We start from the raw sequence: 144,179 nt of genomic DNA on the forward strand, positions 1-144,179 counted from the left end.
TACCAAGCACGGGGCACTCGCATGAGGCCATACAAGGCCTTGCGCAATCTACAAATGTGACCAGGATGCTGAGAATCATAAAAACCTGGTGACTGCTCCATATAAACCTCCTCATGTAAAGTCCCAATTAAAAATGTACATTATTAATATCCAACTATCGAATAGTCCACGAGGACAAAGTGAGAGAGAGCACAAGACGGATTATCACCAGATTAGTCATTGGGTTAAATGTTTCAAAGTAGTCACGACATGGTGCCTACAAAAAATCACGAGCCACAAATTTTCGTTTAAACAGTCAACACTTCCATCAAATTTTTGTTTAACCCGAAAAAACCCATTTTCAAGAAATAGGAGTGTGAGTAGACCAGGGCATCAACTCCCAAGTTCCATTATGCATGAGATCGAGCCTCACATAGCCTGATGCCACGAAGAATCTGAACAACAGATGATGGTCCAAAGACAGAAGAGATAAAATGCAAAGATGTAGAATTAATTTAAGCATCACCATAGAATTTAGGATTAGGCCGACGTTGCCGAGTTGAATCGGACGAGGGGGCCTAGTAGGTAAAGAGTTTTCTGGAAGTGACATTTGTGGGGACGAGGAAGAAGATAAATTTTTATTGACTAGTTGCCGACGGTGACGGAGATGAATCCGTAGACGCAGAAGACAAGGCAGGGACCACGTGATGCATTGGTGAATGGGAATTTGGTAGAACCTCAAATTGAGAATTTGAATTCTCTGGAAACTCAATCTGAGAATGGGAATTCTACTGATATTCACTTTGAGAATGAGCATTAAAATTTGGTTGCAAATCAAAGTTTGTATCAACATCATTCTGAGACAACGGTGTCGCCAGTAGAGACAAAGCAAGAGAAGTCGTACCATTTGAATTTCCAACAAACGATGACAAAACACCGAGAGACAAACCTGGAAGCGGTGGACGGCAAGACGGGAAGAGAGACTGGGATAAAATAGGCTTATCTGTAAGAAGCCAACTTAGAAACGTCTAAGCCAAAGTTCTGAATAGGATAAATATTATTATCAAAACGAACATGGCGAGAGACAAGCACATTATTCGTACCCAGTTGAAGGCATTTAAACATTGACTAAGAGACACACATGGAGCAGATTTTGGTTGAAGTTTTGTATTACGATATGGTCTTAGCCATGGAAAACACAAAAAACCAAAGGTTGCAATTTCACATAATTAGGTAATTTATGAACAATAATTAAATGGAGATCAGACTTATTTCTCAATAAAGGTGTAGGCAAAAGATTGATCTAATATACTGCAGTTTGAACAACATAAAACCAAAATGACAATGGGAGCGAAGCATGATGATGGAGTAAAGCTAACTCAGTTTCAAGAAAGTGACGATAGCGTCACTCAGACATACCATTATGTGCATGGGTGTGAAGGGGGTAGTGAAATGTGATATTCCATGAGAATTAAACAACAGTATAAGTTTATTGAATTTCTCACCATTATTAGAAAAAATAGAGATAATAGCATACTTTAAAAAAATTCTTAACTAGGGGTTTTTGTTGCGGGAAAACAATAAAAACCTATGATTTTCTTTTAAAGGATAAAGCCGCATGTACTTCATAAAATGATCAAAAAATAAAAGATAATAGGAAAACCCGTCAATTAATTTATGGGTCTTACTCCAAATTAAACATCTATATATATATCAACTTTAAAGGTTTAAAACTAATTAAAGAATTATTAGAAAATGAGAGTTTGTGACTTTTATTATCTAGTATGGCACCCGTGCGATGCATTGATAGTAACATTTATTCAATAATTATATTATTTATCAAATTTAAATAGTGCAAATAAATAAATAAATACTCAAAATATTATATAATATTATAACAATATCTTATTATAGTAAAATATGTATAGTATCGAATATCAAATTTTGCTTTATAACGACTTAGTGTTGGATTAAATAAATAAATAAATAAAGATCATAGACCCATCACTTGTCAAATTACAAAAATACCATGGGCATACATAGAGAACTACACACACACACACACACACACACAAAAAAAAAAAAAAAAACAACAACAACAACAACAAAAACAGCAAAACAGATAAACCGCAAAGACTGAACCTAATTTGTGGGTTTTTATAAGCAAAATAAGGGGCATCTAAAAGCTAGAGTGCAAAGTGACATTGGTATACACAAATTCTGAATTTAAAAATTTTAATTAAAAAATGTAGTTAGCACAACAAATAATGTATTTGGCTGTCCAAAAGTATTAGAATTTGCATCTACTAAACTATTACATTAAATGTAATATTAGTAAGTGCAGACTATGTGTATTGTTTAAAGTTTCCAAGGTAATATATTTCTTTAGTAAATGCAAGCCATTTGTGTTGCTTCCATGGTGGACCCTAGTCCACAACGACATCGTTTTATATCAAATGTCAATTAGTACATCATATTTAATAACATTATCATAGACTATTTTCATAACATTTGTTATATATATATATGTCCATAAATCAAACCTTAGTGTCCATAAACACTAAACTAAATGTACATTATATGCATTTTCATTCACTCTATAGTAGGTTCATAATATTCAATTCTATATGTTCATAAAAATAAAGCTTAATGTACATAGACAGTATACGATGGACACTTCATGTTCAGTAATATTCATCATGTACTGTAATCATAATATTTGTTCTATATGTCCATAAACATAAACATTAATATTCATAAACACTAAACTAATTATACATCATATGCATTTACATTCAGTCTATAGTAGATTCATAATCCTATATATAATAAAGCCATATGGTCTTGTGAAAATTAAATAGTGATAATCAACATTTAATTTTCACAAGACCATAATAATATTGTTAATTATAATAACAATAACAATAATAATAATAATTGCAATAATAATAATGATAATAATCTCCACTAAATTTTCTAATATATATATATATATATATATATATATATATATATATATATATATATATATATATATATATATATATATATGGTCCGGATCAATTGAGGACCTAATCTTAGGTGAGGACGTGAGGACTAATCTAGACCATTAAATCAGAATGATGTATGATTGAGATTAAAAGAAACAAATCACACGGATTAAGAAAACAAATCCCTTTAAAATATTAAAATATATAAATTTAGGGTAAATCAGTCTTATTAAAAGATGTGCATTCCTATACTGAGTGTTGTGCATCAATAACTTCATTGTTGTGCATTCAAACCCCGCCAAAAAATCATACAGTGAACATCCAAAGTTCTACGATGCATTGAACTATGTGCTATAATGCACAACTCCCTAGCCTATAGTGCACAACTTACAACACTAGGTTGCACAATCAACACACACGAATGCACAATCGTACTACCCAGGCATTTATACATATACACAACAATCCAAATATAGACAATATTATACTCAAAAGAACAAGCGAAAAAAAATAAAAAATACTGATTAGTTTGCATGGGCGAACACTCAATCAATGATGAAGAAATCGCGGCTCCAAATTGCAACGGTGATGATCCAAGAAAATAGGAAACCAATTTGGCCAAGGATTATACATGCGTTCACACTTAAAAAAAATAGAAAAAGACACTATTATCCCACTTTAACAAAAAAGATCAATCCATGTCATCTCAAGAACTCAAATCTGGACCATCCAAATAAAAAAACAAACGCACAAGATTAGTCCTCACGTCCTCACCTGATCCGGATTATATATATATATATATATATATATATATATATATATATATATATATATATATATATATATATATATATATATATTGTGTGAAGGATGGTCCACATAATTGTATGGATCATGAATATCAAATACATTTTTAATATATTAAAAATACATTATTTTTATATTGAAAGTACCTTACATACATATATAATGTACCCTTAGTATATTTAAAATATACTTTTTATTGCATGCAACCCCAAAGTTCATAAGTTTGAAATTAATATATGGCATAGCTAGGTGGCCTAATATTTAAGATTGTTGAAATGCATATTGAGGACTACGGAGACAAAGATGTGTTATTCGTGGATTCATCGGATACTATCCAACATCACTATCCAACTTAATTGACGTGAAGTAGGCTTAGTAACATTAAGATTATATTCTCGAATTATTAATTCTCATCTTTTATTGATTACACACTTAATTCAATAGTATTTGGAAGAAAAAATCAATGTTCGAACTAAGATTGTGATTTTGGTCTTTAAAGGTCAATTGTATGTTGCTACATCTAGAGTTAGAAATCTCAATGGTCTAAAAATTTTGATCCGTGGTGACTCTAAAATTGTAATTCAATTACTATTGTAGTTTACTAAGTTCTTAAAAATTTGTAATATTAAATACTATGTACTAAATTTTTAATATAGTTTTAGATTTGTAGTAATCACCCACCTTAAATATTATTTTAATTATAAATATATTTATGTTCATAATTTTATCATAGGAATTCACACATAATAATTATTAAATAACAAAAATTTTATATATGAATAAACCTCATATAGGGTATATTTTTATATCATATTTTCCGTGCATCGCACGAGACAAATACTAGTGTTCATAAAAATAGAGTTTAATGTGTATATAAATATTACTACAGGCGCACCATGTTTAATAGCATTCATCTCGTACTATGTTCATAATATTTAGCGATAATTTCACTTTTGGTCCCTTGACTATTATACATGAATCACATTTGGTCATTGACTATTAAAACTTTCTAACTAGGTGCATGACTATGTAATTTGTATCACATTTGGTCTTGTCGTCCAATTTCCAAGCCAACTATTGCCGGAAGTACGTGTTGCATTAACTTCTTCCCGAATGAGCACTTTTGGAAGGAGCACTGCATGCATTTACTTATTCCGAAAAGAGAACTTCCGACAATAGTTGACCAAAAAATTGGATAGCAGGACAAAATGTGATACAAATTATATAGTCATGCACCTAATTCGAAAATTTTAATAGTCAAGGACCAAATGTGATTCATGTATAATAGTCAGTGCACCAAAAGTGAAATTTATTCTAATATTTATTCTATATGTCTAAAAACATAAGTTGTAATGTCCAAAAATCCTAAACTAAATGTACATCATATGTAATTTTATTCATTTTATTGTAGGCTCATAATGTTATTTATATATGATAATAAAAAGAAAGCTTATGTATATAAATATTGCACTAAAGTAATGACTTTATGTTCCTATAGATTTATTTTTTTTAAAAAATATCAATATGGATGTCATTTAAAATATCTTAACTAGAGATTTTTAATGATGTATTCTTAATACATTAGTTTTATTTGTACAAAAAGAAAAAGAGAAGAAGAAACTCATGTTGAAAAAAGTATAAGAAGAAGAATAGGAATTGTTAGGTGCATGTATCAATTTCATTGGTCAAGTCTCATATTGGATTTTAACACTTAATTTTATATTTTTTATATTTGGAAGGTAGTTTTGAGGGAAATTGTGTTAGAGATAATGAACCAGAATCGATTTAATATCCGTAAAATAATATTTATATATATATACACACGAAATATATATAAAATATTATTGGATATATATCCGAAATATATATATACACACAAATATATATAAAACGGACCCAACGGTTATATATATATGTATATCTACGAAAAAGATATACCAATATATATCAACCAAAAGGAAAATATAATCCTTAGATTATAGTTCCAAATCAACAAGAAAGAACGGATTTTTGCTTAGAGCATAATCCAAAAAAAAAAAAAAACAAGAAAGAAGGAGAAGGAAGAAAAAAATGTACGAGTTAGGCAAGGTGCCTTTCTTTCCTTAAAACCTTATTTGCCACCTCCCAAAAGTTCTAGGAGCGTTGTGGCCTAGGTCTCCCAGGATAAAACGTACAACGGTTCGACGTTTGAGCACCCAAACGAACGAACCCGGTGAACAAGAGCACGGGCAAAACTCAGCTTCAAGAATGGAGTAGATGCAGAAGTATTTTGAGGCTTGAAAAAAATATTTTTCTTGTGTGTTCTTGTTAATTTTTCCTTAGTAAAAATTCTGCTGCACTCTACCCCTTCTTATATAGGGAGTGAGGAGTGAATAGCCTTTATTATGGCATTTAGGGGCATCCCTACAACTCTTGTAACATCCACCATTTACTTAGGTTTTAATTCAAAAATTGAAATTGAAATTAATTCAAAAATTAATTCCATAACAGCTGAATTAAATCCCAACAGTCACAAAAGAGTTTTCGGTTCGTGTATACTGCACAGTTTCGCCTTATCCTTCTCAATGTTTCCCTTCTCAATGTTTCGGCCACTGCCAATTTGCAATGAAATTGCAAATGGCCGAAACTGTTCATTGCAAATTGGCCACATGTGGCCGAAACCTTGAAACTGCTTGTTTCGCGAAACTAATAACAACAATAGTAGTGGCCGAAACTAGCAATAACAACACGAAATTTCGTGGCTTTGTCAGAAAATGAACATCAAAGTTTTGGGATTTGATTTGCACTCTCCTTGCGCACAAGAGAAAGCCTCTATGCTATACAATTCAATAAGCTTAACAAGAGCTCATGTATAAATAGTGGGGCAAATCCTCTTCCCAAACCAATGTGGGACAAAAGCTCACTTTTTCCCTTCATTTTCCAACTCAAATGGGTCTACTTTGAGAATCAATATCTCGTTCACCCATTATCCGTTTTGAGCGTACAATATATCAATCTCTTCGTCTCACTACGAAGAAACCGAATCCACTTTGACTCGACCCAAATCGGAAGTGGACCCCACTGATAATTGTACCACAAAATAGCCACTTAAAATGCCATTTTATGCCATTTCAAGCTATTTTTTCCAACAAATTGAACCAATATTGTTGGCCAAATCCCCTAGCATTATTAGTATGGAGTATAAGAGATAAGAGATGACATGAGATGCAATGAGACTTAGAAACATCAGATAAACCAAGAACGGAACTCTGAAGAAGCGAGAAACCCGATGAGAAGGATGATCTACACGATGATGCCAGTTAGACGCTGGAAGCAAAGCAACATTTATTTGAGGAGAAGACCATGAAGGGACACAATAAACATCATGCACGTTCTTGCCCTACATGAGATGTAGTCCCATGCAAAGATCCTTCACAAGAAAATGAAACGGGAAAAACTCAACAGAGACTCGATTAGTTTTACATAGTTTTAACATAGAAATTAAATTTTTGCATAATTGAGGAACACGTTACTAATTTTTCAAAGAAAGATTATGAACAGTATGAAGAATAGTCTTATCAATATGAGTGATTGGAAGTTTATTATCATACCCAAATGAATTTCGTCAATTCCTACATTGTAACACCCCGTGTTTCACTAAATATTTATATTAGATATAAATATTTACCAAATAGAGCTATTTACTTATAATTAAATATTTTGCTAAAAATATATATATGCACCCAACTATGTTACTACGGGCTTTAGTTAGTTATTTTATAAACTATGATTTTAAATACTCAAATCCCTAATTTATTGATACGGTCCATGATGGACCGTGGACCTTTGTCTAAAATAAAGCCTGGTTAGCCTTTTTGATAAAATAAGGAGGGCCCTTTTACCTTTTCAAATTAGTATTAGGAATCTTAAGCGTTTTACCTTTTCATATTTGTATTAGGAATCCTAAACCTCTTACCCATTCAGATTCGTATTAGGGATCCTAACCTATATATAGGGGAATTAGAAGGCATTAGGACCCTATCACCCATATCTCCCTCTCCCTACACAAAATCCTCTCCCAAGAACATAGTCAAAGAATTCCCCATCACCGGGCTTAAGGAGGATCGATTGAGGAAAGATCTTAGGAAGTTGTGAGAAGTTTAATTAAGCTAAAAATGTAACTCATGTCTTACAAAACCTATTTTCCTTGCTATCTTTTATTGATTGGCTCCGTTGAATGATTGAATGTATGGTTTTGTATTTGTGCTTTGTTAGAGCTTGTCTGTAGGAATATGTGGTATGGATTATTATTATTTTTGATATTCTTGATGGCCCTGTTTGGTCTTGGTATGTTCCTGTATTTAATTACGTTTAGAGCTTGTCCTTAGGGTTTATATTGTAAATCTTGTTGTCGTGATGTTCTTGGTGTTCTTGGGTGGGTTTATGCATGCTCGGGTAGTGATTAAAGGTTAGGGCTTGTTTTTAGGGCTTTGCATATAGGTTTCTTGATGATATTGAGGTTCTTGATGCTCTTGGACCGTTATGTGCTTAATCTCGAGTCTTGGCATGTTTAGGGATTGTGTTTAAGGTATAATTGTGGTGTTTCTTGGTTTAATTCTTGTTGTTCGAGTCCATGTTGTTTTTGTATGTTTTGGGATGTGTTTGTGTGACAACCCAAAATTTTATTTTCTAAATCTAATTTTTAGAAATTTCAAAATAACCATTTTCGCAGCATTAAAAAAATTTTGCGATCAATTGGTGTTTGAATAAATTATCTTGAACACATTTTAAATTAATTCAGCACCAAAACTTATTTTAAATCCAAAATTCTAAATTTTCGGGTACTTCGCGTACCAAGTTTTAAATTGAGAAACCAATCTGAGTGAGACCAGGAGAATTCTGAGAAGCCTTAAACAAGTGTTCATCTAGAAAACATTTTGGGAAATTTCCTTTTCAACCCCAAAAGTATTTTAAATAGCAATTCTAGCTCTTGGTCCATGGAGCATGGTGGACCACTAGACATCCAAACTCTCCCTGAGCATGGTGGACCACTAGCCCTTGCCTTCCATATCTCAGCTTTGCAAATTCAAGAAACAACACAGTAAGCTTCTTCATCCTTCTCCATTCAATCCTAGCCTTCCATTTCTCTTAAGCTTTCTTCCTTCTCGGAGAACTTGATAGAAAGTTGATGTGTGGTTTGTTTGAGATGTTTAGGAGGTGAAGGATGGTGTAGCTAGCTTGGGAAGAGGGGGAATCCAAGCAAGAAGAAGAAGTCTACAAAGGTATAACCACATGGACTCCCTCTTTAATCTTTGGCTCTGTGAAGCGTAGTATCTTGAGTAGAAATGAGTAGAAATGGTAGATTTTTGTTGTGTTTGAGCTAGGAAGTGATCTATTACTTGTCTATGATGTGTTGGTAATGTTTTGGATGTGTTGGAATTGCTTGGGATTGATTTGCAAGTGAAATAGTCCATCTGGTGCACACACAGTGTGCACCAGATGAATGTAACGGCCCTAGCCAACGACCCACCAGGGGGGCCGCTGGCTAGAGCCGTGGCCAACCGGGCCTAGGGCACGGCCCTAGGAGAGGGCCGTTGCCTTGGCCCGGCTTTGTGGCTGCTTGAGAGGGGCAGGCCAAGAGGAGCCCTGCCTTGACGCAGGCCAAGAGGGGCAGGTCAGGTTTCACGGGCCCTTGTGGCTCGGTACCTCGGGGCTATCTTGACGCACATTTTGGTTTTGATTTCGTTGAATTTGGATTAGTAATGAGCATGTCATGATGGATTTATTGATGAATTTGCTTCACAGTATGTATGTTGAAGTTCACTGTAAATGAGATTTGGTTTGTTTTATCTTCCTGATGTTGTTGAGAAATGAATAGAAAAGCATGTTCACTTTGAGAATAAGATTTATTAGAAAAGCATGACTAGAATATGTTATTTGATCAATGGGATTCGGAGTATATTTTGATGGTAGAATTATATAGAGTGTAATATGTTGCAATACATGCATGTTGGTGTATTCTTGAAAGTTCACTGTGATATTTAATTTGAAGCATGTTGTATAATATTTTTGAATTCCAAGTAGATCATGTCTTAAAAGTGCATAAGTGGCCAACGTGAGCCTAAGTATTATTTTCCAAAAATCTCATTCCACATAGAGCATCTTTATCTTATCTTTGAGAATGAATTGAGAAGTTTGTGCATGCATTTTGCATAAGTTAAGTATTGTGTATATGAAATGCATTAGCGATATATCTATATATATCTATGGTGAGGAAACCTTGTTTTGGAGGACCCGTTTGGACTATGTCCTCTCGGATGATTTTTATGGACTATGTCCTCTCGGATGATTTAGAATTCTGTGATGTATCTAAAGTTGTCTAAGTGTTGAGTTTATACTTGAGTTGAGATCAAATGTTTTCCAAAGTATATTCTATAGTACTTTACAGGGTTGAGTGTGGTTATACTTAGCTTCGTGCTAACGAGTGTTTTCCTATTTGTCTATGTGTTGTTTGTAAAACCATTTTCAGGTGGGCTCAACGTTGAGAAGTGATCGAGTTAGACTAGTCTAGTAGTTCTAGTAGTCTAAACTCATCGTATTTTTATCATGATTTTATTTTTTGGATTTATAGACTTATGTGGTTTGATGATGTAGACATCGGGGTGTGTTTTTCCCCCTTATGATTTTTAATTAAGTTTATGGATGTTAGTTATTTATTTTTATTCTAGTTCCATCTAGCCTGTGCAATCACCACGGAGTGGTGGTTGTGGCGGTGACATCCCCACTATTTAACATATTAAGTTGTTTATTCGCTGCTTGGTTTACGTTAATTATGGTTTAGAATTGAAATTAAGATTTAGAAAAGTGGGGTGTTACAAGTTGGTATCAGAGCGGTTCGAAACGCGGGAGACTTAGGAAGTTTGACTTTTAGGATTGAGTATAGAAACTCTAAGTGGAAGGCCTAGGAAGGACCGAATAGGAAATGACCTCTAAGTTGAAATCCTAAGTAGGATAAGTTAAGAGGATGAAGTTAAATGAAATCCTAGGAAGGATAAGATTAGGGAAAGAACCCTAAGTGATGAATTAAGATGAGAAAGCCTTGAGTTCAGTGGTTAAGTGTGAGATTCGGTGATAAGAAAATCTCTAAGTATCAGTTAGGGACGCGGTGAGGTTGTGAGTTTCCTTGCTTTGTTGTAAATTGTTTATATGCCTTACCAATGTGCTTATTCTCCTTTTGTTATCTGTTGAGAGTATAATAGAGGAGTTAAAAGTGGGAAGTTGAATGAGAAAAACCAAGAGTTTGAGAGTTAAAGTGCAGAAAAGAAGTTTGTATTTGAAAAGTTGTTAAAGCAGTTGAGAAGATGTGCCTTTGATTGTTTTGTATGCCTTGCTTGTTGCGAGCTTTGTTTTAAGAATAGAGAAGTTAGAATCAGCTAACCCTTAGTCATGCTAACAAGAATGATCTGTTCTGGTAATGTACAAAGGACATCGCAATGCCGCTGCGAAGAGTTAGAGAGGAATCTCTTCGCTCCTCGGGACCTGGAGCGTCATCATCGACTGACCTGACAGAGAGCCTGCGCCAGCTCACCTAGTTGACTCAGACTATCGGAGCTGCCGTGCTAAATGGGAACAATGGTGGCGGAGATATGTCTAGGAAGATCATGGGACGCAATCCACCGAGTTACTTAGGCGAGGAGGATCCGGAGGTTCTCGAGAGTTGGATCCGTACGTTTGACAAGCTGTTTGACGTGGTAGGATGCCCGATGGATCAGCGAGTAGAGGCTGATGTGTACTACCTTTAGGGGGACGCCGATCATTGGTGGGTGATGGAGGGACCGACAGCTCAGGCGAGAGAGGGGTTTGACTGGGAGATGTTCAAGACAGTATTGAGGGAGAGGTTCTATCCGGAGCATGTTAAGGCTGCCAAGTACGAGGAGTTCTTGCATCTCGAGCAAGAGAGCTCGACTGTCTAAGAATATCATGCTCGCTTTGTGGCGCTATCTCGATTCGGTCCTACCTTGGCACCCGATGAGGCTAGTAGGGCACGTAAGTTTATCCAGGCACTGCACTATGATGCCCAGTAGTCATTCTCCGCGACGAGGTTTGTTACGTTGACCGAAGCCTACGACACAGCTGCTGGTTACTCTAGGATTCGACAGTTGCATCGAGATGCCATGCAGGGATTGAAGAAAAAGAATGAGGGTATGGATTCACAATCAAACAAGGGGCACAAGTTCAGTCCGACGAGCAGGGTTGACAACCGAGGTGGGGAAAGGAAAAATCTGGCGATGAGACAGGGAGTTGGAGCTGGAGGACCACCTAGTGAGAGGGTTACGGTGTGCCATAGATGTGGCAAGGACCACCCTAGGACCACATGTTGAGGGATGCCCGTGACTTGTTTCCAGTGTGAGAGGTCGGGCCATAGAGTTGCAACCTGTTGATATCCGAGGATAGAGAGACCCCATGGCGCGACCCCGATTCAGCCACCTAGAGGCCCGAACAGTCAGGCACCGAATTAAGCGATGGGTCGTGGGTATCCACCGAGAGAAGGTCCACACAGGAATGGGAATCATGGGCGAGGTGGAGTGCAGCAAGGACGTCCGGGTGGACCTGGACCGGGGAGGATCATGGTCATGATACAGACACAGGCCGGTGGCCACAATCTTAAAAAATGTAACACTCTAATTTGGAATGAGTGTGTTGATTCTTGCATGAATGCTTAATTTGGTGTGTATGCTTGAGAAAATTTTTGCAAGTTGTTGAAAGTTTTGCTTAGTCTAAGATTTTGAGAATTAAAAGTTAATTAGGAGTGCTTTAGAGAAAGTATCGGCATGAGCACTATGAATTAAAGAACAAGAGATTAGAAGAATAAAAGTAGGTGTAAGTAAGAATGAAATCGTTAGGAAACGATTAAAGTTCAACTAGAAGAGTCGTTTCTCGAAATAGAAGTGAAAACGGGAAAAAGAAAGAAACGACGAGAAAAGATTTGGATAAGAGTCTAATTTAAGTTTGAGTTGGGACAAACAATTACTGGAAGGAATTTAAAAGTCAAGGGATTGACTAAGAATCGGGATTTATTAAAGTCGAGGACCACATCCAATTTTGACCCGATTTGAAGATTTGACAAAGTCAGAGGACCGAAAGAAGTTGGGGCCATACCCGACCCGGAGGGCGGGTCTAGGCCACAGGCCGGAGCAGGCCCCATTCCGTGTAACGGGACATGGTCACGGACCACGTTACGGTCCGTGACCTGAGGCCGTGTCAGATGCGCTGACACCGGGCCTTGGGGACTGGCCACTTAGAGGGCCGCTGCCAAGCGCCACCGCCCTTAACCCTCGATCAGTTTTTCTAAAGCAGAGAGTTAGAATTCATCCCCTTCTTCTTCCCTTTTAGCGCTGCTTTCTGCCTCAACCCCCAACCAAAAACCTATCTCCTTCAAAACACCATCTTTAATCAAGGGAACTTCAAGAGTGTCTTCCACAAGCTATCCTAAGTGTAAGAAAAATACTAGTTGGGTCATCCACTTCAATTTGAGCAAGTTCAAGACAAGAAGCTTTGGACTACAATGGCAAAAGGAAAACAACAAGTGGAGGGAACCAGTCAAGAAGGCCCTACTTACTCAGTAATAGGAGGTAAAACTTGTTTTCCTGAGCACTTTTCTGAGGATTTTAATAGTATACTGGAGAGTCGGGGTTTAATTAGGAAATTTTTGAGAATTCAAGAAGAAATTTATCCCGATTTGGTGATTGAATTTTATGAAAACATGTCCACGAAGCATAAGAAGGGTATGACTATGATTACCTCTAATGTGAGAGGTATAAGAGCCGAATTGACACCACAGAAGCTGTCCAATTGGTTTGATCTACCCTTAGATGGACTAGACATGTATGACCGGGATGATTGGGTTGCCCACGAAGGATTGACATATCATGAGTATTTGAGATATATGATTGGTAGTAGGGAAGAATTCCCTAAGGAATACCGCCCTGAGAGAGCCACGTTGATTGGAGAGAGGAAGTTGTTGGTATTATTGATAGAAGAGTGCTTGTTCCCATGTAGGAACAACTCCACAGAGATTGGTAGTTGGACTTGTACTATTGCTTTCATGTTGAGGTTTGGACGTGCGGTAAATCTGCCTGTTTTGATCCTTAAGCACATGTCTTACTTTAAATCAAAGAACAGGAAAAATCTTCCTTACGCTATGATGTTGAGTTGGGTTGTGACACCCCGAAATCCAAATTCAACTTAGGGATTAATTGAGTAATTAATCCTATTTCAATTGGTGATTTAATTCCTAAAATTTAATAGTTGGGGACTAGTAATTGACTAGTCAACCCCTAAGTCAAAGTTGTACCTTGAGCTTTGTAAGGAGTTCCCTTGTTCCTTACACTTCCTTATGTTAGTAAGGGTATTCTTGACCTTTCACTTGGTGTTAGTATTGTAACCTAACCTAGTAGACCACCTTCATTCTTTCCTTACACTTTCTAAAAATCTAGCTCCACCGTCTCTCTAAAAAGGTGGGTAGTTTTTCTTCCAAGCCAAGTTGGAGCCTTGCCAAAACTTCATGAGTTGGTTCCAAGATTCAACCTTTCATATATTTGGGCATTTAGGAGGGTAAGATCTAAGTTCATCTTGTGTTTTTGGTTTTTATCTTAGGTGTCTTTTCTTAAAGATAGGATCTTTATGATCTTTTGGTATGTTCTTGAAGTGGGTTTGGAAGGTGAGCCTTGAGAGGAGCTTGTTGAGGTGTAAAGTGAAGTCTTTAGTCTACAAGAGGTAAACCATGCTCTACAAAACCTATTTTGCTTACCTATATGTGATTTCTTGGATTCTACATGTGTTTTGCTATGAAATGTGAGTGTTTATGCATTGTCTTGTGAAAATGCATATCTAGAGCTTGTGTTTAGGGTTCTTGTATGCCATTGCTTGGCTATTCCTTTGATTCAAGTCATTTTATTGTATTGGGTGAGATTTGGCATATTTTGGACTTGAATTTGAGCTTGGGGTTGAAAATCCCCGAAGGGATTATTTGTGGTACAAGGGTGTACCCGCGGGCGGAACGGCGGGTAGGGGTCCAACCCGCCGCCTAACCGCGGGGTACACATTTCAGGTGACCTGTACCCGCGGGCGGAATCGCGGGTAGAGGCCTACCCGTGGGCCTACCCGCGGGTACGTGTGGTGATGTTGTTGGGGATTTGTTCCCCGTGATTCTTTTGACTTGGTATTTGGTCTTTTGACTTCCGATGTTCTTTCGTGGAACTTTTGAGCGTCTTCTTGATGTTTCGTATGTCTAGAACTATATGGCAGGTATCCATGTAGGTTTTTTCTGTCTTGAATCGTGCTAAGTGTTCAACATTGTGTTTCGTTGAACCGTTATAAGTCTTGTGTGTTCTTCGGAACTATGTTTGGTTTACCCGTTTGATAAGCATGCTAGTTCGGTGTTTAAATGCTAGCGTGTGTGTTGTTTGTAACTTCCTATTGATTGATGATAACTTGTGTTATTCATCGTTTTTGTTGTTGGACTGTGATCCATTCCTTGATTGAGTATGGTTTCATATCTTCGTTGTGATCCGTTGATTGATTCCTGTTGAGGTGTGATGTGTGTGTGGCTTTACCTGGATTGCACGATTAGTGGTATGGGACACTAGTCACCAAGGTCTTACAGCGGTCCTCGTGGTGGCCGTGACGCGATTATGGAGCTATGGCCTTTGTGTAAGGTTCACGTATTTCTTGGGAGGCATGTGTTGCTGTGTGTGTGTACGGTACCCTCGTGTACTATGAAATTGGTGGTTTTGTTGGAGGGGGAACGACGGTTCCCGGAGGAATAAGGTTGCACTTGGTGTACAGGGGTCCTGGAGGTAAAGGTTGGAACTAGATATAAGGTTGGGGGTAGCCATAAGGTTGGAACAGGGCATAAGGAAGGCATATCAACTCGTGATGGGTGATGTCACGAGGGCTCGTGTAGTCGTTGTTGTGAGTTCTTCTCTTGTGACGTGTGTAGTCACAAAGGCAAGTGTTTCCTTGGCATGTGTTGTCGTGGGTGAGTCTTATTCCTTTGCGTTATGCATGCCGGGTTTTGATCTATTGTGTGATGATAGATCATGCCCTGAGCCGTTCTTGTGAGTCGTGTTGTTCCTTGTGGTCTTGGGATGTGTTCCCGTGTTGTTGCTGAGAGTGGTGAGTCTTGTGTTGACTATTACTCTTGGTTTTGTACTTATATATATGTATTCCGTTTCGAAAATGGCTTTACAACTTATATCTTATCTATGTATGATATTCCACATGTATTGGTGGGTTTCCAGCATTATTCGCTGACCGGGCGTCGTCCCATGTTTTATTGTGTTCTTTCAGATGATGTCTAGACGAGTGCGCAGTCTAGTACTTGCTAGTATAGCTTATCCCTTTCGTTTTGTGGCATGTGTGCCAGCTTAGATGTAGAACTTTGAGACAATGGGTTTAGATGTAAACATTGCAGATGTTGCCGGTGCGTTCATCCTTTTGGTGAACGTGGCATAGCACCCCGTGTTCCGGATTATGTCTATCTATCTATCTTTCAGTCTTCCGCTGTGTTTGTTGTTTAGTTCAGTTATCTGCATGTTTAAGGCTTTTAAATAGCATGTTTTTAAGGGGTGTTACATGGGTTTTTAAGAAGATGAATCTGCTTGAGTTGGGAGAGAGGATACAAAGAACCACTAGGACGGCTTTGAATGCCGCCAGTCTGAGATATTATGAGCTGTACCAGACCACTGATAATAAGTACCTGACCCTGGCCGACATTGCCAAGAAGCCTATGGATGAAAGGATTGCTCTTGTGGTCAGTTTGAATGTGCCACAAAGAAAATGACCGAATGTTGGGATTGAATCTGGGCACATAGCTGAGGCTAGTGGTGAAGGGAATTCTATGGGAGCCGATCAAGGAATGGGGATGAGTCATGAGGGAGAACCAGTTGCAACCACCCTGTCGGGAGCACAACAAGGGTATATGAGTGAACCTCAAGGACCCACTTACGAGGACTTGTATGCCATGATCAATAACCGATTTGACAATCTGAGTGCTCAAGTCAATTATGGATTTGCCAATTTTGATCAAAGGGCAGCTGTGATGGAAGAAAGAATGGGAATTGAAAATGTGCAAAGATGGACTCCCTACGGATGAGATCCAAGTTACATGCCACCAGGAGGTTCTTCGGGAGGCTTTGATCAAGGTAATTAGTTAAGCTTTTAAGCTCAGTTAATAGATTCGTATTGTGTTTAGTTGGTTAAGTTTTAGCTAAGTTAGACGAGAACTCAGAGATTCCTAAACCTTTCCAAAATGTTCCGACAGAGATTCCCAGCCCCTTTGTTATATCTTCTTTTACCTTTCGAGAATTTGATCCACTCATTTCTTCTAAGTTTTGGGACGAAACTTCTTTTAAGGGGAATAGAATGTGACAACCCAAAATTTAATTTTCTAAATCCAATTTTTAGAAATTTCAAAGTAACCATTTTCGCTCCATTAAAAAAAATTTGCGATGAATTGATGTTTGAATAAATTATTTTGAACACATTTTAAAGTAATTCAGCACCAAAACTTATTTTAAATCCAAAATCCTAAATTTTCGGGTACTTCTCATACCAAGTTTTAAATTGAGAAACCAATCAGAGTGAGACCGGGAGAATTCTGAGAAGCCTTAAACAGATGTTCATCTAGAAAACCTTTTGGGAAAATTCCTTTTCAACCCCAAAGTATTTTAAATAGAAATTCTAGCCCTTGGTCCATAGAGCATGGTAGACCACTAGACATCCAAACTCTCCCTGATTCATCCCTAAGCCAATGGAAATTACACTTTTGCCATCAACCAATCATATGGGATTAACCTAGGGTTTTGTGCTCCTATAAATAGAACCCTTATCAAACAATTGCCTCTTTGATTCCACTCCTTGCTTCTCATATCTCAGCTTTGCAAATTTAAGAAACAACACAGTAAGCTTCTTCATCCTTCTCCATTCAATCCTAGCCTTCCATTTCTCTTAAGTTTTCTTCATTCTCTGAGAACTTGATAGAAAGTTGATGTGTGTTTTGTTTGAGATGTTTAGGTGGTGAAGGATGGTGTAGCTAGCTTGGGAAGAGGGGGAATCCAAGCAAGAAGAAGAAGTCTACAAAGGTATAACCCCATGGACTCCCTCTTTAATCTTTGGATTTGTGAAGCCTAGTTTCTTGAGTAGAAATGAGTAGAAATGGTAGATTTTTTTTTTTGCTTGAGCTAGAAAGTGATCTATTACTTGTCTATGATGTGTTGATAATGTTTTTGATGTGTTGGAATTGCTTGGGATTGATTTGCCTGTGAAATAGTCCATCTGGTGCACACACAGTGTGCACCAGATGAATGTAACGGCCCTAGCCAACAACTCATCAGGGGGGCTGGCTAGAGCCGTGGCCAACCGGGCCTAGGGCACGGCCCTAGGAGAGGGTCGTTGCCTTGGCCCGGCTTTGTGGCTGCTTGAGAGGGGCAGGCCAAGAGGAGCCCCGCCCCTTGGTCCCTAAGAGTTGTCTGTGTAGTGGTAGGCCCTTGTGGCTCAGGTATGTGTCGTTTCAGGTCAGGTTTCACGGGCCCTTGTGGCTCGGTACCTCGGGGCTATCTTGACGCACATTTTGGTTTTGATTTCGTTGAATTTGGATTAGTAATGAGCATGTCATGATGGATTTATTGATGAATTTGCTTCACAGTATGTATGTTGAAGTTCACTGTAAATGAGATTTGGTTTGTTTTATCTTCCTGATGTTGTTGAGAAATAAATAGAAAAGCATGTTCACTTTGAGAATAAGATTTATTAGAAAAGCATGACTAGAATATGTTATTTGATCAATGGGATTCGGAGTATATTTTGATGGTAGAATTATATAGAGTGTAATATGTTGCAATACATGCATGTTGGTGTATTCTTGAAAGTTCACTGTGATATTTAATTTGAAGCATGTTGTATAATATTTTTGCATTCCAAGTAGATCATGTCTTAAAAGTGCATAAGTGGCCAACGTGAGCCTAAGTATTATTTTCTAAAAATCTCATTCCATATAGAGCATCTTTATCTTATCTGTGAGAATGAATTGAGAAGTTTGTGCATGCCTTTTGCATAAGTTAAGTATTGCATATATGAAATGCATGAGCGATATATCTATATATATCTATGGTGAGGAAACCTTGTTTTGGAGGACCCGTTTGGATTATGTCCTCTCGGATGATTTTTATGGACATTGCTGTCCCAGTACATGTAATGCGGTGTATTTCCACGTTACGAGGTTGGAAACTGCCCGCCAGTCTTGGAATCCTGGTCAGGGGGTATGCACGCTAAAAGTTTGATACCTGATTCCACAGAGTTTGAGCATAGAACCAAGAGAGTGGTTCGGTGGACAGGATGAGTATTAGGCCGGCTAGACGCCATACCCGGATAGGTTCGTTCACGATATGGTGAAGTTCCTACCTCGTGCATTTGCAAAGAAAGCGAGTCATTGCGACTCTAAGAAAGAAAGAAAGAAAGAAAGCGAGTCATTGCGACTCTTAGAAAGAAAGAAAGCAAGCGATTCCTTGTGGCTCTAAGAAACCTCCACGGAAAAGTATTTTATTTTACAAGCGAGTGTATGAGTATACTTATAGTTGCACATGATTGTATAAAGATAATGTTTGCACGAGATTGCATTCGAGTATAATATTGCACTAGATTGCATGTGAGAATGATTGACCAAGTTTGAATGTTGAGCATGATTATCTTAGTTGTATTTTGATACCCTTTTACATCTAGTTGCGTTATGTGATCTAGAAAACACGATGATAATTTTGTATTTGTTGTTTGATAGTGTGAGTTAGTTATGAAGAGTTTTGTTATGAGAAATATGCGTGGGTATTTTATGTTGTTGAATATTTATATTTGAAGCATGCTTGTTGATATTATAGGTTGCAAGCATATAGAAATCTGTGATGTATCTAAAGTTGTCTAAGTGTTGAGTTTGTACTTGAGTTGAGATTAAATATTTTCCAAAGTATATTCTATAGTACTTTACAGTGTTGAGTCTGGTTATACTTAGCTTCGTGCTAACGGGTGTTTTCCTATTTGTCTACCTAAGACCAATGATCCTAAATGCATCATGAGAAAGACTAACAATTGAATCCTATTTCATTTCATTAGTTTAGTTCAAATTGCTTTCTTATGTGTTGTTTTACTCCTTACTACAATCTTGTTTCAAAATGCGTGACACTTGCTCAATCACACACACACCTCTTTCTTGACGTTGCTATCATTTGGCATCTCCAATTTGTCGTCCTTAGAGAACGATAAAATTTGGGATTTATCCCACTTCTTTGACACTTGATGGTCTAACGAAGCATATCGAGACCAAAAAACGTATTATCAATGTTGTAGCTAATATGCCTGATTAACGATTAAGTGAGTTGAAAAATATTCAAGAAACTATCTTGGATACATCTTTATTTAATCCCCTAAAGAGTATTTAAATTAAATGTGTTAATAAGTAATAAATGTAGCTTAGACAATTTTACCATTGTAGTGTAGGGTTTAAACAAGTTATTTGAATATTTATGACAAATTGTTCGAGAATTATTGCCATTATAGAGTGCATAATTTCATGGTGTAAGTATATTATTGATGATTAGTGGTCAGTTTAATGGACAACCTGTTCAAGAATTAATGCCTTTATGGGCACAGAGTTTCATGGTGTAAGAATATTGTTGATGATTAGTGGTGAGTTTATTGGACAATATAAAGATAAAGAGTTATGACAGAATACCTATTATTTATCAATAGAATGTATCAATGTTTACTTCAACGTAGAGAATGAAAAAACAAAGAGGAGCAGAAGTGGGGAGGGAAGGTTATCGCCAAAGAAAATTTCCAAGTATACTGATGCAACAAATACACCCTCCACTAGTAGACATACCAAAGCAAACACCAAAGAAAGTGGGAGATTTGAGATAGATGGACAAAAGAAAATTGAATTTTTTAGATATATAAACAATGTATTTGAAAAGGTAAAAGAAAGTGTTGAAGCATCATTACTCACAGCAGCTCTTGCAGCTAAAGACTTTGCACCTACTTCAGAGGTGATGGACAACTTTAACGAAGCTGTTGTTGGTGCTGCTTATGAAACTGTTGTTGGGGGGCGCCACTTTTTACATAACTGAGGGGGTAAATGTGGATACATGAATAACTCATGGTGAAAAAGTGTTATAAGCATATAACACAAGGAAAAAGGTATTGTATTCCCTTGATAAAATAAGAAAGAAAGTATGAGTTTATTTGGATATGAGTTAAACTAGTTAATTGGTTGGATTCAATATTTTAATGTAGTTTAGCCCATGTTCTAATAGCCTATTTGAGTGACCCTAGCCCAATCTTAGTTTATAAGATGGTATCAGAGCTTGTTTATAAGATGGTATCATAGCACAAATTATGACGTGGAAACGTGTTCACCATGCTTGGTGAACACAGTCCCAAATGGCATCGTTTCTACCGAAAAAAAAAATTTAGTTAATGTGTTGTTAATGGCGTTTTGCATTTTATGTTCAGATTATGAATTTACATTTATTAAATTATAAATTTTCTGTTATGAGATTATGAATTTACAGTTATGTAATTATGAATTTTCTGTACATTCATAATCTCATAACAGAAAATTAATAATCTCATAACAAAAAATTCATAATTTAATAACAGAAAAGTCATAAACTTATAAAATAAAAACATGTATTAAATTATGAATTTTCTGTTAATTATGAATTATAATTATGTAATTATGAATTTTCTGTACATCAATAATCTCATAACAGAAAATTCATAATCTCATAATAGAAAATTCATAATTTCATAACAAAAAATTCATAATCTCATAAATGAAAATTCATAATTTCATAACTACACATTCATAAATCCATTACTGCACATTCATAATTTATTAGTGTTAAAGAAACTTGCGCGAAGAGGAAGTGAACCCGCAAATTGTGCATATGAAGAAGAAAAGTCACGATGTTAATTATAAAAATTAAAAAAATAATTAAAAAAAAAAAAGATTGGTGGAAGATAACAGTCCCCCGTTACCGTTTGGGACCGTGTTTTAACCATAGATTGTGAACACGGTTCCAAGGCATAATGATTGGTATCAGAATCTGTTTAGCTCTGATACCATTTAATAATCCCATATTTTCTCTCTTATTTTATTAATGTTTGATTAATTTTAGAATTAATTTTAGAAAAGTATTCAAAAAAAGCTATGTTACTACCTATAAAAATTCCAAATAGAATAAATCTTCTGACTATTATAATACAATGTTTAATTTATACGTAGAGGATGAATCAACATCAAAGAAGAACACAAGTGTGGAGGAAAGTTAATTCCAAGGAAAATTCTAAAGTTTATGATTATAACACTGATTCAACAAATAAACAATCGACAAACAAGAAAGTTGAACTCAGATAGATAGACAAAATAAATTGAAAATTTTAGGTATATAGACAATTTATTTGAAAAGGTAAAAGAAAGTGTTGAAGCATCATTACTCACAGCAGCTCTTGCAGCTAAAGACTTTGCACCTACTTCAAAGGTAATGGACAACTTTAACGAAGCTGTTGTTGCTGCTGCTTATGAAATTGTTGCTGGGGGCGCCACTTTTTACATAACTGAGGGGGTAAATGTCGATACATGAATAACTCATGGTGAAAAAGTGTTATAAGCCTATAACACAAGGGAAAAAGTATTGTATTCCCTTGATAAAATAAGAGAGAAAGTATGAGTTTATTTGTATATGGGTTAAAATAGCTAATTGGCTGGATTCAATCTTTTAATGTAGTTTAGCCTATGTTCTAATACCCCAATTGAGTGACCCTAACCCAATCTTAGTTTATAACATTGTATTAGAGCGTAAATTATGACGTTGAAACGTGTTCACCTTGCATGGTGAACATGGTCCCAAACGGCATCGTTTTTACCGGGAAAAAAATTAGTTAATGTGCTGTTAACGGCGTTTTGCATTCTATGTTCAGATTATGAATTTACATTTATTAAATTATGAATTTTCTGTTATTAGATTTTGAATTTACAGTTATGTAATTATTAATTTTCTGTTATGAGATTATGAATTTACAGTTATGTAATTATGAATTTTTTGTAGATTCATAATCTCATACCAGAAAATTCATAATCTCATAACAGAAAATTCATAATTTCATAACAGAAAAGTCATAATCTCGTAAAATTAAAACATTTATTAAATTATGAATTTTATGTTATGAGATTATGAATTTACAGTTATGTAATTATGAATTTTCTGTACATATATAATTGTGAATATGAAGAAAAATAGTCACGTTGTTAATTATATAAAAAAAAAAAAAAGATTGGTGGAAGATAACGGTGCCCCGTTACCGTTTGGAACCGTGTTCACCATGGCATAACGATTGGTATCAGAGTCTGTTTGGCTCTGATACCATGTTATAAACAGGCTCTGATACCATTTAATAATCTCATATTTTCTCTCTTATTTTATTAATGCTGACACTTAACAAATATAATGTTTGATTAATTTTAGAACCCTAGTTGATATGAATAGTTGTGTTCTATACATTGCAACAAATTATTGTGTGAAACATGGTTCACACAATGTTATGTGGACCATAACAAAAAGTACACTTTTAATATACTAAATGTACATTATTTTTGTACTGAATGTACATTATACAATATAATGTACACTCAGAACAAAAATAATGTACATCCCCGGAATATAATGTACATTATTTTTGTATTTAGTGTACATTATTTTACAGCAGATAAAATATGGTCCACACAATAATGATTGATACATTGCAATGGTGGTGTTTGGGCCAAGGAAGTGATGCTGGGAAGCCGATATGGGTTGCCACAATCATAGCTTCTAGTTGGTTAGGTTAACATACTTGAATTTGGATCCCGAAACCACCAGCCACCCCGACCTAATTCATGATAAGCCAGCACATTCTGGCGCATGATTTGGGGGTCTTACTCCAATGGTTGTATGTTTTGGGGGATTGTTAAGTTATTTGACGTGATTTGGGGGGTTGATGCTGGTTTTTTCCTATTGTTGTGTACTGTTTCTTACTTTTAACAACTCATACCCATTGAGATCTCCTTCAATTAGACGTTAAAAAGGCATTCATTAATTGCTATTTCCAATTCTAAAGTGTGTGTGTGTGTGTGTGTATATATATATATATATATATATATATATATATATATATATATATATATATATATATATATATATATATATATATATATATATATATATATATATATAGAGAGAGAGAGAGAGAGAGACATAGGAAGGTTCAAGTGCGGCGGTGCTGTTTGGTGCGGCAGTGTGACACCCCGTAATCCAAATTCAATTAAGGGATTAATTAAGTAATTAATCCTAATCCAATTGGTAATTTAATTCCTTAAATTCCTGAAAATTCAATAGTCGGGGACTAGTAATTGACTTGTCAACCTAAAGTCAAGCGTTGTACCTAAAGCCTTGAGGATAGTACCCTTGTTCCCTTACACTTCTTTATATAAACTATCTATATATGATACTTCACATGTATTGGTGGGTTACCAGCATCATTCGCTGACCGGGCGTCGTCCCATATTTTATGTGTTTCTTTCAGGTGCTGAGTAGACAGGAGCGCGATCTAGAGACTGTTAGTGTAGATCCCTTGAACCTTGAGATGGTTTTGGCCTGTGCGCCGTTGTTAGACTTTAGACTCCTTATCGTTGACTTTGTTTTGGATAGTGGATTATGTTGCAGATGTTTACGCCTGTGCGTTCACCGTTGGGTGGGCGTGGCATAACACCCTATATTTTCCATATATTCCATATTTAGTCTTCCGCTGTGTATGTTTCTATGGCTAGTTATCTGCATGATTAAGGTTTAAATTAGTATGGAAGTCGGGGGTGTTACAGTTGGTATTAGAGCCTAGGATGTTAGAGTCTAGACTTCTAACTGGCTAAGTGTGGTTTGAGACCTTAAGGTGACTATAAGAATCTAAGTGTGTAGACTTAGGATTCTTAGGATGCGCGGTGAGTTGAGCGTTGTTTATAAGTTGCTTGCTTGTTTGTATTCTGTCGGTAACCGTGTTGTTATTGTAGAAGCTTTGCGATGCCTCCTCGTCAGCGTGCACGTACACCGGATACCTCGACGAACGAACAGCTTGCCCAGAACCTACACCAGCTGATGCAGACTATGCAGACCCTCAGCGAGGCGTTGTTGCACAACAACCATCCCGTGCCACCTCCGCAGCCTGTCGGGCATAGGGATATAGGGCGCCTTGTGTCGAGCCATAGACCTCCGACGTTCACGGGCGCGGAAGACCCCGTTGTTCTCGAAGAGTGGGTAAGAACGTTTGATAAGATCTTTTCAGTTGTTGGATGTCCAAAGGAGCGGAGAGTAGAGCTTGCGACGTCCTACTTCAGCCACGATGCCGACTTGTGGTGGGTGCACGAGGGCCCAGCTTGTCTTGAGGAGCCTGTCTTTGATTGGTCTGCCTTAAAGGATCGAATGTGTGAGAGGTTCTACCCAGCGCATGTTAGAGCTGCAATGTACGAGGAGTTCCTTCACCTTCAGCAGGGGCCTTTATCGGTGATTGAGTACCACAAGAAGTTTCTTGAGCTTGCGCGCTTCGCCTGGATGCTTGTGCCCACCGAGCTTGCCAAAGTTGAGAAGTTCGTAGCTAGCTTGAACTACGAGGCACGAAAGGCCCTAATCGTGAGTAGGCCGAGCTCTTTGAAGGAGGCATACCTGAGTGCAGCGGATTTGTACCGTGTTCAGCAACTGCAGCGAGGGTCTTATGAGCTGGCAAGAAAGAGTACCGAGAGTGGAGGCTCTTCCAGCTACAAGAAGCCGCGACCGATCTTTCAAGTTAAGAATGCATCATCTCCAACCCAAAGACCCAATCGAGCGGAGCATGGAAATCAAGCCAAGACGTTCCCTTGTCGTAAGTGTGGGAAGGTGCATGCAGGCCAGGATTGCAATGACTTCTCGTTTCGATGTTTCCGTTGTGGGGAAAAGGGCCACAAGATTGCTGAGTGCCCTCAGCAAGCCAACCAAAGGGCATTGCCACCACCCCCAGGAGCCGGAAGAGCAGCAGGAGGTAGCTCGAGCCGTGGAGCAGTCGGGGCCAGGCCATCGGGGAGAGTCTTTGTGATGGGACGATCGTAGGCGGAGACCGAGGGCTTAGTTGAGGAGGAGTTAGCAGGTAACCCTTTCCTAACCTACCCTTGTCTTTAGAACGCATCTTGTTCCTTGTTGCCTTCGTGTATTGTTTTGGTTCCTTCGTTGTCTGTTTGAGTTGCCTTGTTATCCTTATTATGTTTTTCCCCTTGGTGAATGATCCTTTTAGTTTTTAAGTGTAAGCTTTTCATAAGGTTAGTTGTGTACCTCTAAAACGAGTCATGCTCGGGTTAATTCCATAATCTTTGCACATGTATAATTTGCAACCTCCCCTTCTTATGAGTCACTTAAAATTCTCCAAGGATTCTTTGAATTTGGAATGGAAAATCCATAAAATCCTTTCTTGTGAAGCCTAAAAAAACCAAGTAACTTTTATATTATAAGCTTTGAGTTTCAAACCCGAGTGTGCCATTTGCCAACCTAACCCATTAACCACTTGAGCTAATTATGTTTCTTAAACTTTACCCAATTTTAATTCCATCTAAACCATAAATTTTCACTTTACCCAAATTCCCAAATTAAATCATCTTCTTTTCCCAATTTTTCCCCTAAATCCCAAAACCCTTATTTCTCCCTCCCCTCTCTCTACCCGTGAAGCTCAGCCGAACCCCCCCCCCCCCCCCTCTCAGCTCGTCGCCTCCACCGCCCGTCGTCACCCCGTCGCCGCCGAGACCAAGCAGCCGCCGCCACCTGAAGTCGCCGTCGACCGCCGGAGCACCGCCGCTGTGCCGAGGAGCCGCCGTGACGCTAGAAGAGAAGAAGAAAAAGAGAAGAAAGTCTTGGGTCCTTTTTGTTGAGCTTTGGGTCATCTTTCAATCATGCCTAGAAGATCAAGTTTGGCAAGGAAAGCGGAATGGGTGGATGCCCATTATCTAGTTCTTGAAGGTAAAGCTTTCAACTCGAAATCTTTCCCTAGTTCTTTGTTGGATATGCTTAGATACCAAGGGTTGTTAGATGGGTTTCTCGTCATAAGGGCTGAGACATACCCAGGTTTGGTTAAGGAGTTTTACCGCCACATAGTTGTGGTGAAGGATGGTGGTAAGCTTGAAATCACCTCGAAAGTGAAGGGTGTGAAAGTGGTTTTGTCTGAAAAGAGGTTAGCTCAGCTTTTGAGTTTATCTGCTTCGGGAGTTGCTCAATACAGTGGTAACTCGTGGATTAGTATGGATACCATGGGGTACCGGGACTATTTGAGTTATTTGTTGGGTCGCACGAGTGGTTTCACTCAAGCTTCAAGACCTGAGAAGAAGTGGTTGTCTGCCGAGCAAAGGATTCTGGTTATGCTTGTGTCAGATTGTTTGTTGCCCAATAACAACAAAAGTCGGTTGTCAGGGAAGTTGGAGTGCACCTTTGCTTTTTGTCTGAAGAACATGGTAAAGTTCAATATGCCGGCTTTGATGTTGCAACATATGGTTTTATGCTGTGATCACAACCGAAAGGGTCTACCGTATGGCATGGTGTTGAGCTGGATTTTTGTCAAGAAGGGTGTGAGCGTTGATGGTTGTATGCCGAAGCCCGTAGGAAAAATGGTGTTGGATGCCATTAATCTTCGGAATTGCAACTTGTTCCAGTTGGATGACGGTGGGTATATCACTCTGGAGGAGGTTGCTAGGAAGTCTCCCGAAGAAAGAGATGAGTTGGTTGCAGAGCTCGAGATCCCTGTTGGAAAGTTGAACCTCGCAGTTCAGAGCCTAGGAGGTGATGTGGGGGATGAAGAAGAAATAGGTCAAGAAGAGGAAACCGAGGCGGGAGAAGCTGCCGAAGTTGAGGAAAGTGGCCCGGAAAGCAAGGAGAATCAAAGGAGAAGAGAAGCCCGAACCAAGAGGGAGCACGATGCTATGACACACGAGGAGCGTGTGGTCACCCTTCTACGTCAACAGAACTGGATGATCGAAGAAGGCTTCGCTTTTATGAAGACGCAATTTGTTACCGTCCACCAGAGGTTAGATCAGATTGAGGCCAGCTCAAGTCGAAGAGGAGGTGATGTCGAGGAGTCCGAGGAGGGCACCGATGAATCAGAGAGAGAGTCGTTTTAGCGCGGTGTCGTGGTAATCCCGTCCACCTTTTCCTTAACTTGTGTTATCTTTTAGTTGTTGCTACCACTGCTAGTTGTTGTTGTTTGCTTAGAGTGTTTGTTGTTGCTTGGTTGAGTAGTTGGTTTTGTGGCTTGTGCTTTGAGCTAGTTGTTTAGATTTTTGGGTGTTGAATAGAAGTTGGTGGTTGTGCTTAGTTTAGAGATGATATGCTCAATGTCTCCGTTGATTATTTCTTTCAATCCTTGCAATGCTATTACTTCTTGTTTATCTTTGATACCTTTTTGAATATTTTGAGTTTGATAAAAAAGTGATGTTCTTGACACTCTTGTCACATTGTTGTTTCCATTTCATCGTTTGATCTAATTCGTCATACCCAAGCTTCGGGGACGAAGCATCTTTGAAGGGGGAGAGGATGTGACACCCCGTAATCCAAATTCAATTAAGGGATTAATTAAGTAATTAATCCTAATCCAATTGGTAATTTAATTCCTTAAATTCCTGAAAATTCAATAGTCGGGGACTAGTAATTGACTAGTCAACCTAAAGTCAAGTGTTATACCTAAAGCCTTGAGGATAGCACCCTTGTTCCCTTACACTTCTTTATTTTAGTAAGGGTAATAAAGACATTTCACCTCATGTTAGTATTGCAAGCTAACCTAGAAGACACCATTCATTCTTTCCCTTACACTTTCTAAACTTGAGCTCCTCCTCTCTAAAAGTTAGATATTTTTTCTTCCAAGCCAAGTTGAAGCTTTACAAAATCTTCAAAGGTTGTCTCCAAGATTCCACATTTCCTACTCTTGAGCATGGTTGCAATAGGCGCTAGGTGCTAGTCGGGCGGTAGAGTAGCGCCTAGACGGCCTAGGCGGCTAACTGAAAAAATGAAAAACAATGCACGTGTGTAGGTGCATATATGTCGTATCACACACACACACACACACACACACACACACACACACACACACACACACACACACACACACACACATATATATATATATATATATATATATATATATATATATATATATATATATATATATATATAAATGAAAAAAATTAGCAAGGTCGAGTTGGCCGGGTTAACTCGGCTAACTCGACAGAAATTGATAAGTTAACTCGGCGTAATCGGCCGAGTTAGGCGCTAGGCGGCCGAATTAGGCGCTAGGCGGGCGCCTAGGCGGGAGCCTAGGGGGGAAATCGCCACGGCCTAGGGGCGCCTAGCGCCTAGGCGCCGATTACTCGGTGCCTAGGCGGGATTTTTGCAACCCTGCTCTTGAGCATCTAGGAGTGTAAGATCTATGTTCCTTTTGTGTTTTTAGTATTTTCTAAGGTGTCTTTTTTTTAAAGATGAAATCTTTATGATCTTTTGGTATAATCTTGAGGTGGGTGTGGAGAGGGGACCTTGTTAGGAGCCTTGTGAAGTGGTTAAATTGAAATTTGAGTCTTCAAGAGGTAACCCATGCTCTACAAAATCTATTTTGCTTACTTATATGATAATTTATTGGATTCTACATGTGATTTTGCTATGAAATGTAAGTGTTGATTCATTGTTGATACTTGATAGGAATATTTTTGTAATAAAGTTTTGATAAGCCAAATGTACTTTAGATCCCCTTAGAGTTTAGGTCTTTAGTACAAGCATCATAATTCAGAATATCAAGCCAGTATGCAAAGGAAAGTGTTAGGAATAAAGTGTAATGGTTTTGATATGCCAAATATGTATTTGAAGATCCCCCAATTTTATTTCATAGGTCTAGTAGAGTCTAAGACCATGATCGGGAAATTATTTAAATTTGAAAGGAGAAAAACAGAGGAAGATGCATGAAAATAGAAGAAGAAGATATAAAGCCTAAAATCAAGAATTTGTCTGGAGAAAATGACAAATTGAAGAAGAAGATGAATGATACAATATTCACGTCAATGCTACTCGAAGAAATATCCCAGAAGAATTTTCGTGAAAGAAAATTAAGATTAGAAGAATGCATGAAATTGAGTTGGAGATCAAGCATCTATGGAAAGAAAGGAGTACATCAAAGAAGATTGGAGATTTAATCAATAGTTGTACGGACGAAGTGGATGATGCTTGATATGTTATGCGAAATGTTTCAAGTTCAAAACTCACCATTAATAATTTTACAAGGTAAAATTTGAGAAGTCAAATCTAATTAAATCTGATGGAGTTGGGCGCTAGTTTGGCTTTGGGCATTGATTACAAGTGGAAATTGGGAAGCAAGCAAATTCGCAAATTCACCTTGGGTAATTCGAAGGAATTGGGAGCTGATTTCATAGGTTGTAGTATGGGATGCAATCAAAGGAATTGGGAGATGATTTCATAGGTTGTAGTATGGGATGCAATTTCAAATTGGGGACCGATTCGAAGAAGCCAATTGAGGTAGGTTGTAGTATGGGATGAAGCCAATTGAGGTTGTAGTATGGGATGCAATTTCAAATTGGAGACTGATTCGAAGAAGCCAATTGAGGTTGTAGTATGGGATGCAATTTCAAATTGGGGACCGATTCGAAGAAGCCAATTGAGGTAGGTTGTAGTATGGGATGAAGCCAATTGAGGTTGTAGTATGGGATGCAATTTCAAATTGGGGACCGATTCGAAGAAGCCAATTGAGGTTGTAGTATGGATGCAATTTCAAATTGGGGACCGATTCGAAGAAGACATGGTGATCAAATTGAATTGAGATAAAATCAATACCAAGAGTCAAATTGAATTGAGATAAAATTCAATACCAGGAGAAGTCTGGGAGCCAATTTCAAAGTCAAAGTCAATAATTCAAATTGGAAAGCAATTGAAAGCACCAGGAGTAAGTAGATTGGGAGCCAATTACAAGTTAAAGTCAATTGGGAGCCAATTACAATGGAGAAATTCAAATTGGGTGCCAATTACAAGTCAATTGCAATTGGGTGTCAATTACAAAGGAGAAATTCAAATTGGGAGGAAGTTCAAAGCCAGTTTGAAGTCTGAGAACACCTAGACGTGAGAATGAAGAAGATGAAGATGAACTTACAGTAAAAATATTCTCACAAGGAAAAATACTAGTTTAACTAGTATGGGATTAAATTGAAGAATATTTTTAAATCCCAAAGAAACAAGGACCACTTCAGAGCTAATCAGAGAAGCCGTTCTACACCCAGATATTCCCACTCAACGTAAAACCAGAGGAATATCAGATGAAGTTTGGGAAACCATTCGCATGAAGTTCAAGCTCTCAAAACGGCTAGCTTATCCTTTCTGACATCTTTGCAGAAGATAAGATAAGATCTCTGACAAAAAGATACAAGATTTCAAAAATGAGAGCGTCTCTTTCCAACGGACAGATTCTCATTACCAGCTATAAAATGATGAAGATATGAAGACTTGAAGATAACGAACGAGAGAGCAGAAAATACGAACTCATCAAGGGGAACGAATAGAGCAATAAAGCTTAAAAGAGCATAGAGCAAAAATCTTATTTGGTACAGAGCATACAAAAAATCTTCAAGTGAGAAGTGAGAAAAGAAAAAGAACTCAGAGAGCTTCAAAAGAAAATATTCTGAGAGTTCTTAAACACAGCAAAAATATCAAGTGCTTTACTTGATATATTCAAAGAGAGAAAACACTCAGAGCTATCGAGAGAAATCATTCCAGAGTGTTTATCTTCATCAAAGAGACCTGCGCATCATTGAAGATCAACTACAGAGTCTCAGAAGTTGGAAGCAAGACAACACTTGTTTTGGAGCAAAACAAGAGAAGGGAGGAAAGTAGCACGGAGCTGTGAAATCCTGGATTGTCACACGGAGCTGTGAGATACGAAGCAGCAGTGTCGGAGGCACTGGGCATGATTAGTGCGGGCTTTGTAATCAAAGCACTAGATCACGGGATACATTTCTACCGGAGTGTGGAAGACGGGGGGAAAGTAACGCGGAGTCGTGAAATCCTGGGATAGTAGCACGGCGACGTGAAACCCGAAGCAGCAGTGTGGTGTCACTGGGCGTGATTAGTGCGGGCTTTGTGATCAAAGCACTAGATCACAGAAATTCATTGTATCTTGGAACCAAGGAGTGGTAGATATAGTGAATTGCTCTTGGAGATAAGAGCAAGTGGAGTAGGAGGATTACACCACCTCGCGAACCACTATAATTGTCTTGTGTTCTTTACTGCTTTCTTTACTTACTGCACTTTACATAATTGCTCTACACGAGATATACTGCTCACACAATCTCACACACACTTTATGTTTATTTATTTCCGCTGTGCACCATACTCTAACAATCTAGTTAAGAGTTTTGGTTTATCTCTGGCTTAGCAATTGTTGTGCTGTGCAAAAAAGTTTGAAAGTCTATTCACACCCCCCCCCCCCCCCTTGACTTTCACCTTACCTCTTTTGGGACCAACAGAAAGTCTACCACATGAAGAACAAAATTAATTTGGAGAATTAATTTTGGTCCTACAAGTATTCATCTGGAACAGAAGTACTAAAGAATGGCGTTACAAAAAAAGACTGGATGAGTCTAACGGCGAAATGGTAGAAGTACTTACATACAATGATCACACCCAAGATCAACTTCCCTTAAGGACTTATTTTTTATAAGTTAGATTTCAGAAAGAAGCACAATGTTTCAAGAAGAAGCACAATCCCTCAAGTCAAAGAAGCACAATCCCTCAAGTCAATCCCTCAAGTCAAAGAAGCACAATGTGCTAAAGTCAAAGAAGTAAGATGCGAAAAAAGCACAATGTGGCCAATTCAGAAAAGCACGATGTAGCAAGTCAAACAAGCAAGATCTGATTTTTAAGCACAATGCGTCTCAAAAGAAGCAAGATGTGACAAAGAAGCAATATGATCAGAAAATAGATAAATTTGAAAGAATTTATGTTGGTACATCTCACATGTCACAAGAATCCAAATTGCCTGAAGATATGATCAGAACGGTGGGAAATTTATGAAGGCATGGATAAATTAAAAGATCTTATCCTAGAAATAAATTCTATCAAAAGAACTTATTGCAAAGAGACGTTGGAACTTCAAAATAGACAAGGAAAATAATATTTTAGAAACAACTTGAAAATCAAGTTGAAATAAAATATTATCTTGTCAGGCAAGTTGACAATCAAATCAAAACTGAAGACCTACTATTATCAACAATATCAGGCTATGAAGATTCAAAATTCAAATATCAAATTATCCCACTCCAACGGATATATTTGGTTATCTATAAAAAGGCCATGAAGACTTGATGAAGGGACACGAGATAAGAGGTGAACATACAAGAGAACACACGGATGAACAAGTGCGAATTCTAGAAATACAAGTGCTCAAATATTCATTGAGATATCTAGAAGAGAGACTTAGTCTGAATAGTCTCAAATTTAGTTGGAGAGAGATACAATTACCTTTGTATTTGTAATTGTAAAAAGAGTATAGCTGTGTGCAAAATACTCTAGTGAGTGTAGCTGTGTGCAAAACACTCGTAGTTGCTAAGTGTAGCTGTGTGCAAAACACTTAGTTGGCGTTTGAGTATAGCTGTGTGGGAAATACTCGGAGTTGAGTGTAGCTATGTGCGAGACACTCGGAGTTGGGTGTAGCTGTGTGCAAAACATCCGAAAGAAGTGCTTGTGTAGCGCTTATTCACTATTGTAACTGTGAGTGGAAAATAGTGAATTACTCCTAGAAGTGAATGGAGTAAAGTGGACTAGGAAGATTACGCCATTTCCGAACCACTATAAATTGCCTCTCTCATTTACATACCGCACTTACATAATTCGCTTTATTTATTTATCATCCGACTAACCCGTTTACTATTCACTGTCTACCTTAATCTTTCGGGTTTAGTGTGTTTTCACGTATGCATGTAACTCAAACTTTCCATGCTTAACATTTGAATTATTCTAAGCAAGTTTGACATGTTGCATGTTACATTCATCATACGATCGATGTGACACGAAGTCTTATTTACAATCTTGAATATTATTATTAAATATTGAGTGCACCATCTCCTTTAAATATTCAAGATATTCATATCATCTCAGCTTATCTTATATGTGCATGTGATTAAAATCATTGATTGGGCATAACTCTTTACACTTATTTATTCCGATGTGCAGTTCAAGTTGAACACTTCTCTATTTACTTGTTACTTAGAGTTGAAGTTACCAAAGAGTTATTTAATTTTGAAAAAGCTTTGAAAGTCTATTCACCCCCCCCCCCCTCTAGACTGTCTACCACCCTATCGGGACCAACAATTGTCTTGTGAAAATGCATATCTAGAGCTTGTTATTAGGGTTCATGTATGCCATTGCTTGGCTATTCCTTTGATTCAAGTCATTTTGTTGTATTTGGTGAGATTTGGCATGTTTTGGACTTGAATTTGAGCTTGGTGTTGAAAATCCCCGAAGAGATTATTTTTGGTACAGGTGTGTACTCGCGGGCGGAACGGCGAGTAAAGCTCCACCCGCCGCCCCACCTGCGGGGTACATGGCTTGGTGGGTGTGGTACCCGCGGGCGGTACCACGGGTGGGGGTCCACCCGTGGGCCCACCCGCGGGGTACAAAGTGGACTTGGGCGGGGATTTGTTCCCCGTGATTCTTTTGACTCGATATTTGGTCTTTCGACTTCCCGATGTTCTTTTGTGGAACTATTTGAGTGTCTTCTTGATGTTTCGTATGTCTAGAACTATATGGTAGGATTCCATGTAGGTTTTGGTGTCTTGAATCGTGCTAAGTGTTCAACCTTGTGATTCATTGAACCGTGATGAGTCTTGTGTGTTCTTCGGAACTATGTTTGGTTTACCCATTTGATAAGCATGCTAGTCGGTGTTTAAATGCTAGCGTGTGTGTTGTTTGTCCTTTCCTATTGTGGATGATGACGTGTGTTAATCATCGTTGTTGTCGGATTGTGATCCATTCCTTGATTGAGTATGGTTTCATATCTTCGTTGTGATCCGTTGATTGATTCCTATCATGGTGTGGTGTGTGTGGCTGTACCTGGATTACACGATTAATGGTATGGTAGTCACCAAGGTACGACAGTGGTCCTCGTGGTGGCCATGACGCGATTATGGAGTTTGTGACCTTTGTGTAAGGTTCACGTATTTGTTAAGGGTAACATGTGTTACCAAGGCATGTGTTTCCATGTGTGATTGGTACCCTCGTGTACTATGAAATCGGTGGTATTGTTGGAGATTGTCGGAATGGGGACGACGGTCCTCGGGGGAATAAGGTTGGACTTGGTGTACAGGGGTCCTGGAGGTACAGGTTGGAACTAGCTATAAGGTTGGGGGTAGCCATAAGGTTGGGACCGGGCATAAGGAAGGCATCTCAATTCGTGATGGGTGATGTCACGAAGGCATGTGTTGCCATTGTTATATAATTCGCTATTTATGACGAGTGATGTCGCGAAGGCATGTGTTGCCAATGTGTGTCTCTTGTTATCTTGTGTTGTGCATGTCGGGTATTATTCTACTGAATGATGGTAGAGTACGCCTTGAACCGTTTTTGTGTGTCATTGTACTTCTTGATGTCTTGGGATGTGTTCCCTTATCGTTATTGTGAGTGCAAGGAGTCTTGTGTTTGACTTCTATCTTGGCTTTGAAATTGATATATACTATATCTCGTTTCGCAAATGATGTTGTATATATAAACTATCTACATATGATATTTCACATGTATTGGTAGGTTACCAGCATCATTCGTTGATCGGGAGTCGTCTCATATTTTATGTGTTTCTTTCAGGTGCTGAGTAGACGAGAGCGCGGTCTAGAGACTGTTAGTGTAGATCCCTTGAACCTTGAGATTGTTTTGACCTGTGCGCCGTTGTTAGACTTTAGACTCCTTATCGTTGACTTTGTTTTGGATAGTGGATTATGTTGCAGATGTTTACGCCTGTGCGTTCACCGTTGGGTGTGCGTGGCATAGCACCCTATGTTTTCCATATATTCCATATTTAGTCTTCCGCTGTGTATGTTTTTATGTCGAGTTATCTGCATGATTAAGGTTTAAATTAGTATGGAAATCGGGGGTGTTACATGCGGTGCGGTCAATTGTAGGCCATTAGATTAGATAAATTCAATGAATCACATTCGTCAGGGCTTCTCCGATATTTTCGCGCACGTTCTCACTCTACGCGAACTGCAAGGCTAAAGTCGTCACTGGGCACTATAAGAGGGAAAATCATAGTGTTGTGTGTTTTATGTTCGTTATTGGTGCATTATTTACCTTACTCGGGTGTATTTGTGGATTCGTATTGGTGCCTTCCCGTGCGGTCAGTGCGACCACACAAATAGTGATACAAATATACACAATCCATGTTAGAAAATGCACACAAAAAAAACATGCACAAATTCGGTACGCATCACCAGGACACACCGTTAGGTATGAATAAAAGCATCGCACAGTGTTCGGAAATACACCATTGGGGTGGTGAGTTATATGGTGTATTTTTGGGGTGTGTTGTGTGTTATTTTGGTGTATTTGTGCATTTCATTGTTGTGTTTTTCCTAACACTATTAGTGTCTTTTGTTAACACTGTTGGTGTATTTTGTTAACACTGTTGGTATATTCTGTTAAACAACCGATATAAATGACCACTATAATTACCATAATACCCCCACTTACCAAGACGCGTTAAATCTTCAAATCTTCAGAAATTAACCGCTGCCGTCAGATGAAGCAAAATGGACGATGATGATATGACCGCATCACTGCACCTAAGGACCCTGCCTTATTATTATTATTATTATTATTATTATTATTATTATTATTATTATTATTATTATTATTATTATTATTATTATTTTATATATATATATATATATATATATATATATATATATATATATATATATATATATATATATATATATATATATATATATATATGACGGTAAGTATGTTACCGGAGATATAATATAAGAATAATAATAGATGTATTGCAAGTGTTTCAATACAGAATTCGGCGTGTCCCCCTCCTCAACCAAGAATCATCTACTTATATAGTATAATAGTAATAGCTAGGCAGTAATGGTGGGTTCGAAGTCCGTTTCGGCCACAGTCGGACGAGGCACGCACCTCGGTCAGCCTAGGCCGAAGCCCGTCTCGACCAGCAAAAAAAAAAAAAAAGGCCGAAGTCTTTATCGGCCACAGTTGGCCGAGACGCACGCCTCGGCCACGATCAGCCGAGGCGCACACCTCGGCCGAAGCCTGTCTCAGCCAGCAGCAAAAAAAAAAAAAAAAAAAAAAAATGAAACCGAGGCGCTCGCCTCGGCCAGCATTGGCCGAGGCCCTCCTTGGTCGTCATCGGCCGAGGCGCACGCCTCGGCCAACATTGACCGAAACCCGCCTCAGCCAACCTCCGGGACTTTGGTTAAAAAAAATGAGGATCTTTGATTCAGTTTTACTCCCAAGCCAGCTCAAACACATCCGCAGACTCGGGAGTAGGGGTGACTCGCCGCCCCGTGGAAACCCAACGGGCAAAACTCCAACGGCTAGAAGTCGTTTACTACCCCGCTCATTCAAGACAAGGAAATAATGGCTCAGCTTCTCATTATGATAGTTGTTACGTACCGCATCATCAAAGAGCAGTTACTGAAGGGACCTATAATTATGGAAGGGAGCCGTTGCACTTATTAAAAGGTCATTACTGCCTATTATTATAGCTGTTACCATTATACTGTATAAGTAGATGATTCTTAGTTTAGGAGGGAGACACGCCGAATTCTGTACTGAAACGCTTGCAATACAACTATTATTATTATTATTATTATATTATATCTCTGGTAACATACTTACCGTCAATATATATATATATATATATATATATATATATATATATATATATATATATATATATATTTCCTTTGGCTATGTATATATATACCACTATACCATGATGATATATATACCTCTTGTGTTGGTCTTTGAATCAAAGTTGAAGTAAGCATGCTCCTCATTGTCTTTCTTGAAATGAGTTTAGTTAGAAGCGTTCTACGAAATCATTATTTTTGAATTGAGTAATCTTGATCGAGTATCTACTTTTTGGAATCCTTCTATTGAATTGTTTCATTGATAATTAATATATATATATATATATATATATATATATATATATATATATATATATATATATCAATAGCCAAATTCATAATAATAATAATAATAATAATAATAATACAATATCCAACCGTAACACTAGTCCATCGAAACACTAGTCCAACCACACGCACCAAAAGTGGAGTCGAAGCTCTCTTCCATCAATCCAAGTGGAGCCGAAGCTCTTTTCCACCACCAAATGGAGCCGAAGCTCTCTTCTGTCGATCCAAATGGAGCTGAAGCTCATATTCCACCAATCCAAGGAGCCGGAGCTCAATAATATAATATATTCAAAGAAATGTGTATATATATACCAACATATATTGCACATACCAAATCAATATCAAGGAACTAGGATTCATGATAGAATAACAATCCATAGCTGATGCAAAAGAGTTCATAAGACACTGGAATAAACTCAACTTGAACCAAAGGCTGACCAACAATGAACTAGAGACAAATAAATAGCACTCTGAAAAAAAATAGGAGAATGAACCAACGGGACAGGGAGGTAGGACCATGGGACGCGAGGGTCGAACAATAAGCTTTCCCTTTACAGTTTGCACAGGGAACACAAGTGTAATCTTTTGGAGAAAGAATATTAATTATTAAATAATTTATTCAATATAATTTTTCTTAATTTCTTATTATTATGTTATATTGTTTCATTATATTATGGTCGTGCATCGCACGGGAATAAATACTAGTTAGTACAATAATAATGTCCATTAATATTTTTATTTATAATATAATAATAATAATAATAATAATAATAATAATAATAATAATAATAATAAGGAAAAATGTAATTTTAGTCCTTTAATTGTTCCTTGATAGCGGTTTTGGTTACTAATTTTTTTACTATTGAAACATACACTCCTAACTCTTCAAAAAAGTTGAAATTTTAACTCCTAGAGCAACAAAACGATTAAACTCTATTACAGAGTAAAATTATACTTAGTACATGAGTATTTTATTATTATTTTTAAATATTTTTGCTTTAATTATAGTATTATTTAGTTTCGATATTTCATTTGCAAGACAAAAACATATGATTTTAATAGGGCCGTGTAGGAAAAATAGGGACGATGCGCCACAATTGATGATATGAAAATTTTAGGGGAGATGTTTGTCAAATCTCTATTTTGCATATGAAATTCCAAAACTAACAATGTTATAAAGATTGCACATAGTAATCGGAATCGGATACTGAATGATACATACTTTGATAAATTCTGAAACACTAATTTAAAAATATACATTGGGCGTCAGACTATTCGCACAATGTGCATATGGTAACTAGTTTTTAAATAAATTATCAAAAGTTCGTATAATATTTAAATAAAAAAATTTTGTAAGCTAATATAGTATTTCTCAATAAAAATAAGGATAAGGATCAAATACACCATATTGTCATTCGACTCAGTGTCAAAATAATTAAACTCTTAAACTAAAAAAAGTTTCAATTTTTTTTTAAAACATTAAAAATTTTTTACAATGTAATATCTATTTTATACTTTCTCAATCTAAAAAAATTCCAATTAAATACATTAACTCCTATTATCCTATTTGAAGAGCCTATTCATACCCTCATGACTCGTTAATATGTGTATGTGTGTTTCATGGTTTTGGATTTAAAGACATGAAGGTTGACCATTAACACCAAAAAAAAAAAAAAAAAAAAAAAAACTCACAGGCCCACCAACCTCTGTGGGGCATACTAAGGTTACATGAATCTTAGCGTGTAGACTTGATGTGCCGGCTAGTAAAAGTCTGTAAGAAATTAGGCTCGGGATGGAGCATGCCAATTCGCTTTAACAATTCTTGTATTTTGCATAGCGGTGATACTAGGGTGGGGGGTTCGAAACATCAATTGTTATGCCATGGATCCACGTAAGGTGGACCCAGGTTCAAGACGGCGCAGTTTTGAGCGTCTGGAATAACGGTACTGTTAGTGGCATCGTTTCTCAACCAATGATATTTTTTTTTTTATGAATATAGAGTTAAAAAATTGTAAATATAGAATTTTGAAATTGTGAATATTGAGTTATGTAATTTTGTATATTGAGATCTAAAATTGTGAATATAAAGATAAAATATTATAAATATAGAGGAATGAATGAAGTCAAACGGCAAGAAACAAAGTAAATTTTTTTTTTTTTTAAAAAAAAATTCAGACTATTTTGGACCCGAGCCCACATCATAATTTGCCTCGAAACGGTGCAGAGAATTAGAATTAGTGTGACGTATTGAGAAACCCATGTATAGAAAAAGAAAAAAACTCAAACTTCTATATAGTGCTATTTTGGCGGAGATGGTGATGAATGATGATATGATCAAGAAGGGGAGAGGATAACAACTTCATTTGGAGGAGATTCTCATTCGGTGGCGCTGCTTCTATCACCCGGGCGTATAAAATTCTCCTTTTCATTTTTAAATCTGGCATTTATCATCCTTCTCACGTCGATATCACTGACCCACAAGAGAGAATCCAAAAAGCACTCTCTATCAATCCATTACTCATTATAGTTCACACAATCACACTCTCTCCTCTGCACAAGAAGTAAACAGCGCTAAAAGGTTTCTCCCTGGCCCCCATCTCTCTCTTCTTAAATATTTTCCCCACAGAATGTTTTTATCTTTTCCATAAAAAAAATATTAAAGACGGTTATTTGTGTACTTCTTTGTAGTTTATACTAAAGGTATATTTTTGCTCGTTCATTCTTACTGTAGTTTATGTGAAACCGTACTTTGTTGAATTGTCTCGTTGCCATAATCATACAGTTTCAGGTTTGAGCAGTATTCTCATGTAGTTGGATTTGGCTTGGTTTCTGTGTGTTTTTTCTTTGATTTTTTTAATCCGGTTTTCCCTTTGAGACCGTGGTGTTCATTTCAGGATATTAGCAATGAGGTCAACTTATTCAAGAAAAAATAATAAGTTAATCATTTTGTTTGTCTGCAGGAATACGAAATAAGGCAGCATCAGAACACTATCAATGAGTTTGTAAAGGCCAGAGGCAAATATATAGGTGTTGAACCCGACTAAAGATGGCTTTTAAGCCATTGGATTGGTATTGCCAGCCAGTGAAAAATGGGGTGTGGTCAAAGGCAGTGGAGAATGCATTTGGAGCGTATACCCCATGTGCAACTGACTCTCTGGTCATCTCTGTTTCTCAACTTGTTGTTTTGGGTTTGTGCCTATACAGGATATGGAAGATCATGAAAGATTTTAGTGTCCAGAGGTTCCGTTTAAGGTCGAACTACTATAACTATATGCTGGGTTTGCTGGCTGCTTATTGCGCCGGTCAACCTTTGTATAGATTGGTTATGGGTATCTCAGTGTTAAATGTTGATGGACAGACTGGTATTGCTCCATATGAGGTATTCTGCTTTTTAATATTCTTTTATTTGTGTTTGGGATGTCTGTGGCTTTAGTAACTTCTGACTGTAAAAAGTATGTAAGCATTGCTTTTCTGCAGTTTCATCTTTTTCCCTTCTCTGCATATGTATGAAATCCATTTCTTCCACATATATTGAGCTTCTTGATCATTTTTAGATGTCCAATAATAATTTTCAACTTCAGTTTTAAAGTGAAAGTTCATTCAAGTTTAAACTTCAAAATTTAACCCTCGTCTATAACTATTTTAACATTGAATCTTACCATTTATCACTTGTAGTAGTACTTACACTGAGGGTAGCTTATGAATATAGAACCTCCTTAACTTCTGTGTTGACAAAAAGGTCTATTAGTTTTTGGATGAAGGGAGCAATGGAAAGTAGAATAAGAATTGAGGCCAACATTTAAGGGGTGCAGTAATAACATCATTGAACCATAAAAATGATGGTTTTCTTTGTGTATTCTATGACATGGTTGCCTGGGTACATTTTAATTGTATACTATAAAATATAGCAAGATGGGGATACTTATAATATCTACTCGGTTATCTGACACATGATATATGTTTTTTAATTACTTTAGTGCTTATAATGTTATAAGATGTCACACTTGCCAAACTATAACTTTTGCAGACAGTTTCATTAATCATTGAGTCTCTCACATGGTGCTTTATGCTGGTGATGATTGGCCTTGAAACAAATGTCTACATCCGTGAATTTCGTTGGTTTGTTAGATTTGGAGTAATTTATGCTTTGGTAGGGGATGCTGTGATGTGCAACCTCATACTATCTGTCAGAGAGTTTTACAATGGGTTGGTTCTCTTAGCTCATAATAAACTCATTGCCCTCTATCTATATGTATGATCCCATGCTTCAATGTTACACTTCCTATTGCTGCTGCTTTTGTAGAAAAAATAGCATTTGAAAAAGCATATGTACTAAATATTCTTATGTCCAGTATCCTGGGTTTCCCCCTACCATTCAATCAATCAACTAATAAATAGCTAGGAACAAATCAAGTACCCGAATGAGCTAGAATGAAGGGTAGTCCAAATACTCTCCTCTTGTATGTATATATATATATATATATATATATATATATATATATATATATATATATATATATATATATATAGGTGACTTGTACATAACTTTTTCATTGAGTAAATACATGTTCATTCTTAGTGAACAACATGGTATCAAAGCCATTAAAAAAATCAAGAGTTAGAACCCTAGTTGATATGAATAGTTGTGTTCTATACATTGCAAGGGTGGTGTTTGGGCCAAGGAAGTGATGCTGGGAAGCCCATATGGGTTGCCACAATCATCAGCTTCCAGTAGCACATCCTGGTGCATGATTTGGGGGTCTTACTCCAATGGTATCCTGGCGCATGATTTGGGGGTCTTACTCCAATGGTTGTATGTTTTGGGGGATTGTTAAGTTATTTGACGTGATTTGTGAGGTTGAAGCTGATTTTTTCCTATTGTTGTGTACTGTTTCTTACTATTAACAACTCATACCCATTGGCATCTCCTTCAATTAGATATTAAAAATGCATTCATTTATTGTTATTTCCAAGAAGAGGTGAAGAGATATATATATAGAGCAACTCAGCAACCTCTAAGTTTTGCTCATGGGGGAATCTAGGGAAGTGTGAAAACTAAAGATATAATTACATGGGCTGAAGCAGTTTCCTTTACCTTAGTTTGGAAGGTTTAGTTGGGTTCTGATTGAGTTTGGTTTGCAATGGAGTTCCTTTGGTCATAGTGCCATACTATATATTTTTGAAATGAAATAATGTTGGATGAATCTTTCATAGTTCATGTTCATGATGTTGTCATTACCAGTGATGATGCAAATGGGATTGGTAAGTTCTCTCTCGAAGCACAATTTCACACTAAGCATTTGGGGAATGTTCAAGTATTTCTTAAAGATTAAGTTGCTTGGTCTAGAAAAGGTATATTTCTCTTGCAAAGGAAGTATGTGATGGACTTGCTCAAGGGTACTGGGGTACTTGGAGGGAAATCACATGAGACTCCAGTAAACCCAAGTGTCAAGGTCATCTCAGGTCTGAGGGAGTCATTTGAAGATCCCAAAAGATACAGGAGGTTGGTTGGCAAGTTGAACCATGCTACTATTACGCATCTAGATATTGCTTTTTGTTAGATGAATAAGGGTTAGTTAGAGTTAGGTGGTTTTTCTCTTGTTTGAATTTCAAATCCTGTGGCTGGAGCTCTTCCAACCTTTGTATAAATAGGAGTTCTCTTGTACAGAAATATATGAGAGTATACACTGTTTCTTGTGTTTCAACACTTAACATGGTATCAGAGCTGAGTTAGTGAGAGTGAGTGCCTGGGCTAGGTCGAGGGAGGACGTGCGACGCTGCGCCAAGAAGTCCGGCCGCCGTCAGTGCAGCCACGCGCCCTCACGCGCCGCCGTCGCCGAGCAGCTCCGACGCCACGCGCCGGCGCGTGAGGCGGTTTCCGGCGACTTCGCCGGTCGATTCTTTCTGCTCCAGTCTCGCCTCGTCGTGCTGAGTTCTAGGAGGTGGGAGGTGTTGAAATCTGGAGGTATTGAAGTCTGGTTGTGTCTTCGGGTACAGGCACTGTGAAGGTTGGGGCTGTTCTGCTTACTGCGTGAGGTTGGTACCATTAAGTTTTTTCTGTTTTCGTTGGTGTGCTGTTTAGGCCTTTGGTTGTGTTGGGTAAAGGGTTAGAATGGCACAAGAGAGGAATATCACTGTTATCTCCACACCGTCTAAATTAATTGATATAGTTTTGGCTCCGGATGGGTCTAATTTTCCTGAATGGAAGTTTTTGGTTAAAGTAAATTTAGATGGTATGGGGAAGGGTGATCATTTGGAAAAAGAGTGTCCTACAGGTGCTACAGCTGAGGACTGGAAAACCACTGATAAAGCATTAATGTCACGTGTAATTAATTGCATTGATAGGAGAATTATTTTATCTATGCAACACTGCCAAACGGTTAAAGAAGTATGGGATTTAGTGAACAAATGGTTTAGTGGAACTAGTAACTTGAGAAAGTTATACCAATTATCTCAGGAAGCATATCGGTCTAGTCAAAAGGGACGTGAACTTAGAGATTACTATTATGATTTTAAGAGTATTTCTGTTGCTTTGTGTGCTGCTATGCCTATAACAAATGATGTGGGTGAAATGACAAAACAACATGACCGATTACTTGTGTTTAGTTGGATTGCTGGTCTGGATAAAGAATATGATGTTATTAGATCCCAACTGCTAGGAAATAAGGATTTAGAGTCTTTGGATCAAGTATTTTCTATGCTACAAAATGCATCAGGAAATAATGATTCAAACGAGCTCCAGGAGAGAAATGTCCTTATGTCACAGGGTAATATGGATTCAAATGCTCTGGTAGCCCAAGGGGGAAGTACCGGTGATAACTATGGCTATGGTTCTCGAGGAGGGGGTAATAACCGCTCCAGAGGGCGCGGGGGTTCCTGGAGAGGTCGTGGAGGACGTGGAGGCCCACGAGTTTGTTTTAATTGTGGGGATCCCGGACACTTTCGAAATCAGTGTCCTAAGCCGCCGAGACAACAAATGGCTGCTAATACGGCTTCCACGTCAGAAGGTCATACAGTGGTGATGACGGATGAGGAGTTTGCTAGATTCAATCAGATGAAGCTTTCTTCTTCCTCGCAGTTTCCATCCAGTCAAGTGCCTACCTCCGCAACGTTTGTCCAAACAGGTAATTCAGTTGCATGTGTTTCTTCTGCGCCTCGACAGTGGGTCATTGACTCAGGGGCTTCTGAGCATATGACAGGTAATTACAATGTCCTTTCTACATATTTGCCTGTCACTTCTAGTCATACCGTTACTCTAGCAGATGGGTCTATAGCCACTGTTTCGGGTAAAGGTAGTGCCGTTGCAACGTCCTCATTACCCCTTGCTTCTGTGTTATACCTCCCAAAATTTCCCTTCAACTTACTCTCGATTAGTCAAATAACTCGTAACCTGAAATGTTCTGTTACGTTTTTTCCTGGTTATTGTCTGTTCCAGGATCTTTTGACGAGGAGGATTATTGGTAAGGGGAAGGAGGTTGACGGTCTGTATGTCTTAGAGCAGTCTACATCACTCGAGAACGTCTCTACTGGTTTGGTGAGCAACGTTTCCCCCTTTCAATTGCACTGTCGGTTTGGCCACCCGTCTTTACCAGCGCTCAAGAAGATGTGTCCTGGTTTAGAGGCTTTGACTATCTTGCAGTGCGAGTCGTGTGAGTTTGCAAAACACCATCGTGTTCCTTATGTTTCTCGGGTAAATAATAGAGTAGATTCTTTATTCGAGTTAGTTCATTCTGATGTTTGGGGTCCGTGTCGGGTTACGTCCAAACATGGTTTTCGGTATTTTGTAACTTTTGTTGATGACTTCTCTAGGTGTACTTGGTTGTATCTCATGAAGTCTAGGGGTGAATTGTTTGATGTTTTCCAAAGCTTCTGTGCTGAAGTGAAAACTCAGTTTAATAAGACTATACAATGTTTGAGAAGTGATAATGCTCGAGAGTATCTTCTTAAGTCCTTTTCTACCTTTATGAGTCAAAATGGTATCATACATCAAACTTCCTGTGTTTACACCCCCCAACAGAATGGTGTCGCGGAAAGAAAAAACCGTCACTTGTTAGAAGTTGCTCGTGCCCTTTTATTCCAAATGAAAGTGCCTAAAGTGTTTTGGGCAGATGCTGTTCACACTGCTTGTTTCGTTATCAACAGGATGCCTTCCTCTGTACTCCGTGGTCAAAACCCATATTCAGTTGTGTATCCCTCCAAACCTTTGTTTGCCCTGTCCCCCAAGATTTTTGGTTGTACGTGCTTTGTACAGGATGTTCGTCCACTAAAGGGAAAACTTGATCCTAAATCTCTTAAGTGTATCTTCCTGGGGTATTCTCGAACTCAAAAAGGGTATAGGTGTTACTCTCCTGATTTGGGGAGATATCTGGTTTCGGCTGACGTCACGTTCTTTGAGGAAACTGTGTTCTCTGATAGCGTTCCCGGGGATAAGTCGTCGGGGATAGAAGGGGATTTTCTTACTTATACTATCACTATTCTTGTACCCACAGTGGGTCCTGATTCTGGTGTCGTACCTCCCGTTACGCAAGTGTATTCTAGGCGGCCCCGAGATGTAGTGGCGCCAACGGCGAATGCTCCTCCCTTACCACAACCTCCGTCAACTGATCTTCCAATTGCCGTTCGAAAAGGTAAACGTAGTTGCTGTCTTCCGCTTTCTTCCTATGTTTTTTATGGTCGTCTGTCAGAGTCTTCTCGTACCTTTATATCCAAGCTAGATTCTGTGTCTATCCCTAAAACGTTGTGTCAGGCTATGTCTCATGATGGGTGGAAATCTGCTATGGAGGAAGAAATGGCAGCCCTAGAAGAGAATCAGACTTGGGATCTTGTCCATCTCCCCGTCGGGAAGTCGGCAATTGGGTGTAAGTGGGTTTACGTTGTCAAGACGAACCCTGATGGTTCGGTTGCTCGGCTTAAAGCACGGTTGGTGGCGAAAGGGTATGCGCAGACTTATGGAGTTGATTATATGGAGACTTTTTCACCGGTTGCTAAGTTAACTTCTGTGCGGGTTTTCATTTCTCTAGCTGCTGTTAATGATTGGCCGTTACACCAGTTAGATGTCAAAAATGCCTTTTTACATGGTGATTTGGCAGAGGAAGTGTATATGGAGCAACCGCCTGGGTTTGTTGCTCAGGGGGAGAACGAGAAGGTTTGCAAGTTGAAGAAGTCTTTGTACGGGTTAAGACAGTCTCCCAGAGCGTGGTTTGGGAGGTTCAGTAGTGTTGTTATTGAGTTTGGCATGCAGTGTAGTGCCTATGATCATACTGTTTTTTATAAACATTCTAACCGTGGCAGCATTTTGTTAATTGTCTATGTGGATGATATAGTAATCACAGGTGGTGATGCAGCGGGAATTGATGCGCTCAAGTCTTTTCTTAAGAAGAAGTTTCATACGAAAGACCTGGGAGTGCTAAAGTACTTCCTTGGAATAGAGGTTGTCCGTTCTAAGAGAGGCATATTTCTTTCACAACGGAAATATGTGCTAGATTTACTTGAAGACTCTGGGCTCTTAGGCTCGAAGCCTTGCGAGACTCCTATGGACCAGAGTGTTAAGCTTGTAGCCGGTGAGGGGGAGCCTCTTGAAGATCCAGAGCGGTATAGGAGATTGGTGGGGAAATTGAATTACCTTACTATCACTCGCCCGGATATTGCCTTTCCGGTGAGTGTGGTGAGTCAGTTCATGGCAAATCCGGAGAAAATCCATTGGGAAGCTGCAGTTCGAGTTGTGAAGTATTTGAAGGGTGCTCCTGGGAAAGGAATTTTGTATGCCAATCATGGGCATGTGAGGGTTGAGGCCTTCTCTGACGCTGATTGGGCTGGGTCACCGAGTGACAGGAGGTCAACGACGGGGTATTGTGTGTTCCTTGGTGGCAACCTAGTGTCGTGGAAAAGTAAGAAGCAAAGTGTTGTGGCCCGCTCTAGTGCAGAATCTGAGTATAGAGCAATGGCTCATGTGGCGTGTGAGGTGACGTGGTTGTGTAATATCCTTGGTGAGACTGGTGTAGAAGTGAGTAAACCAGTTCCTTTATGGTGTGACAACAAAGCCGCTATACACATTTCGAGCAATCCTGTGTTTCATGAGCGCACGAAACATATTGAGGTAGATTGTCACTTTGTGCGGGACAAGATTCAACAAGGGCTACTTTCTGCTGTCCATGTCCGAACTGGTGATCAGCTAGCGGATGTGCTTACAAAAGGCCTCTGTAGAGCTAGGGTTGAGTATATTTGTAACAAGCTGGGCATGATTAACATCTATGCTCCAGCTTGAGGGGGAGTGTTAGATGAATAAGGGTTAGTTAGAGTTAGGTGGTTTTTCTCTTGTTTGAATTTCAAATCCTGTGGCTGGAGCTCTTCCAACCTTTGTATAAATAGGAGTTCTCTTGTACAGAAATATATGAGAGTATACACTGTTTCTTGTGTTTCAACACTTAACACTTTTGTTGTAAGCCATTTCATGGAAACACCAACAACTACTTAGTGGGAGGCAGTTATTTGTATTCTGAAATATTTGGAAGTGTCATTAGGTAATGGTATCTTACATGCAAATTAGGGACATATGCGTGTTGAAGCCTTTTTTGCTGCTGATTTAGTTGGATCACCCAGTGACTAGAAGGCCAAGTGTAAGGTATTGTGTATACATGGGAGGCAACCTAGTTTCATGGGGAAGTAAGAATTAGAGCATGGTGGCAAGGTTGTTTGCCAAGTCTAAATATCAAGACATGGTTTGAACATTTAAACTAGTGTGGATACATAATTTGCTTAAAGAGTTCTGTTTTAGTGAATATAGTTACATATATACATGTAAACATATGTATATATACATATATGTATATGTGTGTATATGTATATAAGTGTCTTGTACATACCTTTTTCATTGAGTAAATGCATGTTCGTTCTCACTAAACAAAAGTAAAAAACTCTAATCTGGAAAATATCCCTCTAAGTTTGTTTTGTTGTTATGATAAGTAAATTGTAATTGGAAATAGTCTTTAATCATAATAAATAGACCAAATTCTGCTGTTGATCCTGCAAAAAAATTTAGAGAGAAAAAAAGAATTTGTAAAAGGGTGAGTGTACTGATTTTATTTGTGGTTGCTTTATATATGTGCTTTTGTTGCTTTTATATTTATATCCAATGTTTTTGGGACAGGGAAAGATCTGTATGAGGTCCCAGAAAAGTTTTTTCTGGGTCTTACCGTTCTAAGTACCAGTTAACTCCTCTCCCCTAACTAATGTCTGTCTGGAAAGAAAATTGAAGTAAAATGTACCTAAGAACAATTTGATGAAGATAATAATTGGTACTACCCATGTTTAAAGTATATATTCATCAGGACTTCATGGGATGCTTATAAAATAAGTTTATATCAGTAGTTGGTTTTGAATGTAATTCATGCAAGCTAATGCATGCTCAACACAATTAACTGTTCCTTTATTTGTCTGAGCAGGTCTATACTGTATTTGTACATAAGTGAAGTTGCAGTCCAGGTTTTCTGCTCCTACTCTCTTCATTTTTGTTTCTATTTTTATTTTCATCTTGTATGTTTTTCCATTGAAGTTTCTTAAAACTGGTTTAAATTGCTAATGATTAGACCAAAAACTGAAAATGGTCTCTTGTTCATATTTCAAATTGATATTGCTCACCATGATTAAGTAAGATACGAAACTGACTATTGAAGTTCATGTGATTTAGGCATGTTAGATTCTGGTTTTCCTTTGCTAAATATATAAAAGATTAAAACTTCAATTTAACCATTAAAAGAAAGAATTATGATTTAATCCTTTTTGGCTGATAGGCATTATTTGGCGTGCTCCTTCTCTTTTATGTTCCCGAGTTGGATCCTTTTCCAGGCTACTCTCCGGTTCGGACTGAATCTATTGACAACACAGCTTATGAAAAACTCCCTGAGGCAGAGGAGATTTGTCCTGAGAGGCATGCCAACATATTGTCCAGTACGTATTTATACATATCTAAGTAGTAAGTACAGCATGGTTTTACATGAATTTCTTGACAACATTCTGCTTTTAATCCTGAGGCTGGAAGGTTGGTATCATCAAACATTTACTGGTTCTATGATTAGTATATGGCTAAGAGACTTAGCATTTTGTTACACTCATTTAACTAATGTTTGTCACTTTTTCCATTCAACAGGAGTTATTTTTTCATGGATGAACCCTCTTATGCAGCAAGGTTATAAGAGGCCTCTTACAGAAAAGGATGTATGGAAACTGGATGTTTGGGATAGGACAGAAACACTTAACGATGCGTAAGGGGTTGCGACCCTATTTGTCCCCATTTTCTCTTTAAATTGTTTCCATTATAATTCATTTCATAGAATAACATTTATCTTAAAAGAACTAGTATTTTATGTCAAAATACACATTATGGTTCAACTTTTTCATAGGTTTCAAAAGTGTTGGACAGAGGAGTCTCAAAGGCTTCAGCCATGGCTTTTGAGAGCATTAAATAGAAGCCTTGGAGGAAGGTAAAAAATTGAGAATATATTTTGCTTTTAAATATGTTTTGGTCTTTTGGAAATTTCAGGATTCATGTGCTCTGCTATGATGCTATATGTATTGAGATTAAATAAAAAAAATTCTTTCAATATGTTGCTAAATTTCCTTATTCTTGTTGAACTTTTGCAGATTTTGGTGGGGAGGCTTCTGGAAGGTAATGATCATTTTTAAGATTAAACTTTAGCATGAATCGTTCTATGCTTAAATACTTGCTTCAACTGTGGAGATTTGTAGAATACTGGGAGCCAAAACAAATCATCGATGGCTAATAATAAAATGTTTACAAAGTGAACTTCTTGTATTGAGCTTCTTTTCTGGTACTTAATGTCCTCTCTGATGCTCCTTGATTTTCAAACCTCAGGTGGATGAGTACAAATACTTTCCTAAGATATTGAATTTAACTTTATCTTTTGTCTCACATCTATAAGGGCAAACCTTGCTTTTTGAAGTGAACGTTATCATTTCTAAACATGTTCAAATTAATTTTTGACATGAAACATTTATATTAAGAATTTACTTCAGTTATAATCTCCTTTGCCTATTGGAAATCACATAATATTTGATGTGTTTGATAGCCTTCCACTGACTGAGGTATCTGATTGCTTAATATTAGTTTAATAATCATTTTATCTCTTTTTTTTTTTTTAATTATTTTTATTTTATTTTATTATTAGATTGGAAATGACGTCTCCCAGTTTATTGGGCCACTCATATTGAATCAACTCTTAAAGGTTTGTTGCATCTATCTGGTTGCTATTTTTTCTATTGAATTTGTTCTATTTGATGGTCAGTCAACTGGGTGCTTGTTCTGGAAGTTTTGCTGTCTGCAGATTCTGATCTTTGTAGAAATACGCCTTTAATGATTGTATTGTTTTCAATTCATACAAGTCTAAAAACATAATAAGTGTGAATGAAAGTTATACCCCTTATTTATGTCCGTTTTTTCCGTTAAGTTTTTTTGTACATTTGCTATAAAGGTTGTACATTAAAATATTTTGGACAAACATACCCCTACCGTTATAACTTCCGTTATCTTGTCCACTATTGTTACCAAGCACATGCATCCACCATATATTTTCTTATCTTCTTCATTAATAATAATATATAAACATTATATATTTGAGTTATATGTTAATTATTACATAAAATATAAATATCAAATTTATAAAAATGATTTACATTATTATTATTATTATTATTATTTAGAATAATTTAAATATCTAAAATCTAAATAAATTTAAAATTTTAATATAATGTATTAATATTGGGCACCTATTTTTTGCTCATCGCGCATAAAAAATACTAGTAATTAAAATAAATGCCGTCAACTATTTCACACTGCTCTTTGTTTCCTCCTTTGTCCTCTCAACTTTTCAGCATTAAGGGTTTTGCCTATGTTCAATATTATTACCTTGTTATGGATGAGGTGTTATTGGTGCTCTTTCGGGAGTTGTTGCAAATTTTCCCAGAGGGGCCACTAGTTTTGTGTGATGAAGCTTTATGATTATTTGTAACTTGTACTTTGTTGCTTTGTTTCCAGAACTCACAAAACCTTCCCTGTCCACAAGGTTCTTTTCATCTTTAAAAAATGCCGTTTTTAAAATTGATGGATTAATGTTGTGTGATTAACTTTGCTCAGTTTTTCACACTGGTTCTATTGTTTTAACTTTTGAAACCATCAGGATTTTGTGCAGTACGCTTTTGTGATTAAAGCATGTCTATTAACTCCTTTTCCTAAATCTCCCTTTCTGTTCTATAGACTTTTGCTTTAACTATATCATCTCATAGTTGTTTCTTTCCACATATTACAGTCAATGCAAGAAGGAGATCCGGCATGGATTGGCTATGTCTATGCATTTGCAATTTTTCTTGGAGTGGTATGAACTTGGTGCCATCCAAAGCATGTTATGTAAAATATTAAAAATCTCCCCTTTTTAATATGTTATGCTTTTAGTTGTGGTGGAGTAGATAAGTTTATTGGAGTAGGCAGAGGTCTTGAGTTTGAATTTCATTCACTTCCTGTTATCAAATATTTTCACACGCTTCGCCCACCTAAAAGAATGTGGCCAGCTCATGAGGGCCTGTTGAATAACAAATAAACTATTAAATGTCTCCCCTCTCTAATAGCTTAAGCTTTTAGTTGAAGCGGCAAACAAATATTTCATCATTTCCAAAATATATTTCTTTCATTTATCTAGTTTACTTTTACTTGTTCATACTATTCCTATAGTTTCATTATATTACACTCAACATGTTAGTTTATTGCTTCCCTTGTTTCCTCCCTTCACCCCTTGCTCTCTCTATCTCTTTCTATAATAATTAATGGGGTGTTGTGTAATGACTATTTTGGTCTGAATATCATTTAGGTATTTGGTGTGCTGTGTGAAGCTCAGTACTTTCAAAATGTCATGCGTGTTGGATTTCGCCTGAGATCAACTCTGGTAATTTGTCCATGTGGCGGTCTTCATGCTTTGTCTTTTCCTTGTACTCTGCACATTTTCTCATTGTGGTGCTTGTTTTTTGCAATGAGCTGGTGCTCTGTTATGGGGCTTACCATGTAACCCAAATAATATGCTTAAATTTGCTGTCACATACAGTCACTTCTTCGTTCTCTTATTATAATTATATATATCTGTTTTAGTTTGAAACCATTCAGAAAAGTTACTTAGTTTTAATTTTGAAAGGTTTGATTTTTTGGTTTAGAGGTTGCCTGAATCATGTGTGCAATTTAGTGTTTTCCTGCTTTTCATTAAAAAAGAAAATCTAAATCAATTTTGAAGTTCCATTAAGATTTGTAGCATCACTGCATTTAAGTTTCTGAATCCATCATGTTTTGTAGGTTGCTGCAGTTTTTCGGAAGTCCTTGAGGCTAACCCATGAGAGTCGGAAAGGATTTGCAACAGGAAAAATAACCAACTTAATGACAACTGATGCTGAATCTCTTCAGGTAAGTGCTTTGCATTTAGAAATGCTGTTATACTGTAACTTGTATTTTGTGTTACAAGGTCTTGCTAGGTGGTAAATGATTTCCTGACTGTATCCTTGTAGTTCTGAATGCCAAATGTAGTATCTTGGGCTATTTCAAATCTCATTGCAAATGGTTAACCATTGAATAATAGATTTTAATCCAGATAATACTACAGATTTCATGTGTATTGATGCATTAATTGCCTATAGTTACATCTCCAAATGTCCAAAATGCTCAATATCTATATTTGTCACATAATCCCCAGAAAAGATGATAGTACTTTCTATCTACTTTGAAGCTAATTGCGTTTTTTATTTTTATTGTTTAAATTATTTTAATTATATTCTTTGCCTTTTCTGCCAAGTATTTTGCCCCAGCACCTTTGTGAAATTCTTTGCCACAGAGCGATCACATTTTCCAAAGCCTGCATCCTATAATGATATCAGAATTCTCAATTTTATACTTGCATATTCTCATGTTTATAGGTTTATATTCCCACATCATAGGAGTGGAAAAATGATATTTGTATTTAGCACAATAGTTGGTGACTAAAGTTTTATTTCTGCATTTTGCTCAGTACCTACATATAGGATGTCAAATTTGGCATTGCATATTTTATAGTATATTTCTTTATCATTGCTGTAGTTTCTCTAAACATGGGAGTTATTGCATTGCACAAATGATGTCATTGTAAAGAGACAGTTGCCTCCAGGGCATTGGTCTAGTGGTTGAGAAGCATCACTTAAAGACTTGCTTCCAGCGAAAGGGTGGGGGTTCGATTCCTACCACAAACAATGGCGTTTGGGTTGGGCACTTGGGCTCCTTGTTCACAGAGGTGTACAGTTTGGTGTTGAGGCTTGAAACTAGATTGGCTTGATTTACCTCTTCATGGGTCTGGGGGTGGGTTCATGGGGTCCGGGGTGTAGTCCGGTGAAGCCAGGAAACTTGGGTCATAAAAAAAAATAATAGAGTTTGGGACGAGCACTGTAGTTGTCCGAAGTTTATTGTGTTTTATATTAGTTAATGTTTTCCAGGAGAAAACTTTATTCCTAAATCAATATGTTGCTGGTTGACTGATTGCCTACCTGTTCATTTTCTGCAGCAAATATGCCAATCACTTCACACTTTATGGTCTGCTCCTTTTCGGATTGTTATTGCAATGGTTCTTCTATACGAGCAGTTGGGAGTTGCATCCCTGCTTGGTGCACTCATGCTTGTTTTAATGTTCCCCATTCAGGTTGGATTCTTTCCCCTTTTTTTTGAACTTCTATTATACACATACTACATACTTGATTGCTAGAACAATTTCTGATTCAGTACTTTATTCTTTAAGTAATATGCTTGTTTACAAGTATACTTCTCCATCAGTATTCTTCTTAAGATTGGTGAAAGCAATCTTGCTTTCAATGTGTATATACCTATGCCTCTTGGTTAGCTCAAACTAAGAATATGAATTCCTCAGTAAAGTATTACATCAACTGAAAAACAAATTTCCATGTTAGTTGCCTTGATGTAATAATGGAAATATTCTTCATTTTCTCGTGGAGATAAGCTCTGTCTTAAGAAACCCACTGCATACATGGAAAACCTCTTCCGTGTTTCTTTCTTTTGGTGGGATGCACTACTAACTAGGAAAGACCTGGACAAGGTCTCAAGGTTCAATGGTGCATATTTCACTCACATAATGTCCATTTTCTGTTCATTTTTTTTTTTAATACTATTGACTCTATTACAAGGTAGTATCCGTTCTATACTTTCTCTAACTAATGCAGCCCAAAGAGTCAATACCCTACCACTGGGGTTCGATCCTGTGACCTTCCCTCAAGGGGAGCCACAAAGGTGCCATTTGATGAGAAGCCATATCTTAATTTGTTTCATTTGTCAGAAGTTGTGGCATTAGCACTATTAATCCTTCAGTGTGTTAATATCTGATTACTTATATTTTCTGTTATCTGTCTTGCTTATTCTGTTTTCTATATATTAATGATATAGTGCTTTTATCTGGTTCATGGTATTTTTTTGTTAGTTATATCTATGTGTATTTTCTAATTCAGAAACTCTGTTCAAGCAGACTTTTGTAATAAGCAAGATGCAGAAATTGACAAAAGAAGGATTGCAACGCACTGATAAGAGAATTGGACTGATGAATGAAATATTGGCTGCAATGGACACTGTCAAGTATGTAACTCATAGAAAGCTTGTCCTTGAATTTCCCTATTGAAATAGTTTGCTAAAAATGAACTTTTGGCACTTATGCTCCATTATGCTTTATGCTTCAGATGCTATGCGTGGGAGGACAGTTTCCAATCAAAGGTTCAGGGAGTTCGAAATGAGGAGTTAGGTTGGTTTCGTAAGGCACAAATGCTAGGAGCAGTACGTTACAAACCATTCTCTCTTTGTGTGTAAACTTCCTGTACTGTTTAGGGCTAAATGGAAATATTCTCTTTCATGGCCTTCTAACTACAACAATCTTGCTTCCATTATACCACTCCTTTTCTAGCATTACATGCATTGAAGAGCATGCAGAACTTTGTGTCATCTTCCTCATTCCTTCAACTTGCACACATGCACATGTTAGTCTTCTCAATGTAAATAAAGGAAAATCTAGTAGAAATAACATGCTCTTAACCTTACTATTGCTTTCACCCTGATGTCTTGGCTTGACTTAACATCCTCTATTTCTTTCTGCAGTTGAACAGCTTCATATTGAACAGTATTCCAGTTTTGGTTATTGTGGTCTCTTTTGGCGTGTTCACTTTACTTGGTGGGGATCTAACACCTGCAAGGGCATTTACATCTCTCTCATTGTTTGCAGTGCTACGCTTTCCACTCTTCATGCTTCCTAATATTATAACACAGGTTCTCTTTTGCTAAATGCCATTAATCCAATTTAATGTTTAGAACTTCTTTTGTGAACTTTAAGCACCTCTTTTACTTCTAAGGGTTTGTTTGGTTTGTGAACAATGGAGATTGGATTTGTGATTTGAGAAACAAGATAGAGACAGTGCTGCCCACATTAATACCAAAAGTTTGGACTATTCTAAAGAGTAGAGGGTGTCACTATTTACCCTAATCTCTAGGATAACAACAGTGAAGGGACTTTTTGATCCCTTTACTATCACATTTTAAACCAAAAAAGCCCTAATTGCATCCTCAGTTGTCTGTTTTCTTTCTTATTCAACCAATATGAGCTGAATGGTCTTTTCCCTTTTCTCTTTTGTTTTATTCAATTATGTTCCTATGTTTTGGAATTTACTTTCTATACTAGTTGACCCAAAATAAGTTCACAGTTCCGCTGACAATTTTTTAAAATTTAAATTAAGCCAAGTTTTAATGGCTGTATGAGATGTTTGAGACTGATACACTATTCTATTTTATATACTGTAACAAACTTAGCACCCTTGATAATTTCTGGTGAAGAATCAAATATAAGTCTCTTCAGTCATTATGAAACATGTAGCCCATGCTATAACACCTTAAACCTGTCATGTATGCTTTCTCCCGTTTTTACTGTTATATCTCCAACATCCATGTCAAATATAATCTCATCTTTGTCTTCCCCTTTTCTATTCTGTTTGGGTGGGCTCTGTTGTGCTTTATGCAAATCATACAATCATTTGTTGTGGAAGGGATTCAATAGTTGATCGAGCCATAATACTCCTTTGTTCAACTTCTTTTGTGAATAAGTAACTGTTTTCTGATTGTACAGGTAGTTAACGCAAACGTTTCTTTGAAACGCCTTGAGGAACTTTTGTCAGCTGAAGAGAGAGTACTTCGGCCCAACCCACCTCTTGAGCCCAGACTTCCAGCCATTTCAATTAGGAATGGGATCTTTTCGTGGGAATCGAAGGTTTGGTTTATTGCTTTTTGTCAGAACAGAAGAGTATTGATGTATGCACATATATAGATATTTATTATTTATTATTTTCCCTCTTTCTGGACCAAGGTGTTAATGGTCTGTAAAAACCCATACCTTTATGTGGAATAATTCTAATTCTCGGTCATTATTGCTTTCTACTAGGTTTCATTACTGAGAAATCAATTTTGCAAATCTTTTCTGCCTAAAGCATGTTAGTTGCACCAGTTTTTGCCAGCAACTTAATATTCTTATATTAGGAAGCAATTAATGTCATAGAAGGGCATAAAGTACATACATATTGCATTTAAAGAAAACAAAACGAAAAGAGAACATCAGGTTCAATAGTGAAGATAAAGTGCTCTTTTCCTTTCTGTCTAGTATTTTAAGTTTTTTTTTTTTCCTTGTTGCACCTGAAAATTACATCATGAGATGCTGTGCCTTGCTTGTATAAATTTTGCATTCCTAAACACGCAATAGATTAAAGATATAGCCCCAAGGTATTGTATCCTAATTTTTATTTTTTATTTTTTTTATTAATCTTGATGGTTGTTGAAGTTTATGTGTTCATAGAACTCTCTTCAAGTTACATATGCGATGGAAATGCTAAATAATGTTTCTGCAAATGATAGGCAGAGAAACCAACTTTGTCAAATATCAATTTGGATATTCCAATTGGTAGCTTAGTAGCAATTGTTGGTGGTACTGGAGAAGGAAAGACATCACTTATCTCAGCAATGCTTGGGGAGATTCCTGCTGTTACAGGTTCAAGTGTTGTCATCAGAGGAACCGTCGCTTATGTACCACAAATCTCATGGATTTTTAATGCAACAGTATGTTACCTTGCTTTTTAGCTAGAAACTAGAAATAAGTCTCTTAATTGGATTAATTAAATTCAGTAACATTAATGAACTTACTAGAAATTAGTCCTCCCAAAATTTTTACAGATGAACTTCAGTAACATGATTTAATTAATTATAAAAATGTGATGCTTATCAAGTGGCTATTGATACTTGGCAGATTCTCATTATTCAGCCATTGAAATGTTTAGTATGTTTTATAGGTGCGCGAAAACATATTATTTGGTTCTCCATTTTCACCTGCAAGATATGATAAGGCAATTGATGTGACTGCATTACAGCATGACCTTGAACTGCTCCCTGTAAGTAATGAGTGGTGCATTTTTATTGTGCTAAAAAAATTTGAGATTCAATTGCTCAGTTGTTTTCCTTCATTGAGATTTCTCTCTTGATTAGAATGCTTTGTAAACCATAACTCCTTTATTCTAGGGTGGCGATCTTACTGAAATTGGTGAAAGAGGAGTCAATATTAGTGGAGGGCAGAAGCAAAGGGTTTCTATGGCTAGAGCAGTTTATTCTGATTCTGATGTATACATATTTGATGACCCCTTAAGTGCACTGGATGCTGATGTGGGCCGCCAGGTAACATCTTTTGTATTTTACACAGAATTAAAAAGAAAGAAAGAAAGAAATCAGAAATAAATTGTTTGCATGTCTTCATTCCTATTGCCAGGTTTTTGAGAAATGCATTAGGGGAGAGTTGAGAGGAAAGACCAGAGTTCTGGTAACAAACCAGCTGCATTTTCTTTCACAAGTAGACAAAATTATATTGGTGCATGATGGTGTGGTGAAGGAGGAAGGAACCTTTGAATATCTCTCAAATAATGGCAACCTATTCCAAAAACTGATGGAAAACGCTGGAAAAATGGAGGAATATGCAGATGAAAGGGAAATTGTTGAAAATATTGATAGCACCTTAAGTCCTGTTGCTAATGGTGTGGTTGGTTCTACAGATTCAGAGAAAACAAATAAACCGAAAGGAGGCAAATCTGTTCTCATTAAACAGGAAGAACGGGAAACAGGTGTTGTAAGTTTGAAAGTATTGATAAGGTAAAGTTTGTATCTTTTAATGCAACTAAGTTTTTGTTATCAATTGTCTCCAAACATTCTTGAGTCCATTTGCATGCTAAAGTTAGAAATAAATTCTTAAAAAATTTAAGCCCAATTAGAGCTTATTGAACAAAAAGTCTCATCCTTGGCACTTTTACAAAGAGCTTTTTGACTCAGTTGGCTTTAAAAGCATTTTTCTCATTAGTGTTTGGCCCAATTATACTTTTTGGAGTAGGTAAGCTCCAATAAACAGGGACTCAAACAAACTATGCAGTAATAAGTATGCTGTAAATAAAGTCATCTTTCTTTGCTCTCGATAATTTCTTTTGCCAATAAAGACTTACATGCTAAAGGAATGTATAGTTATGATTTGGTTACTAAACTAAAAGCAATTTCTACAAATGTGCCTAATTTGAAAAAATAAATTTACAAATAACCTATTTCCAAGCTTTGACGAAAATATGCATTTTTGGATTTGAAATTATGGATTGATGTTGCTACTATAAGTAGTAACATGGAGTCACTCTTGGGAATAGTTACATAGCTTTTGGCCAAGTCCATCTTGCATGCTTTATTGTTTTTTGACTCAGTTGGCATATAGTTTCTTTTGTTTACGGTAAACTAACAGAATAATTTTATTAATGAATCTTGATTGAGTTAATACCCAATATAGTCCTCGACTATAGTGGTTTTACTCAATTTAGTCCTAAATGACTTTTTGTGCTCAATTTAGTCCTAAATGACTTTTTGTGCTCAATTTAGTCCTCGACTTTGATGATTTTATACAATTTAATCTTTTGTTAAAAGTTATTGTTAGATAAGCACTGGTAGTATGTGTAAATTGTGTATCTGTATTACTGTGTGTGTTCTCTGTACAGAAAGAAGAAGAGCTATATATACAAGCTAAGGAAAGACCTATGCCACTTATTTCAAAATTCAAACTCAAGGGGTGAGAGTAATTCTCTCAACCAAACCTGACTTCTAACACTCCCCCTCAAGTTGGAGCCTGGAGCATAAACATCAAACATACCCAGCTTGTTACATTAATATGAAATCCGACTCCCACTCAGTCCTTTCGTGAATATGTCAGCTAGTTGATCACCACTACAAACATGCACAAAAGATATCAGTCCTTGTTGCACTTTCTCTCGTACAAAGTGACAATCTACCTCAATATGTTTTGTCCGTTCATGGAAAACTGGATTTATTCGTAATGTGTATAGCCTCACGATTGTCACACCACAACTTTATAGGCAGCTTCACTTCTACACCTATCTCTCTTAGAATATTATGTACCCAAACTATCTCACTGGTCACATGAGCCATAGCTCTATACTCGGACTCCGCACTTGGCGCCACAACACTTTGCTTCTTACTCTTCCACGAAATTAAATTGTCTCTCAAAAACACACAATACCCCGTCATTGACTTCCTGTCGCTAGGCGAGCCAGCCCAATCTGCATCGGAGAATGCCTCAACACCTGTATGTCCATAATCAGCATAAAGGACCCCCTTCCCAGGTGCACTCTTCAGATATTTCACGATACGAACAACTGCTTCCCAATGAGTTCGTGTAGGTGAGCTCATGAGCTGACTCACCACACTCACAGGAAACGCAATATCCGGATGAGTAATTGTGACATAGTTTAGCCTCCCTACCAATCTCCTATATCTTTCTGGATTTTCAAACACTTCCCCCACATTTGCTACAAGCTTGACACCTTCTTCCACCGGCGTATCACACGGCTTTGACCCAAGCAATCCAGTATCACCAAGAAGGTCCATCACATATTTCCCCTGTGAGAGAAATATGCCCTTCTTTGAGCGAGCAACTTCAATACCTAGAAAGTATTTTAGTATTCCCAAATCTTTAGTATGAAACTCAGCTCCAAGGAAGGATTTAAGAACACCAATTCCGTCTGCATCACTACCTGTGATTACAATGTCATCCACACACTATCAACAAAACACACCCACGGTTAGTATGTTTATAAAATACAGTATGATCACAAGCACTCCTCTGCATTCCAAACTTCATAATTGCATGGCTAAACCTCCCAAACCACGCAAGCGGGGATTGTCTTAGACCGTACAAAGACTTCTTTAACTTGCACACTTTCCCAGACTCCCCCTGAGCTACAAACCATGGTGGTTGCTCCATATAAACTTCTTCAAGTAAATCACCATGTAAAAACGCATTTTTGACATCTAACTGATATAAAGGCCAGTGATTAGTAGCAGCCAAAGATATAAAAATGCGTACCGAAGTCAATTTAGCCACCGGGGAAAAAGTCTCGGTATAGTCTATACCATACGTCTGTGCATACCCTTTAGCCACCAAGCGTGCTTTGAGTCTAGCAACAGAGCTGTTGGGGTTCATCTTCACCACATAAACCCATTTACACCCAATAGCTGTCTTACCGAATGGAAGATCCACCAAATCCCAGGTTTGGTTCTCTTCAAGAGCAGCCATCTCTTCCCCCATAGCACGCCTCCCGCCATCATGACACATAGCTTGTTTCAAAGATGTTGGCACTGAAACTGACTCTAACTGCGATATAAAAGCACGTGAAGAGGAAGATAAATGGACATACGACACAACTGACGAAATGGGATGAGCACAAAGATGTTTACCTTTAATTGTGTCAATGATTTCGTTCATTCATATATTTTATAGATTAGCTCCATATATTTTTTTTTGCAGAAAGAAGCTGATAAAGATAAAAATGATTACTTTTTTCAATCTTGTTTGTTTGATTACAATGCTTTGAAATTAATCAATTATATTTTGTAGATATAAGGATGCTTTAGGAGGTGCCTGGGTAGTTATGATACTGTTGATGTGCTACGTCTCAACTGAATCTCTTCGAATTGGAAGCAGTACATGGTTAAGTTTTTGGACTGATGGAAGCAGCTCAATGAGATATAGTTCCACTTTCTACAATCTTATTTATGCAGTTCTATCATTTGGTCAAGTATGAATTATTCAGAATTTTTAGACAGTATTATTGCTTGATATTTCTTTTTGACTAAATTAAGGTGTTACATGGCTGTACTCCAAATAAGACTATAAGATTGATATCCTGAAGGTGAAAATAACTGCATAAAGTTGAAAAAGGAAAAGAAATTCTCTCACTGAAATATCTCCATTGCAGGTTTTGGTAACACTTACCAATTCATTTTGGTTGATCACTTCAAGCCTTTTTGCTGCTAAAAGGTTACATAATGGCATGCTGAACTCTATTTTAAGAGCTCCAATGGTCTTCTTTCACACAAATCCACTTGGAAGGATTATCAATAGGTTTGCTAAGGATCAAGGAGACATAGATCGGAATGTTGCACCATTTGTCAATATGTTTATGAACCAAGTTTCCCAACTTATTTCAACATTTGTGCTAATTGGTATAGTTAGCACAATGTCTTTATGGGCCATAATGCCACTTCTAGTGCTGTTTTATGGCGCTTACCTGTACTATCAGGTATATTAATTTCTTACATCAATTGCTGTAATTTTTGCATTTTTATGTATTGCATGATGTTATAGTAGTTAAATGCCTCTAACTACTCTGATCTCTTCTGAACTTAAGTACTTTTGCCCTTCATATGGTAATTAACAGTTTGTCTTCCTATGGTTTTGTTTTAGTAGTCAAATACCTTGTTACTTGTATGATTATTCAACTTGGACTCTGGAAGTATGCTTCAAGCTTCTTGCAACTTGTTTATTAGTTTTGTTCTCTTGATCCTAATCAACCATCCATTAGATCTTTTGAGCTGTGCTTAATATTAGTTCAATAATTGGTTTCCTTGTAAAGTTTCCCCTCTTCTTGTTCTCTTTACTCATAATATGAGGGAAAATGGTTTGTACAAGGCAATGCAGTTACTCTAATATTTGCTCAAATATTATTTTTTGTCTTCTCTTAAACTTTATCAAGATAATCACGAGATTTTGTTGTCTAAAGTTTGTATCAGACTTTTAAGGCTTATCGGAAGAACACCAATTTTGTTGATCATGAAGAAGCCTGTCTGTTACTGAAATACTTGAATTTAGGTTTAAATGGGTGTATTCACTCCTTCAGGTTGATGGTTAATTGTGTTCTCATATGACGGTGATTTATTACTTGGATCTAATTTTGCATGTACATTTTTATGAAACCTGCAACTCTGTTTACTGTTTTAATTATCTAGCTTATGTATGTGTTTTCTGTTCCTTTATTGTCAGTTTGTCACTTATCATGATCGATATATACAACTGTTTTTCGCAGAGCACTGCCCGTGAGGTAAAGCGTTTGGATTCCATTTCTAGATCTCCAGTGTATGCACAATTTGGAGAAGCACTGAATGGTCTCCCAACCATTCGGGCATATAAAGCTTATGATCGAATGGCTAACATCAATGGGAACTCTGTGGATAACAATATTAGGTTCACTCTTGTAAACATGAGTGGAAATCGTTGGCTTGCAATTCGTCTAGAGACTTTGGGGGGCCTTATGATTTGGCTCACTGCAACGTTTGCTGTGATGCAGAATGGAAATGCTGAAAACCAAGAGGCTTTTGCCTCTACTATGGGTTTGCTTCTCAGTTATGCCTTAAATATTACAAGCCTATTAACTGGTGTATTGAGACTGGCGAGTTTGGCTGAGAATAGTTTAAATGCTGTGGAGCGCGTTGGCACATATATAGAATTGCCTTCTGAAGCACCTCCTATTATTGAGGACAATCGTCCTCCTCCCGCATGGCCCTCAGCAGGATCAATTCGATTTGAAAACGTTGTCTTACGTTACAGGCCTGAACTTCCTCCTGTTCTCCATGGTATATCATTCACTATTCCATCTAGCGATAAGGTTGGAGTGGTAGGGAGAACAGGAGCTGGGAAATCTAGCATGTTTAATGCTTTATTCCGACTTGTGGAACTGGAAAGTGGAAGGATCATAATTGATGAATGTGATATTTCAAAGTTAGGATTATTGGACCTCCGCAAGGTTCTTGGTATAATACCACAATCACCTGTTCTGTTCTCAGGTATGCACAAACTGATATTTTCTGTCTGATTTTGTGAATCAAATCACAGTGGGAGGAAGGAAAGATGCTTATAAATGCCATGTTTGATTTCCTTCTTTTTGGTTTTGCTTCTCTTTTCTGGTCCCTTTCTCAATGAATGCCTTTATTTTGGTAAATGGAGCAAAGCAAACTACTATGGGGAGTGTTATGAATATGAGATAGCTTATCTTTTGAAAGACAATTAAACGATTTGCAATCCAACTACTTAATGAACCTGCAGAAGAAACATACATCTCTTGGTTAGATCTGCATATATGTGATTGATCATATTGCCACTGCTTTGAGTAAAAAAACAACTATAATGATCACTTTCTTATGGTTTATTGTTGCCAGGTAGCGTGAGATTTAACCTTGATCCTTTCAACGAACACAATGATGCTGATCTGTGGGAGGCGTTAGAGAGGGCACATCTAAAGGAAGTCATCAGGAGGAGTTCTTTGGGTCTAGACACTGAGGTATGTGCGATATCTTCTTCACTTTCAAATTTCTATTGCCACCTGCTAGGCCTTTCAATCCCGCAATTTCGATAAACTATAACATTATGTTAGCTATGCTAATTCAAGTTCGACAATTACGTGCAAGCGATGAAGTTATTCTGTCTGTGCCTTCCCAACTTTATATTATATTATCGTTTTTTTTTAAATCACAATATTCTAATATTCCTCATTGGACTTTGTTACATCAAATATACCTTTGATTTATGTAGCCAATCTTTTTATGCGATATCCACTCAGGCATGGCTGTAATCGAGCGGATTTTGTGAATTTATCTATATTGTGGTCATTTGAATCTTCTTCACTGAAATTTTAGCTTTCTGCTATTGTATCAATGTTTTGTTGGTGTAATATAGGTGTCAGAGGCAGGAGAAAATTTCAGTGTTGGACAGAGGCAACTATTAAGTCTTGCTCGAGCATTGCTTCGCAGATCAAAGATTCTCGTCCTTGATGAAGCAACTGCTGCTGTTGATTGTAGAACTGATGCGCTTATACAGAAAACAATAAGAGAAGAGTTTAAATCATGCACAATGCTCATTATTGCTCACCGTTTGAACACTATCATCGACTGTGATCGAATTCTCCTGCTTGATTCTGGTCAGGTAGTAAAAAAGGCTCTCCCTTGTTTAAACCTTTGATTAGCTCAACATATCCATGGATTTCATTCACTATTTGACTTTGGTTTTACATTCTCCCAATTTATTTTAAACTAGTGTTGCGGTCCATGTTATTTTATTTATTACGGAGTATTTAATTTTTGTGATACCAAAAAATAAAAAATTTCATTTTAAGCATAAAAAATCAGTGTTGTAAAAATCGGTCTAGGCAGCCGTTTAGGAGCTAGGTGTCCCTAGGCTAAGGGGATCTCACCCCTAGGTGGCTTCTAGTCAGTCGCCCGACTTGGCCGACTAGGTGCCTAACTCAGTTGACTAGGCGTTTAACTTGGTCAAGTCGGCGCCCAACTCGGGTCGTGTGTGTGTGTGTGTTTCTTTTTTTTTTTTTTTTTTTTTTTTTTTTTTAAGGGTTTAGGGTGGCTACACTTTATTGTTATCATTATTATTTTACTCAACAGCCTAGGCGCTAGGCGCCTCCAGACTGCCCGACTAGCGCCTAGCGCCTTCTGCAACATTGTAAAACTACATTACATAGTTATCATGGCGTCGCCTAGGCGACGCCTTGGCGTCCTGTCGGTGGAGACAGGACGCCTGGAGGCTTCGCCTCGCCTGAAAATGGTGAGGCGAGCTCCGGCGTCGCCTAGGCATCCCAGACGACGCCAAGGACGCCGATTCAACGTCCAAACCCATAAACCCTACCCATTTTTAACTTTATTTTAAAAAAAAATGGTATCTCTGCGTCGGCGACTTCCACAGCCACCGCCGTCGCCGTCCCGCCGCCGTCGTCGTCCCGCCGCCGTCGCCCTTCCACCGCCGTGGGTCGTCATCGATGCTTCTTTCTTCTCCCACCGCCGTCGTCGACTGCCATTCTTGATTTTTTTTCTTCCTTTTCCTTCTTTCTCTCTTCTTGGCTTCATCGTTCAGAACTTCAGACTTATTTACTTTATATTTACTTTATAACTCCTAGAAAGTTGTAGCCTTGAGAAAAGGAATAGTTTTCTGCTTCTGTTTGTAAATGAAAGCTACTGCAGCTACAACTTCCCAAGTATATAATAAATAAGGCTGCCTATTTCCAACAAAATATATATATATATATATATATATATATATATATATATATATATATATATATATATATATATATATATTACTCATCGCCTAGGCGGGCGCCTAGTCGCCTAGGCGACAAGGCGGTCGGGGAGCGCCGCGACTTAAAAGGGCGCCGTGATAACTATGCTACATTATTAGATAGGCAATCTATGAAAACAATAGAAGTAACAAAGCTGGGAAAGTAGACCTTCCCTCTGCTTCTATCATTTTATATTTACATATGGTTTTCTGCACACTTTCTTCAGGTCTTGGAATATGACACACCAGAGGTGCTGCTACAAAACGAAGAAAGTGCATTTTCTCGAATGGTTCAAAGCACGGGAGCTGCCAATGGCCAGTACTTGCGAAGCTTAGTACTTGGTGGTAGAGATGATATGAAAACCGATGTGGAAAATCAGGCAGATGGGCAAAGGAGATGGTTAGCCTCTTCGCGCTGGGTTGCTGCTGCCCAGTTTGCACTGGGTGTAAGCCTAACTTCATCGCATAATGACCTTTTGCAATTGGAAATTGAAGACGACGGCAATAATATCCTCAAGAAGACAAAAGACGCGGTGATCATTTTACAAGGCGTTTTAGAAGGGAAGCACGACACAGTAATTGAAGAGACCCTGGATCACTATCATGTTCCCAGAGAGGGATGGTGGTCTTCTTTGTACAAAATGATCGAAGGTAAATGTTCCAACACTTCTATATCAATCTATCTGAACGGTACAACATTTATAGGTTGCGCAGTATGAGTTTTTGACTGAAATGGGCAGATTTCACAAGGAATGGACAAAAATGGGCAACGTTTAAAATTTGGAAAAGAGAAGGAAAAACTCATTTGGAACTTGAGTTTTTGGTTAAATGCGCAAGTCCCAGAGTTTGTCAAATTTCCAAAATTCTTTTTTATTTTTTTTTCGCCTGAAATATGACAAACAACTATAACGACAATAATTTTTTTTGATAAAACGTTTTGCGTTTGTCATATTTCAGGCGAAAAAAAAAAAAGAAGCTACATATGCAATGGCATTTAATTGTTCCATTTTTGTGGCTCAGGTCTTGCAATGATGAGTAGGCTGGCAAGGAACAGACTTCATCATCATGGAGAGTATGGTTTTGAGGAAAAAACAATCAACTGGGACAACACTGAGATGTAGTAGATAGATCAACTAACCAAGATTGAGTTATTGTTAATTGTTCTACTGCCTACTTGTACTTGGAAGTTGGAACTTCCCTTTTCAACACACTCCCAATTTTTATAATGCAACATTTTGGTCCCCCCAAATGTGCCACTTATTTTGCACTAGTTCTCATTAGTATAATGATTACACAACTAAAATTGACTCTTTTTGTCCCTTAATTATAGAAAATAGTATTTTTCCTCTCTTAATTCTCTGCGGGGTGCACTTTGTAGACAAATGCAGATGAAAGGCGGTGACGGTATAATTGAGGGATGAAAAGTATATTTATCTATAATTTAGGGATGAAAAATGTTATTTTCTTTTCAAAATTTATTTTTAAAATGCATTTGAAAATTACCCATTTTCAATTTTTTTTTTTTGCAAGTGTTTTCTATGTTGAACCATAAAAGAAATTAATTGACGGTGAAAATTTTGAACTACACCCGAAAAAAAAAAAATTAAGCAATAGGATTACTAAACAAACTTAGCCTCTTTGGGTAAATTAAAATATCAATCTACTAACAATTTCGGAACTTTCTCTAAGACCCTTTCCTCATATTGGAAACAAACCAATCGACCCTTTTACTCATATAGGAAACAAACCAAAGATTAATGGAACTTGAAAAATAATGATCAAACAACCTTTAAAGTAAATATGGCTCTCACAAAACACTATTGGTAGGGAAATAAAATTACGGCACCAAAACAAAACGAACTTTAAATACTTATTTGCATTTTTATTCTTTATTCCAACCAAACACTAGAATATAATTTCTAAATAATTCATTTGACGAACCAAACAATTGAATGAAATTCTTATTATGTTCCTTGCTTATTCTATTGTATGAGCCAAACATGTTGTTAGTTGATTGAGAAAATTGCACTTTTCGTCCTAAAATTATTGAGTAATTGTAGGATTCATCCCTACTTGTTGGTCATGCTCACTTCTCGTCTCTAAGCTACAATTGACGTTGCGAATTTCATTCATTTTCTAACAGGTCGTGCTCACTTCTCGCCCCTAAGCTACAATTGACGTTGCAAATTCGTCCATAATGTTTTGTTAGAAAAATGATGAAATTTGCCGCATCAGTTATAACTTAGGAACGAGAAGTGAAACATGATTAACAAGTAGAAATGAATCCTACAATTACTCTAAAACTTAGGGATAAAACGTACAATTTTTCCCTAATTGATTTATTTTGGTTCACGTACACCTAAAATCATACTTTATTTTGGAAAAGCAAGTGGTAATAACTTTTTGAGTGTCATGGATGAGAACTGTAATAATTGTATTGAGTGAATTAATGACAACTGTACAGGCTAGGAAAATATATACAAGAGGAATCATAGGGAGACTAGGATAGGGAGTCATAATGTGACTCAAATACAAAAAGTCCTAATACTAGTCCTAATACTCCCCCTCAAGCACATGGTATGCTAGTAACATGTAGTTTGTCTCTAAGAAAAGAAAATCTAGGACTAGGCAAAGCTTTTGTAAATATGTCTGCATGTTGATCTTTTGTTGATATCTCGAACAAAGTGATAATCTATCTCAACGTGCTTGGTACGAGCATGGAAGATGGGATTTGCACACATATAAGTAGTACCAAGATTATCACACCATTGTTTAGGGATAGAGATACCTGGAACTTTCATCTCACGTAGTAGTGAAACGATCCAAGTTACTTCAGCACAAACATCTGCTAGAGCTTTATATTCAGCCTCAGTAGAAGATCTAGCCACAGTTCTTTCCTTCTTATAGACCCAAGATATAAAATTAGTCCCCAAAAAAACAACAAAATCACTAGTGGACTTACGATCTTCAGGACAACCAGCCTAATTAGAATCAGAAAAAGCATGAATTTCCTTTGACATTGATTTCCGTATACGCAACCCAAACCCAATTGTTCCTTTAACATACCTCAAGACACGTTTCAGTTGCTCCCAATGTGATGTGGTAGGAACATGCACTGCTGACAAATTTGATTAATCGCAAAGGATAAATCAGGTCGTGTAACAGTGAGATATTGTAGTGCTCCAGCCAGACTCTTGTACTGCGTAAGATCATCATATAAGTCTGCACTAAAGGGAACAATTTTCGAAACAGATATAGGAGTAGAAAGAGGTTTGCATTTTGCCATTCCAGCACGTTTCAAAATATCATTCATATATCGCTGTTGAGACAATAGGATTCCATCATCACATTTAACAGTTTCAATGCCAAGGAAAAAATTTGGTTCACCAAGACTTCTAATCTTGAAAGTGGCAGACAATTTTGAGAGTAAGTGAGTAACTAGGGCCTGATCACTGCCCATTACAAGAATATCATCCACATAGACCAACAAAGAAACCAGTGCAGAATCTTAAGAGAAATAGAATAGAGAGACATCTGTCTTTGATGCTTGAAAAACAACGAATATTAAAAACGTGTGTAAACGATTAAACCAAGCTCTAGGAACTTGTTTTAATCCATACAGAGAACATTTTAATAAGCATACATGGTGTGGAAAACTAGCATTAATATAACCAGGGGGTTGCTTCATATAAACAGCTTCATCCAAATTTCCATTTAAAAAAACATTAGAGACATCTAGCTGCCTGATAACCCATCCAAATGATAAAACTTAAGGATAACAAAAGCCTTACAGTTGTGGGTTTCACTACTGGACTAAATGTATCAAAGAAATCCTGACCTGGAACCTGATTGAAACCTTTTGCTACTAACCTGGCTTTATGCCTCTCAGTAGTGCCATCAGCCTTCCTTTTCGTGCGAAACACCCATTTACACCCAATAATATTCGGAAGGAACTAGGGACCAAGTCTAATTCTATAGTAGAGCATTAAATTCTTGGTCCATAGCTTCACGCCACTCAGGATATTTAACAGATTCAGTGTAACATGTAGGTTCCGTAGGACAAACCTGAGCAGCCAGAGTCGTAGGAGGAGCCTGGGACTTATTGCGAGTCACCATGGAGTGGGTGCGGACGGTTGACCTCATCGATTTGCCACGCGGATGTCGTGCAACCTCTACAGGTTCGGCCGAGGATGACGTAGGCTGCACGAAATCAGCTTGCATGGGCTCGTCCGGCAACACAGGCTCTGGCGGCGAATCTGGATGCACGAAATCCGATGCAGCATTGCTGACGTCATGGTGGAGAATAGATTCTGCCCAAGGAGCAGTCTGAGTAGGTGGTGTAGCTTGCATGGAAGATTTATCAGCAAAAGGAAATACTTCTTCATCAAATATAACATGCCTGCATGTGTAAATCTTATTAGTCTGTAAGTCCATGCACCTATACCCCCTAAAAGACTCAGGATAACCTAGGAAGACACAAGGAAAAGACATGTATGACATTTTGTGACGATTGTATAGTTTTAAGTGAGGATAACATAGACAGCCAAAGACACAAATAAAAGAATAGGATGGAGGAGACTTGTGCAACACATGATGAGGACTAGAATTGTTTAAGACACTAGAAGGTGATAAGTCTCAAAATATGCTAGTTTTTAGGAGCCTTTTATAGGAGTTTTGTGCTCGTTTTAGTGGGAAAGTCTTGCTTTTATAGCAAAATGTCCCAAAAGAACGGTCTAGTACGGAAATACCTTTCTAATTGTATTTTACGTGTTTTCAGGTATTTTTGGACGAAAAAGTGGTAAAAGGGGTCGAAAGGAGCAAAGCCCGAGAAAAGAGTGCGCACGAGGATCACAAGTCATGTCCGTGAGAAGGAGAAAAAGGGAATTATTTCTCATTTACGCCCTGCCTCACGGTGTGAGACCAGCGTAAAAGATCTAAGGAGGAAAGCTGGAATTATTCCCTATTTACGTAAGGCATTACGGCGTGAAAGACAGTGTAAATCAGAATTTAAAGAGCCGAACAAAAGCTTGGAGCGAAGGAAAATAATTCCCCTTACGTCGGCGTCACGGCATGACGCCGTGCGTAAATGGGATGCCAAAATGTGTTTGATATTTAAAGGCAAAATCTGATTTGGAGAGGAGTTGCACAATTTTTAGAGAGAAGTTTTTAAAGGGAAGTTCTAGATCTAGGGTATTTTATTTTCATTTTCTCTTTCTAGGTTTTAGCCAAAAATCCTTTAGATTTGTAAGGAGATTGGAAGAATTCAAGGAGCTTGTATCTTGGATCTCCATTTCCTACTCACCATTGAAGAGATCTTGCTTGGATTTGGGTGAAATCTAATCCTTACTCTTTATTGCTTATCTTGTATTTCATCTATTTCCAAATTGCTTGATCTTGCTCTTCTCAATGATTGGCTAGAATTCTAGGGGCGAGCATTGTTGTGTAGATTGTATTTGTGATGACTAGCTTGATTTGATTGTTGTTGGCTTGAATGTCTTGTTGTAAGAGGAATGCTTATAATGACTCTTGTGTGTGAGTACACCACACACTTGTAGGTTTAGTAAGGTTTATGTTGTCAAGAGATTGAGACATAATCCTAGCCTCCTTCCCCTTGCATTTCCCGTCCTAGATCCGAGAGGATTAGGCCCAGAAAGAGGTGTAGGCGAGGTGTTTGCGTATTTTCCTCGTAGAAGAAATGAGCACCTGGGTGTCATATCTACCTATACGTATTCTAGCATTTTGACAAGCTTACCGCTTATTGTTGTGGTTCTTGAAAGCGTGGTCAAAATATTGAAGTTTTATGGTTGTGATTGATATGGATAAATGGTAAAACGGGGAGTTCGAACCACCCCCAGTGTCGTTCCCTCGACGAATGACAACTTGGAAGTTGTGCTATAGATAAGGTGAGGTTATCAAAACACTTGAAGACTCGATTAAGAGAGGTTGTTTGACGTTGTTAATTTGCAAGGAACTTGAAACTAAGAAAGGTAGATTAAGAATAGGGGTTTACTCAGAGAGAGAAAGGCGGTTAGGATTGGGTTTCGATTGTCTTGTGTGATTGGTCAATCCCGAAATGGGAGGCTTGTGGTGATTTGATTGTGCGCTACTAGTCAAGAGAAGTGGATTGCGAATGCGTTAGCTGATTCGGTCTATACGCCACCCATAGGAATTCTTATTCTCTACGGGGCATTTAAGCAAACACTTTGCACTCACTTCTTTCCGGGTCTTGCCCTCTCGGATCGAAGACGGGGAAATGAAGAGGATCAAGGCTACCCGGATCTAGCAATCTCTTGCTTAGATCTAGGTTTCCAACACCATCCATAGAGTTGGGCCCCACTCCAAGAACGTTACAAAGAACATCCTCAACAACAAGACATCCATAGTCAACAATCAATCAAACACCACAATCCTACCCACTAGATTTTAGCCAAGCATAATGAAATCTAAATCAATCAAAAGGATAAAAATAGATATGATCAATGAAGCATAAGAGTAGATTTTACCCAAATTGAAGATTAGATTCGTCAACTACAAGCAATTGATGAAGATCCGTTGACAAATGCTTCGAAACTCCAACTCTTCTAGCCAAATCTAGTGAAAATTTGATGTTTGCTAATGTAGATCTAGTTTCCCTCTCTAGAATCCTATTCTAACCATAGAAAACCTCTCTCTAAATCTGAAAAAGCTCTCTAAAAACAATTTTGTGGAACTCCCTTAAAATGAGATCTTTCGGCCTTAAATATTCAGCTTCATTCGGCCGCCCATTCATGCACGGCGTCACACCGTGACACCGGCGTGAATAGGGAATTAACCTCCTCCGCGTTGCGCTTCTCGGCCCCTTTAAACTCCCGTTCATGCTGCCCCTCACAGCGGAAAGACCAGCAGGTTGAGGAGGAGGAGGCACCGCAAAAACCAGGTGCCGATGATGACATCCCCGAGTAGTATGGGCAGGTTATGGACTGGATGACGCTTCACCGTTTCCAGTTTAACCTGCATATTGAGTAGACGACGAGGAATGACGCTCGTTGGGATGCCCTCCAGTCTCAGGCTGACTCTAGATGGGATGTTCTCCAGTCCCGGGTTGACGCTAGATGGGATGACCCTCAGTCCCATGTGGACGCCAGATATGATGTCCTGCAGTCCCATATAGATGCGCGCTTTGACAGTCTTCAGGCTTATGTGGATGATCGTTGCAACACCTATTTCCCTCAACCTCCCCAAGGCCCGAGCAATGATCCTCCGCCTTTTTGATGAGTATTTGTGTGTGTTCTTGAGCTTACTTGGCCTTTGGATTTCTGACACTATGGTTCTTGGATATGTCGGAACATTAGGTACCCTACACGTGGGGTACCGACTTTATATTCCTTTATTTTCTGCATACTTTGATCTAACTACTTTACTTTATTATGTTTTGAACTCTTTTCTTTTAGTATTTTGTTGAACATTGACTATCTTTTAATGCTTTAATTAGTAGTTGAACCCTCCTTTATATCTTTTGATGCTTATCTATCTGAATGAATAGCTCAGGTGCTTGAAACAGAAACAGTAAGGATGTTGTGTCATCCTTACACAATTCTTTTAAAGAGCTGTTTAGATGCTTTATACCATTGCCACTAATGCTTAATTGTCAATATATGTTGTCCATAAACCAGGCTGGGGCAAAGAATCTTAATCCCAAGGTTGAGGAAATCTCGTATACAAAGGGGGTTTCTTCTCCCTAATCTTTTACCTTTCCCCAGTTTTTTTTTTAAAGTGTGGGAAGGTACTTTCCTGTGCTATGCTTTGCTAGACTTATTTTTTTGAGTGCTTTGTTGTCTCTTTAGTCCCATTGTCAATTCCTAAAGTGTGGAAATGGACAACTTCCTTACGCTAGTTTTTTGGGTGTTGATTGAACAATTAGGGCATCCCACACCACACTTCTAAAGTTTGGAAAGGGAAACCTTGTTTCACTTTCCTGCTCTTGTTCACACCCTTGCGCCCACTGTAATGAACATCGGGACGATGTTGTTCTAAAGTGTGGAAAGGGGCGCACCTTTGTGCTTTAATTTTGAAATTTTTTGGCGTACCAATTGTTGAATGTAGAATGTATATATGACTAGAAAAGAATAGAATTGGTCGCATTATTTTGAAAATGTGTTTTATGATGCCTTAGTCAGCTAAATTTTTGGAATATCTTTGAAAATTGCTTCTCTTACACCTTAGGAACTGTATAGAACCCAACTAGGGTTACTTTTGTTGCATGCTTGTTTGATAGTTCACCTCCTATTTTGCTTAGTCCTTGGTAAACGATCCCCCGAAGTGGGAGTGTGCACCTTCCAACCGTAGGAAGATAAGAAGCAAGGTTGGAAATGAATAATCTTTTGGTTAGGTATGGAGCAAAAGGTGAGCCTTGTGGTAAAAATTGAAAAAAACAATCCCAAATGAAAAAGTATGAGTGAAAGAAAAATGGGATTACAAGAGAAAAAGGCAAAGACCAAGAATGGCGGCCCAACGAAAAAAAGAGAGAGAAAAATATATGACTGAAAGAGGGAGCCATTGCTTATTTCGGGACCATAAAAGATTCCCCCGGGCTAAAACATAGAGATCTATGCCGAGGGGAATCGATCTTTGGCATAAGGGTGGAGGCAGGTGAGAACCAGCGCTTAAGTCAGGACCATGAAAGGTCTCCCCGGGTTAAAACACAGAGCTCTGTGCCGGAGGAGACTAGACTTTGGCTTAAGGTTGGTGAGCGGTCCATACCAAACCTCTCACTTACTTTTTGTACAAGACCTTGGCGATATAAGGTTGGATATTGGTTGGATTGTGCACATCGTTCCCACTAGTGTGGCTCGGCTATAGGCCTTTGTAAAATAAGAGGTGAATTCCCCACTTTGGATTGCATGCTTGACTAGTGGTGTATAGAGTGAGTCACCCCATTTGATTAAATGTTTTTACCTTCTTAAGGGCACCATTTTCTTAAATATTGCAAGAATTGTTGACAGGTGCATGATTAACACATTTTTGAAATAATTCAAGGGATTCCATTCTGATAGTAGTCTAGCACTTGTTCTTCAAAAGAAACATGTGGTACACCAAAAGTTTCTGTTTAAACGCATATTTTGAGCTTATCAGTTCTTAATTGTGAAATTGCTTCGGGACACGCAAGCTAAAGTGTGGAAACTTGTGATAAGCCTCAAAATATGCTAAGTTTCCAGTAGTTTTTCCAAGGAGTTTTGCACTAGTTTGACCTAGAAGTCTTGTTTTTAGAGTAAAATATCTTAAAAGTACAACTTAGCAGACAAATACCTTCCCGATTAAATTTTATTTATTTTCAGGTATTTTTGGACAGAAAACGTGCTGAAAAGGCCAAAATAAGCAAAGCCGAGAAATGCGCGCGAACGAGGACCGAACACACCGGGACTACGCACGAGAAGAAGGACGGAATGGGAATTACTTCCCATTCACGCCCCTCCTCACGGCGTGAGGGCCACGTGAACGGGAATTTAAGAAGCCAAATGAAGCTTTAACATGGAGGGCTTATAACTTATTCACGCCGGCCTCACGGCGTGAGGCCATACGTGAATAGGGTGGCGAATATTTAAAGAAAAAAATCAGATTTAGAGAGGGAGTTCTTGACATCTAGGCTTGGAGTTCAACATTTTTTTTCTAGTGAGAGGCTTTAGATTAGGGTTAGATTTTACTTTATCTTTCTAGGATTTTAGTCAAGATCTAGATGTTTTGCAAGGAAGCTTGAAGATTTGGAGAGCTCGTAGCTTGGATCTTCATCTTCTACAAACATTGGAAGGGATCTAGCTTCATGTTGGGTGAAATCTAATCTTTGGTCCTTATTGTTTAAATCTTGTTCATCCATTTCATACTTGCTAGATCTTGCTCTTTATCATGTTTGGCTAAAATTCTAGGGGCTTGGATTGATGTGTAGATTACTTTGCTTGATTTGATTTGCAATTTGTGATTCTTGATTGTTGTTGGTTTATTTGTCTTGTTGGAAGTGAGTTTCGTGTAGACTAGTGTGTGAGGTGTGCAACTCACCCATTAGATCTAGGATGAGTGCATTGGTAAGAGATTGTAATGCACTCTAGCCTTCCCACTTGCATTTATCGTCTTGCGATCTGAGAGGGCCAAGTCCGGAAAGGGATGTAGGCAAGATGTTTGTTATAATGCCTCTTAGAGAATAAGAGTTCCTTCGAGTGGCGTTTAGACCGAATCGGCTACGCATTCGCAGTGCCATTCCTCTTGACTAGAGTTTCAACACGCTTGAATCACTCAACCTTCGGTATGGCTAACCGTGCAATGCAATCGAAGCTCAATGCCAACCCGTTTTCCTTTTCTTTGTTCTACTTTTCTTATTTCTCTTTCACGTTGTTCTCTTATTCTACCTCAACCTGTTAATGCAATCCCTTAGGCCTTAACCAAGGACCTCAAGCTCAAATATCCTTACCATAACACTCTCTCAACACTTCCAAGTTATCACTCATTGAGTACGACACTCGGGGTGGTTCTCACTCCCCCCGTTTTAACTCTTTACATCTCACATCTTTGCACGACCTTATCACATCTAATCTTTTGACCACGCTTCCTAAAAGAGAATCGTAAGCTAAGAGCGTGCGCGTCAATCACTTCTAAGCCTTGGAATTTTACTGATAGGCTCATCTTTCTCCTTTTGAAGTCTAAGACACGGTGTCTTGAATGCTTCAAATGCCTCAGATTTTTCCCTTAAAAAAGACATCCAACAGAAACATGAGTAATCATCAACACATGCAAATATATATTTGAGTAAATACCAGCCAAGGTCCTCCGAGTTTGGTGGTTTCGCCACCTTTAGTCCTAAACTTTCATATTGATCATCCGTGATCCTCCGAGTTTAGAAATCAACCTGCCGTAGTCCTTCCGTTAAGATATCCCGTCTCACCTGTGAATTTAGGGGCAAAATAGTCTTTTTATTGCAACTCTTGCCAAAACTGTTCATTTTATTGCATCCGGGAAAGAGTTGGGCCCTCCGAGAAAGAGTTGGACCCTTCGGAACAACACTGGTCGCGGCGGGAGAAATGGGAGGAAGAAGGTACGAAGAAATTGATTAGAGCTAATTTATGAGGAAAATGAATTGTTTTGGCTGGGGTTGTAATAAAAAGACTATTTTACCCTTAATTTTCACGGATAAGATGGAATATCTTAACGGAAGGACTATGACGGGTCGATTTCGAACCTTGGAGGATCACAAATGATCGATTTGAAAGTTTAGGACTAAAGGTGGCGGAACCACCAAACTCGGAGGACCTTGGCTGACATTTACTCTATATATTTCTTACTACCAATACTCTTTGTTTGAGTCGGACCCATCAGATCTATGTGAACCAGTTCCAGACATCGCTTAGTGGTGATTGACTTTACTGCTTTATGAGGGGCTCTTGTTTGTTTTCCAATAGCACAAGCACCACATATTTCATCATGATCAATTTTTAGCTTTGGTATGCCTCAGATAGCCTCCAATTTGATTAACTTGTCCATATCCTGATAGTTCATATGGCCCAACCATCGATGCTCAAGTTTTGATTCTTCAGATTTGGACCTATGACAAGTAGTATCATTAGATAAAATATAACAATTATAAGATGATCGAGTACCTTCCATAACAACATGGTTTGCTTTATCACTAACCTGTGACATCCCAGTTCTGGTCACACAACTGACTGATACTTATGAGATTTGCTCGTAATCCATTCACTAGTAGAACATCATCTAGATGAGGTAAGCCAGGAACATTCAATGTGCCTTTTTCAATGATCTTGCCTCGTTGACCATCACTGGATGTTACTGATCCACTGCTAGGTTGCATAGGGATTAGATACTTTGAGTTTGTAGTCATATGTTAGGAGCAACCACTGTCAAAGTACTACCTTGTCCCAGTCATTGCAGCAGACATCACAATAGTAGGGGGTAGCACAATACTTCGAACTTTCTGACCCAGACTTGTCTTTTGAAGGGAGTAATATTCTCCATGCGATACTTCTCCTCTCTTTGATCTCTATAAAAGCAGTAAGATTCCGGTCTAGTGTGACCCCTTGTCTGATAGTAATGGCAAGTAGGAACATACTTTCTAGTTCGGATGTATCTTCCTTTATACTTAGAATGTAGGGATTGCTGAACAGATGGAGTAACAATAGCATCAAACGTAGTACCTTTCACGAACACAGGTGCAGAGTCGGATGACTGTCCCCCTTCAAATCCAAGACTAGTTCTACTGTTAGACTTTCTGCTATAATCTAAAATTTTATCCAGAGTTGATGTATTATCCATCATCTTGATGTTTTTCTTCAAGTCTTCCAGTTCCTTTAGTAGCTTTCCTTCTCTAGATCTGATCTGAGCAATAAGATCATCTTTCATAACCAAATCAGCATTCAGTTTCTTCAGCTATTCCTCGCGCTTTCTAAGATCTTCATTCAGATTTTTGTTGACTTTCACCAATTGCTCCTAGCTAGCAACATATTTGGCAAACTCGTGTTCTAACTGAGTATGTCTATCTTCAAAATCATCTAAAGATATGTAGGCTTCATCGTCCTCATCACACTCTGAGTGAGCTTCTGTTGCAGTGAAGAATGCAACAAAATTCCCAGTATTTTCATTAGACACCTGATCTGCGCTTTCCTCTTCGTCATCACTCAAGGTTTAAGCAGACATGAACTTTTTCTTTTTAGGTATGTTGTACATTCTGATTGAATATGACCAAATCCCTCGCATTCACGGCATTGCACTGATCGATTTAGGGTTTTACCTGTACTGTTCGAAGTATTCTTAGATTGTCCTGATCGAGATGATTGACTAGACTTTGTGTTTGAAGATGTCGAACCAGACTTCTGATTGAAGGAGTTTCCTCCCTTGGATTGATTCTGATTAGATTCTCCTTGCCCTCTTCGATTGAATCCCTTCAAGATTTCCTTGATATTCTTCGTGAGTAACGCGAGGGATTCATCATCTATGTCCTCAGTGTTAGATTCTTGATCAGCTTCTGTAATGAAAGCCATTGATTTTCTTTTTTAAACCGAACAACGGTTATCATCTGCTAACACTTGTAATTCATACGCGTGTAGACTACCCATTAGTTCACCAACACTTCTTTTCCCAGCCTGAATTCTCTTGTATTACAGTCACTTTCATGCGAAATCGTTTGGGTAAAAATCGAAGAACTTTCTTAACAACTCTTACTTCAGTAAATGGTTCACCAAGAATAGATGCCCTATTCATCAAGTCCTAGACACGCCTATGAAAATTCGATATGTTTTCATCTTCATTCATTCTTAGAGCTTCAAATTCAGAAAGAATCTTCTATAGCTTCGATTGTTTGACATCATCAGTACCTTCATATCTTGTTAGCAAGATCTCCCAAGCCCGTTTTTCTTCCTTTACCCCCGTAACAAGAGTAAATACTTATTCATGCAGAGATCATACAATGGAATTTAATGCCTTATTGTTGATATCTTATTTGTTTATCTCATCCTCAGTCCAATCTGCCATCGGGTTTCATCGTTGAAGATCCATCAGCATTCTGTATAGTTGGTGGAGTCCAACCAGTGATCAAGGTGTAACACCCCGTGTTACGGCCTTCAATCCCGGATTAATTATTTAATTAATTCTGTTAATAATAATTAAAAGGGATTTAATTTGGCTAGGATTCCCTTTAATTAATAAATGTGGTCCACCATGGATCGTGGACCCTTGCCTAGAGTCTTAAACCTATTAGGAATAAAGAGAGTAAACCTTTTTACTAATCAGATTGTAATTAAGAGTCATAGACCTAACTATCTCTTAGGAATGAAGAAAGTAGGCCTTTACTATTCAGATTATGATTAGGATTCCCTTTAATTAATTAATATGGTCCACCATGGACCATGGACCCTTATCCCTAAACCAAGCCCTTAGCACTATAAGGAATAAAATTAGTAAACCCATACCATTCAGACCCTAATTAGGACTCCTATATATATATATATATATATATATATATATATATATATATATATATATATATATATATATATATATATATATATATATATATATATAAGGACAAAGGAGACACCTAGAAGTCACACCACAATAGATATCACCCACAAGAATTCCCCACCACCAAGCCTAGGGAGGTCAATCGGATGAAAATTTTAGGGAAGAACCTTAATAGCCAAGGGAGGATTAATTAAGGCTAAGAGGTAACCTATGTCTCAACAAAACCTATTTTCCTTGCTATGATCTTCTTCTTTGGCTCCCTCTATATACTTGTGTCTTGATGAATTTCTTTATGATATTTGTGATATAATCTTGATTGATTGACGTGATGATTTTATGAGGGATATTGATGATCTTGATGTTAAAAAGAGGTTCTTGATATTTATGTGATGATTCTTGATAAATCTTGATGGTTCTTGATAATGAAAATAAAATATGATTTTGATGATTTGGGTGGGATTAGAGCCCTAGGTTGGATTGGGAATTGATATTGTGATGTTCTTGATTTATATTTGGGTGGGAATTTTCATGTTTGGGTGTTGTTCGTGTCTAGAAGTCATGTTAGGATGTGTTCAATATGATTCTTGCTCTCGATCCATTAAATACCCATGTGGTGTCGTTAATTGCGTTTAAAAGTGTCTAAGCATGGTTTCGGGTTCCACGAAGGATCCCGGGACGCATATTTGATAAAAGAGTCAGTGGGGGGTAGGTGGGGGTAGGGGTAGCCACCACCTACCCGCTGCCCAAAGTGAGACCGCCAGGCAGCGGGCAGTCGTCTGCCCGCCGGGCACCCGCTGCCCGAAAGCTGTCGCCGGCGGGTGGCCCTCCACCCACCGACTACCCGCTGGTTTGTCACCCACCCCGGGTCTTTGGCTTCCCCGTTTGATGTTCCCCATTCCCCGTGGTGTCCCAACGGACCCTGTTTGTCGTGCTTGAGTCTAGTTTGATGTCTCGGGTACCGTTCGTAGGATAAAAGAGTCTAGGAATTGCATGTTAGTTGAATCGGTAACCCGTTGGCCTAGGTGGAAGTCGTATGAACCCCTTAGGACTATTCTTAGTATGTGAATGATCACACGTAAGCTTATTTATGTGTCTCCCCTTCCCAATGTGCTATTATGTGCTACTATGTGTGATGGGATGCATGATTCCCCAATTTGGTTGCGATCAAATTGGCTATACGGGCAGTTGGATGGGTTGAGAACCATCCCAACTGTTAAACAGGCCGGTTGCGATCGGTCAGGTATATAAATATTATATAGGGCTGCGGTCCATTGATTGGTTACTTATGAGCTGCGGTTCATCCTCCTGGCTGCGGTCAGTGATTCACTTCTTGGGCTGCGGTCCACATGGGCCTCGGTTGCTGTGACCCACCGACCTGGACGCGCCAGGCGGTGTGTAGGGCCCATAAGCCCGACGAAGGCTGTAGTCCACCGACCTGAGTAATCAGGCGGTGTGTAGGGCTACGGCTGGCAGCGATCCACCGAGTGATGGGCCAGCGGTGTGTAGGGTCGTAGTCTCCGAGGATCATCGCCCACCGACTGAGTCCCTCAACGGTGTGTAGGGCCTGATCCGCTACGGTCCACCGACTGCGCTCGTCAACGGTGTGTAGGATCGTAAGTCCCCCCTTGTAAAGTGGATCACGGTCCACCGACTGAGCGTGTCAGCGGTGTGTAGGACTGTGATCCGCCGCTGAGTTCATCAGCGGTCTATAGGGTTGGTTGCGATCAACTCCCTTCATGCTGCGGGGCCGTGTTAGTGCTATATGCACTAACCCTCATGTTCGGGGCATGCGATTGGTCCCGTGGCACCATCACAGTGTGTTTGTGTGACACGAATGATGATTGGGTGATGATATGATTGGTTTGAAAGTGATTTGTGACCTTAGATGCATGTTCTTTATGATGTTGTTTCTATATAACTATTTATCATGATTGTCTGTGCTTACCCCTACTTGCTGAGTCTATCCCTGATTTTAAAGATAGAGTTCCCTAAGTATATATCTTCCTGCTTCAAAATGGTTTTCGTATATATATATATATATATATATATATATATATATATATATATATATATATATATATATATATATATATATATATATATATATATACCTATATTGTATTTCAACGCGTTGGAGTGGGTTACCGGCATCATTCGCTGAACAGATATATTTGGCTTTCAGGGACAGATGAGTAGTCGCCGGAGCGCGCTAGAGATCCGGAGCGCGCTAGAGATCCGGAGCGTAGATTAGTTAGTTTCTCTTTCGGCCTGCGTGCCATGATTATGTATTGACATTTGTATTGAGGATTTTAGTTAGTTAGCCTGTGCATCTGAGTTCTCCAGCTCAGATGTGGCATAGCACCCCGCACTCTTATGTTTGATTTTGTTATTTAATGAGAACTCACCTTTATTATATAAGTCTTAAAAAGTTTAAAAATTTCGGGGTGTTACACCTCGTGTTACGACCTTCAATCCCGGATTAATTATTTAATTAATTCCAGTAATAGTAATTAAAAAGGATTTAATTTGGTTATGATTCCATATAATTAATTAATGTGGTCCACCATGGACCATGGACCCTTTCCTAAACTAGAGTCTTAAGCCTATTGGGAATAAAGAGAGTAAACCTCTTACTAGTTGATTCTAATTAGGAATCCCGGACCTATTTATCTATTAGGATTAAAGAATGTAGGCCTTTACTATTCAGATTATGATTAGGATTCCTGATGCTATAAATAGGGGATTAGAAAGCATTAGGACCCTTACCACCCATATTTATATTACACGAAAGTATTCCCAAGGGATTCCCCACCACCAAGCCTAGGGAGATCAATCGGATGGAAATCTTAGGGAAGAACCTTAATAGCCAAGGGAGGATTAATTAAGGCTAAGAGGTAACCCATGTCTCAACAAAACCTATTTTCCTTGCTATAATCTTCTTCTTTGGCTCCATTGATATGCAATTCTATGCTTGTGACTTGATAAAGCTTTTATGACGATTATGATATAATCTTGACATTTATGAGATGATCTTATGTGTTGATCATGATAATCTTGATGATTAGGAGGGAATCTTGATAATTGTCTGTTGATCTTGATATTCTTGATGTTCTTGATTTTAAAGATAAAGTTATGATCTTGTGATTTAAATGTGATTAGAGCCCTAGGATAAATCATGGATTTCATATTGTGATATTCTTGGTATATTCGGGTGAGATTTCTTATGTTCGGGTATTGAGTCTTGTTTATGTCTAGAAGTCATGTTAGGATGTATGTAACGTGATTCTTGGTTTTAACCGTTGCTTGATTACGTGGTGTTGTCGTTTGAGTTTAAATGTGTCTGGACATAGTTTCGGGTTCCACGAAAGATCCCGGGAATAAAATATTACAAAAGAGTCAGTGGGGGTAGGGGAACCCGCCACCTACCCGCTGCCCCATTTGGTGTCGCTGGCAGCGGGCAGCCGGCGGGCAGGCGATTACCCGTCGGGCACCCGCTGCCCAGAAGAGGGCAGCCGACGGGTGGTCCTCCACCCGCTGGTTTTTCCCAGTGCGGATGATGGTTTTTCCCGTTTGATGTTTCCCCGTTCCCCGTGTTGTCCCAACGGACCTCGTTTGTCGTGCTTGAGTCTAGTTTGATGTTTCGGGTACTATTCGTAGGGTAAAAGAGTCTTGTGTATTGCATGCTAGTTGAATTAGTATCCCGTTGGCCTAGGTGAAAGATGTATGAACCCCTTAGGAATATTCCTAGTATGTGGATGACCACGCATAAGTTTTATTTATACGTTTTCCCCCTTCCCAATAAGCTAATGTGGGTTGCATGTTCTTGCTATGTGTTATGTGTGCATGATACCCCAATTTGGTTGCGATCAAATTGGCTATACGGGTAGTTGGATGGGTTGAGAACCATCGGCTGTTAACCAGGCCGGTTGCGATCGGTCAGGTATATAAATATTATATAGGGCTGCGGTCCACCGTTTGGTTGCGATCAAACGTTATAAATGAGCTGCGGTTCATAATCTGGTTGCGATCAGAAATACACTTTTTGGGCTGCGGTCCACCGTTTGGTAGCGATCAAACGTTATGATGAGCTGCGGTTCATCAGTTGGTAGTGATCAACCCCTTCGTGCTGCGATACGAGGCAGGGTGCTTCGGGGCCGTGTTAGCGCTATATGCGCTGACCCTCATGTATGGGCATGCGATTGGTCCTGCGGTACCACCAAAGTGTGCTTATGTGTTGAGATAATGATTGAATAATGATACGAATGATGTGAAATAATCTTGTGACCTTAGGGTGTATGCTAGTACCTTTATATGCATGATTATAACTGATAAATGTGCTTATCCTTAACTGTTGAGTCTATTCTCGGTTTTAAAGCTAGAGTCTCCTAAGTATATATCTTCCGGCTTCAAAACGGTTTTCCTATATATATATATATATATATATATATATATATATATATATATATATATATATATATATATACCCATATTGTATTTTAACGCGTTGGAGTGGGTTACCAGCATTATTCGCTGAACAGATATATTTGGCTTTTAGGCACAGATGAGTAGCTCCGGAGCATGCTAAGGGACCGAGGCTTAGTTAGCTAGTTTCCCTTTCGGCCTACGTGCCATGATGATGTAATGACATTGGTTTGAGGATGATTAGATAGTTTTGCCTGTGCATCTGAGTTCTCCAGCTCAGATGTGGCATAGCACCCCAAACACTTATGTTTAGTACGCTATGTTTTGTGATTTAGTGATAGTTCTAGCTTTATTTCATAAGAATTCAAAGTTTCAAATTTTAGTGGTGTTACAGATGGTATCAGAGCCTAAGTTTGACCATAGGATAAGACTCTTAAGACAAGACTTTAGGACATTAAGCTTGAACTCTAGGTATTTAGGAACATAGGATTTAGGAAACTTAGGACGTGCGGTGAGATTGTGGGTTTACCTATCATTACATGCCTAAACTTTCCCCTCACTCTATTATGCACTTAATTTAAAGAATCCCCCATAATTGTCGTATCAAGGTAAGGATGCAAATCCCTAACTTACCATTACGATCAGTGCTGATCCTGTAAACGCCGAAATTACGCCAACAAAGAACTAGTCGAGAACCCCCGAGCCTCCTACCCAAAAGTCGTTAACCTAAAAACCTACAACAGTGGACCCAGGGCGCCCAGACGATAAGCAAAGCCATCCTTACTAAACAACAACCGACCACCCTCGAACGGCAACCTAGACGTGGCTCGCCAAGTCTCGAGCCATCGCCCACCTATCTTCACAGAGGAAGAAGATCCTACGACCCTCGAAGAATGGATCCGAACGTTCAACCAGATCTTTGAAGTAGTAGAATGCCCGGAAGGACGCCATGTGGAACTAGCCTCCTTCTACTTCAGACATAAGGCTGATCTTTGATGGGTTCACGAGGGACCTACCTATAGGCAAGAACTGGGATTCAGCTGGGAAACCCTGAAGGCTCGGTTATGGGGATGTTTTGACCCCGCCCATACAAAGACAACCCTGTACGTGGAATCCCTCCGCCTGAAACATGGATAACTACAGTGGGGGAATACCACAAAAAAATCCCTTCGCTAGCTCGTTTCGCGCCTGAATTGGTGACCATAGAGGCAACTAAAGTAGAGGAGTTTGTAGCAGGTCTCAACTTTGAAACTGTTAGGAATAAAGTGTAATGATTTTGATATGCCAAATTTGTATTTGTAGATCCCCCAATTTTATTTATAGGTCTAGTAGAGTCTTAGACCGTGATCGGGAAATTATTTAAATTAAAAAAGAGAAAAACAGAGGAAGATGTATGAAAATAGAAGAAGAAGATATAAAGCCTAAAATCAAGAATTTGTCTGGAGAAAATGACAAATTGAAGAAGAAGATGAATGATACAATAATTCAAGTCAATGCTACTCAAAGAAGATATCCCAGAAGAATTTTCGTGAAGAAAATTAATATTGGAAGAATGCATGAAATTGACTTGGAGATCAAGCATCTATGTAAAGAAAGGAGTACATCAAATGTGATTGGAGATTTAATCAAAAGCTGTATGGACGAAGTGGATGGTGCTTGATATGTTATGTGAAATAGCTCAAGTTCGAAACTTATCATCAATAATTTTACAAGGTAAACTTTGAGAAGCCAAATTAAATTAATCTACCAGGAGAAGTCTGGGAGCCAATTTTGAAGTCAAAGTCAACAATTCAAATTGGGAAGCAATTGAAAGCACAGGAGAAGTCTGGGAGCCAATTTCGAAGTCAAAGTCCAATTGGGAAGCAATTGAAAGCACAGGAGAAGTCTGGGAGCCAATTTCGAAGTCAAAGTCAACAATTCAAAATTGGGAAGCAATTGAAAGCACAGGAACAGTTTGAGCCAATTTCGAAGTCAAAGAAGTCAAAGTCAACAATTCAAAATTGGGAAGCAATTGAAAGCACAGGAACAGTTTGGGAGTCAAAGTCAACAATTCAAATTGGGAAGCAATTGAAAGCACCAATTTCGAAGTTAAAGTCAACAATTCAAATTGGGAAGCAACAATTCAAATTGGGAAGCAACAGTTTGGGAGTCAAAGTCAACAATTCAAATTGGGAAGCAATTGAAAGCACCAAGTCAAAGTCAACAATTCAAATTGGGAAGCAATTGAAAGCACCAATTTCGAAGTCAACAATTCAAATTGGGAAGCAATTGAAAGCACCAATTTCGAAGTCAAAGTCAACAATTCAAATTGGGAAGCAATTGAAAGCACAGGAACAGTTTGGGAGTCAAAGTCAACAATTCAAATTGGGAAGCAATTGAAAGCAACAATTCAAATTGGGAAGCAATTGAAAGCACCAGGAACAGTTGAAAGCACCAGGAACAGTTTGGGAGCGTGATTCCCCGTTCAGTTTATTTAATTGAATCACGCGTCGTAAACATATACCACAAGACTTCTTGGGAAGAATTCTTTTTTAAATTGTTTTGATTTTGAATAAGGAGTTAATAAGAATAATGAGATGGGCTAACCAATAGAAAGATAAAGCAAATATTCATTGATAAGAAGTATGATATTAAGTGAAGGAAAATCAATTTTAGGAAAAAGGTCCTTTATATTTATTTCCTTTTGAATATCAACGTACTTTTTTTTTGCTATTACTCTAGGTCGTATATGGCATAGTTGTTTATTTCCCCAATTCCCTAAGTGAACTAATTATCTTGAGGATGCAAGCGTTATCCGGAATGATTGGGCGTAAAGCGTCTGTAGGTGGCTTTTTAAGTCCGCCGTCAAATCCCAGGGCTCAACCCTGGACAGGCGGTGGAAACTACCAAGCAATTCAAATTGGGAAGCAATTGAAAGCACCAATTTCGAAGTCAAAGTCAACAATTCAAATTGGGAAGCAATTGAAAGCACAGGAACAGTTTGGGAGTCAAAGTCAACAATTCAAATTGGGAAACAATTGAAAGCACCAGGAACAGTTGAAAGCACCAGGAACAGTTTGGGAGCCAATTGCAAGTCAAAGTCAATTGGGAGCCAGTTTGGGATCCAATTGCAAGTCAAAGTCAATTGGGAGTAGCCAATTGCAAGTCAAAGTCAATTGGGAGCCAATTACAATGGAGAAATTCAAATTGGGTGCCAATTACAAGCCAATTCAAATTGGGTTCAAATTGGGTGCTAATTACAAGCCAATTGGGTGCCAATTACAAGCCAATTCAAAACAATTCAAATTGGGAAGCAATTGAAAGCACCAGGAACAGTTTGGGAGCCAATTGCAAGTCAAAGTCAATTGGGAGCCAATTACAATGGAGAAACAATTACAATGGAGAAATTCAAATTGGGTGCCAATTACAAGCCAATTCAAATTGGGTGTCAATTACAAAGGAGAAATTCAAATTGGGTGGAAGTTCAAAGCCAGTTTGAAGTCTGAGAACACCCAGACGTGAGAATGAAGAAGATGAAGATGAACTTACAGTAAATATATTCTCACAAGGAAAAATACTAGTTTAACTAGTATGGGATTAAATTAATGAATATTTTTAAAATCCCAAAGATACAAGGACCACTTCAGAGCTAATCAGAGAAGCCATTCTACACCAAAACTGAGACCCAGATATTCCCACTCAACGTTAAACCAGAGGAATATCAGATGAAGTTTGGGAGCTCATTTACGTGGAGATGAAACTCCATCAACGGCTAGCTTATCTCTTTCTGACATTTTTGCAGAAGATAAGATAAGATCTCTGACAAAAGATACAAGATTTCAAAAATGAGAGCGTCTCTTTCCAACGGACAGATTCTCATTACCAGCTATAAAATGATGAAGATATGAAGACTTGAAGATGGGGAACACACGAACAAGAGAGCAGAAAATTCGAAACTCACCAAAGAGATCGAATAGAGCAATTAAGCTTGAAAGAGCATAGAGCAAAAATCTCATTTGGTACAGAGCATACCGAAAATCTTCAAGTGAGAAGTGTGAAAAGAAAAAGAACTCAGAGAGCTTGAAAGAAAATATTCTGAGAGTTCTTAAACAGAGCAAAGCAGAGCAAAAATATCAAGTGCTTTACTTGATATATTCAAAGAGAGAAAACACTCAGAGCTATCAAGAGAAATCATTCCAGAGTGTTAATCTTCATCAAAGAGACCTGCGCATCATTGAAGATTATCTACAGAGTCTCAGAAGTTGGAAGCAAGACAACACTTGTTTTGGGGCAAAATAAGAGAAGGGAGGAAAGTAGCACGGAGCTGTGAAATCCTAGATTATCACACGGAGCTGTGAGATCCGAAGCAGCAGTGTCGGAGGCACTGGGCGTGATTGGTGTGGGCTTGGTGATCAAAGCACCAGATCACGGGATACATTTCTACCGGAGTGTGGAAGACGGGGGGAAAGTAACGCGGAGTCGTGAAATCCTGGGATAGTAGCGCGGCGACGTGAAACCCGAAGCAGCAGTGTGGTGTCACTGGGCGTGATTAGTGCGAGCTTTGTGATCAAAGCACTAGATCACGGAAATTCATTGTATCTCGGAACCAAGAAGTGGTGGATATAGTGAATTGCTCTTGGAGATAAGAGCAAGTGGAGTAGGAGGATTACACCACCTCGCGAACCACTATAATTGTCTTGTGTTCTTTACTGCTTTCTTTACTTACTGCTCTTTACATATTTGCTCTACACGAGATATACTGCTCACACAATCTCACACACACTTTAGGTTTATTTATTTCCGCTGTGCACCATACTCTAACAATCTAGTTAAGAGTTTTGGTTTATCTCTGGCTTAGCAATTGTTGTGCTGTGCGAAAAAGTTTGAAAGTCTATTCACCCCCCCTCTAGACTTTCACCTTACCTCTTTTGGGACCAACAATTGGTATCAGAGCCAGGTTGTCTATTTAGGCCAATTTGCTATCTAAGCACGTGCCTAACTGGGTCAACCGTTTCTGACTGCTAGACAGATCCATTCTACAAAGTGTGTGAATTGGATTAATCTTTCATATCTCTCGTGATGATGATGAAGAAAGATTTAGCTCAAAATCTATTATTCTCACTTGATAAATTTGATGATTGGAAAGTTCGTATGCAGGTACACTTATCGGCTTTACACGATGAAATGTGGGAAGTTATTTCCACTGGTCCTATCAAAATATTAAAAGTCAATACGGCGTTTGTCCTATCCCCGGATGCTCTACAGTACGTACAAAAGCCTAAACCGGAATGGACATCGGACGATAGAACGCGGAATAATCTTGACAATATTGCCAAGGATATTCTATTCAAAGCCGTTGATGATACAATATTTCCGAAGATCCGAAAGTGTGCCACTGCCAAAGAAATATGGGAAACTCTCATCAAGATTGGCGAAGGAGATGAACAAGAAAAAGACAATAAGCTCACAATCGCCATGAAGAAGTTTGAAGATTTCAAAATGCTCTCAAATGAAAGTATTGCAGACATGGAAGCTCGAATGATCAAAGTTCTTGGAGAGATTAGTGATCTTGGCAAAAATATTAGCCAAAAAGAAATTAATCTCAAAATCCTACGAGGCTTGCCATCTGCATGGGATATGAAGGTTACGGCTATGCGCGATCACCGAGATCTAAGAATGTTGTCAACAGACAAATTATTTAGTGATCTAAAAGCATATGAGTTCGAAATGAAGGCCAAAGATGATGATGTTCATGAAGCTCGAAATGCTGCTCTAATGGCCGAACAACCGTCAACCTCCAGGTCAGTAGAAAATAATGTTGATTTTATGACTGACGAACAGTTTGCTCTTTTTGTTAAAAGATTTAAAAGGTTTATGCGAAAAGGAGACAACAAAAATTCTGCTCGTGGAAAATTCATCTCTCGCATAACACAAGAAGAAAAAGTCGAAGAAAATAAGGATTTATGCTACAATTGCCGCAAACCCGGACATTTTAAAATAAATTGTCCATATCCGATCGTTAGCAAGTATCAAGGCAAAAATGTTGAATCTACGCCGAACAAATCCTAAAGCAAAAGGTTCAAGCGCGACAAAAGAAAAGCTCTCGTTAGCAACGAACCAAACGAAAATGATGATTCAGAGGATTCATCATCAAGCGATGAAAGTTCATGTTCGGATGATGATACGACGCTAGTATGCAAGTCAATTGAGTTGAGTACAAGTGAAGATTGTCTTATGGCTCTTGAAGCAGAGGAAGAAGAGGTAACATCTAATTCTTTCAATTCTGTTAATTCTTCTTTTTCTCGTGAATCAATTGACTATCTAATGAGAGAATGTCAAGAGATTATGCTCACTCATCCTCAACTCAAGAAGCGCAATAATATTTTATTTCTTGAAAAAGAAGAAACGAATAAAAAATTGCAAGATGCTGTACTTGAAGTGAGTAAATTGAAAAATGAAAATATTCATCTTCAAAAAGAGTGTAAAGCTAGAGAGGTTAGAGAACATAATCTTAGAGCTACTATTGCTACGTTCACTAATTCGTCTAAAATAATAGATAAAATGGTGAGCATGCAAAAGCCATCAGGAGATAGAACCGGAATTGGTTATGACTCCACATGTTCTCAAACCCCTCAAAATCTGACTAATTCTACTACAACTTTAAATAATAATGTTCAAGTGGTAAAATTTGTTAAAAGTCAGAATAGCACAATGAGACAAGGACTTGGCTATCAAACAAAAGCAAAATTGAATGTTGAAAGGCCGAAACAATTTAATTATACGGCAAAGCAACAAAAATTCTACAAGCAAAGATATGCCAAAGAGTCAAGTGCAAAAAGATTTCATAGAAAAGAGGGAAGCTTTTCTAGAAATAAAGTTGGGAAATTTCATCCCACTCAAAAAGATTGGTTGTGCAATAGATGTAATATTTTTTATAGACCAAAGCAACCATTCTCTTCCCAGGTGCCAAAATATAAAAATAATTTTCAAAACCCGGCGCCAAAAATATTTTCTAATGTGAGTTATGATTATCGTGTCTCTAATAGTTACAAATCGCCTCATCTTAATTCAATAAGATCAAGGTGGGTTTGGTTACCAAAAATCACTAACAGTAAAGGACCCAAGCAAGTATGGGTACCTAAAGTTAATTAATCTTTTTTTGCAGGATGTTTGGTACATCGATAGTGGTTGCTCACGTCACATGACTAGAAATAAATCATATCTAGTGAATTTCAAAGAAATCGATGGACCAAAAGTTATATTCGGAGGAAATCAAAATTATGGAATTACAAAGGGATTTGGCACGATCAAGAAAAATGGCTTGAAGATTGAAGATGTGTCTTTCGTTGAAGGCTTAAAATTTAATTTGTTGAGCACTAGTCAATTTTGTGATAAAGGCTATCTTGTAGAATTTTCTAAAGATAATTGCCTAATAAAAAATGAGCTCACAAATGAGATTGTTCTTTCTGGAAAAAGACGAAAGAATATGTATGTTGTTGATTGGAGCACTAGCAAAGAATCAGTGTGCTTAATGACCAGAAATTCAAATGAAGCTAAATGGGAATGACACAGAAAGCTCAACCACTTAAACTTCAAGACCATCAATCAGCTTGCAAAGAAAAATCTAGTAGAAGGCTTGCCAGATATTATCTTCAAGAAGGACCAAGTGTGTGATGCATGCCAACGCGGAAAGCAAATCAAATCATCATTCAAATCAAAGACACACGAGTCAACGTCAAGACCGCTAAGCTTACTACATATGGACTTATTTGGACCGGTTGATCCAATAAGTGTAAGTGGTAAGAAATATACTCTCGTTGTTGTTGATGATTTTTCTAGGTACACTTGGACCGTGTTTCTCAAGAAGAAAAATGAAGTTGAGCAAGTTCTACCGAAGCTGTTGAAGCAACTACAAAATGAGAAAGAATTGCAAATATCAAAAATACGAACGGATCGCGGAACCGAGTTCGTGAATGGAGTTATACAAGCTTTTTGCAATTCACATGGAATTTCTCATCAATTATCTGCCGCAAGAACACCGCAACAAAACGGTGTTGCCGAAAGAAGAAACCGGACGCTCAAAGAAGCCGCACGAGTGATGATAAGTGCTGCCGGTCTCCCGAAACGATATTGGGCGGAAGCTATCAACACTGCTTGTTACACGCAAAATCGAAGCATGATCCATAAGCAGTACAAGAAGACGCCATATGAGCTATATAAAGGGAGAAAACCAAATATTGGTTATTTTCATATTTTTGGATGCAAATGTTTTATTCATATTAATGATAAATTGCATCTAAAAGCTTTTGATGAGCGTGCAGATGAAGGAATTTTTCTAGGATATTCAGCTACCAGCAAGGCATTCAGAGTTTTGAATAAAAGATCAATGGTGGTTGAAGAATCAATACACGTGGTATTTGATGAAAAATCATAGATCAAAAATGATGCACTGGACGAAGAAATTGTATAAAATGGTAACAAGTGTCAATTTGATTTTTGTAATACTAATGATACGTGTGAAGATGATGTTTTGCAGGGAATGGATGAGTTGGAAATTAATTCTCTAGAAAATCCCATCCCTCATCTAGAAGAAGTTGGAAATTCTTTTAATAATAATTTTGGGAGTGATGCCTCACGTGGGAATGGGGATGCAGTACGGGTTCCAGTTTGTGATCAAGTTGCATGTGAAGTTGGTAATCAATTTCAAGAAGAATTAAACAATGAAATTCAAACCAACACTGGCAGTTCACAACAAATGGATCCACCCAGTACCATGCACCCATTTGAACCAGATTTAAGATGGCTCAAAAATCACCCTCCAGAATTAATTATTGGGAATATCCATGAAGGCGTGAAAACAAGATCGTCTACCATGGAAGCATTGTTCACGTGTTATCTATCTCAGATTGAACCAAAAGAAATCGACGAAGCTCTCAATGATCCGGATTGGATAAACGCTATGCAAGAAGAGCTCGATCAATTCAAAAGAAATGATGTTTGGGAACTTGTTCCAAGACCGGCGAATCACAATGTTGTAGGAACCAAATGGGTCTTCCGGAACAAAGCAAACGAAGAAGGCGTGATTGTTAGGAATAAAGCAAGGCTCGTTGCAAAAGGATACTCTCAAGAAGAAGGAATAGATTTTGATGAAACTTTTGCACCGGTGGCCCGACTCGAAGCAATCAGAATTTTCCTAGCCTACGCCGCACACAAAGATTTCACCGTTTATCAAATGGACGTGAAAAGTGCATTCTTGAATGGTCTACTCGAAGAAGAAGTTTATGTCGAACAACCCCCAGGTTTTGAGGTAAAAGGCGAAGGTGATAAAGTCTACAAACTTAAAAAGGCATTGTATGGGTTGAAACAAGCACCTAGAGCTTGGTATGATACTTTGTCAATGTTCTTGATAAGCTGTGGATTCACCAAAGGCCTTGTTGACAAAACTCTATTTAGAATTCAAGATGGTGATCATATTGTATTAGTGCAAATATATGTTGATGATATTATTTTTGGAAGCACTAACAATTCTTTGTGTGAGAAATTTTCGAAGCTTATGCAGAATAAATTCGAAATGAGCATGATGGGTGAATTGAATTACTTCTTGGGCTTACAAGTGAAACAACTGAAAGAAGGAGTATTCATCAATCAAGCAAAGTACACCCGCGACTTGATAAAGAAGTTTGGCCTTGATGGAAAATCATCGATCAAAATTCCAATGAGCACATCAATAAGGCTAGACAAAGATGAAGATGGAAAGGATGTCGATCAAACAAAATATAGAGGAATGATTGGTTCACTTCTATATCTTACTGCAAGTAGGCCGGACATTTCTTATGCTGTGGGCGTGTGTGCAAGATTCCAAGCAAATCCAAAAGAAAGCCACCTCACCGCAACAAAGAAGATCATACAATATTTCAAAGGCACAATCAATGTTGGATTGTGGTATCCAAAAGGTACAGATTTTACTCTAACGGGTTTTTCAGATGCGGATTTTGCAGGTTGCAAAATAGACAGAAAAAGCACTTCCGGGACATGCCAGTTCTTGGGGGGAAGGCTTGTTTCTTGGTTCAGCAAAAAGCAAAATTCCATCGCAACTAGTACCGCCGATGCCGAATATATTGCTGCAGGAAGCTGTTGTGCGCAAATTTTATGGATGAAGCAACAATTGAAGGATTACGGAATTAATTGTGATGACGTTAGTATTTATTGTGATAATACTAGTGCAATCGCTATCACTCACAATCCGGTGCTTCACTCAAGAACCAAACATATCGACATTCGACATCATTTTATAAGGGATCACGTTGAAAAGAAAAATCTGAAGATCGAATATATCCCTACAGAAAACCAAGTTGCTGATATTCTCACGAAGCCTTTATGCGAAACGAGATTTTCTACCTTAAGGCACGAGTTGGGAATGATCGAAATGAGCTAAGTATCACTGAACTTAATCTCTCTATTTAAATTGATACTTGTGCTCAAAATAAATTGTTTTATATGAATAAATTGTTTTATGTGTTTATATGTTTGTTTTTACTCGAAATTTTTATGTGATAAAATTGCAATATGTGTTAGGATCTTATTTGTGTATTTGCATGTATTATTTAACGTGAAATCATATGCCATGCAAATTAATTTGATGAAATGTGAAAATCGTGATTTATTTGTTAATTTGTTTAAAATTGCATGTTTTAACGTGTTAATCAGTTTGGAGTATGTGTTCATGTTTCTGTAAATTAACTAACTTGTTTGCATGAACAATTAGCTCTAAAAATGATTTACCATGTTTGTTTAATAATATATATATATATATATGTGTTATGCGCAAAATGTGATTTAAAGTGTTATTTGTATATGTGTTTCGTATATATGCAGTATATGTGATATAATTTGCCATAAAATGTTTTAGAAATCTAGAAGTTAATATTTTTGTTAGTTTCTAAATTTTTTTTGGAATCTGATTAATGTGTTTTTTATATAAAGTTGTTTCTAATTATAATTTAGGAATATGTGTGTTAATTTTGTTAGTTTCCAAAATGTGTTTAATTTTTGATTGGAAATTACCGTGTATGAGTTTAGTATAATTGGTATGTGTGATTAATTATTTGTGGAGTAATTTTTGCTACTAACGAGATGTTTGAGTGATATTATGTTTGTGGTACACGAATCTGAAGAAGGAAATCAGGAGATAAAGGAGGAAAATTAGAGTTTAATTGGACATCAAACCTCCACCCATAAACTCCTACCCAACCTAAACCTCCCCCCATAATCCTCTCCTATATCAACACCCTTCCTAACCGATTCTCTCTCTCTCAAATCGGCACCCCATACCTTCTCTCAGCTTAATAATATCAATCGTCTCCCACAGAGCAATTAAAACCTAACCCCTCATTAAACTCTCCCCTCTAGACCGTTGCCCATCAAATCTCTTCCGATCCACCGCCATCTTAGCCAATGAGAAGTCTTGCCGCTATCCATCACATCCGTAAACTCTAAACGACGGCAAGAAGAATTAACTCTCCATCGGCAAGTGAACCGATTACACTCCTGACCGCCCTATATATTGGGAGACAGCCGAGACATACCTGTTGTGGAAGATTTTGTTGTTTGAATTTTTGCAGGTGCAAGATGGTGTCCAGCGAGTCTTAGGAAAACGAGATAAGGAAGCAAAGGCAGAGAACCTGGGAGAAAGTTCTCACACAACCCCGAAGGGCAACACGCACGGACGGACGAAAGATGGCAGGAGAAACACCAAGCAACCCTCTGGTGTTAATATCTGATGAAAGGGAGCAAGAAAATGAGTCGCCACAAATTCAAGCAGTTGCAGAATCACCACAGCGTGAACCGGGCTTTATCTATGAAGAAGATGATGGTGCCAAGAAACCATTGGCAGAACAAGACCGAATGGAAGGGTCTGAGCCTCCATTCATGAAGTTCTCTCCAGTTGTTCAACCTGATATGTATGCTGAAATTCTGAATATGAGCAATTCAGAATATCTCCAGTATTTAAAACAACTGACTTTTGGACCGGTTCTACCTCCTTCCGGTTTCGGTTTTGATGGGCTCTATCAACCTCCTCCTCCACCAGAGCCTCTCCCGAAGTTTCCACCAAGTCTGCCAGTTCTTGCACCACTGCCACAAGAAATCCCTGCTCCTCCACCGCCTCCTCAGCAGATGCCACTCAACCCGTTCATCCGTCCTCGAGTGGACTTTACTAGGTTTTTTAATCAAACCTATTCATCTTCAAGCTCAAACGGGTCAATGTTCGAGGAAAGTGAGTCCAGTGGTGACTCAGGACCAGGATATGCTCCTTCACTGCCAGGAGGCTATGACTCAGAAGATTGCATGAGTACTGGTTTCTCTGCTTGTTGAACAAATGTTATGTTATCTCTCTCTCTCTCTCCTTCTCCCTAAGAAGGAGATGAATAAAATTATGGTTATTTTGTGCTTCTAGCTATCTATATTTTCTCTCTGTCTCTCTCTCCTACAAAATGAAAAATCTCTACGTATATAAAAAGATCAAAAGTTTCGTAGCCAAAAAGACACACAAAAAATATATGAATAAAAATAAAATAAAAAGGAATTAAAAAAAAAAGTTTGAAAGTCTATTCCCCCCCCCCCCCCCCCCCCCTCTCTAGACTTTCACCTTACCTCTTTTGGGACCAACAATTTGCAGTCCTCAACATTGCCCTTGTTCTTTCCAACAAGGTTCTGTTCATCCGCTCTGCCACTCCATTTTGTTGTGGAGTATACGCCACCATGAACTGTCGTTTGATACCTTCTTGCAAACAGAATTTACCAAATTCATCACTAGTATATTCTCCTCCATTGTCCGACCTCAAACACTTGATCCGTTTCTCGGATTCAAGTTCCACACGCGCTTTGTTGGGAAAAATCCCACCACCTGTGACAAATAAAATCAAAGGACCGACAAGAGCGCAAATACGAGATGGTGCAAACCAGCCAAAATAAATATCTGACACAAGGGACACAAGATTTACGTGGAAAACCCCAAAACCACGGGGAAAAACCACGGACCACCACCAACACAATATTCTACTATAACAAATCTTGGGTACAAAGTTGCTGGCTACTACCCGAGCCAAACACCCTAAAAATCATCAAATACAACAACTAGGCCAAATACAATATATCACGTTCACAATCTTAAAAGGGGTACCAACTCGTACTCAAAATATTCAGTCACCACGAACAAGGTGAAAAGAATACAAATATTACGAGCTTACCCAAAACGATGATGCCTGGAACAAACACTGACCTCTACAAATATTTGATGAAGAAAAGTACCCCAAAGATCTCCGACAAACTCACGGCAAATTCATCAGACGTGCGACAAAACCTGCCGACAAACGCCGCCGCCGTGCCACCAAAGAAGCTAGGCAAACCCACGATAAAGTAGCACAAAAAGAAGAAGAAATAGATGTTGCTCCTTCAACTGCTGCATATGGTCGTGAAAAGAGAAAGAAAGAAAAACTGAATTTTTCTTTCTTTTTGGCCTACTGCTTCTGCCGAAAAGAAAAGGAATAAATGTGTAATGTGTAGAAGTGTCTGATGTAGTGGTGTAGTGGTGAAGAAACAATGAATTCTCCATCCTTTTATAGATGCAGGCAACCACCTTGGGAAATGAAGAAAGCTAATTAATTCCTCAACTTCCTCCCACAAACCTTACGAAATCTCCTCCCATAAACCTTTGGAAACCTCTTCCCATAATCCTTAGGAAATCTCCTCCCATAAACCTTAGGAAACCTCTTCCCAAGTTCCCTTAGGAAATCTCTTCCCAAGTTCATCCCAAGCAAACTTCTGCCCAACAACTTCATCCCAACATCCACTCTTTAACTTCTACCCAATAACCCATTCTCCAACCCAAATAATTGTCAGCAAACTTTTTCATCAAGCTAACAAATATTGCAGTGGAATAGGCTTGGTCCAAAATGAGCTATTTACCACATAGGAGGGAAGCCCCAACCCAACAAATCTCCCCCTCCCGACTATGTGGAGGATATCGCCGCCACGGAGATACAGCAACAAACCTCAAGTGACCTTACTTCCATTGGTCCACACACATCAGAATGTATCAACTCTGATGCACATTCCTTTGTTGCCATATTCACTGAACCACCAGAAATAGAGCCTTGCAAAGAGTACAAGTTAGAAAACTTGTTACCTCGTGCAACAACCAGTGAGCCTTTAGCAATTTTCCACTGTCCATCACCAAAGAAACAGCAGAAACCATCATCATCAAGATTTCCAGTAGAAATAAGATTCAGTCTGATACCCGGTGCATGCTTTACATTTTTAAGTACCAGCTTTGTGCCATTGCTGGTCTCAAGACAAACTGTACTGGTACCAATCACCTTCACCTGACCATCATCACCCATTCTTAGCTCTCCAAAATCACCTGGAGTATATGAAGCAAAGAATTCCTTCCTTGGTGTAACACGGTAGGCTGCACCTGAATCCACAATCCAAGTTGTCTCATGGCAAGCAACATTGTTGGCAGTCTCATCGCACACGACAAGTAAATCTCCTCCAACTATTGCAACTTGGTTCCCGGTGACATTATCATCATCTTCTCCTTGTCTCTTTTCAACTTGAAGCAATGTTTCTTGATATGTCCTTTCCTGCCACAATAGTGACATTTAACATCTCTACCCTTCTGACCCTGTTGCTTGTTTCTCCCCCTATCTTCTGTAACAAAAATCTCGGAATGAGAAATGGAGGTGTCTTGAGATCTTCTTCTTGCTTCTTCATTCAAGATACCACTCTTGACATACTCCATGGTCACAACACGGTTGGGAGCAGAATTTGTCAAAGAAACCCGAAATGTTTCCCAAGAATCAGGTAGAGTGTTAAGCAACCAGAGACCAAGTACCTCATCCTCAAATGTGATGCCCATGCTTGAGAACTGATCAAGAACACCCTGGAAATCATTAACATGATCATTGATCAACGTACCTTCCCTGTATCTTAAATTCATCAACTGCTTCAACAAGAACAGCTTGTTATTGCCTGTTTTGGAAGCATACAGGGTCTCAAGCTTATCCCAAAGGCTCTTGGCATTCGTCTCATTAACAAAGTGGTATCAGAGCCCTGGTTGTTGATCGGGTACATTTGACATGGAGGCAAATACGATTAATATGGTGCGCTTGAATGGTAGAAATTTTCACATTTGGAAGGCCAAGATGAAGGATCTCCTGTTTGTGAAGAAATTGCATCTACCTGTGTTTTCAAGTGCTAAGCCAGAAAATATGTCAGACGAGCAGTGGGACTTTGAGAACCAACAAGTGTGTGGTTATATTCGACAGTGGGTCGAAGACAATGTTCTCTTGTTAGGATCGAAACTGGTTCACAACACCAAATTTACAATAGCAACTTGAACTGGAAATATTGAGAATAAATTCTAGTGTAAGATTTAAAATAAATCATACACAGAGCAAAGAAAATTGAAGAAGATTTTTTTTTCTGTGTTGGCAAAAGGATAAAAAATAGGAATTACAAATATAACTCTCTATTTTTCTCTACAGAATTTTGCTATACTCTCTGTATATTTCGTATGAGATGAGAAAGAATGGGATGGGATAATCTGATGAAGGATGTTGCCTTATTTATAGCCATTCATGAGTCTAGAATTTTCCAAGCTAGAACCCATGTTCCTATAATTCTATTTCTTTCCCTCCAAGTTTTCTCCAAAACTTAAGCTCAGAACTAACCCCTTAGGAAACCTCCTCCCAAGTCCCTTAGGCAAATCTCCACCCAAGTCCCTTAGGCAAACTTCCACCCAAGTCCCGTAGGCAAACTTCCACCCAAGTCCCTTAGGCAAACCTCCACCCAAATTCCTTTGGGAAATCTCCTCCGAAAATTATCCCAAGCAAAACCTCTGCCCATTCCACATTATGAATTTAATATTTACAAATCTCCCACTTAAATTCATAATGTGGGTCTTCATCCTTTTTGCCAATCCCCTGCTGCTTGCATTCCTGTTAGGCCAATTGAGGATCTACACCATACGAATTTATCGTTGGTAACAGGCTTTGTTAACATATCTGCCAGGTTATCTTTAGTTTGGATTTTTTTTGTATATCCACACTTCCCTCTTCCACCTTCTCACGAACAAAGTGATACTGAACTCGTATGTGTGTCGTCTTGGAATGAAATGCTGGATTCTTTGTCAGGTACAAAGCGCTCTGACTGTCACAAAATAGAGTCATTTTCTCTAATTTGTGCCCGAGCTCCTCCAATAACATTTGCAACCATATTGCCTCTTTACTAGCTTGAGAAGCCGCAATATATTCTGCTTCCGTCGTTGAAGTTGCCACAACCGACTGCAACTTCGAGACCCAGCTTACTGCTCCGCCAGCAAGAGTAAACACATAACCCGTGGTGGATTTACTACAATCAAGATTACCTGCATAATCTGAGTCAACATAGCCTTTAATGACGAAGTCTGATCCTCCATAACACAATGCAATATCTGAGGTACCCTTGATATATCTAAGGATCCTCTTCACAGCACTCCAATGGTCTCTACCAGGATTCGCCATGTATCGACTGACCGCTCCCACTGCCTGTGCAATGTCTGGTCTCGTGCAGATCATAGCAAACATTAAACTCCCCACTGCTGATGCATACGGTACTCGAGACATCTCCATCCTCTCTGCTTCGTTGCTAGGACTCATACTTGAGGATAACTTGAAATTAATAGAAAGAGGGGTAGAAATTGGCTTACAATTTTGCATGTTGAAGCGCCGCAAGATTTTCTTCAAATAATTCTGCTGAGAAAGCCAAATCTTCCTATTATTTCTGTCTCGGTGAATTTGCATCCCTAAAATCTTGTTTGCGGGTCCCAAGTCCTTCATTTCAAATTCCCTAGTGGTGAGCTGTCGTAGGCTCCCAAATTAAAACCTTACAAACGTAGTAGCGGGAGTAAGGATCGATCCCACGAGGAGTAACTAGTTTAACTTTTGTGCTCAAATTAAAGGTAGGGGGGTTTGGAATATATCGAGAATAAAGATAAAATAAAAGAGAATTTAAATAAACAAGAAATTTAATTGAACGAATAAAGCAATGAAGATGATATATCGAAAACACTTATAATAAGAAACCTTGGTTAGTAAAGATCCACCACCGGAATTCAACACTGATCATTGATTAATAAAGTAATTAATATGCAATTGAATATTTGTCGTGAAATTATTTCATTTCTGTTTTCCCTTAGTTGTAGGTAAATAAAGCACAAGCGGTTTAATTACCCCTAACTACTAAATAATCTAAGACAAGCGCTATAGATTTAATTTAATAGCAGCAATAGGAACTAGGAAAACCGACAAACTAAATAACACAAGCACAAGCGGTTGCATTTAATTTAGGAAAATATTCGACCCGAGACCAATTATCACTAAGCCGTCAATAATTAACCTCAGTTGCTACTGAATATTAGAATAATTTGTAGCACAACATTAACTAATATAGCAAAGAATTATATCAAATAAATAACTAGTTGGCCTCCCTAGCAATTAAATGATACAACTATTCAAATAATTTAGAAGAATATTTAATACTCAAATGCATAAAAATATATATAATAAAAATAAATAAATAACCTTACAATGTAATGAACTCCGGGGCTTCAATTCACTAAACCAAACTAGAAAATAGCCGCGAGTGGACATTGATAACAACCTTAAAGAATATTCGAGAGGGGAAGAATGAACTCAATTACAATTGATGTCCGAATGAGTGCCCCTTACAAGGAAACATACTAAACTATTTATACATGAAGAGAATTATTTTGCACCATTAATTCTCCTTTTCTTTCGCCGAGTGAAGAGGCCTTCCGGAGTTGCCGCTCGCAGTCCGTGCTGTACGTGCGTGCTGCATGAATGAATGAAGTGAAGAAGCATAGATGTATTGTTTAAAGTTTGTTTTGTCTTTTTGTGCTAAGTGATTAACAATGGACCAAACATATATATATATATATATATATATATATATATATATATATATATATACTAGTACAGTACGTAGCATATGTATTCTATATATATATATATATATATATATATATATATATATATTATATTATATTATATATTATACATATATCTAGTACTATATTTAGCTCATTAGTTATTAAACTCTAAAAAGAACTAATTATTAAATAATATTAAATATGTAATGCAAAAATATTATAAAGATGTACGTAAAATATAAGTGTAAAATATGCCTATCAAATTCCCCCACACTAAAACGTTTGCTTGTCCCCAAGCAAAAATATTATTTGCGAAGTAAATAGAAATGAAATTCCCAAAACTCATAACATATCATGAACAACAATCTGAAGTACCCTGCAATTAATAAGTTAGCATCCTGTTTGAAAATGGAGAAAACTAAATAAGTAAGCCCTCACAGGAATATCACTCATCACTCAAGTGTTTGATGGGTATAAATTTCAGTCAAGTTCATTCCTATAAAATTGATCTACCATAGGCTTGAATATCTTCTCAATCACCACTACAAGAGTCATGCATGACACAAATCATAAGGACTTTTCACAGGTTGTAATGGGGCTAGGGTTAAGGTAGGGAATTTTTAGGAAATTAGCTTAAACAAAAGCTTCAAACTAGAGGAACAAATAAATACAAGTAATCCAACACCCTCAATTTCCAATCAAAAAACACATCCCATTGAGGTACAGAATGCTTCCTCAGTATTACCAGAATTTCCCCTTACTTCATTTATTTAGAAGTAACTTCAACTCAAAATCAATTGCTTATTCTTTTTCATTTTCTCATAAATTTTCAGCAATATTCTTCTTTTTCAAACGTATATTCTTCATTTTTCCATTTCATTTTTTTCAATTTTTCATGTTTTTTTTTTTTGAATCGTGAACTGCTTCCTCTTTTCTTTTTTTTTCATAGAAGACCAACGACATATTGGCAACGAAGATACAACTCACCTCACTCTCAATCATATTAATGAGAGTAAGTGATCTCCCCCACACTTATCCTTCCCAACCTCACGTAGATTACAAAAATAATCCAAAATTTGCTCCACTAGTTATTCAGCTTGGTGAAGGCATTATTTTAGATATAAAAGGCTTGTAATGTGGTCCAAAATAAAGAAAGGAATGGCCATAAAGCTCAAAGTGGTTAACAAAGGGAAATAAATCATAGGACAAACCGGTTATTTGGCTAGTGAGGCTCAAAGTCAAATAATGGCCTTAATCACATTTGAATCATGCATGGTCTAATTAGCTTTAAAAGAGAATCAAGGCAAGTTCTAGAGAAACAAAATTATGGAAGAAATCACACAAAAGAAAGAAAATAAGACCGAAGTGTCAGTCAGTGGCTCAAAACACTCACAGGTTTATTGCTTACTTAATATAGCCACTACATATCAAACAAGAGATGCTAACAAACTAATCATAACTTGCCAAACTATTTATTCAATCATGTTATGCATTCCAAGAAAGAAAAAAAATATTATTTTTCAAAATAATACTTATTTTGCATAAAATAATAGTAAAATATTTTTTGAAAATTATGAAATAAGAAAATAAATAATTTTTTTTTTTGACATAAGCAAACAAACAATAAAACTAAATTAATCAAACAAACAATAAAACTAAATTAAGCAGAGAAATAATAAAACTAAAACTAAATCTCCTCCCCCCACACTTATTACCAACATTGTCCCCAATGTTGAATAAAAACATGCAGAAAAGGATTATTAAATGAAAAATAACGATTAAGAAAAAGAGAATAGAACAAACTCCCCTTCTAGTTGTGCATATTATTCAAAGTAGTTGGGATCTTCAAGAAGTATATCGGCAATATAATCAACTTGAGCCCCTTCATGGTAGGGTTTAAGCCGATGACCATTCACCTTGAATATCTTAGAAGTCTGTAAACTTTGAATCTCTATCGCACCATGAGGAAAAATATTAGTGATAATAAATGGACCAACCCATCGAGAACGTAACTTACCTGGGAATAGCCGAAGACGTGACTGGAAGAGTAGGACTTTTTGTCCAATTGAAAATTCCTTTCTCAAAAGCATCTTGTCATGAAATGCTTTTGTCTTTTCTTTATAGATTCTTGAATTCTCGTAGGCCTCATTGCGAATCTCCTCCAACTCAGAAAGTTGCAACTTCCGGTGTAGGCCACTTTCATCAATGTTCATATTAAAGCTCTTGACAGCCCAATAAGCTTTGTGTTCCAACTCGACGGGGAGGTGACAAGCTTTCCCAAACACAATGCGATAAGGGGACATACCAATAGGTGTTTTGTATGCGGTTCTGTACGCCCATAATGCATCATCTAATCGCAAACTCCAATCCTTCCTGTTTGGGTTGACTGTTTTCTCAAGGATTGACTTTACTTCTCGGTTGGATACCTCTGCTTGCCCGTTAGTCTGCGGGTGGTAGGCAGTTGACACCTTATGGATGACATGATACTTTTTAAGCAAAGCTTCGATGGTGCGATTACAAAAGTGAGTACCCTGATCACTTATTATAGCCCTTGGAATGCCAAACCTGGAAAAGATGTTAGATTTGATAAAATCTGCAACAACTTTAGAATCATCAGTCCTGGTGGCTTTAGCTTCCACCCACTTTGAAACATAATCAACAGCAAGTAAAATATAAACAAAACCAAAAGATACAGGAAATGGGCCCATAAAATCAATGCCCCAAACATCAAAAACCTCACAAAATAGGACCGGAGTTTGTGGCATTTCATTTCTCTGGGATAAATTACCTGACTTTTGGCAAGCATCACAACACTTGCAAAATGAGTATGAATCTTTAAACAAAGTTGGCCAATAAAATCCAGACTCCAATACCTTCCTTGCTGTTCTCTTAGCACCAAAGTGGCCTCCACAAGCATAAGAATGACAAAAGGTAAGGATTGAAGCAATTTCATCATCAGGTACACACCGCCTTACCACTTGGTCAGCACAATGTTTCCAGAGGTACGGTTCATCCCATACATAGTACTTGGCATTACTCCTGATTTTATCTTTTTGTGCCTTAGAGGAATCAAAAGGAAATTTGTTAGCAACCAAAAAGTTGACTATGTTAGCATACCAAGGTAAAACCACAGTTGCAGCCAATAGGTGCTCATCAGGGAATGCTTCTCGCAGTGGAGGTTCAGGTTCAATGTGTACCAACCGACTCAAATGATCGGCCACAAGATTTTTTGACCCCTTCTTATCTTTGATCTCCACATCAAACTCACTTAAGAGGAGTATCTATCTTATTAATCGTGGTTTGGCTTCCTTCTTTTGCATCAAGTAGCGAAGAGCTGCATGGTCAGAATAAACTATAACTTTTGTGCCCAGCAAATAAGACCTAAATTTTTCTAAAGCAAAAACAATGGCTAAAAGTTCTTTTTCTGTAGTAGAATAGTTTTTCTGAGCATCATTTAAAGTCCTAGAAGCATAATAAATAACGTGGGAAGATTTCCCGATCTTTTGGCCCAACACAGCCCCAACTGCGTGATCACTTGCATCACACATAATCTCAAATGGGTAGTCCCAGTTAGGTGGCTGAATGATCGGCGCAGATGTCAACAACTCTTTCAATTCGTCAAATGCTCCTTTACACTCTTTGTCAAACTCAAAGGATGTCTCTTTCTGCAACAATTTGCTCAAAGGTAAGGCTATTTTCGAGAAGTCTTTGATAAACCTTCGATAAAAACCTGCATGTCCAAGAAAAGAGCGGACTTCCCGCACATTAGTGGGATACGGCAGAGATTCTATAATATCAACCTTGGCTTTATCAACCTCAATCCCACTAGTCGAAATAACATGCCCTAAGACATTACCTTGTTCAACCATAAAATGACATTTTTCAGAATTTAACACAAGATTACTCTCTATACATCTTTTCAAAATAAGCGAAAGGTTATGTAAGCAGGTATCAAAAGAGTCACCATAAACTGTAAAATCATCCATGAAAACTTCAATCATATGCCCTACATAATCAGAAAATATACTAACCATACACCTTTGAAAGGTACCCGGGGCATTACAGAGGCCAAACGGCATGCGTCGATATGCAAAAGTGCCAAAGGGACATGTAAAAGTCGTTTTTTCCTGGTCTTCCGGAGCAATTGCAATCTGGAAATAACCTGAATAACCATCAAGGAAACAAAAATAAGAGCGACCAGCTAACCTTTCTAATATTTGGTCAATAAACGGTAAGGGGAAGTGATCTTTTCTTGTAACAACATTCAACTTCCTATAATCTATACAAACTCGCCACCCATTTTGAATACGAGTGGGGACCAGTTCATCATTTTGGTTTTTGACAACCGTAATCCCTGTTTTCTTAGGAACCACTTGAGTTGGGCTAACCCATTTGCTGTCTGAAATTGGATAGATTATCCCAGCCCCAAGGAGTTTAATGACCTCTTCCTTGACTACTTCCATCATGGGCGGGTTTAGCCTTCTTTGTGGTTGACGAGATGGTTCTGCTCCTTCATCTAGAAGAATTCGGTGCATGCAAGTGGATGGACTTATCCCTTTGATGTCTGCAATTGTCCACCCAATGGCAGTTTTGTGTTCTTTTAGCACTTGGACAAGCTTTTCCTCTTCTATGGCAGACAGTTTAGTTGAAATTATGACTGGCAATGTTTTATTTTCTCCTAAGAAAGCATATTTAAGGTGTTCAGGAAGGGGTTTCAATGCGGGGATCGGTGCTTGCACAACAGATGGTAACAATTTTTCACTAGAAGCAGGTAAAGCCATATAAGAAACATTACTTTGTTGGTGCAATTTAGGACAATGATTCAATGATGCAATAACTTCTCGTAAATTGTCACTCATAGGAAATTCATCATTTTCAAGGTGTTCACAAATAACAACTTCCAATTTATCTTCACCATTAAATTCAAAAACTTCTTCAACCAATGAATCAATAATATCAACAGAACAAGCAACACAATCACCTCCAGGGTATTTCATAGCATTATAAATATTGAACGTAACAACATTACCATCAAATTCCATAGTAAGTGTGCCACTATGAATATCAATTTTTGTTTTTGCAGTTTTTAAAAATGGTCTTCCTAACAGAATAGGTGCAGAATGATCATTATTTTCCATATCTAGCACATAGAAATCAGTAGGGAAGATTAAATTATTAACTTGCAACAATACATCTTCAATTACACCCCTAGGATATGCATTAGACCTATCGGCCAATTGGATAACTATACTAGTTTTATTCAAAGGTCCAAGTTTTAAAGACGCATACACAGAATATGGCATAACATTAATAGATGCTCCTAAGTCTAACATGACTTTCTCAAGTTTAGTATCGCCTATCATACAGGGAATAGTAAACATACCTGGATCCTTGCATTTTTCAGGAAGCTTGCTTTGAATTACAGCAGAAACATTCTTACCCATTAGCACTTTATCACCCTTCTTTGGCCTTTGTTTCCTTTTTGTTGTACACAACTCCTTTAAGAACTTAGCATACCTAGGAACTTGTTTTATTGCATCAAGTAACGGGATATTCACTTCACAATTTTTGAAAGTTTCATATAACTCTTCATCTTTCGTTCCTTTTATAGATTCTGACAAAGCTTGAGGGAATGGGGGAACTGGTTCATAATCAGAAAGGTTGGGAGACTTACCTTGAGATTTTTCATTGTTGTTAGTTCCCTCTTTTTCTTGGTTCACTGATGGGGTAGCAACCGCAGGCCCTTCAATGTCCTTACCACTTCTCAACACAATTGCACTTGCATTTTCTCTTGGATTAACCACCGTTTGCGAGGGTAGTTTGCTAGAACTCTGTGATTCCAACCGACTTACCGTAGTCGCTAGTTGACCCATCTGCCTTTCCAAGTTCTGAATACTAGCCTTCGTTTCTTGAATACTAGCTCTTGTTTCTTGTTGAAATTGTTGTGTTTCCTGCTGAAACTGTAAAGTGTTAGTAGCAAGGGATTTAACAATTTCTTCTAAATTCATACCTGAGCTAGAGCTTTGGACTGGTTGTTTTTTGGAAGGAAATGGTTGTCTATACTGCTGAAAATTGGGACGATTCTGAACAAACTGGTTTCCTTGTGAGTTCCCATAGCTAAGGTTTGGGTGATCCCTCCATCCAGGATTATATTTGTTAGAAAATGGATCATACTTACCTTGAGGTTGCCCAGGAAAACCTCCAGCTATGTTAACTTCTTCAGTAGGTTCTTCTTGAAGAGTTGGGCAGGCATCAGTTTGGTGCCCAACTACCGAGCAAATTCCACATGCTTTTACAGATTGCACATTGCCGACAGCTAATTGACGAACAAGAGTAGTTAAACCAGTAATTTGTTGCTCAAGAGCAGAAATATTTACCTCATTCACTTGCTTAGACGGTTGGACAAGCCTATTGCCAAATTGTTGAGAATTTGCAGTCATGTTTGCAATTAGAGTTCTCGCAGCGTCCGATGTCTTGTCAACTAAAGCACCACCGCTCGCGGCATCAATCATGCTCCTATCAGTCGGAAAAAGTCCTTCATAAAAGTATTGAATGAGTAATTGATCACTGATTTGATGGTGTGGGCAGCTTGCACATAACTTTTTGAAACGCTCCCAATATTCATACAATGACTCTCCATTGTTTTGCCGTATACCACATATTTCCTTTCTAATGTTGGCCGCCCTTGAAGCTGGGAAATATTTTTCAAGGAACATTGTCTTCAAGTTGTTCCATGTGGTGATGCTCCCAGAAGGTAGATAGTATAGCCAATCCTTCGCTGAATCTTTCAAAGAAAAGGGAAAGGCTCTTAACTTGATTTGTTCTTCAGTAACCCCAGTGGGTTTCATACTTGAACACACCACATGGAATTCCTTTAAGTGCTTGTGAGGATCTTCACCTGCAAGTCCATGAAAAGAAGGCAAAAGATGAATTAGTCCAGATTTCAGTTCGAATTGTACATTAGCATCTAGAGCGGGAAAAGTGATGCATAAAGGTTGCTGATCCAAATTTGGAGCTCCAAGCTCTTTTAAAGTCCGATTTTGAGCCATGGGTTTCCCTTCTGAATCAGAATTGTTGGAAGGTTGAGGGTCGGTAGCCAGATCACTAAACTCCAATTTCCGCAAAGCTTGTTTCTTCCACCTGCGTACAGTTCTTTCAATTTATGGATCGTACGGCAAGAGTTCTTGATTAGCAGATCGAGTTATAGGAATAAACAAAAAGAGAATATATTTTGATTTGCAATTATGTAAAAGTAATGAAAGAAAAGAAAATTATTATTTTTATTTTCGTTTGGGACAAATTGAAAAACAAATAAAAAAATAACAAAATAAATAATTAAATAAATAAACAAACACAAAATAAGCTAGAAAATCTCCCCGACAACGGCGCTAAAATTTGCTGAGCTGTCGTAGGCTCCCAAATTAAAACCTTACAAACGTAGTAGCGGGAGTAAGGATCGATCCCACGAGGAGTAACTAGTTTAACTTTTGTGCTCAAATTAAAGGTAGGGGGGTTTGGAATATATCGAGAATAAAGATAAAATAAAAGAGAATTTAAATAAACAAGAAATTTAATTGAACGAATAAAGCAATGAAGATGATATATCGAAAACACTTATAATAAGAAACCTTGGTTAGTAAAGATCCACCACCGGAATTCAACACTGATCATTGATTAATAAAGTAATTAATATGCAATTGAATATTTGTCGTGAAATTATTTCATTTCTGTTTTCCCTTAGTTGTAGGTAAATAAAGCACAAGCGGTTTAATTACCCCTAACTACTAAATAATCTAAGACAAGCGCTATAGATTTAATTTAATAGCAGCAATAGGAACTAGGAAAACCGACAAACTAAATAACACAAGCACAAGCGGTTGCATTTAATTTAGGAAAATATTCGACCCGAGACCAATTATCACTAAGCCGTCAATAATTAACCTCAGTTGCTACTGAATATTAGAATAATTTGTAGCACAACATTAACTAATATAGCAAAGAATTATATCAAATAAATAACTAGTTGGCCTCCCTAGCAATTAAATGATACAACTATTCAAATAATTTAGAAGAATATTTAATACTCAAATGCATAAAAATATATATAATAAAAATAAATAAATAACCTTACAATGTAATGAACTCCGGGGCTTCAATTCACTAAACCAAACTAGAAAATAGCCGCGAGTGGACATTGATAACAACCTTAAAGAATATTCGAGAGGGGAAGAATGAACTAAAGAATGAACTCAATTACAATTGATGTCCGAATGAGTGCCCCTTACAAGGAAACATACTAAACTATTTATACATGAAGAGAATGATTTTGCACCATTAATTCTCCTTTTCTTTCGCCGAGTGAAGAGGCCTTCCGGAGTTGTCGCTCGCAGTCCGTGCTGTACGTGCGTGCTGCATGAATGAATGAAGTGAAGAAGCATAGATGTATTGTTTAAAGTTTGTTTTGTCTTTTTGTGCTAAGTGATTAACAATGGACCAAACATATATATATATATATATATATATATATATATATATATATATATATATATAATAATAATAATAATAATAATAATAGTTAAAACTATTAGAGTTCATAATATATATATATATATACTAGTACAGTACGTAGCATATGTATTCTATATATATATATATATATATATATATATATATATATATATATATATTATATTATATTATATTATATATTATACATATATCTAGTACTATATTTAGCTCATTAGTTATTAAACTCTAAAAAGAACTAATTATTAAATAATATTAAATATGTAATGCAAAAATATTATAAAGATGTACGTAAAATATAAGTGTAAAATATGCCTATCACCTAGCCAGTTGAGCCTTCATCTCCGTGATACGATCATTGTTGGGGCCTACTACCAACATGTCGTCAACATACAACAGCAAGATGATAAACTGATTATCATCAAATCTCTTGCAATACGCGCAAGGATCAGAATTAAACCTGTTGTATCCAAGGCTCAAAATGAATGAATCAAATCTCTTCTACCAACATCTCGGCGCCTGTTTGAGACCGTATAGAGATTTGGTCAACCTGCAAACCAAGTTCCCTTTTCCTTTTTCTTCAAATCCCTCTAGTTGGAGCATAAAAATTTCTTCTTCAAGTTCTCCATGTAGAAACGCAGTTTTCACATCCAACTGCTCAAGATACAAGTCATACACAGCACACATCGCTAGGACTGCTCAAATCGTTGTAAGTCGTACAACAGGAGAAAATATCTCGTTGAAATCAACTCCTTCCTTCTGAGCAAATCCTTTCACAACTAATCGAGCACGATACTGTTCCACTTGGTTGTTGCTATCTCGTTTGATCTTATAGACCCATTTGTTTCCAATAGCCTTCCTTCCGTGTGGTAACAGGACAAGTTCCCATGTTTTATTCTTTTGTAGAGCTTCGATTTCTTCTTGCATTGCTGTAATCCACAGAGATGCATCTGGACCTTTAATAGCCTCATGGTAAGCTAAAGGCTCACCATCTTCTGTTAGTAGACAGTATGCAATATTTCCCTCCATAGAATAATCTGAGTGCCAAGCTGGTTGCTTCCTCTCCCGAGTTGATCGTCGAACTTCAGAAGTTGAAGACTCAGCTTGCTCTTGTTCATCATGCTCTATTGTTGCCTCAGGGGAAACTGGAATTTCTTCTTCCTTCCTTCCCTCAACTTGTACTGTAGTTGTCACTGGTTTCTCATTCCCAGTGCTTTCACCTTCTTGTACCTTCCCTTCTACAAATAGAACATCCCTGCTGATGATAACCTTGTGGGCAGTGGGATCCCACAGGCGATACCCCTTCACTCCATTAGCATACCCCAAGAATACACATTTCCTTGATTTTGGATCAAGTTTTGATGTTTCTTGGGCGTTGTATATTACATATGCCGGACTCCCAAATGTATGTAAGTGAGAAAAACTAGATGGCTTACCCGTCCACATCTCCATTGGCGTTTTCAGATCAATTGCGGTTGATGGTGACCGATTGATCACATAACAGGCGGTCTTGACTGCTTCAGCCCAAAATGAATTTGCCAAATTTGCAGTCCTCAACATTGCCCTTGTTCTTTCCAACAAGGTTCTGTTCATCCGCTCTGCCACTCTATTTTGTTGTGGAGTATACGCCACCGTGAACTGTCGTTTGATACCTTCTTGCAAACAGAATTTACCAAAAATTCATCACTAGTATATTCTCCTCCATTGTCCGACCTCAAACACTTGATCCGTTTCTCGGATTCAAGTTCCACACGCGCTTTGAAGAATTTGAAAACTTCAAATACATCCGCCTTCTGTTTGATTGGATACACCCAACATTTCCTCGAGTAGTCGTCGATGAAGGATACAAAATATTTTGCACCTCCCAGGGATATAACTGGTGCTTGCCAAACATCAGAGTGGATCAGCTCCAAGATAGCCTTGCTCCTTGCTTTAGAGCTCTTGAACTTCAATCTATGCTGCTTACTTGTAACACAATGCTCACAAAAGGGTAATGATACCTTTGTTGGCCCAGAAGAAGATGTTGATCAGCAAGAATCTTTAGACCTCGTTCCGACATGTGGCCAAGTTTCTGATGCCACATCATCGTTGATTCCTCTATAAGATTGTCCGCTGCAACGACTGCTTCTCCTTGTAGTTGTGTTTCTCCTTTAAGCATGTATAGATTGGCTGCTATCTTCTCAGCTTTCATCACAACAAGCGCGCCCTTGATTACTTTGATGATCCCATCCTGAATGTGAATTTTACATTCACGGCTATCTAATTGTCCTAGAGACAATAGATTTTTCTTCAGGCCCTTCACGTGTCGTACCTCTTGGATAGTGCGAACCGTACCATCAAACATTTTTAGTTTAATATTACCTAAGCCAGCAATCTCTAAGGCATGGTCGTCTCCCATGAACACAGATCCTCCAGAGACAGGTTCATATTCATGAAACCATTCTTTCCGTGAGGTCATATGCCATGTTGCTCCCGAGTCCATTAGCCAGACATCAGCAAGACTTTTCCTGCCTTCAACAATCGTTGCTGCTTCACCAAATAAAACTTCGCATTCATCCGATGTACTCACAACACATCCCTGAGCATTTGATGTCTCGGGATTTTTACCTTTGGTCTCATCCTTCTTGAGTTGCCAACACTCATTCTTGTAGTGCCCCTTTTTGCCACAGTGAAAATACTTGACATTCCTCTTACCCCTTGACTTTGATCTACCTCGGTTGTGATTCCCACTGGAGCCAGGCACCGTTGATCTTCCTCTCGTCACTGTCAACGCCTGAGATTGTTGTGAAATTCCAACTTTGTCTTCTTTGTTTTTGCGCCGACTTTCTTCTTCAAGAACCGCAGCTGCAATATCATCGATGACAAGTATCTCCTTGTTGTTGACCAAATTGATAATGAGTTGATCATATGAATCCGGTAGACTTTGGAGTAAGATTTCAGCACGTTCATTCACTTCTATTTTATAACTCAAAGCCGAGAGTTGTGAAAATAGAGTGTTTAGAGTGTTGATGTGCTCAGTTACTGAGGATGTCTCCATCATCCTGAGAGTGTATAATTTCCTCTTCAAGAAGATTTTGTTGTGTAGTGATTTGGCCTCATACAAATTTACGAGAGTATCCCATACCTCTTTTGCCGTACCTTTTTCCGCCACACTTGACAAAACTTCATCAGCAAGTGCTAAGTGCAGATTGGCAATAGCGTTGCTATCCATTTCTGTCCACTTTGCATCGTCAGTGAAATCGGCCGGTCTTTCTTCAATTGCTGCTACGCAGTTATGTTTCCTAAGAACTGCTTTCATTCTCATTTTCCACAAAGAGAAATTGTTCCCTTTGAACTTCTCAATCTCGTACTTGGCCGCCATTGTAAGTGGTGTTCTTGATTCAAATCCTTAACAATATATCTGGGGCTCTGATACCACTTGTTAGGATCGAAACTGGTTCACAACACCAAAATTACAATAGCAACTTGAACTGGAAATATTGAGAATAAATTCTAGTGTAAGATTTAAAATAAATCATACACAGAGCAAAGAAAATTGAAGAAGAATTTTTTTCTGTATTGGCAAAAGGATAAAACAATAGGAATTACAAATATAACTCTCTATTTTTCTCTACAGAATTTTGCTATACTCTCTGTATATTTCGTATGAGATGAGAAAGAATGGGATGGGATAATCTGATGACGGATGTTGCCTTATTTATAGCCATTCATGAGTCTAGAATTTTCCAAGCTAGAACCCATGTGCCTATAATGCTATTTTTTTCCCTGCAAGTTTTTTCCAAAACTTAAGCTCAGAACTAGCCCCTTAGGAAACCTCCTCCCAAGTCCCTTAGGCAAATCTCCACCCAAGTCCCTTAGGCAAACTTCCACCCAAGTCCCTTAGGCAAACTTCCACCCAAATTCCTTTGAGAAATCTCCTCCCAAAATTATCCCAAGCAAAATCTCTGCCCATTCCACATTATGAATTTAATATTTACAAATCTCCCACTTAAATTCGTAATGTGGGTCTTCATCCTTTTTGCCAATCCCCTGCTGCTTGCATTCTTGTTAGGCCAATTGAGGATCTACACCATACGAATTTATCGTTGGTAACAGGCTTTGTTAATATATCTGCTAGGTTATCTTTAGTATGGATTTTCTGTATATCCACACTTCCCTCTTCCACCGTCTCACGAACAAAGTGATACTGAACCCGTATGTGCTTCGTCTTGGAATGAAATGCTGGATTCTTTGTCAAGTACAAAGCGCTCTGACTGTCACAAAATAGAGTCATTTTCTCTAATTTGTGCCCGAGCTCCTCCAATAACATTTGCAACCATATTGCCTCTTTACTAGCTTGAGTAGCCGCACTATACTCTGCTTCCGTCGTTGACGTTGCCACAATCGACTGCAACTTCGAGACCCAGCTTACTCTTCCGCCAGCAAGAGTAAACACATAACCAGTGGTGGATTTACTCTCTGATACCAATTTGTTGGGTTGGGGCTTCCCTACTATGTGGTAAATAGCTCATTTTGGACCAAGCCTATTCCATTTATATTTTGTCGCACGTCTGATGGATTTGTCGTGAGGTTTGCCGAAGATCTTTGGGGTACTTTTCTTCATCAAATATTTGTAGAGGTAAGTGTTTGTTCAAGGCATCATCATTTTGGGTAAGCTCGTAATATTTGTATTCTTTTCACCTTGTTCGTGGTGGTTGAATATTTTTGAGTACGAGTTGGTATCCCTTTTTAGGCCTGTGAACGTGATATATGGTATTTGGCCTAGTTGTTGTATTTGATGATTTTTAGGGTGTTTGGCTCAGGTGGTAGCCAGCAACTTTGTACCCAAGATTTGTTATAGTGGAATATTGTGTTGGTGGTGGTCCGTGGTTTTTCCCCGTGGTTTTGGGGTTTTCCACGTAAATCTTGTGTCCCTTATGTCTGTTATTTATTTTGGCTGTTTTGTACCATCTCGTATTTGCGCTCTTGTCGGTCCTGTGATTTTATTTGTCACAGGTGGTGGGATTTTTCCCAACAAAGTGGTATCAGAGCCTTGGTTGTTGATCGGGCACATTTGACATGGAGGCAAATACGATTAATATGGTGCGCTTGAATGGTAGAAATTTTCATATGTAGAAGGCTAAGATGAAGGATCTCCTGTTTCTGAAGAAATTGCATCTACATGTGTTTGCAAGTGCAAAGCCAGCAAATATGTCAGACGAGGAGTGGGACTTTGATAACCAACAAGTTTGTGGTTATATTCGACAATGGGTCGAAGGCAATGTTCTAAACCATGTTATTAATGAGACGAATGCCAGGAGCCTGTGGGATAAGCTTGAGACCCTGTATGCTTCCAAGACAGGCAATAACAAGCTGTTCATGTTGAAGCAGTTGATGAATTTAAGATACAAGGAAGGTACGTTGATCAATGATCATGTTAATGATTTCCAGGGTGTTCTTGATCAGTTGTCAAGCATGGGCATCACATTTGAGGATGAGATACTTGGTCTCTAGTTACTTAACACTCTACCTGATTCTTGGGAAACATTTCGGGTTTCTTTGACCAATTCTGCTCCCAACGGTGTTGTGACCATGGAGTATGTCAAGAGTGGTATCTTGAATGAAGAAGCAAGAAGAAGATCTCAAGACACCTCCACTTCTCATTCAGAGATTTTGGTTACAGAAGATAGGGGGAGAAACAAGCAAAAGGGTCAGAAGGGTAGAGATGTTAAATGTCACTATTGTGGCAGGAAAGGACATATCAAGAAACATTGCTTCAAGTTGAAAAGAGACAAGGAGCAAGATGATGATGATGTCACCGGGAACCAAGTTGCAATAGTTGGAGGAGATTTACTTGTCGTGTGCGATGATACTGCCAACAATGTTGCTTGCCATGAGACAACTTGGATTGTGGATTCAGATGCAGCCTACCATGTTACACCAAGGAAGGAATTCTTTGCTTCATATAATCCAGGTGATTTTGGAGAGCTAAGAATGGGTGATGATGGTCAGGTGAAGGTGATTGGTACCGGTACAGTTTGTCTTGAGACCAGCAATGGCACAAAGTTGGTACTTAAAAATGTAAAGCATGCACCGGGTATCAGACTGAATCTTATTTCTACTGGAAATCTTGATGATGATGGTTTCTGTTGTTTCTTTGGTGATGGACAGTGGAATATTGCCAAAGGCTCACTGGTTGTTACACGAGGTAACAAGTTTTCTAATTTGTACTCTTTGCAAAGTTCCTCTTTGGGTGGTTCAGTGAATGTGGCAACAAAGGAATGTGCATCAGAGTTGATACATTCTGATGTTCGTGGACCAATGGAAGTTAGGAGACTTCAGCTTTGTTGCTGTATCGCCGGGACGGCGATATCCTCCACATAGTCGGGAGGGGGAGATTTGTTGGGTTGGGGCTTCCCTCCTATGTGGTAAATAGCTCATTTTGGACCAAGCCTATTCCACTGCAATATTTTGTTAGCTTGATGGAAAAGTTTGCTGACAATTATTTGGGTTGGCGAATGGGTTATTGGGTAGAAGTTAAAGAGTGGATGTTGGGATGAAGTTGTTGGGCAGAAGTTTGTTTGGGATGAACTTGGGAAGAGATTTCCTAAGGTAACTTGGGAAGAGGTTTCCTAAGGTTTATGGGAGGAGATTTCCTAAGGATTATGGGAAGAGGTTTCCTAAGGTTTATGGGAGGAGATTTCCTAAGGATTATGGGAAGAGGTTTCCTAAGGTTTATGGGAGGACATTTCCTAAGGTTTATGGGAGGAAGTTGAGGAATTAATTAGCTTTCTTCATTTCCCAAGGTGGTTGCCTGGATATATAAAAGGAGGGAGAATACATTGTTTCCTCACCATTACACCAGACACTTCTACATACTACACATATTCCTTTTGTATTTTTCGGCAGAAGCAGGAGGCCAAAAAGAAAGAAAAATTCAGTTTTCTATCTTTCTCTTTGCACGGTCGTATGCAGCAGTTGAAGGAGCAACATCTATTTCTTCTTCTTTTGTGCTACTTTGTCGTGGGTTTGCCTAGCTTCTTTGGTGGCACGGCGGTGGCGTGTGTCGGCAGGTTTTGTCGCACGACTGATGGATTTGTCGTGAGGTTTGCCGAAGATCTTTGGGGTACTTTTCTTCATCAAATATTTGTAGAGGTCAGTGTTTGTTCAAGGCATCATCGTTTTGGTAAGCTCGTAATATTTGTATTCTTTTCACCTTGTTCGTGGTGGTTGAATATTTTTGAGTACGAGTTGGTATCCCTTTTTAGGCCTGTGAACGTGATATATTGTATTTGTCCTAGTTGTTGTATTTGATGATTTTTAGGGTGTTTGGCTCAGGTGGTAGCCAGCAACTTTGTACCCAAGATTTGTTATAGTGGAATATTGTGTTGGTGGTGGTCCGTGGTTTTTCCCCGTGGTTTTGGGGTTTTCCACGTAAATCTTGTGTCCCTTGTGTCTGTTATTTATTTTGGATGTTTTGTACCATCTCGTATTTGCGCTCTTGTCGGTCCTGTGATTTTATTTGTCACAGGTGGTGGGATTTTTCCCAACAAAGTGGTATCAGAGTCTTGGTTGTTGATCGGGCACATTTGACAAAGCTCCACCTTGTTCGTGGTGATTGAATATTTTGAGTACGAGTTGGTATCCCTTTTAGGCTTGTGAACGTGATATATTGTATTTGGCCTAGTTGTTGTATTTGATGATTTTTAGGGTGTTTGGCTCGAGTGGTAGCCAGCAACTTTGTACCCAAGATTTGTTATAGTGGAATATTGTGTTGGTTGTGGTCCGTGGTTTTTCCCCGTGGTTTTGGGGTTTTCTACGTAAATCTTGTGTCCCTTGTGTCTGTTATTTATTTTGGCTGGTTTGCACCATCTCGTATTTGCGCTCTTGTCGATCCTGTGATTTTATTTGTCACAGGTGGTGGGATTTTTCCCAACAAAGTGGTATTAGATCCCTGGTTGTTGATCGGGTACATTTGACATGGAGGCAAATACGATTAATATGGTGCGCTTGAATGGTAGAAATTTTCACATTTGGAAGGCCAAGATGAAGGATCTCCTGTTTGTGAAGAAATTGCATCTACCTGTGTTTGCAAGTGCAAAGCCAGACAATATGTCAGACGAGCAGTGGGACTTTGAGAACCAACATGTGTGTGGTTATATTCGACAGTGGGTCGAAGACAATGTTCTGAACCACGTTATTAATGAGACGAATGCCAAGAGCCTTTGGGATAAGCTTGAGACCCTGTATGCTTCCAAAACAGGCAATAACAAGCTGTTCTTGTTGAAGCAGTTGATGAATTTAAGATACAGGGAAGGTACGTTGATCAATGATCATGTTAATGATTTCCAGGGTGTTCTTGATCAGTTGTCAAGCATGGGCATCACATTTGAGGATGAGGTACTTGGTCTCTGGTTGCTTAACACTCTACCTGATTCTTGGGAAACATTTCTGTAACACCCCATATTTTCAAGACATTTAAAACTTATAATAAAGGTAGAATCTTATTAAATCCCAAGATATAAATACAAGCGTTCGGGGTGCTATGCCACACCTGGGCTAGAGAACCCAAGTGCATAGGCTAACTAACTAATATCCTCAAAGCGTAAATACGTAAACGTGGCACGCAGGCCAAAAGGGAACTATCTACTTCTAAGTTCTAGCGCACTCCAGTGACTTAATCTTCTGTGCCTGAAAGCCAAATATATCTGTTCAGTGAGAGATGCTGGTAACCCACTCCAACGCGTTGAAATACAATACATATAGAAATATATATAGATATACGAAAACCATTTTGAGCAGGAAGATATATCCTACGAACACTAGCTTTAAAACCGGGAATGACTCGACAGATAAGGCCAGACACAAGCACAGTTATAACGAGCATATGCAGTTTACAACAGATAAGGCAGATAAGGCAAAACATAAGCAATGATCATAACCCAACATGAACAATCCCCAATATAAATCCCATAGTCACATCCCCCAAGACACTCGTAATCACAACTTGTCCATGTCACAACACATAACACACTTTGTTGGCGCCACAGGACCAATCGCATGCCCATACATGAGGGTCAGCGCATATAGCTCTGACACGGCCCCGCAGCACCCTGCCCCGTATCGCAACATGGAGGGGTCGATCGCAACCGACCGATGAACCGCAGCTCATCATAGTGTTTGATCGCAACCAAACAGTGGACCGCAGCCCAAGAGAATGTCATCTGACCGCAGCCAGGAAAAAGGACGAACCGCAGCTCGTATAGAAACGTTTGATCGCAACCAAACGGTGGACCGCAGCCCAGGAGTATCAATCTGACCGCAGCCAGCTTCTGAACCGCAGCTCAGGATAACCAATCTGATCGCAACCGAATTGGGGTAACACACACATAACACATAGCAAGCGCATGCAACCCACATTACACATTAGGAAGGGGGAGAAAACATATAACAAAACCTATGCGTGATCCATCACTTACTAAGAATAGTCCTAAGGGGTTCATACTTCTTCCACCTAGGTCAACGGGATACCAATTCAACTAGCATGCAATATAATAGACTCATAAACCTACGAACGGTACCCGAAACCTCAAACTAGACATAGGCACGATAAACGGAGTCCGTTGGGACACCACGGGGAACGAGGAACATCAAACGGGGAAGCCGGGATCCCAAGTTTGGGGAATTTCCAGCGGGTAGCCGGTGGGTGGGGGGCCACCCGCCGGCTGCCCGCCGGACTCACTGCCCGCCCGCCGGCTGCCCGCTGCCGGATATACTATTTCCGGCCGTGGGTAGGTGGTGGGTCCCCACCCCCCCCACTGACTCTTATCACATAATTTCGCCCCGGGAACCGTTGTGGAACCCGAAACCATGCTTAGACACTTTACACGCAATTAACGACAACACGTAGACAATTAACGGATCAAATACGAGAAACGAACGGCACATAACCTATCATGCTTTTCTAAACATAATCAACACCCAAACATGCGATTTCCCCACCCGATAAACCAAGAATAATATCATACGATACAACCTAGGGTTCTAATCACTTTTATATCAACAAGAATACGGTTCGTCTTCTAATTACAAGATTCGGTAAGAATAACGCATAAGCATCAAGAACAACACACAATTATCAAGAACATCACATAATCATCAAGAATTCCAAATAATCATCAAGATCACCATAATTATCAAGAATCTCCCAATATCAAGATTATCAAGATCCCTCATGGGATCATCACGTCAAGCATCAATAATAATCAACAGATCTCGCCATTCACAATAATATGGGGGAAACCCTAAGGGGGAATCATAACTATGAAAATAGGTTTTGTTGAGACATGGGTTACCTCTTAGCCTTAATTAATTCCTTGGCTATTAAGGGTCTTTCTCTAAGCTTCCTTGCTTTCTTGATTTCTCCTAAGGGGATTTTTGGAGCTCTTTTGGTGGTGGGGCGTTTTTCTTGTGGGAGGGATTCTAGGTGCCTCCTAAGTTCCCTATTTATAGATCTAGGGATCTTATTTAGAGTCTAATCCTATTGGGATTAGGGGTTGGGCTTATATATGAGGGCCCATGGGCTATGGTGGGCCTTTTTCCCTAATTAATCATTATAATTTATTCTTTCTCTTGGGCTATTAATTAATTAATTAATTGGTTTTAGGACTCGTAACACGGGGTGTTACACTCTCCCCCCCTTAACATGAAGCTTCGTCCCCGAAGCTTGGCCCTTGGTGAAAGGATTTCTTTTAGTTACCTGGAGTGAACAGCTCGGGATACCGCTCCTTCATTGTGTCCTTAAGTTCCCATGTTGCTTCCTTGGTCCCGTGGTTGGTCCAGAGGACTTTCACCATTTCTATGACTCGGTTCCGGGTATTTCTTGTCTTGGCGTCCAGGATTCTTACGGGTTTCTCTTCGTATACTAGTGACTCGTCGAGGTCTACGGTCTCGTGTTGGAGTACGTGGCTTGGATCGTGTATGTATTTCTTTAGTTGAGATACGTGGAACACGTTGTGTACTCGTTCTAGTTCGATGGGTAAGGAGAGGCGGTAGGCCAAGTCCCCGATTCTCTCTATGACTTCGTAAGGACCGATGAATCGGGGGCTGAGTTTTCCTTTTCTTCCGAACCTCATTACTCCTCATGTGGGCGATATCCTTAGCCAGACCTTGTCCCCGAGGTTGAATTCGGCTTGTTTCCTCTTTAGGTCGGCATAAGACTTCTGGCGGTCTTGGGCGGCCTTCATCCTTTCCTGGATGTGTTTGACCTTAGCTATGGTGTCTTGTAGGTGTTGGGGGCCCAGTGTTACCGGGTTGACCATATCTTCCCAACATAAGGGGGTTCTACATTTCTGACCACACAGTGCTTCGTAGGGTGCCATGCGAATACTCGCGTGGTAGCTGTTGTTGTATGAGAACTCGATGAGGTCTAGGTGTTCTTCCCATGTCCCTCGGAAGTCTAGCGTGCTGGCTCTTAGCATGTCCTCGAGGGTTTGGATGGTTCTCTCGGTTTGGCCGTCTGTCATGGGGTGAAAGGCTGTGCTCAGTTTTAGCTGTGTCCCCAACGCTGATTGTAGCGATTTCCAGAATTGTGAGAGGAACCTGGAATCTCTATCGGACACAATGTTTCGGGGGACTCCGTGGTATTTCACTACTCGGCTTATGTAGGCTTGGGCTAGTTGCGTCATTGTCCATGTTTCCTTCATGGCAATGAATCGTGCCGTTTTGGTCAGCCGATCCACTATGACCTAGATTTTGTCCTTGCCGGTTCTTGTTGGGGGTAACCCTCCGACGAAGTCCATGGATATGGAATCCCATTTTCCTTGTGGTATTTCAAGGGGTTGCATGAGCCCCTTGGGCTTGCATCGTTCAGCTTTTACTCTTTGGCAATTCAGGCACCTGGCCACGAAATCTGCGATTTCCTTCTTCATGTTTGGCCACCAAAACGTTCTCCTTACGTCTTGGTATAACTTGTCACCTCCTGGGTGGACTGAGTACGGGGAGTTGTGCTCTTCCTCCAAGATCCGTTGTTTCAAGTGAGGGTGCGTTGAGGGTACGCACCACCTTCCTTTGTAACGGAGGCTGCCGTCCGGGCGTGCTTCGAAGGGGCCTTCCTTTCCTTGGGTTAGGTCGTGGCGAATTTTATCTAGTTCCGGGTCCTGATGTTGCCCTGCCTTGATTTCCTCGAAGAGGGCGGGTATGGCTTGCGTGTTGAGTAGGTAGGCATTGGGGCGGGTTTGTCCTTGCTCTATTATTTCTAAGTGTAGTTTTTGGAAGTCCCTGTACAGTTGGTCCGGTAGGACCCACGTGGTGTTGAGGGAATGGTTCGTCTTTCGGCTTAGGGCGTCCGCAACGACGTTGGCTTTTCCCTCGTGGTATTGGATGTCTAGGTCGTAGTCTTTTATGAGTTCTAACCACCTCCGTTGTCTCATGTTTAGGTCCTTTTGGGTGAAGATGTACTTTAAGCTCTTATGGTCGGTGTAGATTTTGCATTGTACCCCATACAGGTAGTGCCTCCAGATTTTTAGTGCGAAAACGATAGCGGCTAGTTCGAGGTCATGGGTGGGGTAGTTTTCTTCGTGGGTTTTGAGTTGCCTGGATGCGTATGCTATTACTTTCCCTTTTTGCATCAGCACGCATCCCAACCCTTTCTTGGATGCATCGCTGTAGACCTCGAATTCTTCCATTCCGGCGGGGATGGCTAACACGGGTGCCGTGGTTAGCTTGTCCTTTAATTCTTGGAAGGCTGAGATGCAGTCGTTGTCCCATCGGAAGGGGGTTTCCTTTTTCATGAGCTTAATGAGGGGTTGGGCTATCTTGGTGAAGTCGGGTACAAACCTCCTGTAGTAACCGGCCAGGCCTAAGAAGCTTCGGACCTCCGAGAGTGAGCTTGGCGTGGTCCATTCTTTAACGGCGCGAATCTTAGCGGGGTCCACCCTGATCCCTTCTTTGGTTATTACGTGGCCCAAGAAGGCTACGCTGTCTTGCCAGAATTCGCACTTGGAGAATTTAGCGTAAAGTTGGTTTTCTCTGAGGGTTTGTAGTGATATACGAAGGTGCTTCTCATGCTCTTCTTTATTTCGGGAGTACACTAGGATGTCGTCAATGAACACAATGACGAAGTCATCCAGGTGAGGTCGGAATACTCGATTCATGAGGTCCATGAATATGGCGGGTGCGTTAGTGAGGCCGAAGGGCATTACGGTAAACTCGTAGTGGCCGTAACGCGTCCGGAAGGCCGTTTTCTGGATGTCCGGTTTGGCCACTTGGATTTGATAATATCCGGATCTTAGGTCGATCTTCGAGAATACCCCTGCCCCCTTAAGTTGGTCGAATAAGTCATCTATCCGGGGAAGGGGGTACCTATTCTTTATTGTAACTTGGTTGAGTTCCCTGTAGTCGATGCATAGGCGCATGCTCCCATCCTTTTTCTTAACGAATAGTACCGGTGCTCCCCATGGGGAGGTGCTGGGTCGGATATAACCCTTATCTAGTAGTTCCTGGAGTTGTGTTTTCAGTTCTTTCATTTCCTTTGGTGCTAGTCTGTAGGGTGGTTTAGAGATCGGGGTGGCGCCCGGTGTGAGGTCTATGGTGAACTCGACCTCTCTGGCCGGGGGTGCCCCGGGGATTTCGTCCGGAAAGACGTCGGTGAACTCGTTTACCACTGGGATGTCTCGTGGTTCGAGTATTTTGGCGTTGAGGTCTTCGACTGAGCATAAGAAGGCCTCGTTTCCTTGGCCCAGATACTTCTTAATTTTCATCATGTTTACAAGCTTGATCCCCGGATCCTGGCGGATACTGCGGTATGACACCCTCTTTCCGTTTGGTCCTCGTAGGACCACTTTCTGCTCTCCGCACAAGATTTGCGCTTGGAATTTCCCTAGCCAGTCCATGCCCAAGATTACTTGCATCCCATCCAGTTGGAACTGGATTAGGTTTCTGGGAAATTCCACCCCTTGAATGGTGATTATCACATGTTCGTACATGCGATCACATTTTATGATCTCGCCTGAGGCCACCTTGACTTGGAGCCGGACCTTGGTGCTGGCGTTAAGGTTGAGCTGGGCGGCGAATTCGGTTGCTATAAATGAGTTGGTAGCCCCCGAGTCAAATAGTATGGTGGCTGGGGTGGCGTGCACTAGGAAAGTTCCGGAGACTATGTTGCTGTCTCCGACCCTGGCCTTGCTTAGGGTGAGGATCCTCCCCTGGGCAGTCGGCGTGATGGCCCGGCCCAGTGGGGTGGTTTTGAGGTTTTTAGGCTCTTTGGTGGGAATTGGGCGACTTCTTTCGGGCTTCCTTTTATACCCCAGTTGTGTCCCTTGGGGCGGGTTCGTTACCTGTTGTAGTTGACACGCCTTAGCGTAGGCCTCTCAGAGGGTCTTTGGTTCTTGGGCGGCCAAGGCCCTCTGGTGTTTGGGGTTAAGGCCTGCTAAGAATTTCCTGACTTTGATCCCCTCGGTGGATACTAGCTCGGGGGTGAGGCGAGCCAGTTGGCAGAACCGTTGGTAGTATTCTGAGACTGGGGCTGCCCCTTGTCTTAGGTGGAGGAATTCCTCGCGTGTGGCGGCTTTCAGGTGGTTGGGGTAGAACCGTTCTCGTAACCGTGTTTTTAGGCCTTCCCAGTCGAATCCGGGGTCGTGTTCGTACGTAGGCCCCTCACGGGCCCACCAGATGTCGGCCTCGTGTCTGAAGTAGAAGGAGGCTATCCCGACTTGGCGGTGTTCGGGGCATTGGGTTGCCCTGAATACCCTGTCGAAGGTCTCAATCCATTCCTCGAGGGTCGTGGGGTCTTCGTCTCCCGAGAAGGTGGGCGGTTGGTGTGCCGAGACTTGGTGGTGGATTTCCAAGCTCTCGTTCATTGGTAGGGGTTGGGGAATGACAGTGCTTAGTGCCTGGGCGATTTGGGCCAGGCGTTGTAGATTCTGAGTCAGGAGTTCCTGAGTAGGGCGTCTCGGTGTTCCTGTCTGTTTCTTCTTGGGTGTCATCCTGGTGGTTAAAGGTTGATATTATTTTGTGTTTTCACCTTGATGTAATAAGCGGAGAAGAGTTTCTTAATATTTAGAGAGGGTGAAGTGAGGGGAGGTGATTTGTAGGTTTCTCAATCTCACTGCGCGTCCTAAGATTCCTGAGGCCTATGTTCCTAAGCATCTAGAGTTCAAGCCTAATGTCCTAAAGTCCGGTCCTACGAGTCTTTCCCTAGGGTCAAACTTAGGCTCTGATACCAACTGTAACACCCCAGATTTTCAAGACATTTAAAACTTATAATAAAGGTAGAATCTTATTAAATCCCAAGATATAAATACAAGCGTTCGGGGTGCTATGCCACACCTGGGCTAGAGAACCCAAGTGCGCAAGCTAACTAACTAATATCCTCAAAGCGTAAATACGTAAACGTGGCACGCAGGCCAAAAGGGAACTATCTACTTCTAAGTTCTAGCGCACTCCAGTGACTTAATCTTCTGTGCCTGAAAGCCAAATATATCTGTTCAACGAGAGATGCTGGTAACCCACTCCAACGCGTTGAAATACAATACATATAGAGATATATATAGATATACGAAAACCATTTTGAGCATGAAGATATATCCTACGAACACTAGCTTTAAAACCGGGAATGACTCGACAGATAAGGCCAGACACAAGCACAGTTATAACGAGCATATGCAGTTTACAACAGATAAGGCAGATAAGGCAAAGCATAAGCAATGATCATAACCCAACATGAATAATCCCCAATATAAATCCCATAGTCACATCCCCCAAGACACTCGTAATCACAACTCGTCCATGTCACAACACATAACACACTTTGTTGGCGCCACAGGACCAATCGCATGCCCATACATGAGGGTCAGCGCATATAGCTCTGACACGGCCCCGCAGCACCCTGCCCCGTATCGCAACACGGAGGGGTCGATCGCAACCGACCGATGAACCGTAGCTCATCATAGTGTTTGATCGCAACCAAACAGCGGACCGCAGCCCAAGAGAATGTCATCTGACCGCAGCCAGGAAAAAGGACGAACCGCAGCTCGTATAGAAACGTTTGATCGCAACCAAACGGTGGACCGCAGCCCAAGAGTATCAATCTGACCGCAGCGAGCTTCTGAACCGCAGCTCAGGATAACCAATCCGATCGCAACCGAATTGGGGTAACACACACATAACACATAGCAAGCACATGCAACCCACATTACACATTAGGAAGGGGGAGAAAACGTATAACAAAACCTATGCGTGATCCATCACTTACTAAGAATAGTCCTAAGGGGTTCATACTTCTTCCACCTAGGTCAACGGGATACCAATTCAACTAGCATGCAATATAATAGACTCATAAACCTACGAACGGTACCCGAAACATCAAACTAGACGTAGGCACGATAAACGGAGTCCGTTGGGACACCACGGGGAACGGGGAACATCAAACGGGGAAGCCGGGATCCCAAGTTGGGGGAATTTCCAGCGGGTAGCCGGTGGGTGGGGGGCCACCCGCCGGACTCACTGTTCCGGGCAGCGGGTCGCCGGCGGGCAGCTGCCCGCCCGCCGGCTGCCCGCTGCCGGATATACTATTTCCGGCCGTGGGTAGGTGGCGGGTCCCCACCCCCCCCCCCACCTACCCCACACTGACTCTTATCACATAATTTCGCCCCGGGAACCGTTGTGGAACCCGAAACCATGCTTGCCATGATAATGTCACCGGGAACCAAGTTGTAATAGTTGGAGGAGATTTACTTGTCGTGTGCGATGAGACTGCCAACAATGTTGCTTGCCATGAGACAACTTGGATTGTGGATTCAGGTGCAGCCTACCATGTTACACAAAGGAAGGAATTCTTTGCTTCATATACTCCAGGTGATTATGGAGAGCTAAGAATGGGTGATGATAGTCAGGTGAAGGTGATTGGTACCGGTACAGTTTGTCTTGAGACCAGCAATGGCACAAAGCTGGTACTTAAAAATGTAAAGCATGCACCGGGTATCAGACTGAATCTTATTTCTACTGGAAATCTTGATGATGATGGTTTTTGCTATTTCTTTGGTGATGGACAGTGGAAAATTGCTAAAGGCTCACTGGTTGTTGCACGAGGTAACAAGTTTTCTAACTTGTACTCTTTGCAATGCTCTATTTCTGTTGGTTTAGTGAATATGGCAACAATGGAATGTGCATCAGAGTTGATACATTCTGATGTGTGTGGACCAATGGAAGTAAGGTCACTTGAGGTTTGTTGCTGTATCGCCATGGCGGCGATATCCTCCACGTAGTCGGGAGGGGGAGATTTGTTGGGTTGGGGCTTCCCTCCTATGTGGTAAATAGCTCATTTTGGACCAAGCCTATTCCACTGCAATATTTGTTAGCTTGATGAAAAAGTTTGCTGACAATTATTTGGGTTGGAGAATGGGTTATTGGGTAGAAGTTGAAGAGTGGATGTTGGGATGAAGTTGTTGGGCAGAAGTTTGCTTGGGATGAACTTGGGAAGAGATTTCCTAAGGGAACTTGGGAAGAGGTTTCCTAAGGTTTATGGGAGGAGATTTCCTAAGGATTATGGGAAGAGGTTTCCTAAGGTTTATGGGAGGAGATTTCGTAAGGTTTATGGGAGGAAGTTGAGGAATTAATTAGCTTTCTTCATTTCCCAAGGTGGTTGCCTGCATCTATAAAAGGAGGGAGAATTCATTGTTTCCTCACCACTACACCACTACATCAGACACTTCTACACATTGCACATTTATTCCTTTTCTTTTCGGCAGTATATTGCGGCTACTCAATATAAGAGGAGAAGTGTCAGTCCGAGAAGAAATAAGAGAACAAGTGTCAGAAGAAAGAAGAAGAGATATATCAGTGGAAGTTGCAGTAGAAGTTGCTACTGAGAGTAGACTGCAAATCACAGAGGATTTATCCAGTGTATTGCCGGTACACCATACTGAGTCTACCATGCCTACCATGGAACCTGTTCTAGAAAATGAAGAATTATTTGCAGACAATTACACGAGAACAGAAGTCCTAGAAGAACAAGTTGGTGATCTCAATCAAGAAGCCGAATCACCTGAAGAAGAAGGAATGCAACTTATTGATACAGTTGTTCTCACAGATCCAAATAGAAGTCTATTCGGATCTCCTCAAAACTTTATGCAGATGAATGATCAAGATGATGGCATATTTTCATCCTTATTTGCCAAAGTAGCCGAATCCAGTGATGTTGTTTGCAAAACAATTGGAGAAAAGTTGGTTGAACAAAACCAAAAGCTAGATCAACAACACACGGATGTACGAGTCAATTTGAAGGAATTAATGGAACATCACAATATTTTGAAGACCCAGATTGATAAAGCAGAAAGAATTTTGAAAGGAGAATTGACAAAAGGCTTAATTGAAGTGATTCAGCTCATGAAGAAGGAACGTGAAGCAGCTGAAAAGATTAACAACGAACGTCACTTGAGACAGATCAAAGCAATTCAAGACCAAGAAAGCCGAATCAACAAACTTGAAGCTGAACTCGCAGTTACAACAAACTAGCTTGACAACGTGCAAACCGTTTCCATTGAAACACACAACAGTGTTGAAACTGTGAAGGCAAACCAAGACCGAGATTTTAAGACCCTTGCATTTTTGGTTGATAACGCCAAAAGGGGGAAGAAATTCTCAGTCACTTGGCTTTGCAACAACAAGAATTTATTCTTGGAAGCCAACAACAGCCAGTAGTGTCTACTCAAGGTAGAGGTCGAAGTCGCGGACAATCCTCACAAGACCATCTCAGATTGGTTTTGCTCAGTTCGCGAATCCCAGTCTTGGTACGAGTACATCAAAGGTTGCTGAACAGCGTGGCTGGTTTGAATGCTCTAAGGGTACCGCCACCCAGACAACAATATGGACTAAGGAAAATTTACCAAGCATGATCAAGAAATGGCCTGCAGCCGATCAAGCACAATGGATCTTGGAGAAGAATAAAGAAGAAGAAGGCAAAAGGAAAAGAACCGAGATGTGGTATGAACTAAGAGATTTCACTGGAAATATGGGCATGAATCTTGGAGAAGAAAGAAGCTTCGAAGAATGTGTCTTATGGTGGGAAAACGGAGTTCTTCCGGGCAACAATATCAAAGAAGCTTTTGGACATTACATGGCCGGATAGCTTACAAAGAAATTTCAGAATGCAAAGTTCAAAGATGATTTCTTCAAGCTCAGAGAACATGTCAAGGAAATTTTGAAGAAAGACTCTGGTGTGAAGAAACCCAGAAGGTAATCTGAAAATTCTCTTAAGCTGATATTTTCTATTTTCGAACCTCTGTTGCGTTTTTCTCTATAAATTCGAAATATATCAATAATAATTTCCCATGGTCTATTTTGAGTCTTTAATTCTATTTGTTTAATGTAATTAGACTTTCGTGAATTAAAAGACAAGAAATATGTCAAACGCACGACAAAATTAAAAATTGATGATGATCAAAATAAAAATAATTCAAGATGCGTTTAGGAGCTTGTCTAAAAATTTAATTCACAAGTTTCTTTTGATTGTGTCTAGAAAACCATTTGTTAAACCCATCTTGGCTTTGTCAAATAAAATTGAGCAAAAAGATTATTTTTCAAAGACTTAAAGCCAATGACTGAGTATAGGTTTTGGCATTATCAAAAGGGGGGAAATTGTTAGGAATAAAGTGTAATGGTTTTGATATGCCAAATTTGTATTTGTAGATCCCCCAATTTTATTTATAGGTCTAGTAGAGTCTTAGACCGTGATCGGGAAATTATTTAAATTAGAAAAGAGAAAAACAGAGGAAGATGCATGAAAATAGAAGAAGAAGAAGATATAAAGCCTAAAATCAAGAATTTGTCTGGAGAAAATGACAAATTGAAGAAGAAGATGAATGATACAATAATTCACGTCAATGCTACTCAAAGAAGATATCCCAGAAGAATTTTCGTGAAGAAAATTAATATTGGAAGATTGCATGAAATTGACTTGGAGATCAAGCATCTATGGAAAGAAAGGAGTACATCAACTGTGATTGGAAATTTAAACAAAAGCTGTATGGACGAAGTGGATGATGCTTGATATGTTATGTGAAATGGCTCAAGTTCAAAACTCACCATCAACAATTTTACAAGGTAAAATTTGAGAAGCCAAATTAAATTAATCTGATGGAGTTGGGCGCTAGTTTAAGCTTTGGGCGTGGAAATTGGGAAGCAATTTCACTTGGGTGGCAATTGAGATACAATTGCACTTGGGAGCCGATTTCATATCAATTGAAATTGGGAGCTAGTTCAAAGCAATTGAAATTGGGGAGCCAGTTTCAGAGAAATTGAAATCAATTGAAATTGGGAGCAAGTTTCACATGAGAATCAATTCAAGATGGGAGCCAATGTAGAATTGAAATTGGGAGCAAGTTTCACATGAGAATCAATTCAAAATGTAGAATTGAAATTGGGAGCAAGTTTCACATGAGAATCAATTCAAGATGAAATTGGGAGATGGGAGCCAATGTACAAGTTTCACATGAGAATCAATTCAAGATGGGAGCCAATGTAGAATTGAAATTGGGAGCCACATGAGAATCAATTCAAGATGGGAGCCAATGTAGAATTGAAATTAGGAGCCAATGATTCAAGATGGGAGCCAATGTAGAATTGAAATTGGGAGCCGAGCCAAAGTTTCACATGAGAATCAATTCAAGATGGGAGCCAATGTAGAATTGAAATTGGGAGCCACATGAGAATCAATTCAAGATGGGAGCCAATGTAGAATTGAAATTGGGAGCCGAGCCAATGTAGAATTGAAATTGGGAGCCGAGCCAATGTAGAATTGAAATTGGGAGCCGAGCCAATGTAGAATTGAAATTGGGAGCCAATTGAGGTTGTAGTATGGGATGCAATTTCAAGTTGGGGAGCCAATGTAGAATTGAAATTGGGAGCCACATGAGAATCAATTCAAGATGGGAGCCAATGTAGAATTGAAATTGGGAGCCAATGATTCAAGATGGGAGCCAATGTAGAATTGAAATTGGGAGCCGAGCCAATGTAGAATTGAAATTGGGAGCCAATTGAGGTTGTAGTATGGGATGCAATTTTAAGTTGGGGACCGATTCAAAGAAGACATGGAGATCAAATTCAATTGATATGAAATTCAATACTAGGAGAAGTCTGGGAGCCAATTTCGAAGTCAAAGTTAACAATTCAAATTGGGAAGCAATTGAAAGCACCAGGAACAGTTTGGGAGCCAATTGGGACCCAATTACAATGGAGAAATTCAAATTGGGTGCCAATTACAAGCCAATTCAAATTGGGTGTCAATTACAAAGGAGAAATTCAAATTGGGTGGAAGTTCAAAGCCAGTTTGAAGTCTGAGAACACCCAGACGTGAGAATGAAGAAGATGAAGATGAACTTACAGTAAATATATTCTCACAAGGAAAAATACTAGTTTAACTAGTATGGGATTAAATTAATGAATATTTTTAAAATCCCAAAGATACAAGGACCACTTCAGAGCTAATCAGAGAAGCCATTCTACACCAAAACTGAGACCCAGATATTCCCACTCAACGTTAAACCAGAGGAATATCAGATGAAGTTTGGGAGCTCATTTACGTGGAGATGAAACTCCATCAACGGCTAGCTTATCTCTTTCTGACATTTTTGCAGAAGATAAGATAAGATCTCTGACAAAAGATACAAGATTTCAAAAATGAGAGCGTCTCTTTCCAACGGACAGATTCTCATTACCAGCTATAAAATGATGAAGATATGAAGACTTGAAGATGGGGAACACACGAACAAGAGAGCAGAAAATTCGAAACTCACCAAAGAGTTCGAATAGAGCAATTAAGCTTGAAAGAGCATAGAGAAAAAATCTCATTTGGTACAGAGCATACCAATAATCTTCGAGTGAGAAGTGAGAAAAGAAAAAGAACTCAGAGAGCTTCAAAGAAAATATTCTGAGAGTTCTTAAACAGAGCAAAGCAGAGCAAAAATATCAAGTGCTTTACTTGATATATTCAAAGAGAGAAAACACTCAGAGATATCAAGAGAAATCATTCCAGAGTGTTAATCTTCATCAAAGAGACCTGCGCATCATTGAAGATCATCTACAGAGTCTCAGAAGTTGGAAGCAAGACAACACTTGTTTTGGAGCAAAACAAGAGAAGGGAGGAAAGTAGCACGGAGATGTGAAATCCTGTATTGTCACACGGAGCTGTGAGATCCGAAGTAGCAGTGTCGGAGGCACTGGGCATGATTGGTGTGGGCTTGGTGATCAAAGCACCAGATCACGGGATACATTTCTACCGGAGTGTGGAAGACGGGGGGAAAGTAACGCGGAGTCGTGAAATCCTGGGGTAGTAGCGTGGCGACGTGAAACCCGAAGCAGCAGTGTGGTGTCACTGGGCGTGATTAGTGTGGGCTTTGTGATCAAAGAACTAGATCACGGAAATTCATTGTATCTCGGAACCAAGAAGTGGTAGATATAGTGAATTGCTCTTGGAGATAAGAGCAAGTGGAGTAGGAGGATTACACCACCTCGCGAACCACTATAATTGTCTTGTGTTCTTTACTGCTTTCTTTACTTACTGCTCTTTACATATTTGCTCTACACGAGATATACTGCTCACACAATCTCACACACACTTTAGGTTTATTTATTTCCGCTGTTGTAACACCCCAGATTTTCAAGACATTTAAAACTTATAATAAAGGTAGAATCTTATTAAATCCCAAGATATAAATACAAGCGTTCGGGGTGCTATGCCACACCTGGGCTAGAGAACCCAAGTGCACAGGCTAACTAACTAAAAAAGTCAAAGCGTAAATACGTAAACGTGGCACGCAGGCCAAAAGGGAAACTATCTACTTCTAAGTTCTAGCGCACTCCAGTGACTTAATCTTCTGTGCCTGAAAGCCAAATATATCTGTTCAGCGAGAGATGCTGGTAACCCACTCCAACGCGTTGAAATACAATACATATAGAGATATATATAGATATACGAAAACCATTTTCAGCAGGAAGATATATCCTACGAACTCTAACTTTAAAACCGGGAATGACTCGACAGATAAGGCCAGACGCAAGCAACAGTTATAATGAGCATATGCAGTTCACAACAGATAAGGCAGATTAGGCAAAACATAATCAATGATAATAACCCAACATAAACAATCCCCAATATAAATCCCATAGTCACATCCCCCAAGACACTCGTAATCACAACTCGTCCATGTCACAACACATAACACACTTTGTTGGCGCCACAGGACCAATCGCATGCCCATACATGAGGGTCAGCGCATATAGCTCTGACACGGCCCCGCAGCACCCTGCCCCGTATCGCAACATGGAGGGGCCGATCGCAACCGACCGATGAACCGCAGCTCATCATAGTGTTTGATCGCAACCAAACAGTGGACCGCAGCCCAAGAGAATGTCATCTGACCGCAGCCAGGAAAAAGGACGAACCACAGCTCGTATAGAAACGTTTGATCGCAACCAAACGGTGGACCGCAGCCCAAGAGTATCAATCTAACCGCAGCCAGCTTCTGAACTGCAGCTTAGGATAACCAATCCGATCGCAACCGAATTGGGGTAACACACACACATAACACATAGCAAGCACATGCAACCCACATTACACATTAGGAAGGGGGAGAAAACGTATAACAAAACCTATGCGTGATCCATCACATACTAAGAATAGTCCTAAGGGTTCATACTTCTACCACCTAGGTCAACGGGATACCAATTCAACTAGCATGCAATATAATAGACTCGTAAACCTACGAATGGCACCCGAAATATCAAACTAGACATAGGCACGATGAACGGAGTCCGTTGGGACACCACGGGGATCGGGGGAACATCAAACGGGGAAGCCGGGATCCCAAGGTGGGATAATTTCCAGCGGGTAGCCGGTGGGTGGGGTGGCCACCCGCCGGCTGCTCGCCGGACTTTACTGTTTTGGGCAGCGGGTCGCCGGTGGGCAGCTGTCCGCCCGCCGGCCACCCGCTGCCGGGCGGTGTTTCACGGCCGTGGGTAGGTGGCGGGTCCCCTACCCCCACCTACCCCCCACTAACTCTTTTCACACACTTTACACCCCGGGAACCGTTGTGGAACCCGAAACCATGCTTAGACACTTTACAACGCAATTAACGACAACACGTAGACAATTAACGAATCGAATACAAGAAACGAACGGCACATAACCTATCATGCTTTTCTAAATATAATCAACACCCAAACATGCGATTTCCCCACCCGATAATCCAAGAATAAGATCATACGATACAACCTAGGGTTCTAATCACTTTTATATCAACAAGAATACGGTTCGTCTTCTAATTGCAAGATTCGGTAAGAATAACACATAAACATCAAGAGCATCACACAATTATCAAGAACAACACATAATCATCAAGAACTCCATATAATCATCAAGAATCTCCCAATATCAAGATTATCAAGATCCCCCATGGGATCATCACATCAATTACCAATAATAATCATCATAACTCGCCAATATGCAATAATATGGGGGAAACCCTAAGGGGGAATTATAACTATGAAAATAGGTTTTGTTGAGACATGGGTTACCTCTTAGCCTTAATTAATTCCTTGGCTATGAAGGATCTTTCTTTAAGCTTTCTTGATTTCTTGATTTCTCCTAAGGGGATTCTTGGAACTCTTTGGGTGGTGAGAGATTATTGTGGTGGGGATTCTAGGTGCCTCCTAAGTTCCCTATTTATATATTTAAGACTCCTAGTTAGGGTCTGAATGGTATGGGTTTACTAATTCTATTCCTTATAGGGCTAGGGCTTGTTTTAGGGATAAGGGTCCATGGTCCATAGTGGACCATATTAATTAAAGAGGATGCTAATCATAATCTGAATAGTAAAAGGCCAACTTCCTTTATTCCTAACAGGCTTAAGATTCTTATTCGGGCAAGGGTCCATGGTTCATGGTGGACCTTACTAATTAATTAAAGGTAAACCTAACATAATTAAATCATATTTAATTATTATTAACGGGATTAATTAAATAATTAATCCGGGATTGAAGGCCGTAACACGGGGTGTTACAGCTGCGCACCATACTCTAACAATCTAGTTAAGAGTTTTGGTTTATCTCTGGCTTAGCAATTGTTGTGCTGTGCGAAAAAGTTTGAAAGTCTATTCACCCCCCTCTAGACTTTCACCTTACCTCTTTTGGGACCAACAGAAACTCGAAAGGCTTTAACCGTAAGTGGAACCAGAACCCTCAACAAGGCTTACGCTCTGTTAGGAATATATTGTAAATTTTGATGAGCCGAATGTATTTTTGAAAAATCAAGTAGTCCCCATTTTCATTCTATTTGAGTCAGTTTGAGTCTACGGAGTATGGTGCACCCATATCATGCAACCCATGTACAAGTCTGGAAAATCACATGTTGATTTTAGATGTTAAGCGGGATTATAGCTTAACACAATTATGATGCGGATAAGTCACCAAGAACCATGCTAGAGGAGGTGGAAGAAATGCGTGTGAGCTATGCCAAATGATCTTAAGTTCAAATCTCAAGTGAAGCATTTTTAAGCTTGGGAGACTAGCTTGGACCGTATGAGAGACTAGCTCTAACCGTATGGGAGACTATCTTGGACCGTATAACAGTATGGGAGACTAGCTCAAGGTCAAGTATATTGGACCGTATACCGGGAGACTAGCTAAAGTCTCACAAAAGCCATGCACCATATGGAAAAACACACCAAGTATGGTGAACCAAGCTAGAAATTCGAAACAGAGCATCTCACCATGAACAACTGTGAAGTTTTTACAGAGGTTCCAGTATATTATTTTACAAGGATCATGAAGGAGAAAATAACTGATATATTTTCATCTGAACATCAAAGTTTTTACGGTGGAACCGGAGACACTCAAAGAAGGCTGATTCGCGGAGAAATTATTTTATACTCAAGCAAGAATCAGCAGATAAATTATTTGATCAACTTGACATGTCAGAGTATCTATGAAGGACCAGAAATGTCAAAGATTGCCGCGCCGAATTTATTCAAATTCTGGAGGCTACAAAATTCAAGAAACGGCAACGGGCAAATTATTCAAATCATCTGACAAAAGGAGAAATGACATCTACCTAATATTTCAGATCAAGTTGACAATATTATTTGATCAACTACAATTCAAAATGGACGATCAAGATCGAAAGTTGATCAACGGGCAAATAGCTTTTACTAGCTATAAATTGTCCAAGCAGACTTGAAGCGGAAGAAGAGAAAGGAGAGAGCAGTTAAGAAAGAAAAACCCCAAGTGATAGAGCAGTTCAACAACTTGAACAACGGCTAAGACATACAAGCAAAAGATACAAGCTATTTTTTTTTTTAGCCAAAAAGGGGGAAACAGAGCTTCATAGAATAAAATTCAAGTTTGAGTGAGAGAGAAATTTTATTTCTTTGTAATATTCTCTACTGAGTGTAGAAAGAGTAACTAGAGAGAGTGAAAAACCCTGGTTGAGTGTAGCTTTGTGCGTAGCACTCGTGGTGAAGGGCAGAGTAACAAGAGGAGCTTGTGAAAACCCTTGGAGGACGTAGCTTTGTGCGTAGTTCTCGTGGTGTAGGAGTACAGCTTGGTGCGAAGAACTCGGGAAGGCGGAGTAACAAGAGGAGCTTGCGAAAAACCTTGGAGGAGTGTAGCTTTGTGCGAAGCACTCGGAGAAGTGTCGGTGGACACTTATTCACTATTGTATCTGGGTGATCGAAGAATAGTGAATTTCCTCCTTGAAGTGAAAGGAGAAGAGTGGACTAGGAGGATTACACCAGCTCTGAACCACTATAAATCTCTCTCTCTATTTACTTACTGCTCATATATTTTGTGCATGCTTATTCTAACTGCGAACTAACCCGATTACGATTTATCGCTTATCTTTATATGTTTGGGTTTGATAGTTCCCACGTATGCATGCAAGCCAAACTTTACGTACATCATCCTTGAACCATATCAAGTGTTTCTAACGTGTTGCATGTTTAGAATATCTTTTTGAGCACCGCACTTATAAGCATAACACTTTACCGCTACCTATTCCGCTGCACACTCTAAGTTGCTTATCTTGTTAATGCTTGTTACTTAGAGTTGAAATTACCAAAGTGTTATTTGCCCTGTGTGTTTTTGAAGAAAGTTTAAAAAGTTAGAGAAGTCTATTCACCCCCCCTCTAGACTTCTCGCCACCCTTTCGGGACCAACACGCTCGCACCGCTGACCTTCACCGAATCCAACTTCTACAACAAGGAATTCGAGAACAAACCCAGAAAAAGGAGTAACGGAAGCGGGAGACCACCTGTAAAGAGAACTAGAACGCCAATTAAGAGCAAGGAAGCGAAGCAGTGCATGCACAACGTTTTTTCTTAATCTTTAGTACGAGTGTTAGGATAGTTGTTGAAAAGGACTCGGCATGTCAAGTAGAGGCGACGGACGCATGGAAAGTTTCATGCACTAAGCATCCCTGCAATGAAGGTCTTACTTCGGAATGAGGACCTTAATGGTTTTAAGGCACCGTAAGATGTACATGTGACACACAAAATCGCTAAACGCCATACGGCGTCGAGGGGGGTCAATCAAATGCATTCCAATGAAGAGAAAGGCATCACTAAGCATTTGGTCACTAAAGGATTAAACAGGGACCGGGCGACAAGACGAACTTTAAGAGAAAAAAAACCAAGAAGGCTTGCCATTAATCAACGCAATGAAAAGACAAAGTTGGCTTATAACCGACTACCCTGTGAAGATGACAAGGATGCGAATTGGAAACCAAACCCGACCTACTAAGCAACAATGAAAGGACATGCGAGAGTCTTGACTCATCTAGAACTCATGTTTAAGGATCAATAACGCTGTTCGATGAGTCATCCTAGGTATTCAAGCCCCTTTTGTTGTTCACGTGGGCATGGGGTTGTTGGGACTTAAAACTGTGCATTCTTGGGACTTTTTTCGAAGAGATTCCCTCTTCTTAGTCACATTCCAGCGGGCCCCCAACGGGACCTTGGCGGGACCTCGGTAGGCGGATGACCTCCCACCTCGCGCCCACTGGTACGGTGTGTTGATCTCTTAACTCCTCGCTTTCTTGATTCGTTGCACACTTGTGTGCCTCGAGTGATGAACGCAAGCCTTGGGTAAGGAATCATGGGCTGTCTAAAAGTGGTGACCTTGGTAAAAGACCTTGACCCGCAAGACGCCTTCGAAAAGACACAACCAATTGCATTACACCTGGAGTTGTAATTGGACTCTACGATGCAACCGACTAGGGGTGGTTGATGAGAAGAATTGTGCAAACCAAGTTGTCAAGTTGGGAACTCGTGCTAAGGACTTACAAAGGCCTTAAAGACAAGGCGCTAAGGATGGACCAGGCCTCCCTCAAACCATGGACATCGTTTAAGTAAATCAGAGGGCTCATTACAAGTTGTGTAAAATCAAGAGTGTCGTTGTTCATGGTGCTAAGAAAGGAGTAAAAGAGCACATTGGTGCCAAGGCCTCAAGGGATTTTAAGGACCAACAAGGAAATAAGATGACTCGTAAAATCCCCGAGTCATTCTGCAACAAGATTAGGTAACCAACTACATTTCAAGAAGAAGAGGAGCACGCAAAGGCGCGTTCACCATTAAAAGTAACACAAAAGGGTACAACAAGCCGCACTCCAGGGAGGACATGAAGTCTTGCTAAGGATTTCATTCACTAAAGAATAGATGAAATTCAATAAGGAGAGGAAGTCAACCCGAAGTTTATTGACTCCCAAGAGACTGTGGGAAGAATTTGGAAATACGCCCTAGAAGATTGGCTTTGTTGACCAAAATTGGTCAAAACCTTGGGTGCACTAGAGAAGTAAGTGTTGAATCATCACGGAAGGTTCCCTCAAGATAGAAAAGAAGGATAAGACTTTAGCTTGGGAAGCAAGGTTTGACAAGGATCTTAAAGTCAAGCAATGCCAACACCAAAGAAAAAGGATCATCAGTTCGTCGATACGTCGTGATCAAAGCATCAAACCAGAGTAGTCACTTGAGATCGAGAACCCTTAACCCATCCTAGCCGAATTCCTTTCCTTCCCTTTGACAATCGAACCCCGTCTTATTGCAAAACCCTTGCTACCCTTCAAACCTCATTCTTGATTCCCCCTTCTAACGATTCCATACAAGGTAGCAACCTCACTTCCTAAGTTGCAACTTTGAAAACTTTGATCCTAATTCCTAAATTCACTTTGTCTTCAAGTTTGAAACCCGAACCGCCCACTCTCTTGATCCTTTTAAACCAATCATTTCCAAAAACCTGGTACACATAGATGTATAATCATATATTTTCCCCGTAAAATACCTCCTCTTTATGACCACCGTACTAGTGTTGGCTCGTTATCCCCGTAATAATTTCTAAGTTTCGGGGACGAAGTTTTTTGTAAGGGGGGGAAGGGTGTAACACCTCGTGTTACGTACGGCCTTCAATCCCGGATTAATTATTTAATTAATTCCAGTAATAGTAATTAAAAAGGATTTAATTTGGTTATGATTCCCTATAATTAATTAATGTGGTCCACCATGGACCATGGACCCTTTCCTAAACTAGAGTCTTAAGCCTATTGGGAATAAAGAGAGTAAACCTCTTACTAGTTAGATTCTAATTAGGAATCCTAGACCTATTTATCTATTAGGATTAAAGAATGTAGGCCTTTACTATTCAGATTATGATTAGGATTCCTGATGCTATAAATAGGGGATTAGAAAGCATTAGAACCCTTACCACCCATATTTATATTACACGAAAGTATTCCCAAGGGATTCCCCACCACCAAGTCTAGGGAGATCAATCGGATGGAAATCTTAGGGAAGAATCTTAATAGCCAAGGGAGGATTAATTAAGGCTAAGAGGTAACCCATGTCTCAACAAAACCTATTTTCCTTGATATAATTTTCTTCTTTGGCTCCATTGATATGCAATTCTATGCTTGTGTCTTGATAAAGCTTTTATGATGATTATGATATAATCTTGATGTTTATGAGATGATCTTATGTGTTGATCTTGATAATCTTGATGATCAGGAGGGAATCTTGATAATTGTGTGTTGATCTTGATATTCTTGATGTTCTTGATTTTAAAGATAAAGTTATGATCTTGTGATTTAAATGTGATTAGAGCCCTAGGTAAAATCATCGATTTCGTATTGTGATATTCTTGGTATATTTGGGTGGGATATCGTATGTTCGGGTATTGAGTCTTGTTTATGTCTAGAAGTCATGTTAGGATGTATTTAACGTGATTCTTGGTTTTAATCCATTGCTTGATTACGTGGTGTTGTCGTTTGTGTTTAAATGTGTCTGGACATGGTTTCGGGTTCCACGAAAGATCCCGGGACTAAAATATTACAAAAGAGTCAGTGGGGGGTAGTGGAACCCGCCACCTACCCGCTGCCCCATTTGGTGCCGCCGGCAGCGGGCGGGCATCCGCTGCCCAGAAGAGCGCCGCCGGCGGGCAGCCGGCTGGTGGTCATCCACTCGCCGGCGACCCACTTTTTTTTCCCAGTGTGGATGGTGGTTTTCCCCTTTTGATGTTTCCCCGTTCCTCGTGGTGTCCCAACGGACCCCGTTTGTCCTACCTGAGTGTAGTTTGATGTTTCGGGTACCAATCGTAGGGTAAAAGAGTCTTGTGTATTGCATGCTAGTTGAATTGGTATCCCGTTGGCCTAGGTGAAAGATGTATGAACCCCTTAGGAATATTCCTAGTATGTAGATGACCACGCATAAGATTTATTTATACGTTTTCCCCCTTCCCAATATGCTAATGTGGGTTGCATGTTCTTGCTATGTGTTATGTGTGCATGATACCCCAATTTGGTTGCGATCAAATTGGCTATATGGGTAGTTAGATGGGTTGAGAACCATCGGCTATTAACCAGACCGGTTGCGATCGGTCAGGTATATAAATATTATATAGGGCTATGGTGCACCGTTTGGTTGCGATCAGACATTATAAATGAGCTGCGGTTCATAATCTGGTTGCGATCAAAAATACACTTTTTGGGCTGCGGTCCACCGTTTGGTTGCGATCAAACGTTATGATGAGCTGCGGTTCATCGGTTGGTTGCGATCAACCCCTTCGTGCTGCGATACGAGGCTGGTTGCTTCGGGGCCGTGTTAGCGCTATATGCGCTGACCCTCATGTATGGGCATGCGATTGGTCCTGCGGCACCACCAAAGTGTGCTTATGTGTTGAGATAATGATTGAATAATGATACGAATGATGTGAAATAATCTTGTGACCTTAGGGTGTATGCTAGTATCTTTATATGCATGATTATAACTGATAAATGTGTTTGTCCTTAACTGTTGAGTTTATTCTCGGTTTTAAAGCTAGAGTCTCCTAAGTATATATCTTCCGGCTTCAAAATGGTTTTCCTATATCTATAAATATATATATACCTATATTGTATTTTAACGCGTTGGAGTGAGTTACCAGCATTATTCGATGAACAGATATATTTGGCTTTCAGACATAGATGAGTAGCTCCGGAGCGCACTAGGGGACCGAGGCTTAGTTAGCTAGTTTCCCTTTCGGCCTGCGTGCCATGATGATGTAATGACATTGTTTTGAGGATGATTAGATAGTTTAGCCTGTGCATCTGAGTTCTCCAGCTCAAATGTGGCATAGCACCCCAAACACTTATGTTTAGTATGCTCTGTTTTGGGATTTAATGATAGTACTACCTTTATTTCATAAGAATTCAAAGTTTCAAACTTTAGGGGTGTTACACAAGGTGCGCCAGACCTTCGTTCCTTGTGCTTGGAGATAATTTCCGTACGAGCTTTCCATAAGGAATAGTTCAAACCATCCAATTCCGGGGGTTTAATATTTGCATCACACCTGTCAAACACAGAAAAGACCAACCAGTACACGTAGACAACGAGAGACACATACTTATTCAAGAAAACTAAAATTGATATTGAAATATGTGACAACCCAAAATGTTTCTCCAATTTTTTATTTAATAAAGTTTCAAAATAAAATTCATTTTCGTTCCTACGATAATTTTTGGCCAAATGAGAAATAAAGTATTTTAAATTATTCCAAAATAATTTAGTATAAAATATTTATTTATTTATTTATGGTTTTGAAAACCCTATTTAAGTAATATATTTATCTTCCAAAATCTTGACCCAAAAGTCAATCTGAGTGAAACTTGTGAAACTGATAAACTAGTTTTGACCCAAACTTGACTTCAAAATAAACCCAACAATATTTCATTAGACAAATCCCTCTAATATTAAATCCCTAACCCATGTCTTCTACCCTAAAATATTATATTTACATTTTTACCCTCAAGCCCTAGCTACATAATCTACTAGTCTACATTTGTTCATTCTTCATTTTCTCCTACACAATTGGCAGCTCTCATCCATCTCTCTCTCTCTCGTGTCTTCCTCTCCCTCTCTCTATCATCTTCATCTTCTTCATCTTTGAAGCTTCATCTTCCAAAAACCTACGTCCAAGACTTGTTAAGATATCTTCTCTCCTCCAATTTCCTTTGGTTAGCTTGTTTTTAAGATGAGGTTATCTAAGCTAGATGTGTTTGTTTGGGTTGTTGTGGTGGCATGCATGAGAAAGGTATGACCCATGGATTCCCAAATCTATTATTTTGCCCT

At 39.1% G+C, this 144,179-nt stretch overlaps 1 protein-coding gene and 2 long non-coding RNA genes across 9 annotated transcripts; 1 reads left to right on the forward strand and 2 right to left on the reverse strand.

Annotated features, from left to right (window-relative positions):
- Positions 1-40,419: 40,419 nt before the first annotated feature.
- On the forward strand, positions 40,420-67,893 carry LOC109185092 (ABC transporter C family member 2-like). Of its 7 annotated transcripts, none has more exons than XM_019335087.1 (28): positions 40,420-40,514; positions 41,067-41,485; positions 42,134-42,312; positions 49,548-49,587; positions 49,896-50,052; positions 50,252-50,366; positions 50,505-50,585; positions 50,746-50,770; positions 51,291-51,347; positions 52,428-52,493; positions 52,983-53,057; positions 53,456-53,563; positions 54,687-54,821; positions 55,656-55,762; positions 55,864-55,957; positions 56,276-56,443; positions 57,294-57,434; positions 58,073-58,273; positions 58,504-58,602; positions 58,730-58,882; positions 58,974-59,350; positions 62,145-62,325; positions 62,506-62,829; positions 63,613-64,369; positions 64,742-64,863; positions 65,259-65,504; positions 66,872-67,295; positions 67,665-67,893. In XM_019335087.1, the coding sequence occupies exons 2-28, from the start codon at positions 41,153-41,155 to the stop codon at positions 67,763-67,765; spliced, it is 4,866 nt and encodes a 1,621-aa protein (XP_019190632.1). In that variant the 5' UTR covers positions 40,420-40,514; positions 41,067-41,152; the 3' UTR covers positions 67,766-67,893. The 7 variants fall into 7 exon arrangements, with proteins under 7 accessions (XP_019190632.1, XP_019190628.1, XP_019190633.1 ...); XM_019335083.1 differs by having other exon boundaries at positions 40,421-40,684; XM_019335084.1 differs by lacking the exon at positions 40,420-40,514 and adding an exon at positions 40,703-40,806.
- Positions 53,617-66,587, reverse strand: LOC109185093. Its single transcript, XR_002054937.1, has 3 exons — positions 66,048-66,587; positions 65,973-65,975; positions 53,617-53,627 (listed from the first exon to the last, which is right to left on the reverse strand). It is a non-coding gene; the product is annotated as an uncharacterized LOC109185093 (long non-coding RNA).
- Positions 67,894-77,807: 9,914 nt separating the features above from the next.
- LOC109185046 lies at positions 77,808-93,943 on the reverse strand. The gene is made up of 4 exons (XR_002054924.1): positions 93,933-93,943; positions 88,717-88,721; positions 83,270-83,275; positions 77,808-77,933 (listed from the first exon to the last, which is right to left on the reverse strand). It is a non-coding gene; the product is annotated as an uncharacterized LOC109185046 (long non-coding RNA).
- Between the last annotated feature and the right edge of the window lie 50,236 nt (positions 93,944-144,179).

The sequence above is a fragment of the Ipomoea nil genome, unplaced genomic scaffold (genome assembly GCF_001879475.1).
Source record: "Ipomoea nil cultivar Tokyo-kokei standard unplaced genomic scaffold, Asagao_1.1 scaffold1310, whole genome shotgun sequence".
NCBI lineage: Eukaryota > Viridiplantae > Streptophyta > Magnoliopsida > Solanales > Convolvulaceae > Ipomoea > Ipomoea nil.

Bases quoted from the DNA above. Each gene is read 5' to 3' on its own strand.
- LOC109185092 (XM_019335087.1), top strand. From the start codon at position 41,153: ATGGCTTTTAAGCCATTGGATTGGTATTGCCAGCCAGTGAAAAATGGG. The intron at 50,586-50,745 runs GTAAAAAATTGA...GAACTTTTGCAG, and splicing joins AATAGAAGCCTTGGAGGAAG to ATTTTGGTGGGGAGGCTTCT. The intron at 54,822-55,655 runs GTTGGATTCTTT...CTGTTCAAGCAG, and splicing joins TTTTAATGTTCCCCATTCAG to ACTTTTGTAATAAGCAAGAT.